Source organism: Zootoca vivipara, chromosome 9 (assembly GCF_965207765.1).
Source record: "Zootoca vivipara chromosome 9, rZooViv2.hap1.1, whole genome shotgun sequence".
NCBI classification, from domain to species: domain Eukaryota; kingdom Metazoa; phylum Chordata; class Lepidosauria; order Squamata; family Lacertidae; genus Zootoca; species Zootoca vivipara.
In genome coordinates this window covers 64,641,117-64,746,862 of record NC_142592.1, presented here as the reverse complement: position 1 = coordinate 64,746,862, position 105,746 = coordinate 64,641,117, and the positions used below count along the sequence as shown (strand labels likewise).

Below are 105,746 nucleotides of genomic sequence, written 5' to 3'. Positions count from 1 at the left end.
AGATTTCGAGTCATGCAAAACGTCCCGTGTTAAGTGCAGTCCAGGCATCTCCTGGGGTGGAAGGCAGAATCATAGAATTGTAGAGCTGGAAGGTACCCAAGGGTCATCTAGTCCATGGGTAAGCAAACTAAGGCCTGGGGGCTGGATCCGGCCCAATCGCATTCTCAAGCCGGCCCGCGGATGGTCCGGGAATCAGCGTGTTTTTACATGAGTAGAATGTGTCCTTTTATTTAAAATGCACCTCTGGGTTATTTGTGGGGCCTGTCTGGTGTTTTCACATGAGTAGAATGTGTCCTTTTATTTAAAATACATCTCTGGGTTATTTGTGGGGCATAGGAATTCATTCTTTTTTTTTTCCCAAAATATAGTCCGGCCCCCCACAAGGTCTGAGGACTGGCCCCCTGCTGAAAGTTTGCTGACCCCTGATCTAGTCCAACCCCCCACAATGCAGGCAGAATCAGTAGTCCAGAGCCCTAGCCACAGGCGTCGCCAAACCTCTGCCTCTGATCCCTGCTGGCGACTAGATTACAGGGAGCTAGATTATGGGGAACAGGGTAGGAAGTGGGTAGGCCTGACTCCACTGAGGCACAGACTCATAAACCCTCGTCTGCCTCCGTCAATTACACTGAAAATGAATCAGAGTTGTCCACTCCCATGAGGCTTCTCCAAGAGAACCTCCTAGAAGATTGGCATTTCCCAAGCCGGTGAATCCAGATGTTTTGGGCTACAGCTGCCATCAGCCCCAGACAGCATACCTGCAGCTGCAGTCCAAAAAAATGGTATCACCAGCTGTTTGTGGGGCTGTGGTTGATTTCAATCCAGATGGGCACATGTGAGAGAGCAGTGCTTAGGGTTTTTTGTGTGCCCCTGGAACCATGTCTTGGGGCCACCTTGCCTCTGATCCCAAAGTGTTCCCCAATTCAGGTTTTTTTTCTTTTCAATATCCGTTTTCTTCCACATGCATCCATACCAGAATTGGGAGTCTCTAAAGCCAGGTGTAAGCCATCTTCAGGCTCACAGGAACCGTGGTTTTCACAAGGAACCTCAGGAGCTAAGTGCAAAACACTGTGAAACGCTTAGAACAGGCACCCCCAAACTTCGGCCCTCCAGATGTTTTGGACTACAATTCCCATCATCGCCGACCACTGGTTCTGTTAGCTAGGGATCATGGGAGTTGTGGGCCAAAACATCTGGAGGGCTGCAGTTTGAGGATGCCTGACTTTGAATGAAGGAACAAGGTACTGCTAAACACCTGCGCAGACCACAAAAAACCTTTTGGTCTCAGAACTGACTCCAGTCCTTTGGGGCAGAAATCCAGTCCTGGTTTTCCCACAACTGTTCTTAAGGGTGCCGTGTCCTGCATGTGGTTGGCCACTGTGCAAAACAATGTGTTGACGTGGACAGCCAGCGGGGCTCTTCCTATCTTCTTAGCAGCCTGATTTGGAGACGGGAGCCTTCTTGTCACTGCTGTCAGAAACCCTTTCCCCCTCTGCTGAAAAATCACCCAGAGCCAGCAGATCCCCACCCTAGCTCTAAAATGCATCAAGCAGGATCCCAGCAGGATCCCTTTCCCAAAAGTGCACAAGCTGCCTTACCCCAGCTTTGGAGGACATTTTAATAATCATAATTAACAATAATTTTATTATTTACACCCCTACACCTCCCTTATTGTCATGCCCTCAGATAACAGACCATAAAAGCGAAACAAGCAAATCTGCTGATGGACAAGTTCTCCCAAGGTACGCCCTACAAGGAGAAGCCTAGATAACTTCATGCCACTTCCTTCATAATGGCAGTTTCCTCCAAAGAATATTAAGGATTTTAGTTGGGGTAGTGTTTAGAATTGGAAATAACTGCCTCCCTACCCACCGCTTGGGAGCTTTTAACGTTTTCTCTAAGGAGAGGGGAGGGTCGGTAAAGGAGTTGAACTAGTACAGACCCAGCCAACGTGCAACGCACGCCTAAGAAAGCAACACCGATTTCAAGCTGACAGTGAGACAAGTTCCTGACACAAGCATCCAGACCAGTGTCTGCATGTGGGGTTCAATGAAGCAGCAGCACCTTAACAAGCCGGGAGCTGTAGTGTTTTCATGACGACGGAGCAATGTGCACAAAAGGAATCCTAATCGTTTGAGACCTGTAGGGGTTTTACTGTTCACTATTCCCAAGGGGGAAATCTGTGGAGGCCAAAATATATTTCCCCCAACCCAAAAGAAACCTTTAAGAGCCACGTTTATGATATTGCAAATACCAGAGAGCAGGTTAATACAGATTTTATATTCCTCTTCCCTCCCCATTACATAACCTCAACTACTTAATTTATGGAACGAAAGCCTGATATTGATGTGCTGTTTGGTTCCCTACACTTTACAAACCTGATGTGGTTGGAAAGTGCTCATGAGGAACGATTGAGGGAGCTTGATATAGATGGAAGAGAAGACTGAGGTGCTAGCCATCTTCTAGTTAACAAAACGAATTTCAACAGGGACAAATGTAAGGTTCTGCACTTCGGCAGGAAGAACCAGATGCTGAAATATTAGATGGGGGACGTCTGGCTTACTAGCAGAACATGTGAAAAGGATCTAGGGGTCTTGGTGGACCACCATCTTAATATTGAGTCAACAATGTGATGCAGCAGCAAAAAAAGCTAATGCTATTTTAGGCTGCAACAACAGAAGTCTAGTGTCCAGATTAAGGGAAGTAATAGTACCACTCTATTCTGCCTTGGTCAGACCACACCTGAAATACTGGGTCCAATTCTGGGCACCACAATTTAAGAAGGATGTTGACAAGCTGGAACGTGTGCAGAGGAGGACAACCAAAATGATCAAGGGTCTGGAAACCAAGCCTTATGAAAAGCGGTTGAAGGAGCTGGGTATGTTTCGCCTGGAAAAGAGGAGAGTGAGAGGATATATGAGAGCCATCTTCAAATATCTGAAGGGCTGTCACATGGAACAGGGAGAAAGCTTGTTTTCCACTGCTCTGGAAGTTGGGACTTGAGGCAAGTTACAAGAAAGGAGATTCTGACAGTAAGAGCTGTTTGACAGTGGAATGGACTCCCTCGGGAGGTTGTGGACTCTCCTTCCTTGGACGTTTTTAAGCAGAGCTTGGGTGGGCCATCTGTCATGGATGCTTGAGCTGAGATTCCTGCAGTGTGGAGGGTTGGACTAGATGACCCTTGGGGTCCCCCAACTCTACAAATTCTATGAAATATCTAAAAGTGTGTCAGGTGGAACACTTGTTTTCTGCAGCTCCAGAGTTTAGGACTTGAACAAGTGGATTCAAATTACAAGGAAGGAGTTTCCAACTAAACATTAGGAAAACTTTCTGATGGAAAGAGCTGTTCAACAGTGGAATGGACTCCCTCAGAAGGTGGTGGACTCTCCTTCATTGCAGGTTCCTAAACAGGTTCTTTAGTTGGACTAGATGGCCCTTGGGGTCCTTTCCAACTCTACAACTTCCCCAAGACCTGAAAATGTTGAACATATGCAGGCTGAAGGGGGAAACAAATGCAAAAATTCAAAAAACTATGTTGTGTGTGTGTTGCAAATAACTAAGTTGGGGAAGTGCATTCTTTGTGAAGGCAACCATAATTTGAAAGTTATAGAGGCCTAGGAAGTTGCTGGATAAAAGCACCGAGAAAAAGTTAAAGATCAACTCCCTTGTGTTTTCCCCAGCCCCCTCCCTCCCCACATTTCCCCTGTGCAAAAGGGCTGCGTGGTGCAGGACAGGGAATTAACATGCCAGCTTAACCTTATGCAGCTTCCATTTCAAAGGCTTCTGTGTATGAGGTTTTCATCTCTGCCCTGTTCACCAAGATGGCCCTCCCATCATGAGAACTGTTGCTGAAACAGGTGTGGGGGGGGTTGTGATCTGGGTTTTACCTTCATCCTCCCAAGCAATCACATTGCTTATTCTTAAAGCATTTGCTTGCCATGAACCCAGTCTACTTAAACTGCATGTATTTGGGGATCACATTCTTACTTTGGGGGGGGGGAGGGCAAATATCCTGCAACCTAGAAACACACATCTTGGTATTGAAGTTTTGGTGTAAAACCTGGGGGAGGTAGAAGCAGTATTAGAAACTCAGATTTGCAAGCTCTTCCCCAAATGGCCCCTTAAACTTATGTTACGGGCGCCACAACCAAATATCTAGTCTTTTTTTTTTCTTTTGCATGAATCAGCCGGCACATCTTTTGGTGCTCCGCAAGCCAGCTGATTTGTGGGGCAGTTCAGTACCAAAGAGGTGTATCTTTTGGTGCTGCACTGCCCCGCAAGCCAGCTGACTGACGTGGCATCGCAGCAGCGCCATCCAACTAGAGAGAGTTGTCAGTAGCCAAGCCTGGCAACAAGACACCTCCACTTGCTCGCAAAAGGTCACTTGCCAGTCTCAAAATGTGACTGGCTGCTGGGGAATTTCGAGCACTAACTTATTCTTAAAGCATGTGCGTGCCTTTAACCCAGTCTACTTAAACTGCATGTATTTTGGGGATCGCATTCTTACTGATGGGGCGAGCACCCCAAAACCTAGCAACACGCACTTAATACACACCTTGGTACTGAAGTTTTAGTGCAAAGGCCTGGGGGGGGTGGAAGGGAAGGAATAAGCTGCTTTCAAATTCATGTGCTTATGTTATCAAAAGCGTGTCTAAAGACAGGCAAACCTGCATGAGCATCTAAAGGGGAGGTAAATGTACAATCCAACATCTGCGCAGCCCCCTTCAACTCACCCAGCACTATGACTACAGGATATCCCTGAGCTATGTTGTCTGCACAGCCTGCTGGGGAGAGAGTGTTGGCATGGGATTCTTGCCCCATGCCTGCCCCCAACTTTTCAGGCCAGAGCTAAGGCGTTAACTCAGGCATTTCCTGTGCAAACAGGTCACTGAGCGGATGAACAAGGTGGAGGGGTTTAAAAGCAACCAGCCTGTATCAATATTGGTGAAAACAGCAAACTTTTTTTTTTTTTGCTACAACCTGTGGTTTGAAACACGAACTACACCAGCTTCTCCTTGGCAAAGAGGCAAATTAAGCAGAGCTTAGGATGGACCTGTGCAAGTTGCAGGGAGGTGGGGCATAGAAGACAGAAGCTCTGTAACCAGAGGGTAGCCAGCGTTTTGGACTACAATTCCAATCAACCCCAAGTTGGCGAAGCCAACGCTTAGCAAGGATGGTGGGAGATGTTGCCCCGAACATCTGGAAGGTCACCTGCCCCGAGCTCTGCCCAACGCCTACTTACAAGATTCTGTTTGAAAAACAGGATGGATACAAAGCTCACGAAATGCAGGTATGGCCAGTGTTCTTCACTTTTGAGGTTTCTGGATGGTGCGTGGTTAAGGTGGGATCAGACTGCATTAAAAACAAAAGGCAATCAAAACCCTAGAAGCCAGGCAACTGTGGTAGCACCAACCAAGGGATGGAACTACTCATCATACATGAACTGAATGCAAAAACTGCAGCGGCTGCTTCTTGTTTAAAAACAAGGGGGAAGGAAGCTACTTCGGAAGGGGAGCAAATTGCTCCAACTTTCCCCCCTGCCCTCTGCTGAAATCTGCCCCAAATCCCACTTCCCTCCACCAACATGTACCTGGAAGGAGGTATGTGTGTGTATTTCTAGCACAAAAGCTTGGGGGGGGGTGTTTTCAAGCGCCACCCACTTTCCCACTCACATCTTCTTCCTAGCAGAAGTGGGGCTGTTGTCATTTTGTCACGAGTTCGCGTTTCAAGAGTAGTTCCCTCCCGGAACTGTATTTATGTTCCTATTTGTTTTTTCTTCGCAAGATCTAAAAGTTGCCCGCTAGAGGGGGCTAAGCTTCCTTCTCAGATTTCGCTTTTCCTTCGACAAGGACACGGCTGCAGTTTATGAGATCAAAGCCCACAGAGAGAGATGCACACATGGACACACGGACCCCTTGCGTACACCAGAGCCCACTGCCGGTATTCACGGACGCCGAGAAGTAACGCTCAACTCAGCCAGACAAACGTTGGGACAAAATTACAATGAGGTCCCAAATAAAACCCAAACGACCCCCCCCCTCCAAGACTTCATTTTGCACACAGACACAACAGGTGGCGGGAGGGGAGGGGTACTGGTAAGTATACATAACTCAGATGACATGTGATTTGCTTTCTTCTCATCAGCGTTCATTCACTTTTTTAAAAAAGCCAAGGTCAGAAAATATATCTATGTATGTATTTCCATCAGAAGTATGTCAGTTGCCTTTTATTAGCCCATTTGGTATTTATCCGTGAAGCCACCTCCCCTCCCTGCTCTGAAACCACGTTTCTCTTATTATAGTGCAGTCCGCCAGTCGCTCAGTCAATCAAGGCAGGCGCGCGCGCACACACACACACAAATTAAAAATACTGAAAAGCCAAAAAAAAAAGTCCTTCTCCCAGCCCCCGCCCTGCCGCCCTCCCCTCCTCCTTCCGCGTGTCCAGCCAGTGCCCCTGTCACAGAGTGATGAGGTCTACCAGGTTGCCCTTGGGCGGCGTCATGTTGTCGGGAAAGAAGTTCACTAAGGTATCAAAGAGCTGAGTCCGTTGGGCGTAGATGTGGTCAACGTCAGAAAACCCTGGAGACGAGGAAGAAAAGAATCGTTGAAAACATGGCCCTGTCTCTCTCTCTCTCTCTCTCTCTCTCTCTCTCTCTCTCTCTCTCTCTCTCTCTCTCTCTCTCTCTCTCTCTGTGTGTGTGTGTGTGTGTGTGTGTGTGTGTATTCTGGATGTTTATCGGCCCAGTATACCTGAAGGAGTGTCTCCACCCCCATCGTTCTGCCCAGACACTGAGGTCCAGAGCCGAGGGCCTTCTGGCAGTTCCCTCACTGCGAGAAGCCAAGTTGCAGGAAACCGGGCAGAGGGCCTTCTTGGTAGTGGCACCCACCCTGTGGAACGCCCTCCCACCATATGTCAAAGAGAAAAACAAGTACCAGACTTTTAGAAGACATCTGAAGGCAGCCCTGTTTAGGGAAGCTTTTAATGTTTAACAGACCACTGTATTTTAATATTTTGTTGGAAGCCGCCCAGAGTGGCTGGAGATACCCAGCCAGATGGGCGGGGTATAAATAATAAATTATTATTATTATTATTATTATTATTATTATTATTATTATTATTATTATTACTATTATCTCCCGCGCTCCTGGAGGACCAAAGGTGGGAGGGCTGCCCACCTGCCAATCACATGACATTAGGTGATGCTCTGCTTTGAAATCCCAACTGCTGGGACTGCAAAGCGCCTTCAAACAGCTCTTGCTAAACATCCTTGCATTCAAACACTTCCTATCACCCATCAGCTGACAGAGAGAGAGCATGCCTTACACAAACAACCTCTGTGCTTCTCCTTTAAACCATTAGTGGGCACGACACCCTGAAAATGACCGCGGGGGGGGGGCAAATGGGCAGGCTTGGAGGGCCATGTTTGCTCGGAGGTTCCCCACCCTGGGTCCCCAGTGACTGGCAGTGGCTCTCCAGGGTTTCAGGCAAGGGCTAATCCCAGCCTCACCCGAAATCTTCTGCGTATAAGGTTTTCGGCCCTTCCTCAGCCATGCAGCCCACTGGTTGTCTTGGGACACTTGCACTTGCTCTAGCCTACTCCCCCCCCCCCCCGGATGGAAAATACATCCCCATTCAAACGATGGGACAATCGCTACAACCGGAGCCTAAATTAGCCCTGCTATCTCAGATTAAGAGCCCAATAAGACTTCATCCTGGATTGATTAACTGCAGCTAGGTCAGCGGTTGCAAAAAAAAACGGGAAAACTTTAAACACATATCTTTCTGAAGCTTGGATTTCACAAGTATGGGACAAGATCCTTATGGACAGATTAACCATTTAATGAAAGTAACATTGATTTGGGGAGAGGGGGGAAGAGACTCACACCTTTTATACAACAAGGGATCATTTTATTGACTTTGTTAACACAATCAAACATGGTTTTCACCCTACATCAACTCATGGAACCTTATGGAGAGACACTTTCATTTGACTGCCTTTCTTGGAACATCGAAAACTGCAACCATCAAGTGCTATTTCTGTCTCTTTTCCGTACAACTACAGTGGTGCCTCGCTTAACGAATGCCCTGCTTAACGAAATTTCCGCTTAACGAAAGGATTTTTCGAGTGGAGCTTGCCTCGCTAGACGAATGCGTTTTACGAAAAATTCGTCTAGCGAATCGCGGTTTCCCATAGGAATGCATTGAAATTCAATTAATGCGTTCCTATGGGCAAAAAAAAAATTCAAAAAAAATCCAATGCATTCCTATGGGATTCGCTAGACGAATTTTTCGCTATAAGAAAAGACCCATGGAACGAATTAATTTCGTCTAGAGAGGCACCACTGTACTAAGCTCTGTTTCCCCTGCATGAGTATGTTTTGCTACTTGAAATCAAAAATTCTTTTAAAAAAAAGAGAAGATCCAGCCTCATATATGCAACTTGGGCTCCTCGGAGCCAAAGAAGGGTGAATGCCTTAAGGGTTTTTTTAAGATATATGGCTATTTTTTTCTTGGATACAATCTGAAGGAATTATATTATGGCTTGTTAGGCAGATATCCTGTACAGTCCAACAAATTATGGGCTTTATACACAATCATAACTTTTTTAAAAAAATCTGCTGAGTTACCAAAAGGCTGCATAGTTTGTAGCCAGAGGGATGAGGACCAGAACTATGCAACCAGGCTAAACAAAAGCTTGCAAGCAGTTGGGTCCAAATAAATAGGAGCCTTCTTCAAAAGTTTGTCTAAAGAGGACTAAACTTCCACTTTAAACCCACCCCACCCCCCGGCCATCCAAAAATAGAGGGGGAGGGGAGGGGAATATTAATTAAGATGGAACGGCTGGATGACAGGCCAACAATGTGCCATTGCACATTGTGTACATCGCACAAAGGACCAAATGCTGTAAACAAACCTATCCTTGGACTCTGTGAGATGCCCTTGAAATGTTAAACCAGGCTTCCCGGATCTTGATTATTGTTTTTTTGGACTGCAAAACGGTTTGCCATGTTGGCCGGGGCTAAAGGGGAACCTGCAGCCTTAAATATCCAGAGAAGAGGCCTGGATGGGGAAGGCTGAGTTGCAGCAGAATGTAAGAGCTACATCTTGCCGGTTCAGCCCACAAATGCTTCAGTGGAACGCAATTGCCCTGCAGCCGCATGAGCAAGGCCAAATTTAACCCGGCCAGAACCAGAGGGGAGAGCTTTGTGCTCCACCTAAGCAGTTTGCAGGCTTTCGTAACACAACAGGCATCAGCACAGTGGGGTGAATCTTTGGGAAAGCGGTTCCCATGGCACTTTAAACAGAGCCTGATGGAATGAGGACCCCAACAGGGATCGAGCTTCGAAGGCTGACTCTAGTCTTCACATTCCGTTTCAAGGTTCGATGCCAACAAGCAGGGCCGGATTTAGGTTTGATGAGGCCCTAAGCTACTGAAGGTAATGGGGCCCTTTATATATCCAGCTGTCCTTGGCCAACAACAAATAGTCACTGTTTTTTCTGTTGAATATATGCTATAAGGTAATTTATGGACATCATAAGTATCTAAAGCCGTTTGCACGTAACAAAATAGGAGGCTACACAACACAAAACACTGTTGCTGTATGTAGATTTTATGTTATTTATTTTTTATCTTTTATTTTGGAAAGGTACATCCAGGTTTTTTTCCTTTAATTTTTTTTGGGGAGGCCCAAGAAACTGGGGCTCTAAGCTATAGCTTGTTTAGCTTATATGTAAATCCGGCACTGCCAACAAGCCTTCAATTCTTGCAGATTAGCAATTCATGGGAGGGGAGGAAGATGCGGTTTGCACAGTCCAAACTCTGCTTTTACAGCAAGGGTCTCACCTCTCTCTCCCCCCAGCAAGAGGCCCAACTATCACTCAAGTTGCTATTATAAAAAGCGGTCACTTCAGGGGGTCGTGGCAGAGGGAATGCGAACAGAGGATTATTATAGTTTTGGGAGCTCAACTCTGGACTTTCTGGTTCTGGGAAGTTTGAAAACTTTGCTGTTTTCCTTGACATGCTGCCCGAGGAGAGAGACGTGCCCATGACTGGGAAGAACAGCCTGAGCTCACACACTTGAGTGACACGCTTTGCCACAGCAAGCAGAGGGTCAGTCTCTGCCCCCTCCTCCATGAGGCAAGGCTTGCTGGTGGCTGCCAGGGTGACGTGGCAGAAGTTAATTTGTTTTGACTGGCCCCTCCGCGCTTGTGTGGCTAACACCACTGTCCCATGTCTGGAGTACCGACAGCCTGAAACTGATCCACATGGCGTTTCTGGGGATTTAGGACAGAGGCTTTTGAAAAGCACCAATTCCTGCTGGTCTGAAGCATACTCACCCAGAGTGCTCAGGTCGGAGCCGGACTTGAAGAGGGCTGAAGCAAGTAACTGGAACTGGAAAGGAAAACAAACAAGATGTTATTTTATTTTATTTTTAAAAGGTTCAACATGTTCCCATGAGGGGCATAAAGGCTTCTTGATCAACAACAATGAAATCACTTTGGTTGAAGGTTGGGGTGGTTCTCCCCCCCCCCTTTTTGGTGGGGGGAATGTTTCCTGACAGATCTAATGCCGCCACATGGAGGATTTATATTCTATTGCTAAGGAATCCTGCTTTTAAAACCAGGTCTTTCCGACCGCATCAATTTATTGCGCTGTCATCTTTTGCATTTCACAAACGTGCATTCAAGAGAAAACGCTGCTCATTGCAAGCAAGCCAGACTAAAATATGAAGCCCGATTCTCGTCGGAATGGAGATATTTAGGCAGTGGCAGCATGGGGACTCTCTCAGCGATTACGACGGAAAGAAAGACCCGTGCTCTTGTCAGGCAAAAGCTGGGAGGACAGATTTATGCATCCTTAACGCAAGCCCTGAAATGGCTTGCTCTCTTGCTGAGTTTTATGCAGATGGCAGACTTCCCTGGGCTGTGGAGAAAGCCAGCTGAAATCAGCCTCCCCCAACCTGGTGCCCCCTCCCCCCAAAAAAGGTGTTGTGTTAAATACAGTAATAATTTTATAATTTATACCCCATGCATCTGAATGGGTTCCCAACAAAATATGAAAAACACAATAGAAGATCAACCATTTCCTGATACAGGGCTACCTTCAGATGTCCTTTAAAAGTCATATAGTTGTTTATCTGCTTGACATCTGATGGGAGGGCATTCCATAGGGCAGGCACCACTACTGAAAAGGCCCTCTGCCTGGTTCCGTGCAACTTGGCTTCTCGCAACGAGGGAACTGCCAGAAGGCCGGGACTTCCGGTCTAGGCGCGCTGAGATCAAAACGCTAATCTGTCCAATGCTAACCATGTCCACTGTAGGAGAAAACCCAGAAGCTCAAAGTAAACGAATCTAGGGGGGGAAAGCATCTTAAAACCCCTCTAGAAACAGCGGTAGCACGGAGGTACCGCCAGAAGGGAAAAAAGCGGCGCCAGAAGGCAGAACTTCGTCCCGGCACCAAAATTGGTGCTGGAGGAGACTCTTGAGAGTCCCATGGACTGCTAGAAGATCAAACCTATCCATTCTTAAGGAAATCAGCCCTGAGTGCTCCCTGGAAGGACAGATCGTGAAGCTGAGGCTCCAATACTTTGGCCACCTCATGAGAAGAGAAGAATCCTTGGAAAAGACCCTGATGTTGGGAAAGATTGAGGGCACTAGGAGAAGGGGACGACAGAGGACAAGATGGTTGGACAGTGTTCTCGAAGCTACGAACATGAGTTTGACCAAACTACGGGAGGCAGTGGAAGACAGGAGTGCCTGGCGTGCTATGGTCCATGGGGTCACGAAGAGTCGGACACGACTAAACGACTAAACAACAACAACCATTTAAAGGTCAGACCATTTAGGGTTTTAGAGGTCAGCACCAACACTTTGAATTGCACTCGTTAAAATCTAGACCACATGGCAGAGGGATGCTCCCTGACCAGCTGCCTTCAGATGTACATGGTACCGAGAGGGTCTGTATCAATAGCTTTGTGCGGAACGTCTGAATACCAAATGTTGTTGGCCCATATTCCGCTTGACAGCACCCAGGGGGCATTTTGTAGGACACCAAGGAAACAGGATGCTGGATTAGGAGGACCTTTGCTTCAGTCAGTCCCCACTGAATGGCCACAGCAGTTTCAAGACATCCCCAGGTGAGATCGTAGTTGCTTCCGGAAAGCTTTGCCTCTTTAAAGTCAGCAAAGGGGTTTAAATACCGTCAGGAACAGAGGATTCAAAACCATCAACCATCAGGGGCTGTAGGGGTGTCCAGGTTCTCTCCGGTAAGTAAGCTTTAGCTGTGGACTGCAGTTCTACTGGAGAGTATATCCCATGGAACTCAATGGGACCTGTTTCAGAGTTGCGTTTTAACACTCATTTAAAAACAAAACAAATTTGCCTTCTCCTTCTGGGATCTTTCATTTACACCGTATTAGACTAATCAGGTGCCTGGCCAAAAACTGTTCTGTCCAGAACACGGCGTTTGTTTCATTTGGCTGCGTGGCCTCAAGTTGCTGAACTAGTTTCCATTTATTAACGTCAGGTGCTCTCTCTCTCTCTCTCTCTCTCTCTCTCTCTTTCTGCAGTTATCGTTTGCAATTTGCAAGACAAGCTAGGCCTCCCATGAGAAATGTAAGCAAGTGTCAAGTGAGGCAAAAGCTTCTCTCTGGCCCGTTTAATACGTTCACTCAGAATTGCACCATAAAGCTTTCCCTGAAACCTGCGACCCTTCAGGCAGTGTTGTGCTGCAACTCCCAGCAGCCTCCTGTCAGCCTGGCCAATGCTTAAGAACAGCAGAAGCTGGGAGTTCGGCAACATTTGGAGTTCCCCACCCCGGCACTAAAATATATCACTCGGGGGTGGAAGTGGGAGGATCACAGGTCCAACTTCTGCCCAGGTTTTGTTTTTTAATCACCTGCATGTAGAAAACTAGTGTTGCAGGGAGAGGGCTATGCTGAACCTCTCTCTCCAGCATGTTCTTTCTCCATAAAACACTGGAACACACTAACACACCCCCACACACACACCACACACACCCCTGCAGCCTGAAATGGTACATTCCAAGGAAAGTGTCATCCCTTGATTCTGCTTGATATGAAGTGGGCCTGAGAGCTCCAACTGCCCTAGAGTGGGGTTTCCCAAACTTGGGTCCCCAGCTGTTTTTGGACTACAATTCCCGTCATCCCTGACCTATGGTCCAGCTAGCTAGCGCTGATAGGTGTTGTAGTCCAAAAACAGCTGGAGACCCAAGTTTGGGAAGCACTTCCCTACAGCATCCTCTGTGACTTCTAGATGTTTAGGACTACAACTCCCATAAACCGCTAGGCTGCCCTGGAAGTGTAGCATCAACCTACCCCATGCATCCGGTTCAGATAACAGCGTGATTCCTTCTCTTTTTACAGGAAGTTGCCTCTCCCGAAGACTACATATCCCATAGACTTTTAATGCCAAGGTTGTGGCATTTATGCTGCACTACTCAACAAGGTTGCTAGAAAAGCATGAGGCCCCAGCATGTTCCAAGAAGCTGGGACTTAAATCTTGGAGATATCACAGATCCAAGCTCCTCTTTCCTACCTGTAAAATGGGGGTTGTTGGCTCGTGGTGAGGAGGAATGCAACTGCAAATAGAAAGCTGCTCCATGAGTTATGAAGAGCCACTCGCAACAAAGGAACAAGGAAGCTCGGATGGCAAGCAGGAGAGGAAAAGGGGGGACACGCGGGGCAAACCGGCAGGAGTAACTGAACCTTCAAGTGCAGCTGACAGCAAGGATCGGGCTCTAAGGCTACGGTGCACTAGTGATTAAGAAGGCTATAGAAACCAGCAATTAAAAATATATATAGTGTGTTTTCAATGCATGTGACGCATTGCAGGTTAACAAAGAGGCCTTTCCATCGCCAGGGGCTGAAGATGGAAAAAGTAAAAAATGTAAGGGCAAGAGATCTAGCACAAGCTACTTCAAAAGGAAGCCTTGATATATCGATCCATCCAAATGCAGAGCATATTTAGCTTTTCAGGAGATGGAACTGTGACACTCATCCACCACACTAGCCAGGGGACCGGGGCTTTGGCCCTGAGCTGTTTTTGCATCTGCGGGCACAAATTCATGGAGGCAGCCAGGTCGCTGTGAGAACTCCGCAATATGAACCTTTCCATGTCAACGGGAAGAGGGAAGAAAGCAAGCCAATCCCCCCCACCCCTTACCTCTTTTGTCTCCTCTGGGTCCGAGTGGTCTACGGTCACGAACAAGTCGTTCTGCAGGTATTTCAGGGCACTTAGCGGGTCTGTCTGGGCCTTCTCTTCAAACCTGGGGAGAGACATGCAAGGCAAGGGTTGACAGTTTACAGGTTGCTGGAGGTGGCTTAAGAGATCTTTCTTTTGAAAAGCTCGGCTGCTAAAAAGAAATAGCCTATTACCTACTTAAGTGATGCAAAACTACCCTGGGGTCATTTCTGCAAGGTTGCCTGATGAAAGCATGAGCTCAGGCTCAGGCCTCCGTGCGAAACAGGGGCTCAAGTTTAAAGGTGTTTGGGAGAAGGCTAGAGCAGGGGGGATTTACCTGGATTTTGGCTTGACTGAAGCAATATGAAACCGTAGGGACAATCCAGTTCAAAACAAGGTGCCCCCCCTCCCCACCGCCCACTCCACAGTGCTTTCAAACTACCAAGGTTGCAAACAAAACTTTCATCAATGCACCCAAAAAGGATTCTTCTTTTGAGGGGAAGGAAATATAGCCAGAGGTGTCAAGTGTCAGCCTCTAAAATGGAATTATTTTTAAGGGCCATCTGTCCTTGTGGAAATTTAGCTACAGGAATGGTAAGGCAAGGCCAAGCCTCATCCTTAAGTCAGCTCAATTGGTTAGATAATACCAAGGTTGTAGGTTTGATCCCCATATGGGGCAGCTACATATTCCTGCACTGCAGGGGGTTGGACCAGATAGTCCTCAGGGTCCCTTCCAACTCTGCACAAGATACAATAGCCATCTTCAAGTATCTTAAGGCAGGCATAGGCAAACTCGGCCCTCCAGATGTTTTGGGACTACAACACCCATGATCCCTAGCTAACAGGACCGGTGGTCAGGGATGGTGGTAATTGGAGTCCCAAAACATCTGGAGGGCTGAGTTTGCTTATGCCTGTCTTAAGGGCTGGCACATGGAAGATGGAGCAAGCTTGTTTTCTCCTGCTCTGGAAGGTAGGATTCAAACCCATGGCTTCAAGTGACAAAAGAAAAGAGATTCCGACTAAGCATACGGCAAAACTTTCCGAAAGAGCGAGCAGTTCAAGAGTGGAATAGTCTCCCTCCGGAGGTTGTGGACTCTCCTTCCTTGGAGGTTTTTAAGCAGAGGTTGGATGGTCACCTGTCAGGGATGCTTTAGCTGAGATCCCTGCATTTCAGGGGGTTGGACTAGATGACCCTTGGGGTCCCTTCCAACTCTATGATGTCACAGGAAACCACTCATTGAGAAATGCTGTCTTCAGAAAGACAAAGAAACCCCAAAATGCACAAGACAAGCTCTCCATTACTTGGTAAATAATAAATTACTGAACAAAATTGTTTCATTTTATATGCAAGGAGCCCAGGAAGACAAGCATCCCCCATCCATTTTAATCTTAGCAACCCAACATGCAAGGTTGGCCTTGGTCAGGGATGGGGAACCGGCAGTCCTCTGGATGTTACTGGACTCAACTCCAACATGGCTAAAGTTCAAGGCTGATGGGAGATGGAGTCCAGAAACATCTGGGAGGGGCGCAGGCTGCTGATCCTGCGATCAAGATACTGAACAAGTTTTAATCAGGTTGCTTTGCAACAGCAATGTTTCCCTTAGAGGCGAAATAACGACAAGGCCGCAACAGGGATTACTGGGAAATGCTGTGGGGCATCGGGAGGAAGAGAGATTGCCAACCTCGATTCCTTATTTTACTGGGTAGCTTCAGGTTTGCCTTGTTGTTGTACGAAGATTACGGTATTCATTTGTGTAGCCGAAGCCACAGCAAAGAATGAAACACATATAAAGCAGAATAAAATACATTACAGGGTTAGAATAACTACAAAAACCCTGCATTCTGTCACATAAGAATTTGCTCTGCTGAGGAATTTAACTTATCCCCCACAAACCTTGATCTTTAACATGCCTCTCCAAAGGCAAAACAGGCCACTTTTTCAGAGGTGTAGGGGGGGAACTGCCCTCTAATAATAATAATTTTAAAAAGTGAATCGTGGGTGATGGGAGTTGTAGTCCAACAAGAGCTGGGGACCCAAGTTCCAGAAACACTACTTTAAAATTTAAAAGTTTCCATGTGGCGAGGGGCCACCTTGAAGTCTAACAAGCTCAGAGGAGGGGCTATACACGTCAATAATTTACAGTCTTTCCCAATTCCAAAATCCGAATGGCTCTATTGTTAACTTCTCCTTGAAAGCAGAAAGTACAAAAATGGGCCCTATCCCCTTGTTGTTGACACACTACAAGATTCTCCCCTTCCTCCCCAGGAAAGAGCAGCAGCTTCAAACGACTGTGTCCTGCTGGGTTTAATTCTACAATGGCAGCTATAGGCTCCCCACATCTGAATTCAGGCTTGCAACACAGGACATGTGTGACTAAAGATCATGGGAAAGTCTAGCTTTTCAAATGATGGGGCACAATGGTGAGAAAGAGAAAGGATTTGTGGGAGAGAAAGGATCCGTCTCCCTACTAGCCAAGAAGAGGGTGGGTGGATTAGAGAGATCATTTCACTGAACTACGCCGGATTTCTATGGGAGACTGCACCCAGTTACTAGGCAGGATAGCCATGTTCTCCCTCCGCTCTCGGAGGCAATATGCCTCCAAATAATATCAGAGGGTGTAAACCCCAAGGAGGGAAGTGTGCCATTGCACTCAGGTCCTGCTTCCAGACTTCCCACAGGTTGGCCACTCTGAGAAGTGGATGCTGGACCAGAAAGGCCTTCAGCTGCCATGCCCCCCCCCCGGCTCCTCATTGCACATATGCATTGCAGCTGTGATCTTATCTGTTTTTAGCATTTTTATCCTGCTCTTCAGCCAAAAAAAAGCTCCCTGAGCGCTTTACAGATCATTTAAAGTCCGAGTCAGTCCCAGCCCCTCAGGCTTAGAATCTAAAATACACAGAGCACAAAAAAGGGACTGGGGGGGGGGGGGAGAGAAGCAAAGACAGGCACCAGTTACAAAGTTCTCCTAAGGGCCGGCTGGGATGGAAGCTGTTCAGGGAGGAGAGAAGCCTGCCAGCAGAGTCAAAGCAGTAGGCCTGTTTCCCTTCGCCTAATCCTTAAAGGGAGGGAGGGAGGGGAATCGCCATCCAGGTGAGCCAGTGTCACTCTTTCCGTGGCAGCAGCAACATTCATTTCTCCATGTTCTGGGGCTGATTCTTCCCCCTCAGCAGTTAGACAATAGATGTATCTGAGCAGTCTGGTGAGATTTCAGTGCTTAGGCGTGTCTCACCGACTGCGGCAATGTACCATTGTCGCCGTTCCTTGTGTATGTTGGGAAAGCAGTGCATCCCGAGGAGTCTGCTTCTTGAGATTCATTTTCCCAACTGCTACGCTCGCTTCCAGCTGCAGACATAAACAACCCACAGCTTGAAGCTCATGTATGCCACAAATGCAAATGTTTTACTCCCAGGAGGCACCTAGCTGCACTATCGTTCTTGATGGCCAGGAGGGAAATGAACTGCATGGCTGTGTTGTGCATCCCTAGCCCACTGAAGCAACACTAAAACAAAACAGCAGCGCTTGAGTTTTCCTTCTTCCAGGACCACAATGGCGGGGCAGCAGTCATTCACCTATCATGGCTGGTAACCATTTATTTATGGGGGACAGCCTCCCACGGGGTCTTTGAGAAATGGTGCGGCTTTGCTGCAAAGGGGAGCTGAGACACAGGGAGCGCTGAGTTCCACACAGAGCCAGTTCCATACCTGCCAACTATGTGCCTTCAGGCCTCTAAATTGTGATTTCAAAAGATTGCACCCAAGAGGTTGGATGACCATATGTCATAGATGCTTTAGCTGAGATTCCTGCATTGCAGGGGGTTGGGTTGGGTTGGACTAGGTGACGCTTAAAGACCGTTCCTTCTAATTCTACAATTCTATGACTTTATGATTATGAGAACCTTTTTTTTAAAAAAAGGTGTATGTGCTTTTTTAAGGAGGAAAAAAATACCCACATTTTGGTGACAATAAGAAGGAACCTTGAGCCCTATTAAAGCAACAAGGCTGGGCATTTTTTAATCACATAGGGTTTCTGGCATACTCCCACACACTCTTGCTTCTTAATGCCAAGGGACTCGGTTCTGCAGTCTCTTGCAAGCCTGTACCTGTGCTTCCTAATTAGGTATTTGCAGTGGCGTAGAAGGTATTCTTTCGAAGGCCGGCAAAGCTTCAGGGACCAGAAATCATCCAGCCGCATCTTTGGAGAACAGGATTTGCCTGGATTCCCTCCAAACAAATAATGGACCTTGAAAGACAAGAATTGAGATGTCGAGTCATAAACGCCAGTGTGGTTCAATCAAACCTTTGATGTGCTCTCTCCCCCCCCCCAAGGAGCTCAACCTGAGCAGCTGCTTGGGGGACGGGGGGGGGGGTGATGCGTGCCCAGGCCTTTGGGTTTATCCCACATGCCTCTTGCCACAACTGCACCGAATCAGCTACTTTGTGTAAAGCTGTATAAAGGACAATGCAGCATCCCAGAAAGGGCACACAGACGCACACCCTCTGTTCAACTATTCCTGGCAAACCACCACTGGTCCAATGAGAAACTATCCAGCAAGCTGGGCAGTAAGAAAGAGATCAACTGCAATGAGTTCAATGAAAAGAGAGATATGACTGTAGACCCAATACGTGTGCCGAAAAGCATTATGCCAATGAATCAGATACAAAACTAGCTGCTAGATTCTGGGGCCCCAGTCACATGACGCACTCGCCTGTCCTCCAGGAAGCACACATGTATCAAAAGGTCCTCAAAGGGTTTGAAGTCAAGCCTCAGCCCCCTGGCACCCATTATACTTGGCTTGGCTTCCCAGAGACAAGAGAAACATCGATAGGCAGGACTTGCTTTGCAAGAGGAGGGAGGGGGACACTTTTGGTCCATAGCGCAGCTCATTCTCACGTATGCACTGACCCGATGCCCACCCCACCACCCCTGGAGCTCCAGGCCACCAGCAGCACAGAGAAAAAAAGGACATGATACGATGCATCAAAATGGAGCCCAGTTTTGCTCCTCTTGGTGCCATGGTGCCACCTTATCCTGCACTCAATGCTTGCTGTGTAAATGGATGTTTATGCATGCAGATAAAAGGGCCAAGGAAAGGTTATTTTAGGTGTGCTGTTTAATTTGGGTGTGTTTGCCTGCACTTGTAGATAGTTAAACATGTGAGAATGAGTCAGCAATCATGTGAGAATGACTCGGCACAATCTACATTATAAATGCTACTGCGTTTAAGGCAAGTTTGCTCTTGGCCAGAGCGCAGTATGTATGCTGTAAGGGGACTGTAAGGAGGCTCTATGTTGTATCTGCAACTGTATGCTTTATGTATGTTCCTGGAACTGAATTATTGCCAATAAAGCAACTGACTCTTCTTAGAAGTGTTGGGCGTTTCTCTGGTCTTTTGCACATTCCACTGGCACTGGGATGGGCACTCTTGCAAATGCCCCAACATACTTAGCATGGTTGACCCGATTCCCATCCTGTGTCCAGACAGGCTTACCTTGTGCAATTCATCATACACAAGCTGGTGTGCAAAACGCGGGCAGGGCTCCTCCTCTTGGAGGCTTTTGCTTGGATTCTCTTTGGCGGCCTGGTCGTTCTTGTAGACACAAGACCTGCAATACAATATTAGATGAAGTGATTCAGAGTTGCCAGGCATCAACTCATGGCTAGCTGTCATCTGTTTAGCAGCGGCTTGCACCACTGCCTCCATCAGGATTCGAACTATCTGTTTGCCAAATGAAGGCTACCTGGGTGCTGTCATCATCTGTAATAAACTTGTGGCATTTATAAGCACTCATTTTTTTTATTTTAAAAAAAACTGCTCTGAAAAATGAAAGTAGCTATTGTGAACAGCAATGAAGAAGAGCCAGAATATTGAAGAACACTGCCAGGATAATTCTCAGGCAGGAGGAAGAAACAAAAACTAGGAATAGACAAAACTCAATGATGATGAGGAGGAGGAGTGGTGCCTATCCATAGTTATTAGGCATGGTAACTAAATGGAACTTCAGAAGCAGAATACAGTGGTTTTTGAACAGCCTAGTTCTTGAATGTTTTGGCTCCTGAACGATCAATACCCGGAAGTGAGTGTTCCGGTTTTCGAATGTTCTTTTGGAAGCTGAACGTCCAACAGGGCTTCCCTGGCTTCCAATTAGCTGCAGGAACGCTTCGGTTTTTCGAACGTTTTGGAAGTTGAATGGACTTCTGGAATGGATTCCGTTCGAATTCCAAGGCACAACTGTACCTCTGAGACAGCATTTGTTGGTTGCAAGCAACAGGGAGGGCTGCAAACTTCACACACTGCTTGCGGGCCTCGTCCAGAGAATAATAGTTGGCCAGTGTTGGAAACGAAATGCTAGAGTAGGTGAGAATGGATCAGGGCTAGAGAACCTGTGGCTGACTAGATGCTGCTGGACTCCAACTCCCCATAGTCCTGACTGTTGGCCATGGTGGCTAGGGATAATGGGAGTCCAGCAACAGCTGTAGATCCTCAGGTTGACCAGCCCTGGAAGAAAACGTTAAATGGCTAAGAAGTGTTCAAGGATATAGCACAACTCTACCGACTCCCTCTACCGACTTCACTTTTCTCACCCCCCCTGCACTTTGAATGGCCTTTATATGTCAAAGTAACACTTTAAGCTTCCCCTTGCCGACTCCTCCTGCGCTTCCAGGTATCCCCGCTCATCACTACTGGGAACAATTCCTGCCCTTCCCGCCCCCTCCCACGCTGTAGGCTTGCCCATATGCTTTGACACATTTAAATGCCACTCGCCAGTTTAACAAAAGGGCAGCTCTTTAACGGTGGTAAGAATGCCACACGCAGCAGAACTGTAAAATGCAAGCAGGGATAAAAACAGCAGTGCCGCAAAAAAACCTCCTCAGTAAATCCAGCTTAGACCTGCTGGGAAACCTGTGTGAGTCAACGGGCACCTAGAACACATAAATTTCAGTCCCAAATGAGCCTTTCTGCATACAGAATCCCACGTGGAAGGGGTCACATCTGAAAAGCCACCCCCTCCTCTCCCAGTCACCGTCCATCTTATTCAGAGAAGGGTCTGCCTGCACTATGATGCCTGTTCTTCCTCAGATCATCCTTTATGATACCCAGTTCCCAGCCCATTCAGGGCTTTAAAAAGGAGAGAAGTTTTTTTGTTTTCCAAGTCGCCTTCACAAGCAGCTCCACATTCAGTGCATTGCAGTGTTCTATATTGGAGATTATCACAGCACAGATGGCCTCTGCATCACTTCCAAGCAAGGCCTACCATGGTTTTAGCACTGACTATTAATCATGTAAGGAAACTGGTTTATTATTATTTAATCTTTGTTAACATGTATAATATATACATGGAGCAATTCCAAATATCCAACAGCACCTTCGCTCCCCTTTCAGAGGGCCCTGCTGAACCACACACCACGGCAAAAATGTCCCCATTAAACATTTCCTACAGGAAAATTGGCCCTTAACTGCCCGGCATCCTTTTGCCAGCGCCGTCCCCTTCGAGTTTTTTTTTCTTTTCCGGCAACCCATGAGCACCAGAACATTTCCCCCCTTCTCAAAAATTGCCGAGATGCTCAGCATTCCTGATGCTATGCCAGAATCCACACAGACAACATGCAAAGCCCTGGTCTTGCAACAGAAACTATCTGGGAGGCACATTTCAAGTCACAAAAGCACAAGTCTGGATTAATACATCCAGAACAAATGCCACCACTGGGTTCTGTTCAGAAATGCCCCCAATAGAGACGTCCAAACAAAGGGAAATAATTGAGGAATTAGGAGAACATGGGTTTGCCTACTCCTTGGTCACTGTGTGATGGGCCTCACATCCACACAGGAACCTACATGCTCTGAGACTAAAGGCACTGAGGGCCCAAATTTCCAACCAGTTCACAACAAAACCAGAGAGGGTAAATGCTGTGTGGCTTGTACCCACACACCTCTGGAGCTACACACACAGGCTGTGATGCTAAAGCTATATTCCCAAATGCACAGGTGACCAGTGTGTGTGTGTGTGTGTGTGTGTGTGTGTGTGTGTGTGTGTGTGTGTGCTGGCAAGCTGTGACACTCCCATCCTCTAAGAAAGCAGCCCTGCTGGATAGGACCAAAGGCCCATCTAAGGCAGCATCATATTCTCAGTGGCCAATGAAAGTCCCCAAGCAGAACCATAGAATTGTAGCATTGGAAGGGACCATGTGGGACATCTAGTCCAACCCCCTGCAATACAGTAATTTTTTGCCCAAGCCGGGGCTCGAACCCATGACCCTCAGATTAAAAGTCTCACGCTTCACTGACTGAGCTATCACAGCTGCTGCTTGTGATATTCTTTCTGACAGCGGCAGTAGATTACTTAGCATTCATGTTACAAGTTAACGGTTGATGCTTTGTGAATACAGTCATACTGTACCTTGGTATTTGTATGTTTTGGCTCCCGGACGCCGAAAACCCGGAAGTGTTCCTGTTTTCGAACATTCTTCATAAGCCAAACATCCGATGCAGCTTCTGCGTGAGTGCAGAAATATCCTGCAGCTAATCAGAAGCCGCGCCTTGGTTTTCGAACGGCTTCGGGAGTCAAACGGACTCCTGGAATGGATTAAGCTCAAGAACCAAGGTTCCACTGTACTAAAAGTAATTGTTCCCGGCCACATTTTGAAAAGCATTCACTCCTTTTTTGTCGTCTCATCAGGGTAGCTGTCGGAAGGTTGAATTTTCATGACCATCAGCTCTTCCTCAATGCACGTTTTTCGACACATCACTCCTCTGAAACCTCTACTTCGTATGAACCGAAAGTGCCGGAGAGCACTAGGAAGTGCAAATGAACCCGTTCCTGGTGCATGTTTACAAATATATGCAAAACCAGACTTTTTACTGGGTCTCTTGTCTGCAAGACTGAGAGCAGCTTGTGGGGTAGGTATGGGGACACTGCTTCCCTGCAAGGACCTGATGTTTCTTTCCAGGGAAGTAACTAATGGCAGACATGTTTGAGGAGTTTGGACAAAATGCGACTTTCTCAGGCCTGGGTTTAAAAAACACAGTATCGCTTCCACTTACATGTGGCTACAGATTACACACACTTTGCGAATTAACATGAAGAGGCAAATGCTATTTCACTCCAGGAGGAGGGCGGAGGGGAATCTTCTGCTACTCACCAGCTGTTCCGTACAATGTCATAAATCCAGAAGGAATTCCGAACATTCTCTTCCCTTTTCTCCTTGTCTTTGCTAAGTCCAGACAACACATGGATTTCGTTCAGTTCCGGGTCGATGGTAGCTCTTTGGGTGAAGCCGGTCATTGGGACTGTTGGTTGCCGGGGAGAGAACAGCAAAGCGACACAGTCAGTGTACGACGGTAGCTGCTGGTGGCGTATTGCTAAACATGGCTATTTGAACTGCAGAAAATGAACCACTAGATGGCAGGGAAATCACAGGACCTGAAGAGACCCAAAGAAGCTACTCCAAATTTCTTGCCCTAGTGGCAGGGTCGGCAAAGCTAAACCCCCAGTTCTAGCCACAAAACCTTTTGCAACCCAGCCAGCTCATCTCCTGTGCCTTCGTGTATGGTAAATTTTGCAAAAGTAATTTCTTTTAGGACTAATTTTACTGCATCTGCTCTTTCTAAATTCATGCTTATCAAAGTCAATTGGTGTGAGATAGGGTGCTAAATGGAGTTTGGAACGATGGATGGCATTGCTTTAAACTTCACAGCAAAGCTTAAAAGAGTTCAGAAACAAAAATCCAGAAATGCAATTAGTATTCCAAAATCAATATGCATCCCAATGGCACAGATCCCAACGGCACATCCCTTTGCCTTGCACCAGACACCGATTGCATGAAGATTTCCTATTTTATCAAGACTCATTTCTTCCCTCCCTCCACCCCCCCCCACACAATAAATAAATAATAATAATAATAATAATAATAATTTATTATTTATACCCCGCCCATCTGGCCGGGTTCCCCCAGCCACTCTGGGCGGCTTCCAACAAAACATTAAAATACTGAAATTCATCAAACATTAAAAGCTTCCCTAAACAGGGCTGCCTTAAGATGCCTTCTAAAGGTCTGGTAATTGTTGTTCTCTTTGACCTCTGGTGGGAGGGCATTCCACAGGGTGGGTGCCACACACACACAATCTCTTCCATCCCCACTGTCAGATCTACGGCTCCTGGAATGGAAATTGACTGGAACCACACAATTTCATGGTTCGGTTAATCTCCAGAACCCTTATGTCTCAGTGAACAGGAAAGTGGAGTGCAAAATGTTTTGAGTGAAATGGGAAACTACAGTCCATTAGGGACTTCCACATCGCATCCAGGCCTGTCAGAAATGGGGGAAGGAAGTGGCCACACATGCAGGCACAAGACTCACATGTAAGCTGAGATGCAATCATCAGAACATGGCCATTGGCCTTAGAAATTTTGGCCTCGCTGGCATGCTGTTCACTGTACTATTCCCCCCCCCTCCAAAAAAAAACCTGAACAGGTATTTAAAAGGTAAGATCCCTCTTGCAAGAATTCTCACGAAAACCACGGAAGGGGCATACCAAAGCTGCCCCCCGCTTTCGCTTCCCCCGCAGAGGATTACTGGAGGTTTCTCTTTAATTCCCATAAAAGCATAATCAAATAATTGGCCGCTCCCGTTGTTTGTTGGGCAAGTCCCTGCTCCTGTTTCCCTGGGCAACCAGGCTTTCAGCAGGCATGTGTGACCAGCACGTGATCTCTGTGTGCTGGTTCTGTTTTTCTCTTCCCCCCTCCTTCTGGATCAGCTTACAGGCATTGTTTGGGGTGAGGTGCGGGGTGGGGGCCGGAGAAGCGCTGGGAGAAAGTACCTGGTTATCCAAGGCACGTTGCTCAGAAAAGACATGGCTCGCAGATGCTGCCAAATCACACAACTTAACACTTTGAAAGCCATCTGCAAGAAGATAATTTTGTGCACAGAAGGCCCCTTCCCAAGGAGCGAAAATTCGGTCTGCGGCTAATCTTGGTTTATGGCCGTTTCCATGCAAAGGAGGACAGTGTGCAAGCAGCTGAGCTCTGCCGGTTGCTGCTGTTTTTCCTCCTCTTAAAAGCAGGGAAAACATCGTGCCGTGACTAAGCAGTTCTAGACGATGCTCGGCTCCCCCACAAAACAAGAGAAAGCAGCGCGTGGCTCGTCGGAGGGAGAGAACAATCCTCATCCAAACCCATCTGCCTTCCATTTGGTTCAAATCCGCTACCTCATTAGCACAGCAGTGGAAAACAGGGTTATCCCCCTGAGCTTTTTGGGATCCAAGAAAAGCATTAAAAAAACTGGCATGGCCCAAGGCCGGCGTCCGAAACAAGGGATGTGTCTGGATGCTGCAAAGAAAAAAGCTTTAAGCTGTTCTCAACTTTTGGCATGTTACATTTATCCCTGGTTTAAGACACAACTAGAAGGGTCAGTAAAAGACCTGTGACTGGACCTCCCGTGGTTTTTAAGGATGTTAAAAACAGCAGCCATTGGATGCGGTGCAATTCAGTCAAGGCTGAACTAGAGATGCAGACCGGACAGGAAAATCTTCTTTTCAGTAAAGGATGTTTTCAACGGTTCTCAGCCTTCGTACTTGGGCTTTTATCCCGAATCTGACCATTAGTTCATCTAGCTTAGTATTGCCTACACTGTTTGGCAGCAAGTCCCCAGGGTTTCAGATGAGGGTCTCTCCCAACCATAGCTGGAGGTTCCAGTGGATTGAATCTGGGACCTTCTGAATGAATAAATGGGAGGTATAGCCCTTCTGTACCACTGGGCTACAGCTGCCCTGAAAAAAGGTAGTTTCATCCTTTTCTGAAAACCATCAAAATTAGTGGCAACCATCACCACATTGTGGAAGCCAATTCTGGAACTCCAGTGATGTGTGAAGGCTTCCTTTTGTCTGTCAAGGATTTCCTGCTAACCAATTTCATTTGGTGACCCTGGGAGTTTTAGTGTTATGGGAGGAAAAAGGGGGGGGGATGTCTGTCCACTTCCTCTGCCCCATGCACAGTTTTATCAAAATAAGTTTTACCGAGCCAAGCAGCCAGCAAATAGCCAGATGGCAAAAGCAAACACAGCCAGTTACACGCAGCATGTTGGATGGGAGTGAAACTTTGCCTCGAGAAATGTAGCTCAGAGTTCACAGGAGGACTTTAGGAAGTTGTTTATAGAGAGTGTGACAAAGTGGAATATGACGCATGGGCCATGTGGGCTGAGCCGTATCAAAACAGCACAATGGATGGACATTCCTTCTTGCTTTTAAATGGACACCTCCTCTTTGCAGGACAATCAATCTCTTGCCAGAGACAGGAAAGGGGGCCCTCCCACACATCACAGCATCTCAGATTAAATGTTACTGTAAATCAGGCGTTTTTTCCCCTTTAGCAAAAGCGCACTTTGAATTTTAAAAACAAAGAAGGATCACATTTAAAAAAATGGCAGAAGAGTAGCCCTAAGGAATAAAAACTATTCTGTAACAGCAGGCGAATTAAAGAGCATTACTTGCAAAGAGTAACAGCTTAGAAATCAGTCCAAATGTGATTTCAAAATGCACCCACTGCTATGAAATCCCTTCCCCAAGTGGAATAACAGCACACTCTATTTGTGTATCTATCTATCTATAATTTTTATTGAAGATTTTCTTGGTTTCTAATAGGCCCAGGGCTCCAATTTGATTACCCCACATGCAGACCATAAGCAAGCCCATTTCTTGCACCAACATTCTTAACAGGGAGAACATTTTAAAATGCTACTACTCCCTGCATGCGTCCCTCTGCACATGCCAATACAGAGTATCTATTTGGTATTAATGTTTTATTGAAAAGTTTTCAATTATAAAGAAATAAAGTGATACAGTGGACCCTCGGGTTACGTACCTCTCTGGATATATAATCTTGCGAAAGCGGCAAACCCAGAAGTATTTTTCCAGGTTTCACCACTCGCACAAGTGCAGAAGCGCTCTATTGCACCGCGCACGTGCGCAGAAGCGGCGCCTCTGGTTACGGATTTTTCAGGGTGTGCACGGACCCCCGGAACGAATTAAATCCGTATCTAGAGGGTCCACTGTACAAAGAAGAAAAGGAAAATAAAAAGGCACAAAAATGTGTAGACAAAAAAATGTAGTATAATAATAATAATAATAATAATAATAATAATAATAATAATAATAATAATAATAATTTATTATTTATACCCCGCCCATCTGGCTGGGTTTCCCCAGCCACTCTGGGCGGCTTCCAACACAAAAATAAAACACAGTGATCTATTAAACATTAAAAGCCTCCCTAAACAGGGCTGCCTTCAGATGTCTTCTAAAAGTCTGGTAGTTGTTTTTCTCTTTGACATCTGATGGGAGGGCGTTCCACAGGGCGGGTGCCACTACCGAGAAGGCCCTCTGTCTAGTTCCCTGCAACTTGGCTTCTCGCAATGAGGGAACCGCCAGAAGGCCCTCGGTGCTGGAACTCAGTGTCCGGGCAGAAAGATACGAAAATTACCCTAACCCATGCATTCTTTTATAAGTTTGATATTATTTTCCTAGTACATATGTAAATATTAATAGCCTACTACATTTTGTTTATACTCATTCTAAATATTGTCATATTTATCCAAAGCAAGTCAACGTCTGTAAGCAATCCGTTTGTAAGTTGCAAGTGTTATCATATTGTCAATCCATTTATTAAAGGAGATTGTATATTTATTCTTACGGTTTATCAATATAAGTCTCAGCTACCATTAGAGCGTGTAGAATCCATTTATGTTGTCCAGCTGTTAACTTCCAATACTGCACATCTAAAGGAAGAGGAGGGGGAGCTTGCCACTCTTGTGCACATGGAGGCTAAATCAGGTCAGGAGCCAGGTGGTGGAAACAGGGGTGGCCATCGCTTTTGTTAGCGTAGACCAGCAATGGCGCTTAGCACTCTCGGGACGCTGCCTTATGCAGAACTAAGTTGCCAAAACTTTGGCCGATGGCATGATAGAAGAGGCCACATTCACAGCCACATCAACAAACTCATCAAACGCCACATCAACAAACTCCAACGGGTCACCCTGCAGGATTTTAACGGGCAGCCCGGTGTACCAGAACAGAAAGTACTTCACAGCAATTAAGCTGGCAGGGCTGCAAGCAGAGAAGGAAGACGTGAGCCAAGATCGTCTGTCTTTCAGGGGTTTAGTCAACTTTACCAACCCTCCTCTCAAAAAAACTAATTCAACTGAGAGGCTACAATTGTGTACCCCTCCCCCCAGTTCACACACACCTACGTTTGTGAGTTTTAATGGGGATTCTTTTGCAACAGCAAAAGGGTAAGGCTTGCATGCCTTGCACCAACCATTTTTAAACAGACCTATTCAGGAATACTCAAGCCAAGGTTGCTGTCAAGACATAGGGGCCGCTGCCCTAACAAAGGACACTGGAACAGAAGCATCACTGCTGCATGAAGTTAAAGCTCTGCCTCATTAAAGCAGAGAGAAACAGCAAGCATTTTACAAACTGGGTTTGGGTCCGTTATAGCCAATCGTCCGCCTTGTCAGATAAGTCTATTGGGCTTTTAAACAAGTTTTGTGGGTCATTAGGGGGTGCAAGCTCTTCCACAAAGGTGTTACAGCAAGGCATACCAGACAGAAGCTCTTGGCAGCTGCTGTTCAGCTGCTCAAGGGCCTGGATCTGGACACTGTCTTAAAACCAGAGCTCAAGCATGTTTTGCATTAGGGTGCCCCTGTTGCCATAGGCTGGCCAAACGTACTGCAGCCTTAGTTCTGCAGCCTTTAAGTGATCAATTAGCTCTTTTGATGTAAAACTTATACTTTTAAAAAATGAGCTGAGCAACCAATTAGGTTTCAAATGTTTTGTTTTTCAATTTAAATAATTACCCAAATGGAGGGGGGGAGGAACCCAGCCAATGACAGGCACAATCTTAGGAGCGGAGGAAGGGGGAAATGCCTCTTCTCCTAAGGCATTTACCTTCAACTGGTGGATCAGGGCTCACTTATTGGGTCACATCCTGATGTATCATAGGTCATAAAAGCAGCACAAATCCCATACAAATATATGGTAAAAAAAATTAAGAAGTGGGTCCACAATAATAATAATAATTTATTTATACCCTGCCCATCTGGCTGGGTTTCCCCAGCCACTCTGCATGCATGGGCTAAAGGTGGGACCTCGATTTGAAAACTACTTTCCTAAGGTTTCTTTTACAATATATATGTTAGGGGTAATGTGAATGGTTCGTGTGCTTTTTTTCTTAAAGACTGTTTTACTCCAGACTCAAATGTATGCAGATTTAATCCATTAATTCAAAACTCATCTGATTAATCCATTAAGATTTCTTTAATTGGATTACTAGCAGCTATTGAAATTTTAGGGTGCCATCTTTACAGCAAATAAAGGGGTCCCCCAGGCACAAAAGTACACCCGTTTATGTTGCATGTGCAGAACTCTCCTCTCGTTTTTTCCTTCTTCTCAATTTGCATGGCATGACTATGCAAAACTTGGCCTGTTAACTGAAGCTATCCACGCTATCATGTATTCCGCCAAAGCTGGAGAGAACCAAAAATGCTCTTAAGTCCAGCTTTTATACATGAAACAGCACTGCCAGAAAGGAGTGGGGAGCAACATAAAAATGGCACCTACTTCCTGAACAAGTCTGGGTCACAGCTGCTTCCCTCATTAAGACGCTGTTAAGCCAGCTATTTTTCTGGCTTGCCCGTTAAAATTACTAGGTATGTTCCCACCCACAGTCTTATTGCTGGCAACCAAAGGGGGAAAGGTAGGGGGATGAACGTTCAGCACTGTGCAGTAAGTGCTGAGCACACAGACTTAAATCTAGAGCCTCCCTGTTCTCCGATCAATAGGGAGAAGCTTATATAACTGGGGTTTGGATAGGTGCCCACAATATTCGTGCAGCCAATTTGCAGGGCCTCCCCACACCCGACAAGAATTATGATTCTCTGTAAGGCATTGAACTAATCGTGCATTTAACAACAGAAAGTTGCTAGATAATGCTGGCTGCATGATAATATTCCAGGTTCCAGTCCCAACCACGAACCAAAACAAAGCGTGTTGTTCTTGAAAAGCAGCCACAGTTGTGAAATGGCAGCTTTATTTTTTATTTTATTTATAAAGCTGTTAAGGTGTTGTGAAACTAAAAAGCCTTATCCATGTAAATTAAAAACTCGGCACACTGGGGCAGGTTACAGCAACACATAAAACGAACAGTAAGGAAACATGAGAAGAGAAGACTCCCTGGAAAAGACCCTGATGTTGGGAAAGATGGAGGGCACAAGGAGAAGGGGACGACAGAGGACGAGATGGTTGGACAGTGTTCTCGAAGCTACGAACATGAGTCTGACCAAACTGCGGGAGGCAGTGCAAGACAGGAGTGCCTGGCGTGCCATGGTCCATGGGGTCATGAAGAGTCGGACATGACTAAACGACTAAACAACAACAAGGAAACAAAATAAAACAAGTGTAGATGCCAAAGGAGCCAGCCTGGAATTTTGATGTGCCAGACAAGCTTTTGTATCTTCTTTATGTGCAGATGCCCCAACCAGATGATATCCCTCTGCAACTCTTGGGAAATTTGAGCGAGCAATGCTGAGACAGACAGACAGACAGACAAACGTGTGTGTGTGTGTGTGCATGTGCACATACGCTAGGACAACAATTATGAGTTAAAATTAAGATTACTGGTTAATATAGGAGTGACTGGTTAATGTAGGCGTGTCAATCTAGGGGAGAGAAGGGGAAGAGGGACCTCTGCTTGTGTTCAAAATCACTGAAAACTGAGCCCCTCTAACGAAAGCAACTTGTCGTCAGCATTTGCAGTTTTGACTATAATGGGCTTTTGTTCTTCCTTGTTGGGAGGCTAATTCCAACGTTTCCCTTCACAAACAAGGGAAATGTTCAGAACAGTTTATTTACTTTCTTAGACACACGAGGATGGTAAAACTGGCATTCTATTCTTTCATGATTTCTAAATGAGTCACTCGATAACAAAGTCTGCTATTCAAAGTAAGCTGGACAGTTTTTCTTTTTCTTTTTTCTTTTTTAAAAAGCCACGGGCTAATTATGTTGTTCTCCTTTGTCTAACTGGAACATGCAATTGATGTATCTGGCCAGGAGAACATGGCTGAACATGCTTAGCCATAGGACGGGGGTCTGTTTTCAACGGAAAGTGAACTCATCACAGGTGTTTGCTAAAAAACAAGAAGCCACCTGCTGTCATGCCGAAAGGAGGTGCGATTTCAAGAGATGGGGCCATGGCACTCACTCCTGGTGGTGGGGTAGGGAAGGCAGGCTTCCAGGGTTAAACTGTCCACCTGACATCACCCACCCTAACTCCCACTTTCCTTTTGGGAATCTGACAGCCCCCTGCACCTTATTTCGGCAACAATCATCACTATGATCCGGTGAGATCCATTCACGCATCTGCCACCTAAAGACCAGCACAACTCTGTAATCTAACAGGGGCTCCGGGGACGACAGCAGTGTTGTTCGCAGCCCTGCTCATTTATATACGTAATTCTCTGCTTGGTAAAGCTAGTTGTAAAAATACAGTTTTGGAATAATTCTCATTTCACCCCCCTCTTTCCCTCTCTCTGGATCAGCAACTGCACCATTTGCGATGGTGAAAACTGTTACTTTTCTAGGAACGGAGGCTGGGCTACGTGTTCTCTTAATTGCACGAAAGCAATTAATATGTGCAGTTTCGAAAATGCAAAGAGCTGCCACAGCGTGAGGAAGAGGTGGGGGCTCAGATGGATCAGGGATGTGGAACAACGCATGGGGGTGGGGGGTTAATCCTTTCCTCATTCTGCAGCTCCGACAAAAATCCACCCCAAACCAAAGCTGCCCTCAGTAGAGAAGTTTCCATCAGCTCCACACACCACAGTCCTGATCCTACAAAGGGACTCCGCATAAGGTATTTAACATGTCATTTGCTTTTGTGCGATGAACACAATGCGTGATCTGACCCCACAAGTATCTTACGACAGCAACGTGAGGTGCTATGGAGTAGGGGGAGGGCTGACAATTCTGTGTCGCCACCCTGAGAGTATCGCCAAATTGCCTCTGAAAAAAAATGCTAGGGATCTCTGGCTGTGCAAACGAGCTGTCGAAGAGCCGCATCATATGGAGGCCAGCTTCCTACCATTAGCATGGACAGGAATTCAAACATATACAGTGAAGCCGCTCACCCATCCCTGAATCTTTCTTGGTTCCATCCGAGATGATATCCACGTGATCGCTGTCTACATCGTAACTGAAGAAATCGTTCAGGTATGTTTTCGACCTCTGGCCACCAAACACGTACAGGCAACGATTTTTCTGAAGGGAAGAAAAGGTGGCATTTGAGTGACCCGGAGGGAGCTTGTGAGCACATGGCTTGCAGCTCAGATGCCAACACAGAACACCTCAGCTGCTCTCAAGCCAAACCTCTTTGGAAACTCAGTGGGAACCACTCAAAAATAACCCGTGGCTATTTTTGCCCTTTAACTGTATAATTGATTTATTATTTTGTTGATTAAATTTAGGGATTTATTACAAAGCAGTACACTTTAATAATGTGTATCAGGGGTAGGCAACCTAAGGCCCGTGGGCTGGATGCGGCCCAATCACCTTCTCAATCCGGCCCACGGTCGGTCCGGGAACTGGTGTATTTTTTTTCTTTTTCTTTATTTTTTTTGGCCCAGTCTCTCTCCAGTATTTTTTTAATTTTTTAAAAATGTATTTTATTCAAGAACAAAAAAAATACATAAATATCAAACAAATATACTACAAACAAATAAGAATAAATAATAATGATAGCAATAAAAAGAAAAAAAGAAGGAACACAAATTACAATTCACCCACCACCACCATTTCCCCCCTCCCCCCCTCAGACTTCCCTCTGCTGTTTACTCAACTTGTTTCCAACCTTATTCTTATTCTGTAGATATTATTAATTACATATTCCTCTAAATACATTCTCTGCATGCATTCTATTTTTATATGTTTCTATATCCCTGTCTTCTTTATCTCCACTTTTTACTTCTTATATCTTCATATCTTTCATTCTAAGCATGAGAGCATACTCTCTTTTAAATAATATTTTTTGATGTATTCATCGTAACATTCCCATTCGCTTCTTAATTTTTGTTTCGATTGGTTTCTCACTACTGCTGTCAACTTGGCCATTAATAAATACCCACTAACTTTACTAATCCATTCCTCATTTGTTGGTATTTTTTGTGTCTTCCAATATGTGGGGAATTGGTGTATTTTTACATGAGTAGAATGTGTCCTTTTATTTAAAATGCATCTCTGGGTGATTTGTAGGACCTGCCTGCTGTTTTTACGACAGTGGACCGGCCCACGGCTGAAAAAGGTTGCTGACCCCTGATGTATATCATATATGATAACAATAGACTAACGTAATTTAGGCAGAGGGGGAGAAAAATGAGTACTTTAAATGTCACTATTACAATCTGCTGCATCCCTGTTCACAGAATCCTGCCAGACGTTCAGCTGCTAAAACAGCAAACTGGTCCAATTTTAAAGTTATGTATTTATGCTAACTTGTAAGGTTACAGCCAGCCTTCTATTCTGGCCGAACGTTAAGAAGGGCTCAGCAGTTGCTCTCTGGGAGCTTAGAAAAGGGAGCAAAACACTACAGAACGGGCAAAAACCTCAAAAGGATTATGCAGGCAAAAGTGTGTGTGTAACAGGGATTGCTACACTACCTTGATGTTAACTCGGAAGATTCCGTAGATGAAATTAAAACCCCAACATTATCCCCAGCTGCTCAATGTATTTTGAGTTAAAAGAGAGACACCTTTTGTGAGGGGCAAGGGATATCGCGAAGCCCCTCCCCTCCTGAGTTCCAGCCCAGCCCCGAGCGAGGCTGAAAAGAGGGAAAGCTCCAGCTCAAGTGGGGAAACAGGAAGTGGTGTCCAAGGCTCTGGCAGGGTAGAAGAGCCATCGTCCCAGGTGGGACAGGAAGGGAGAAGGAAGGGGGGCAGGCCAGTCCCCCCAACTCCGGAACTTCGCAGAAAGCATCGGGGGAAGAGGATGGGTCTCCCCAAGTTGTTATGCTGGCGCAAAACGCGCCAAAAGCCACTTGGAGGTTCTGATTCAAGCTGAACAGATGTGTCTTTGTAAATAGCACTGCCATTAGCACTGTAAATACTCAGCACCAATAAAAGACAAAATGCAGAGCTGTGTAGAGTCGTTACTCTGAAGTAGCCTTCTCCGGCCACCATGACACCTTTCAACAAGCAAAAGCTGGCACTTGTTCAGAAAAGCAACCTTTCAAACTTTCTCTCATTTCCTATTACAATAGCATACCAGATCCACAGCAATTTGGAAATAAGGAAGGCAACATTCCCCTTAGTTCACAATCCTGGAGATTAAAATTTGGCCCTCTGTTGGTCAATCAACTGTGAGCCCTCCCATTGCACTTGTTTTCAAGTGCTGCAATGCAACTGAGGCTAAGGGGCGATGGAATAGTGCCTGGGCTTAGTGCTAGTTCTTACTGAATGGAACAACATGCAGTGCCCTATTCTGGACTGGATGTCTTCAGGGCCAGCATTACAGGAATCCTCTCGCAAGAGTTTCCACGTCCGGCACCGGCAGTCGAAGGCAAAGAGGCCACTGAATTGTGGCTCACTGGCTCGGCTGTCGTCCACGCTCCCGTTGCACGTCAAAATCCTTCCCCCAAAGGTGTAGATCATGTGCTTCTCTGAATCCATGCACATCTGCAAAGAGAGGAAGCGTGCTTAGAAACCACTTAACGGTACGCTTTTCTGTAACGAATGCAATGTCAAAATCAATGGTTAGAAATATAAAGTAGTGCTCGTCGAGGCCACTGACTTGGTGCACTGAAGTTGGCCCAGGAGTAACTGGATTCAGAAGGCCCTCTTTTCTTCAAAAAGCCTCAACTGGGCAGAAAGTGTAGCACAGTCAGAATACTGAAGACACCAAATCTCCATTCAAACTTCTAATGGGGCCAATCAAGTAAAACAGCCTTGCTGAACCTACAGCCTCCGTTCCATTCAGCGCCCAGTCCCAATAACCTACTTCAACAAACCCCTAACTGAAATTACGTTTCCTTCCCCATCATCTGCCGGTGTTGGTTTCCTGACTGTAACCCTCTTGGGGCAGGGGCCTCCTCCCCTTCATGGTTTGTAACACCTGCGGACCTGATGGTCAAACACGAGCTTGGGGCCTCCGTCCGCAGCGGTGTCCTCGCTGAGCAACATCCACGTGTTTGTGTCGATGTCGTAGCGATAGAAGTCACTTTTCAGAGACTTGCTGTTCCTCACAGAGGAATCCAGGTAACGGCCCAGCGTGTAGATCTGCCTCCGCTGGATGTCGATGCACATCTTGTGGCAGGACCTGGCGCTGGGGCCATTCTACGGAGCAGAAAGAAAAAAGAAAGCTAGTCACATCTCACAGCCAACATGGCCTAGGGGTGTTAGAAACTCACGTATATAAGCAAATTGCCAAATGGCACCTTAAACCTGGGTTACAGTTGCCACAACGGAAGGCCTAGGGGCCTTTCTTACAGCGAGCTTTGCTGCTGCTGCTGCTGCTGCTGCTGCTAATTGCATTTCTATACCACTTTCAGTGTTCGAAACGCCCATTGTTCTAGGCGCATTTTGTGACAGGGAATTTCATTAGCGCGAGCGGCTTCTGAGCAGTTTATTAGCTCCTAGCTTTCAAGTCTCAGTTTCTAACACTGACCGCTTCATATTTTAGGGGGGGGGAATCTCTTTTACAGCAATTAAAACATCAAATCCGGAATAAAACAAATTCAGGCTTCAAGGGAAATATTTCAGATCCTTCTCTAAGTGTCATTTTGCTTTCCCCATATTTATTTTACCTACTTAATTTCTAATACTGGGTTAGACTGGACTAGACTAGACTCACTTTTCTCAGTCTGACTAACTTTACAGGGTTCCTGGAGCTGAGGAAACAAGGAGAACTCTGAAGGAAGTGTGATGTGAAATAAAAATAAGAATTATCACATATTAGCACCCAGTAGCAATTTTGGGGGTGAAAGTGCTCCATTGTGCATCTCCAGAATCCTGTCATTTCTTTCCCAAGGAAAATGTTCGTGCTTTTATGCCCACCTGTACTCCACCATTTTATTTAGAGTGAAGAAAATAACTCCCCAAAGTTGCTCATTGTTATAGCATGCAAGAGTGGATACCAGTAAGTCAAGTTATGCAGGGAATTTAAGAGCTGTGGCAGCCAGTCAAAATTTACATGAATAAAACTGCTTTTGGGACAGTGGGCTTTGACAAGACGTAAGCTCCTGAGTCACTAAATCCTGATACGGAACATGGGAAGTTTCACTAGGAGCGGGAAGACAAATCCCTAAGATGACGTTCTCCTTAGTCACACTTGCCCTCAGTATCCATACCAAATTTTACAAGAAGCATGCTGACCTTTGTAGCTCACAGTAAAATTTTAAAAGCCTATTTCAACCCAAGCAGCTCTATCACACCTTTTGTCCAAGGACCTTATGGTTGTATGCATGGTACTTAAAAAAAACAACCCAAAAAACACCACAACCACCCTGAGATGTGAGCTAGGTCGAAAGAAAATGTGGTCACCCAATAAGCAATATGGCGAAGTTGGGGTTTGAGCCTGGTCAGAAAATTCAACCTGCTTTCCCACCACTCTGAAAACAACTGGACATTTTATCGACCACCGTAAGAGTCCGAATTTTGCAGGGTATACGGCTGCATGAAGCTTCCTTACAGAGGGCCAGGTTGCTGGCTCATCTAGCCCAAACTTGGGTCTCCAGCTGTTTTTTGGACTACAACTCCCATCATCCCTAGCTAGGGGGACCAGTGGTCAGGGATGAAGAAACTGTAGTCCCCAAACAGCAGGGAAACCCTGCTGTAGAGCAAAATGAACTGAGCCATCATCTACATGTGTGCCCTTCAAACATCTGGATGGCTATAATATTGCCTCTTAATCCTCTCTTCTCCAGGCTAAACATTCTCAACTCCTTCACAGGAAATCTGCCTCCACGGCCCTCTTCATTTCTGTTTCCCTTCTCCGGACCCATTCTGGTTTTTCAATATCCTCTTTACAGCTATGAAAACCTTTAAAATCCAACAAGCATGGCAACTTAACAAAAGTAACCTAGTAAATCAGCAGCCCAACTTCTCTATGGCCCTTCTCACAACCAAGCTATAAGGTGATCAACCAGGGTCTGGACTGTACCAACTCACACGGTGGGAGGGGAGGCACTCACTTGTTTGAATGCTCCTCTCATATAACAACGTTCACTCTGACAGTCCAGTTTGCAATGTGAAGTGATGACTGAACTGTTAGTCTTTTCACACCTAGCCTGGGAAGGTGGGGCCCTGACTGACTCCAGCTACAAAAGCTGACTCTTGGGCTGGGGTATTGCTTATGGGTTTTTGTTGCTGTTGCTGATATTAATTTTTTTGTATCTTTACTTTTAGATCTTATGATTGATGTTGAACTTGTTCCAATATTCTTTACTTTTTGATGTGTTTTATTTATTGTTTATGACTGCTTTTGTTTGTAAAATCATAGAATGTAGAGTTGGAAGGGATTACATAAAATGATGGGTGATGAATTAAAATCTTGATGTGCCAAGCCTCCCATATGTAATGATGTATTTCTTTTTCAAGCCTCCATGGACAGTCTTTTATGGGCACAGTCCACACATTGGTTTATTACCTTGCATGTTGCTTTGTGAGAACTGGGGTGGCATCAGTCCCAATCCAAGCACAGCATGTGGAATTTTAACGCTTTCACTCATCTTCTAAAACCCTCATCAGAACGAGCCTGGAAAACCTCCCCCAGAAAGGAAATTCTACAAGAAACAGCCAAGCCTTTGCTCTGAGGCAGCCAAGTTAACGCAATGCATAGCTACTTTTGAAGTGTTAGGCTTGCCTTTCCACAAAAGCCAAGAGTAGAAGCCAATTCCGACGGAACTTTTCCCCTTCCATGGAAGTGCACTGGGTTGATGGAAGAACGTAACACAGAACACCCTGCTGACCTTTCCTTGCAAAATCCAATTGATTCTTCATTCCTTCCTGGGACTCACTCCAAAGCCTTCCCATGGGAATGTTTTGGCAGGCCTAGCCCTAGAAACATCTATTCATAACTACAGCAATACTGTATACTTCTTTTAGGCTTAAGGCTGAAGGATGAAAGAATGAGCTAAAATCTTAGTCAGAACCTTTAAAAAAATAGCAGCTTTGAAATTTCATATAGCATGAGCTTAAAGAGAACAAGCAACTAAGGAAACTATTCTAAACAATGTCAACCTGACTGAGAATAACAAAATGGACTGTTTCTAGTTAATTCCCTGATTTGAAACCGAAATCCCCAAAATGCAAGAGCGAGCAGCTGTACCACGTTTTCAAGAGTCACGTATCCTGTGCCCAAGCACAATATTTTGGTCCAGGCTGTTCTATGCCAATGCAAACAAGTGGGTTTTGCTGTGACCAAAGGTCCTTTCTCCAGTTATAATTCAAAACACGGAAGAACAAGATCAAAAGCAAGGCAGTTCCTAGCATGCCAAAGTGCCTTGTTTACCTTCGCCTATTTAAGAAGAAGATTGTGTAGTAAATGGTGTGGTGTGTGTTTACGGTAGACTTAAGCTCTGCTTCTAGAAGGGAAAGCTTGAATTCATATCCCTGAGAATTCACATCACCTTCCGAACCACTTGCATGAATAAGAAAGGAACAGAACTTGTTGGGCTTCTCGATTTTGGAATCAAGCTTTCAAACGAAATGTTTAGTCTTAAGGAGCTTTGCCTGCGAAGGGAGTTAAGGATCTTAAGAACGCTGAACTCGTAACATGTTGCAGGATGGTACATGCCCAGGCTGCTGAGAGATCTTGGTAGCGCTTTTCACAATAAAGGAACAGGAAGTCTGGAACAGAGACTGCATTTGACTGCAAATACTTTGGCTCCGCTCAGAACACTTGAGAGCTGCCGGATACAAAGGAGTGAAGGGGAAATGGAGAAAATGGGAGTGACCATAACAAGGCATTCCTCTATCTCCAATGCTATTCGGGACTCTCCCCACCCCCCTCTGAAAATGTAGGACAGAGAGCTAGTATACTGCACTACAAGGAAAGTCCCCAACTCAAATTAACTTCAGTCACACGGTCACTAGGATTTAAATTTAAAACTTCCTAAAAATCTTTCCAGCTTCGGGAAAGGTAACTGCTTCTCACTTCTCTCAATGGGGGAGATCGACTTCCGTATTTAAATTACAGGCGAGGCTTGTTCTCCAGATGCCAACTATGTTTTAGTGCTACGTCCAAACGTAGCAGTTTTCAAGGCCATTTAAAGTCTGTGACAACTCACTGCGAATCATTTTGCTATCTGATATTCATATGAGTTCTTTGTGGCAGTTTCTATTTTGAAATGAAATAGCATTAAAACAAAGCTGCAAAAATAATTTATTTATTTTTTCAAATATTTATTCATTTTATAAGAATAAAAAAATGAAAAATACAAAAAAAGAAAAACCAAAAAGAATAAAAAAGAATAACAATCACATTACTTAACAATGTTATATGGACTTCCTTTATTCCCCCCTCACTGGGTCCATTTCTAATCCCTATTTAGCAATTTTCATATTGTATCTTAAACCATTTCCCAAAACTTATACATTTTCATCTTCCTCTATTTCATTAACATTTTCCTCTTCATTATCCCTCAACATTTCATCAATTATTCCTAACCTATAATTAATTTCCCAACCATCTATCTTGTATTTCACCCCTTAGCCTAAAACTCATTCCCAAAAATATCCATAAATTCAAACATTACTTCTTCTATCCTAATAACATTTAAACATTTACATCTAATTCTACCCGCCCCCCTCCCCTGGACTCAGAATCTCCCAGACGGTTCAGCAAGTTCCATAGAGCAATCCAGTTTCGGTCCATCTTTACCAATCAGAAAATAATATCCATTTTTCCTTCTCACCCCACTCCCACTCTATCACTACCTAACAGCCACACTTCCTTCTTGCCCCCCTAATTCTCTATAATAATAATAATAATAATAATAATAATAATAATAATTTATTATTTATACCCCGCCCATCTGGCCGGGTTCCCCCAGCCACTCTGGGCGGCTCTAAATGCTGCACAGTGCCAACCACTAGAAATTGAATTCTGGCCCAAGTATGGATCCTGTTCTCCCTCTCTCACTGGGAGAGCAATGTGCCATACTGGTTTTCGATGCTGTTTTACATCAACTTGATCTTCTCCTGATTCTTTTTTAAAAACCTTTTGACCCAGACATGGGTCTTGTTCCCCCCGCCCTCACTGAGAGAACAATGAATGTTCCATGCTGAATCTCGATGATTTTTTTCAGCTTGATCTTTCCCATCCATTTCTTCCTCAAGACCATTTCATTGTCCAACACAGCTGAATGTTCAACTTTCTGTTCTTTCTCTGGACTCTCTAGTATATCCATTCTTTTTTCAATTTCCACACACTTCTGGTTTATCCTTTCAATCTGTATTGTATTCTGTTGTACCTCGCATCTAATTTCCCATAACAATTTTAAGAGTTCCTCTTGGAAATCAGGAAAGTCAAGTGTTATTTTGTCTACTGGCATCTTGCACATCTCAGATTTCAAGGGCACAGTCAGGGTTGCAAAACAGGAAATGGCGCAGTTTAAATCTTCAAACTTCCAAAGCAAACGTTATATCCAAACTGGTTGCAAATTAGCATTCTATATTCTTCTTCATTCCTTAAATTATTATAGCCATTTGTGGAGAAAACATTTAGCAGTCTTATAGTTCACTATCATATAATTTGTGTTCTCTTCACTGCTGACAGTTCATTGCCTCAGAGATGTAAACAAATTCCTTTCTTTTGTGATGTCATAATGGCGGCTCGCTGTTCCCTCCAGGATACCGACTCCAGCGTACAAGGGGGCTTTCCCCAGTCCAAAATAAATCTTTACAGGGATTTAACTTAAGTTCAGCACTTCTCCCCTTTGTCCGGCTTCGGGAAAGGTAACTACTTCTCACTTCTCTCAATGGGGGAGATCAACGTCCGTATTTAAATCTCCACCCGTAGCCAATTCCTTCAATTTTTAAAGCCAATATAAATTACTCATGGTGTTGTCCTTGAATTTAAAGATTGCTTTGGAAGAATTAACCGCTGATTCCGCTCAGTCTTGCAGCTTCGCGCTGTCAGGGGAAGTGTCTTTATCCGATGCGCTGGGGCTCCGACTCCCTCGCACTAGGGGGCTCAAAACAGAACCTTGTCGGGGAGGGAGGAGCCCACTTTTTGCACCCGCCAGACGACCATGCCCCCCAAAAGCTCAATTTGGGGTTCTTGCGGGGGTCCGCTGCACTGGAGTGGTTTCCCCCGTCCCTGACGCACCAAGGTCTGCTACGCCGGCTCTGCGATCAACCGGAAGCCCAAAGCAGTGCCAATTTATACAGGGGTCGGGTTTAAGTGCAGCATTGAAAACAATGAACTGTTTATGGTGAACTGCATAGGTGGTTTCATCCGATCCAGGAGGATTCTTCTCAAGTCCACAAGAGCGGCACCTGGGGACATTGTGGTGTAAAATAAATGCAGCCAAGTGTTTGCTTGGCTGTGCGGAGACATGCCTGGGAGCTGCAGCCAACTCAAAATAAAAGAACAGGCGGCAAAAAACAGGCAGTTGTCAAATGGCAGAATGCATGCTTTCATCGTAGGGGGGAAGTATATTGTGTTACGCTGGTCTTATTTACAGATACAATTCTGTCCGGAACAAACTAAAAAGGTGCAGCAGAACACAGCACGGTTCATGTGCAGGCAACAGCTCTGAAATCTCAACATTCAATTCTTTGGAGAATTATTGCGATTCTTTACTCACAAACCCTCCTTATTTTAGAATGTAGCCCTCACAGAAAGAAAGCATAGTGAACACAAACATAGTGCAAATTTGGATTTTAAAGAATTTAAATTACCCCTTGGGAACAATCCAATGTTAGGCATAGTCAGAGCAGACCCACTTACATCAATGGACTTGACAATGGGTCTTCTATGACGTATTTGGTTCTCATCCATAATCTTTAAAAATAAGTAGTTTCAGACAAACTATCACAATGTTATTGTACGATATTGTCTCATTTGTATTTATTTAACATTATTGCACTTTATACAGTATTCTTAAATCTTCAGCAAAATCTAAAAGGCCACCAGTTAGCTATACCTGCTTAATGGGTAGCAACCAAATCATAGACAGAGAAATTCAAGTATAAATACCGGCAAATAAGAAGTAACCCCCACACCTCCCTCTTTTAATTAAAATGTCAGCCCTAACCATGAACTGGTTCTGAAAGTTTTTATTTACTGCTTCCGTTTTGTTCTGTGTTCCAGAAGTATTCAACTCTGCTTAAAATATTTATTTCCATTCCTTCCGAAGCAAGACTATCTTCAAGATCAGTATATTTAAAGTCCGTCCCCTTTAGCTCCTTTGGCAGACCAAGTAGTCACAAGATCCAAGAAACAAGTCTGTGCCGTGTTTCCTCCCCCCCCCCGCCCCCTATAGAATTCTGATATGCAATCAAAATGCAGTTATATATATAAAAAAAGGCTGCTACCACTGATGGCAAGCAACAAATGCATTGTAAAGTCCAACCATTTATTTGTTTGTCAGTCATTTCCACCTCCTCTGATCATTCCGTGGGGGACCCAATCCACAAAATATTAATGACAAAGCGAATCCTACTAAAACAGGACAAGAGTTAAAAGCCAATGCACAAAACAATTATTAAACGCTAATGAACAATTTACAATTCAGCAAGGGAAGAGCACTGGGACCAGACAACTCAAAACCAAAGCAGGGGAACTGCTCCATGCTCCAAGTGCTCGGCACAGTGTGTCCTAGGGCTGTTTTTGATGCCTATCAATGCAAAAAGGAAGTCCTTCCACCATTTCTCAGACAGACCACCAACGTGGCATGAAAAATCGCATTGACAGCCAAAAGGAGCAAATCGTTCTAGGAACATCACCATGAATTGCAGCTCAGGAATAACCACAAAAGATGTGTCCCATAGTTCCAAGAGATGACAAGCGTAACTTGATTGACTGAATGCCCAACTGCCTAAAGAGATTCTGCCGCCAAGAAATCAGAAATATTTTTCAAGCTTTCGGCTGGCATTGCCTCATTTTTAGAATTAATTGTGGGGTGGGAATTTTATTCCCTGCGCCTATGTGAAGAGTCCAAGCTGCTGTGCTGCATTAAATTTCCTGGGTGACATTCAACATCAAGATATGTGGGTAAGTCACCCTAGATGCTAGAGAGGGAGGGAAGAATGAAACATACAGTTGCTGTCTTTCTGGAACTGCATTTAATATAATATGTAAACCTAGCCCAAGTCCCTTTATAAAAATCACACATGATTACAATGCTGCCATTTCAGTCTGTAATATTATTATTATTATTATTATTATTATTATTATTATTATTGACTAGTAAACCCATCTCCTCCTCTTGGAAATCTTACATAACAACTGTGCACTTGGAAATCTTACATAATAACAGTGTACTTTCATACATCTGGCTATATCAGCTTTCTTCAACCTTGGGCTTCCAGGTGTTGCTGGACTAGAACTTCCATCATCCGTGACCACTGTCTCATCTGGCTGGAGAGGATGAGTGGTTGGAATCCAACAATATCTGGACCCAAGGTTGAAAAACTGTGGACTATATTGTGCCCCCTGTACGCTGGATCACCTTGTTACACAATGTCTGGATTCCAGCTAGCTTTAGGACTAGCAAGCTCCTTTGGAGAATGAGCCACTCTGAAGTCTAGGCCACGAGAGGCTTCTATTGCAGGAGAGACATTACCAGCAGGACACAATGACATCAACCTTTGCCGTGTCCTTGCAAAAACAAACATTTGCTTCTGTATCATAAGCCGTCACCAGACAACAATTTTTTATCCTCCTCCAACATTCCAGCAGCTATGTGCTCACTTTTCTATCCTCAGGGCAGGATAAACGCAGAACCAAAGACCCAAATGTTCAAATAAGACCTTAGGGACGCCAAACAGCTGCAATGAGGAAAGATTAAGGTCATCTCAAGATGGTTGGGAGAGAAGGGTTCTAAGCCAAGCCTTCTTCCAAGTGTTATGTTTTCTGGGGTGAGAATTCAAAAATTAAGTTCTTCTTCAATGGCGTTTTGAAGTGTCGCAATCCCAAGAGGATGGTACCACACCCCTCGGCCCACTTCAGTCAGCTCTGACAAAAGGGAAGAAATATATCACAGAAATATATCACAGGAGGATTCAGCAATGGGTCCCCAACAGCTTCTTTTTCAGCCGTTTCTGTTACAATGGACTGACTCCCTTGGCAATCTTGCCTAATTTTTCGCTCTCAAAAAAATAAGCCACGTTTATAATGGAGCCACTACCAAACTGAAGGCTATAGGCACACCGCAATTCAAACACACACCTTCTCCATTTGCTCCCAACCTTGCCCGATCACCTGCATATGCTAGGAAGATGCAGCTGAAAGCTTTCACATCATCCAACTAAGCTCACTGGAGTTTACCCCACAAATAACTGAACAAGACTGCAGCCTAAGCCTCACATGCAATACCAGCTACAGGTAGGCAGCCGTGTTGGTCTGTTGTAGTCGAAGCAAAATAAATAAATAAAAATTGGTATCTGAAGAAGTGTGCATGCACACAAAAGCTCATAGAATGACAAACTTAGCTGGTCTCTAAGGTGCTACTGGAAGGAATTTTTTTATTATGCAATACCAGCGTTGAGGTTCAGGATTTGAATAAACATGTTATAATTCAAAAGCAAAACATTTTTTTTCTTAGAATCCATTTGATATTCTCAACAACTCAGTACAACAGATTGTTCCTTTTAGTGGCTTGTTTATGAACAAGCTGCCCTTCCTCTTGCAGGAACATTGGAAGCATCTCCCTTGTTGAGCTTATTTATCCCGTTCCAACCGTGACCTTTGCAGTTGGCCTCGAGATTTTTGTCACAGTCCAGAAGCGTGAGTTTCCTGGCCCAGAAGCACACCGGCTGCTCTTAGTAGGGAGTTTGCTCCTTATCTGCAAGAGGAGAGCTACACCATACCCTCCTTCAAAATAGTAAAATACTGGCTTACGCAGCAGATTTCACACACACAGCATATACTTAGACCTCCTCCTTAACTAACCCTCTATGATCAGGAGGCCTCCTTCCATTTGCAGAAGGAATGGGGATCCAGCAGAGCATACAAGGGAGCAGGTGGCACTCAGAGGGCTGCCCAACAGTGTTCGAAATTAGCCAGGCGCCAGGTGCATTTTGCACCTAGCTATCAGCTACTTGCGACCAAGTGAAGATGCCAGGGTGACAGGATGGCGCCTGACATCTCCACCATCTGGGGATCATTGGATCTACACTGTTTTCACATGCTACTATCCCATCAGTTGTATTTTATCTGCACAATTGGAATGAATTTCTGGAACCAAAATGCTTTTTCTGTGCAGCCTGAGCAGGAGCAGTCACCATTAAGAAAAAGAGGGTGAAATAGGTCGATAGACATGTGGACTGTCCCTGGATCAAGTGACTCTTCTTCTTTAAGTTCTCAAAGCTCTTAACCTAGTTCAAGGTTGTCATATGAACTAGCCAGATCAATCAGTCAGTCCATTGTCTGAAAAATAAGACTTTGGAGCCATCTTGCCCCAAAATGGCAAAATTTGGCACCTAGCTTTTATATATATATATATATATATATATATATATATATATATATATATATGAGTTTCTAACAGAAGAAGAAGAAGAAGAGGAAGAGTTTGGATTTGATATCCCGCTTTATCACTACTCTAAGGAGTCTCAAAGCGGCTAACATTCTCCTTTCCCTTCCTCCTCCACAACAAACACTCTGTGCGGTAAGTGAGGCTAAGAGGCTTCAAAGAAGTGTGACTAGCCCAAGGTCACCCAGCGGAGGAGGAGACGTGAACCCGGTTCACCAGATTACGAGACTACCGCTCTTAACCACTACACCACACTGGCTCACACTGTGGCCCAACCCTCCAGGGGTATAAGGACAAGGGGAAATTGATCAAAGTCTTCCCCTACGCCTTCCACTGGCAGATATGTCCCATGAGCAGAACTCTGCTCCTGAGATGCTCCCACTAGTGGAAGCTTGGTTAGGAACTAAGCCTTAGCATTTACATGCTGCTTTCAAGTGTCCAACATATTCTACCTGCAATTTTTTGTGCCATTTCTGCAACAATCCTGGAAGGCAGGCCAGCATTATACCCCCAATACAGAAGCCCAAGGCTGAGAGAGACTTGTCCAAGGCCACCTTTGGACTGCCTGGAGGAGAGTTAAGCCAAGGACTCCCTTATTCATTCCTCACTCTCTTAGCCATTTTGCTGCACCAGTTCAGTCCCTGGGAGAGGGGAGGGGAGAAGAGAAAAGTCTTCCAAGTTTTACTCGAGCAAAACCCATTTAAAAATCATCCAACTTCCAGATACTCGTCTCTTCCCAAAGTTTCATTTAGTTAAGTGCTTCTTCTGCATGTATATTTGGAGACATTCAGTAGTAGCTTTCGGTACTGATGTCTCCCATCAGCTCCAAACTCTTCATTAAAATTTTTTTTATCATTCTGTTCTGCCAAAGCATCTTGTTTATTTCTCGGCAATGGAATGGCCAAACTTTTCCATCAACTATTATGAAATGCATTTGAAATCCAAAAAGGGTCATGACTTCATATTCTCTTAGAACAAGCACGGAGGGGATGGGAATGTTAAGTTTCCGACATCACTGCTGGCTCAAGGCTGAGCTACAATCAGGGTGTTTTTAAGAATTGTGTTGCCTTGGCAAACACCAGGCTCTGGTCACATGGTGCACTCATAAGAAAATGCTTGAAACTTGCCTCTTTTTCAGTATCTCTTGATATACACGCCCACTGGTTCTCCTTCACACTGTAGGCCCAGAAGTCAGCCAGGTCCTGAGTCCCGTCCCAGCCGCCAAACAAATATACTGTTTCTAATCAAAATTTCAGGAAAAAAAGGCATTAGTTTGTGAACAAAACAGATTGAAGCATGAGATCATTGTTAGAATGTTTGCTTGCAACATCTATAAACACTTTCCAAATTTCAGGGTGGCACTCGACCAAGTTTAAATCAGTGGAGGCCTACTGAAATTAATGGACCTAATTTAGTCATGTTCCTTAGTTTCAACGGGTCGACTCCAAGGAAAACTTGCCTGAGTCGACTCCAAGGAAAACTTGCCTCCAAGGAAAACTTGCCTGAGTCAACTCCAAGGAAAACTTGCCTCCAAGGAAAACTTGCCTGACTATCACTTCCTTCGGAATATGATGGCTTATCCACTAGGAAGCTGGTGGCAAACACTTAGTGTAAAAAGCTAGCTGTATTCTAATGGGGCTTGGTCAATTCGTTCCTGGTGGGCCGTGTCCCTAACCATTTGGAGATTTTAGAATCATATAGGCTTTGATACTATCTATATGAAAAGGATCTAGCTTTGTGCTAGGAGAGGCACTGAGTAGCTCTAACAGACCAAAGAGAGGTGGGATTAAACAATGCTGTCCAATCAGATAAAAAAAGGATTGATGGACACTCAAGTGAACCTCTTACACACCTAGGATTCAAGCAGAGTAAGTGCACAGAGGCCCTCAGAGATGTCCTGACTTCTTACATTCCTTCACAAAGAGCAAAGTGAAGTTGCAATTTCTGAGTCAAGTCTATACTTTAGTGAATGGAGGGAGTTCATCTCAGTCATAAGACACTTACATTATAGGTTGGCAAGAGGTAGCACCCAGGCCAGTTCTGCTTACACGCCCTCCCGAGACATCCAAACGTTTATCCCCTTCCTATACTTCCTAAGCGGTTTAGAAAGAAAGGACCCTGAGGGGAGAAAGGTGAGCAAGTGGGGAGGTGGGGACCTTTTGTAGCCCAAGGGCCACATTCCTTTCTAGGCAGCCACTGGAGGTCCAGATGCTGCACGTGGGCATAGCCAGAAGCAAAAGTGGATGGAGCAACAAATGCAAATTTTATATTTGCTGTAGGGTATTTTATTTACAGACACACACACACACACACACACCTTTCTATCTTCCAACCAGACAGGCAGGAAGCATTATCAGAGTTATAGGTAAAAACAATTGGGGTACAAAGTAGGGCTGGAGTGGAGTATGGCCAGGGGAGACATCCAAGGGGCAGATACAGAAGGCCGAGGGGCAGATACAGAAGCCTGAAGGGCTGCACTTGGCCCTGCAAAATATCAGTTATCCAGAAGTAGTGGGGGAATTAGTCAGTGGTTACTTGGCACCTGGTATTTCCTCCAGTTCCCAAACCTTTATCCCGAGTGTGGCTGAGTTTTACACCTATCAGAGAAGGAAACCACTTTGGAAAGAGTGATGGAACGGAATCACAACCACAGATAAACCTGGTGGACCTCAGGAGGAAGAGGAGTAGGGAGATCGTGATGGCGGCTGGAGGAGCTATTGTGCCAAGGGAATTTCTACCGCAACCTGCTCCCCAATGGCTTTATGCTTTCTCCAGCCAGAGCACTACTGCTTTTTTCCCCCTACTGCTGGAGAATGAAAGACAATACACAAAGGGCTGCCCAGGTCACGGGTTAAGAGCCTCCCAACTACCACAAAACAGGTGAAAGAGGTAAGAGAAGAATAATAGGATTGTAGAGTTGGAAGGGATCCCGAGGGTCACCTAGTCCAACCCCCTGCAATGTAAAGAAAAAGAAATCCTGCGACAGGATCAAATGGCAGCTCCATTTTTTTATTTTAATTTCAAGTTAGCAGCTTTTGGCAACTGCAATACAGCTGGCATAGAATATAGCATTTAGACCAGGCATCCCCAAACTTCGGCCCTCCAGATGTTTTGGACTACAATTCCCATATATTCCCCGACCACTGGTCCTGTTAGCTAGGGATCATGGGAGTTGTAGGCCAAAACATCTGGAGGGCCGCAGTTTGGGGACGCCTGATTTAGACCATCTGCTGGCTGGGGCTGATGGGAATTGTAGTCTAAAACGCTGGAGGGCAGCAGAACACCTGCCTCCCAAAACTGATTTTCTCAAGCAACATGCAGACACAGGAGAGAAAGTGCTGGGTGTTTTCTGGTCTCTCTTCTTGGTTCACGTAGGGTGACGGCAGGACTCAGAGCCTTCTGTCTTAGCAGACAGGCTGGTGTGAAAGTGTTCCCTACAGACATTTGGGGCGAAATGGCTGCTTTGTTGGGGTAGGTGCTTAAGCCGGCCCGATTCCACGCCAAAACTACTTACTGAAATAAAATATTAACATATTAATTCAAAGACATCTGGGCAGCTTTCCACCCGACAGCAATAACGCATCTGTTTTAGAAAGGGATTTTAAAAGGAGGGGGAATAGGAATTATTGACCCCTGTCTGCAGCAGTGCTAGTGGCTGCCACTGGCACCATTGCCAGGAGGTTACCTTGGGTCATTAACTTTAATTACCCTTCCTTTCTGGGCACAGGGCAGCCAGTGTTCCTTGCAAAGAGCAAGTCCTTTTGTGTGCCTAAGTTCTCACAGCTCACAAAACCCACATTTGCCACAATGGCCCGATTGATAACTGAGGAAAAAACACAGGAGATTTGGCACGCGGTACATATCCTACTGGACCTCGGGCAAAACGCCATGCAAAGCACGAAGAGGCTGCACCGATCACAAACCTGAATTGAATCTGGTGGGAGCTGGTGGAAATAGCACCCACAAGAACTGGATCCATCACCATCCTAGACTGAACTCATAAGATCACAGAAGGGACAGGAGAGAGGCAAGCTTGCTTATTGCATCTCACTTTGCAACTGCCCCCCAGCTCAAAAGACAGAGGCACCATACTTCCTCAGCGGAATGAGCAACATTTGCCTCTCTCTCTCCTCTTGTCTCCTTAGCTGATAGTACTATAAATAACAAAAGTTATTTTTGGTCTGCAATTGAACTTAAGAAGTACGGAGCAAGCACTGCCTTTGTAATGAAGTATTATCTTGATGCAAATGCTTGCTCCAGAATTTGCATCAGTCCCCATAGGAATGGAAAGAGAACCCAGCTGAATCAATGGGCCAATGGTCCGTCTAGAGCAGCACCCTGTTCTCTCAGTGGACGACCAGGAGCCTATAGGAAGCCTGGAATCAGGACCAGATGGCAACATCACTCTCTGCTCCTGCTGTTTCCAGCAAGTGGGATTCAGGAGCATTCTGACAGGTAGAACATAGTCCCCCACCCCATTCCAAATTTTGACGCCCTCATTTAAAAATAAATCAGAACAAGGAAGGCCATTTTATTCCCACCACCCCTTAAACATCACTCCACAAGCGTTTGTCCATCCTCTTAATCCATAATATGAAGGATTATCTTGCCAGGCAGAATATCCCACTAGTGAATTGCTCTTAATTAGAAAGCTCTTTCCCCATGTTTAAGATAGAGCTCTTTTTTCCTTCAAGTCCTTTCATGCCATTCTGCTGAGTCCTTAAGAAGGTGATTGTCTGCGCCTCCTCTGCTGGTACATCTTCAGAATATTTAACGGCTGTTAAAACGCTCCTCGGAAATTTCCCCCTTCTAAGAAAAGCATTTCTTTCTTTCATGAAAAAGGCCCAAGTGGCAGGGAGGTATTTTGACAGTCAACCTTTGCTCGCACAATCACAGTCAAGCCAGCCTCGTCCATAACTAACCATTTGCCTGATATGCTTCACCAGAACACAATACACGCACTGCTCCCAAGTGAGTGTTATCAAAACAGGCTAATATTCCTGTGTCTTCCACATATAGTCTCCGAAGTCTATTGTTCCAATACATACCTTTCAAGCATTGCCCCTGCCTGACGCCACCCCAGCTACTTTGACATCACAACCAGTAGCTTCTGCAATGCAAAACATGCATATAGCCAAGAAACGGAGTTAACAGAACATGCGCCAACTCCTTTTCATAGAATCACAGAGTTGGGGGGGGGACCCTGAGGATCATCTAGTTCAACCCCCTGCAATGCAGGGATATGCAGCTGTCTCATATGGGGATCGAACCTGCAGCCCTGGCAATATCAGCATCATACTCTAACCAGCTGAGCTTTCCTTTTATAGGAGCATAAAGCACAGCTGCTTACGTAAATGTAACCTCCTTTTTAGAGCAGTAAAACATAGGAACATTAGGAGGCTGCATTATTCGGAATCAGGCCATCAGGTTCAGCTAGCTCATCATAATCCATGCTGACCGACTGACTTATTTATTTGATTTATATACCACCCTTCATCAAAAGATCTCAGGCCGGTTTGAAGTGGATCCCCAGGGTTCAAGGCAGAAGCCTTTCCCAGCTCCAACCGGAGATGTCGGGGATTGGAATGAAAGCAGATGCTCTTGCCACTGATCTACAACTCCTCCCGTTTAACATGGGAATACTAAACCCCCCCAACGATCAAACCATGTAACAGCAGTCAAAATTACCATAGCAGAATACAGGAACCACCAATTTTACTAACAGAAAAATCAGACGCATTATCTATTCTCTAGAACAGGCATAGGCAAACTCGGCCCTCCAGATGTTTTGGGACTACAACTCCCATCACCCGTAGCTAACAGGACCAGTGGTCAGGGATGATGGGAACTGTAGTCCCAAAACATCTGGAGGGCCAAGTTTGCCTCTGAATCACCATCTAAACAAATGCAGCTTTGGGGTGGGAGGAAGAAAGGGGTGACACCCTCAAAACTTACAAGGAGAGGAAGGAAGAACTTTCTGACAGTAAGAGCTGTTTGACAGTAGAACGGACCTCCTTGAGAAGCTGTGGACTCTCCTTCCTTGGAGGTTTTTAAGCAGAGGTTGGATGGCCATCTGTCAGGGATGCTTCAGTTGAGATTCCTGCACTGCAGGGGGTTGGACTAGATGACCCTTGGGGCCCCTTCCAACTCTATGAATTCCTTATTCTAGAGACACAATGCTAGAAGCCCTTTTTATTGTTAAAAAGACAAACCACTAGTACTTGGAGTCGGCTTGAATAGGAGATCTTAATTCGGAAGGTGGGGCAGGATTTATAGACTAGGAGATGCTCCCTAAGATTTTAAGCTTTAAGCTTGCTTGATGCCATCGGAGACAGAGGCCTGACCTCCGGTTATGAAAGCACATCCCCGTATTGCTGCTTGCAGCGACGCTGACAGGTTACGTAACCATCCTCCTCTGACAGGAATTATCATCAATTCCATAGCACTGTGAGAGCAAACACGCACACGGTTGCCCCTAACAAAGCGTCTACAGTGATGTCTCCTGGCTTCATGAGGCACTAAGCAAAATATTAAAATGGATGCCCACAAGACATGCAATAAATTGGCAGGAGGGATCTCCTCTCTCAGGTAGCTGGCTAGTAAGCCAAGTGCTGATTCATCCCCACGCCAGGCGCTTTGCTATTCATAGCTCAGCCATATCGTGTCATTTTTATCTCGGTGGCGGCGGGAGGCTGCCTCCAACTCTGGGACCCCAGGCTGCCATTTGCAATAGACTGGCCAGAACCAGTCTTTTGGATTTATGCCCATAATGAGAATAAGAGGGGCATGTTTGTGGAAAAGAATGGTTTTTGTGGTTTGTCTAAAGCAAACCAGGGATATGTTGTTCCTCAGTGAGATTCCAGAGGAAAAATCCTCTGGGCCCTTCTTAACTAAAGAAAAACGAAGCTTAAGTCCGATGCAATGGAGACGGAATTTCCATTCAGGAAGAGATTGTTCAGGATGGAGAAGGCCAATGTCATGTTCCATGGATCAAGGTAAGTCTAGGGCAGTAGAAAAACTAGGACGGGGGGGGGGGGGCAGAAGGGGAAGCTCCCCTGTGCTCAAAATAGGCCCCAAAGGTCATGTAGCAAATTGGAAGTTTTCCAGATGACGTTAAAGCAGCTAACACTTACTTTTTCAGCTTGGAATAATTGAAATATGCATCCTCAGGGCGGCAGATGGAAAGCTATGTAGCTCAGTTTTATCAAAGACATATGGGATGTGGTAGCAAGCTTCTCGGCGGCCGGTAAATCACTTACAGCCACTGAATATTGGGCTGGCAGCAAATACAGACTTGCAAATGTGGTGAGGGGTTGCTGAGAGGAGAGCAGCAAGCAACAAGAGCAGTCCACCTTGAAATTCTGGCAGCGACTGACACACCTTTACAATTCCTCAACCACACTTGGATTGTTCCCGATTGCACATCCCGAAAGTGTCAAACAAGCTTGAAATAGCGGGAGCACAAAATGTCCTGGTACTATTTGCCCAGAAAAATCAGGCAAATAGCCACTGGTCACCAGTACCTTCCCTGAACATGTGGCAGTTTTAAAACGACAGCGGGTGTACGTCATAATTTGTTGAGACAAACTGCAGAATTCCAGAAACTGGCCTCCCTACAAAGTAACTTCTGTTATGCACGTCAGGAGGAAATTTCCTATTCTATTTCTGCCAGAAAAATAACATTAAAAAGTATTCCGCTTTCTGTCCACTAGAGGGTGCTTCCCTGCTGCATTAACAATCCCTCCGGCATTTAACGGTATAACTATTATTTATTATGTGGCTGTTAACTAGAAGCTGTACAAAAATGATAAAACAATGTCCCCACACAAAATACTATGAACTAACAAAACAAACCATGAGGGAGGAAAGAAAATGAGGAAGAATGGTTAGGAGGCATATATATAGAAAGGCCTTGATTGCTTTAAAGTTGTTTTTCATTTATTTATAGGGTTTATATGCTGCCTTTCGAAACAAAAGTTTGTCCAAGGTAGCTTAGAATCAGTATCTAAACCAGTATAGTTATAACTCTAGTTACATTCGCTGCGGGTTGCGTGCATCACGGGCTACGAACTCGCCAAACCTGGGAGTGCCGGAACGGGTTACTTCCGGGTTCGGCGATTCGCGCATGGGCAGACACACCGAATGACGTCACGCGCATGCACAGAAGCGCCGAATCGCACAGCGAGTATGCGCAGATTCGGCGCTTCAGGTTCCGTACTGCTCTGGATGCGAACGGGGCTCCGGAACGGATCCCGTTCGCGTCCAGAGGTACCACTGTATCTAAAAAGTTAAAACTGAAACAGCAATATAAGACAATTCCTAATCTAGACCCGATAAAAGAGTGCTTACAATTTTTAACAGAGAGCAGCAAAAGTTTAAAAATCCAGCCCATCATTTTAGCCCAAATGCAGCCTGAAATACTACAGTGGTACCTCGGGTTACAAACGCTTCAGGTTACAAACTCCGCTAACCCAGAAATAGTACCTCACCAGGGTGAGAAATCTTGCTCCAGCGGCACGGCGGCAGCAGGAGGCCCCATTAGCTAAAGTGGTGCTTCAGGTTAAGAACAGTTTCAGGTTAAGAATGGACCTCCGGAACGAATTAAGTTCTTAACCAGAGGTACCACTGTAGTATTTTAAAGTCTACTTTAGGTCATTTCTCTTAATTCAGCTTTCCTTGTACACATATATCTACCCTGAAAACTCTCTGGTAGAGGTTAAAAGCAAGCAAGCTGTACTTCAGAATAAATAACTTTTCTATTCAGAGATTTATTTACTTTTTACTGTGCTCCTCGAAGCCCTTATAACAGCTTACAAAACTAGGGAGCTGGTATGACCACAGTGACCTGAAAAAATGCAGCTAAGATTGAAAAAAAGTCTTCCGTGTTCAATGAAGACTTTCTTAAAGGGTGAGTGAGTCTATTTCAGAGCAACCTCTTAAACAGATGGGTCTGGGATACCAAAACATATTTGGGTAATCCGAAATCACCCAATAAGAGTGCTATTTATGCAAGCACCAAAGAAAATTGGGATTCACTAAAAAAAATGTTTATCGTGGCTGAGGTAATGGAAAGCAAAAAATAACTGCAGACCATTAGTCAATCTCCCCAGCAGAAAGGTTTCCTCCCAGCAATCAGACCCCAAAGCACAAAGTAAAAACCCCATCCGCCAAGGACCTCAAAGAGAACTTTCTCCTGGTCCTCAGCCAGATGTCCACCCCACTCGATGACATCACGTCTCTGGCTGAAGCAGTCGCAGAAACCTCAGACAAAGGCAGCCAGCCTTCCTTGACCCTTAGGGGCTCCTCAATCGATCCACTAAATTAAAAAATAACCAGTTAAACCAAGCCCGAAATATGACTGCTTTGTACACTGGGCAAAGGACGGCACACTGATCCCCAGAGCCATGGACCTTAATCAGCCCCAAACACACTTGTCTTGACAGAAGGAAAGCTCAAGAACCACAGGGCATCAAGCAGACAAAATCAGGACACGCCAGGCTAGGATCAGAGGGGCACGGTCCTACCCACCAGCCAGGGTTGTTGGTGTATGAAGATTCGGTAGGCAAACAAGGTATGTAGGCGAGCAGAGAGAAGGGTCCAGGAAGAAAGGAGAAAGAGACACGCAGAGGAAGCCTAGTGGAGCTAAACCAACTGCCTCACACAGGAAAGGCTGGAAACCTCTGGTGCCAAGTCTGCACGGAGTTCCCACGAAGCTATGCAAGACTCCTGGCAATTATTCAGGCTGCAAAACTAGGTGGGTCTGAATAAGACAGGTCCCGAGAACTCCAGCCCCAAGAGCCTGATGCCAACATTGCATGGTGCAGAACAATTTTGTTTTAAGTGAATCTGCTTCAGGTCTGTGATCGTGTTGCGTTCCTCCAGCTAAACACAGCCGTCTGCACCACTGCACTGGAAGGGGAAGGAGCTGAGGTCAAAAGCTCCCTGCCTTATCCAGCAATGGTCCTCCTTTTGCAACCCTTCGCTGGTTTCTCGACAGTTTAAGCTGAACCTTGAAATAAGGTCACCCACAGAACTGAGCTCTATAGCAAGATGCGAAACCAATTATAGTTTTATTTTTAAAAAGAACAAAAAAAAACTAAAGGCTGCTCACCTGTCTGCACGTCAATGACCATTTGATGGCCGCCTCTCATTCCAGGCCTGCTATCCTCGCCATCACCTTTTTCAAGTTTAAGGGAGAGAAATCCTCATTATTCTACATGGTTGTGAGCTTCCCCACGCACGTATTTAACTGCATTCAAGATGCCCAAACTTACATAATTCCAAGAATGAAAACGGCACCACTGGCTATTGTAACGCAAAATATGCGGCTGTCAAAACAGAATGGATGAAATCCAACATGATACTGGCTAGAGCGTTGGAATGAGACTGGGGAGACTTGGGTTTGAATTTCTACTTGGATTCAAAGTTTATTGGATGGCCTTGAGTTAGTCCCTCCCCAGGTTGTTGCAGGGATAACTTGAGAAGACCACATAGGCCACCCTGAGAGCCTGGGGAGTTAGGGTGGGATAATAATGCAACTTCCCCCCCCCCCCATCAACCCCATGTGAAATATGTGCATCTTGAAAGGACACTTTCCTCTTCTGAAAACAAAATGAAACAAAAAAGGTGGAGGGTCTTCTCACTGACCAGGTCACTATATTATTTTCATGACCTTATGGGATCTGAAGTGCACATACAGCCAGTAAACGAAGGCATTAAAATCCCTGCGGTCAGCTCCTGTTTGGACCATGATTCTTACACATTTTGCACTAGCTTCTGAAGATCTTCCAGGAATAGCCCACCACACTCTGCGTTGCAGCAAATCCAATACAGTATTGTCTCACCTTTGGTGCTTTTGGGGATTATCTGACCCCACCGTGGTTTGTATTCCTGCTGACTGATGTACTGGTTGAACAAGCCATCTGTTTTAAGTGGGGGGGGGGGACAAAAACAGGAGAAAATGTCAGCAGCTGGCTGCTTCACATAAAACATCACTTAAAAAAAACATTAAATAAACTATGCTAATTACTATACCTTTAAAAAGTAAATAGCATTAATTAAAACCTGATCAAAAGTCACCATGAACATTTTAGAGCAGAAATCTTGGTAACAGAAATTGGCAAATGCACCAAGTGCCATGATGAGGTATCACTCACAATCAAACACGTCAGGTAAGAAGGATATACCTCCTCAGAAAAGGTGGGTAGCCAAACTTAGTGGTTTTCAGGTGAGGGGGCATGACTGGAGACAGACCTAAGGCGCAGAAAGAGAGGCTTGGAGGACCACATTGAGCCCAAAGGCTTGAGTTTCTCCACCCCTGATTTATGGTATTTTATTGCATCCATTGCATATTTCCTTTTAATCAGCCGCTCACCACTTTGGTGGCCTTTGGGCTGAAAAGCAGCCTATAAATAAATGGCAACAGTAATAATACCCTTTGACCAGGAGAGATCTCACTGTGTGGAGACAGCAGGGGAGTTCAGCCAGAGAAGCTGCTGGAGGCCATCGCTAGCGGCTCAGGATGTCAGAATGTGTGCTCCTGCTCAGGCAAGCTGGATCCTGTCCTTGTTTTGAGGATGGATGAGAATGCTTCGAAGCGCAAAAAGCCTTTGCATCTCATGCCTGCAGAATTCCCCTGGCAGCTCCTAAGACCAAAATGCAGCATGGTGCTTTTTTAAAGGGTCGGGTCAGGATCTCTAATCAACACCCCCCCCCAGGATGACTTGTGTCACATACAACGCTCTCCCGCCTCCAGCTGTGTTTGTGACTTCCTTATAACCCGGCTTCTCTTGCGCAGGATGCTAGGCCTGGAGTTCTTCCAGGCTTCTTCCCAGAAATATTTCTCCCTTGGCAGCCACTCCGCTTTCAATCTCCTTGTGCTAAACACCAACAAAGGCTTGTTTTGAGCTGGCACTGGCCAGGGAGGGAAAGAGGGAGGGTGGGTGAGCTGGTTGAATCTTGTAGAAAGCACCTGACCCCTCTCCTCCCATTCCTCTCGCTGCCAAACCGCACACGGAAAAATGTCACCACAATGCACAGGATTCCTCCGTCCCCTGCACCGAGGAGCCGACCTGCATCTGTTTAGGGTCATTGTCCAACTTTTATAATGAAATGACGGTTTAGAAATAAGGCTTTCAGCTGATTTTTAGAAACAGTTCTCAACCAGCTTGGTTACCAAAACATGCCTCCAAAGCCCTCATCAGCAACAATTTGGGCCAGTTTGTTACTTAAGGCAGCTGGTGCCAGGAGTGGGGCTTTTAGGTGCTTTGCAAAATGTACCTTGCTGGGACATCACAATTTCATCGTTTCACAGAAGGGCCACTGGTGTCTCTTGAAGTGGCTTGGCTGCACAGCAGGGGATTTCTGGGATGTGCACAAATGACCTACCAACTCTCTTCTTCTTCTTTTTTAAGCAGGCTGAGATAACTACCTTTAATTCAAGTGATAGAAAGGAGCTAAGAGAAAAGAATGGCTAGAGGAGTCCTCTAGCTGGAGAAACTGCAAGTATTTCAGCATACATCTTGAAGCTAAGGGCAGGAGGGGGGAAACTGTGCAAGCCTCCCCAAGGATGTGTTTCATCAACGGCACCAAAATTTAAGAAGGATGTTGACAAGCTGGAAGGTGTGCAGAGGGGGTGACCAAGATGATCAAGGAAACCAAGCATTATGAGGAGTGGTTGAAGATGCTGTAGTACCAAGCTACAGCCCTCCAGTTCTGAAAGACTCTCCTGCTAATCTAGCTCATTCCACAGATCTCCAACATCTGATGCCCCCACCCACCCCAAAAGACTGTGTCCTATTCAGCCCTGAACAGCATCCCTACTTGATGGCCTCCAGATGTTCCAGACTACAACTCCCATTGGCCACTGACAGCATCACCAATAGTCATGGATGATGGGGGTTGTAGTCCAGCAGCATCTGGAGGGCACCAGGTTGGGGAAGGGGTTCTAGGCAGAGAACTGAGGAGAAATAGCAAAGAAATGCCCCCTTACCCAGCTTCTACGACCTAAGGACAGTTCCTCAAGTAGCAACTTGCTTGCCTACCACTTTGAGACTAAGCACATATTTTCTCAAGAAGCAGAGCAATTATTTCAGTTCTAAATAAATTTAGCTTGCTGCTAACCGGGCATTTCACAATGCACTGCAGTCTTTTCAAGAGCGTACACATAACTGAGCTGGAAACAGATGTTTGGCAGGCTCAGAAAGGCAAAATCACTGACCCAATAGCAGCTTGAAACAGTTCAAGGCTTGTTCTCCCATTACAAAGTGGGGAGTTCAGGGGCAGTGTGACCATACCAAGGCTCACAGACACAAAGTGTGACTCGGACCCAGGGAAGAAATGAAGGTTTGGGGGGGGGGGGGTGTCACAGATGATTAGTTAAGTCTACATCAGAGCCAGTTCTCCCCCTTAACCAGTCCAAGAGTGGGGTAGACACAGCTCCCTGACCGTCCCACATTGCTACCAAAGCCACCATACAGAAAAGATGCAGACCCTATTTCAAAATAGTACCCTGAACACACTTGATATCTCATCTGATCTTGAAAGCTAAGCAGGGTCAGGCCTGGTTAGTACTTGGATGGGAGACTGCATGGGAATTCCGGATGCCATAGGCTTATACAAAATTATAGCTCAGTCATTAGAGCATGAGATTAAAAATCTTAGGGTGGTGGGTTCAAGCCCCAAGTTGGGCAAAGGATTCCTGCATTGCAGGGGGTTGAACTAGATGACCCTTGTGACCCTTCCAACTCTACAATTCTATTGTTCTACCTCTGCTTCATAGCCAATAGAGTATTCCCACTAACTGTCACCACTTTCCCCAGCTGGTCAATATGTCTATTGCAGAGATGGGTAGCCTGTGGCCCTTCAGATTTATTGAACTCCAATTCCCACCAGCCCCAACCAGCATGACCAATGGTCAGGGATGATGGGAGCTATAGACCAGCAATGTCTGGAGGTTTTCTACCCCTCCTTTATTGGAACCAACTAAATTGCAGCCTGGTAAATTAAAGTCTGGCTGCTTTGTTAAAATAAAGGCAGCCACATTGGTCTTTATTTCTGCTATCTGCCTATCCCGGGAACCTATGCAGAGTTTTTAAAGGTTTGACACAGATCTGGGTTACAAACCAGACTTTATGATTTCTCAAGAGATGGGAAGCAGCCATTTCCTCTTTATGCCCAGAATACTAGTTGTGCAACCTGATATCTGAGACTTATTCAGCCAGCAACCTCCATCTTGAAACAGAGCTTGCAAGTTGACCTCAAAGCTAATTGTTGCATGTTGTTTTTCCTTGTCCTCCTCACTGCTTGCATTGTGTAACATCTTTCCTGATGGAAGTGTTCTGGAGAACTTGAAAGCTTGCCATACTTTATTAGAACTAAAGATTTCGGCAAATATATTGCCCAACTGGGATTTGTTTTCTTATGGATCATGAATGCTGTTTTATTTCTTCTCTTCTTTTGTATATTACCCTGTACCCACAGATCTCAGGGTGGATACAACATAAAATCACAATATAAAAGACAAAATACATAACAAAAACACATTTTAAAAGGGCATTGGATGTCTATCAGCACAGGGCCTGGTTAAAGAAGAACGTTTCTGCCTGGCACCTAAAGGTGTATAGGTGCCAGGTGAGCCCACCTGAAGAGAGCATTCTACAGACAGGGAGCCACTGCAGAAACCTGTGTCCTTTGTGTCACTCCTCTATGCCTATCCAAAGGCACCTCCTCAACACTTACCTGACTCAATAATAAACCCTGCCTCTTAGAGCACCCAAACACTTGTGCCAAGCTAAGGAAAAGATGGAGCCAGCTGCAACTGGTTGCCAAGATCTAGCTGTCTCCCCTATTATCATCACTCTGTAATCAATAGTCACATTCCCCAAACAGCACGAGGTTTTGTGCTGTTAGATAATTATTTCATACTTCAGATGAGCATCCATGTGGGGAATTGGTGAAAGCCCACCTGGCTTTAGCTGGCTAAGAAGATACGAACTTCCTGTCTAGTCATGGGGACCAACGTCTCTTACAAAAGCCAAGGGAATGGTCATTCAGATGTACGCTTTCCACATGTATTAGTTGGAAAAGGGAAAGCATTGCATCAGAATCAGCCCCTAGCAGTCCTCTGCCAACAGATACGCAGTCATCGGAAATGGGCAAGAAGTCATCCAAACAGGAGCAGGTGGGTGTTTGTGAATTTACAAGTTTTCACAGCTCTGGCGAGATGAATTATTTGGAACGGTTGGTGCCTGCATCTGGAGGCGCTTCCAAGCAACACCATTAAGGTAACCCTGCATTTGGCATTTCTACCATATGACTGAACTTTCTTGAGAGCTAGACAGAATATAGGCTGCCTGGAAGCTCTAGGAACGAATCCAAATATGAGGTATTTAAGCCCCGGCTGTGAAACAGCTGGGTTTCAGGGAAACCTTTTTTTTATTATTTCCAAGAGGAAGTCCGGCAGCTGCCTGAGTTTCCATCTGCACATTTTCTGAGAATTTCAGAAGACACGGGAGGGGAGGGGGACTGAGGAAGCATGTGTGGCCGATGGCCAATAGACACTGAAAACACATTATCTGGATGCAGGGCAAAGGGGTGTCGGCCTGCCATGGACTGGTCCCAGCTACAGCCAGCTCTAGCCCTGGGTTCCTCACCGCTTCTCTCCACCCAGTCAAGCACCCTCTGCAGTATTGTGAGAAAAATAAATATGTGGCACTTTCAAGCACAAGTGCAAACCCAAACCCATTTCCAATGCATGTGTACAAAAGCCAGCAGTTTAGTTTTCCAGAAAGCTTCATTTCTGCTTTGGCCAGTTAAGGCAAGGGGGGAATGTAGGCCCAGGGAACTTGAGAAATTCCCTGGAGGAGGAGGACTTGGTAAGAAAACTAGTGCTTTGGCATCTCGGTAAGATCTTCAAGGAAGCATGCAGCCACAAGGAGGTGTTTATGTATGAGCTGCCCCGGGCTTTGCCAGTTGGTAAACAGCTGCCTCATTCTTTGCCCTGGGTTTAGCTCATGCAGTTGAGGGATTCACCTGTGGAAAAAGCATCCCTGGGCTCAGTTCCAGCCACTGACAAACACTTCTTTGGTTAAAGTTCACTCCGAGGCAATCTGAGCACTCTCACTGGGGAGACTGTTTCATGCTCCTGTCCCTGGCTCACTCCCCCACACACACACACACCTGGCGCACCACCCACTGCTCCTTAACCAGAGAGGGAAGGCGAGGAGACACCTGCCATTTGGTAACAGCCCTGAAACCCAAAAGGCTGCAGTCAACACTGCTAAGCTTGCTTCTGCTTCCTGCCCTGTGTGACCAGGAGTAAGTTGAATAAGTCACATGATGCAAGTGGCCAGCCAATACCATATATTACAGTGAGACGTTATGGGCCAGGCCACACACCTCCAAGAATAGGAATACAAATGCTTGTGCACCCCCACCATGCCTACAGGGAACTATATTTTGCAAGCTTCAAAAATGTTCACCCATGTGATGGTGAGGCAACCCCCTTGTTTCCCAGACTCAATGGTCAACCCGTAAATGTAAGCATCACATCCCTCAGAGGCGCTGCATCTGGAAATTTTTTCCCAAAGGCAAAATGCTCTCGGCTCCACGGCAATAAATCTAGCTGGGGCAAGGTGTCCCAGTGGGTCAGTAATGTGGAGCTCCTCTTGCACTGGAACTCAGAGATCCCAGGTACCCATTCCATTTGTCACATCACAATATTATTATTATTATTATTATTATTATTATTATTATTTATTATTTATACCCCGCCTATCTGGCTGGGTTCCCCCAGCCACTCTGGGCGGCTTCCAACAAAATATTAAAATACAGAAATCCATCAAACATTTAAAAGCTTCCCTAAACACAAGCAGCCATGCAAGCCAGGTCCAAGAAATATGGCACTCCCCAGGAGGAAGACAGAGGAATCTAGAGGGGATTGCAAGCAAGCATGCAAGGAAACAGGAGCCTCTAACCACCTTCTTTCATGCATTATTTCTCTGCTTATCTTATCTTTCCTTTAACAGCTAATTATCCCTGTTCCTTCCCAGTCACACAAACCCTAGGGGACAATTGGCTATTAAAGGAAAGATAAAGGAAAGATAAAGGAAAGATAAGATCAGCACAATAAGACTACCGCACAATTGCGCTCATTTCACACGCTAGCAAGGTTATGCTCAAAATTCTACAAGGCAGGCTTAGGCAGTATGTGGACCGAGAACTCCCAGAAGTGCAAGCTGGATTTCGAAAGGGCAGAGGAACCAGAGACCAAATAGCAAACATGCGCTGGATTATGGAGAAAGCTAGAGAGTTCCAGAAAAACGTCTACTTCTGCTTCATTGACTATGCAAAAGCCTTTGACTGTGTCGACCACAGCAAACTATGGCAAGTTCTTAAAGAAATGGGAGTGCCTGATCACCTCATCTGTCTCCTGAGAAATCTCTATGTGGGACAAGAAGCTACAGTTAGAACTGGATATGGAACAACTGATTGGTTCAAAATTGGGAAAGGAGTACGACAAGGTTGTATATTGTCTCCCTGCTTATTTAACTTATATGCAGAATTCATCATGCGAAAGGCTGGACTAGATGAATCCCAAGCCGGAATTAAGATTGCCGGAAGAAATATCAACAACCTCAGATATGCAGATGACACAACCTTGATGGCAGAAAGCGAGGAGGAATTAAAGAACCTTTTAATGAGGGTGAAAGAGGAGAGCGCAAAATATGGTCTGAAGCTCAACATCAAAAAAACCAAGATCATGGCCACCGGTCCCATCACCTCCTGGCAAATAGAAGGGGAAGAAATGGAGGCAGTGAGAGATTTTACTTTCTTGGGCTCCTTGATCACTGCAGATGGTGACAGCAGTCACGAAATTAAAAGATGCCTGCTTCTTGGGAGAAAAGCAATGACAAACCTAGACAGCATCTTAAAAAGCAGAGACATAACCTTGCCGACAAAGGTCCGCATAGTTAAAGCTATGGTTTTCCCAGTAGTGATGTATGGAAGTGAGAGCTGGACCATCAAGAAGGCTGATCGCCGAAGAATTGATGCTTTTGAATTATGGTGCTGGAGGAGACTCTTGAGAGTCCCATGGACTGCTAGAAGATCAAACCTATCCATTCTTAAGGAAATCAGCCCTGAGTGCTCCCTGGAAGGACAGATCGTGAAGCTGAGGCTCCAATACTTTGGCCACCTCATGAGAAGAGAAGAATCCTTGGAAAAGACCCTGATGTTGGGAAAGATTGAGGGCACTAGGAGAAGGGGACGACAGAGGACAAGATGGTTGGACAGTGTTCTCGAAGCTACGAACATGAGTTTGACCAAACTGCGGGAGGCAGTGGAAGACAGGAGTGCCTGGCGTGCTATGGTCCATGGGGTCACGAAGAGTCGGACACGACTAAACGACTAAACAACAACAACAAGATCAGGGGAACAACAGAGGGATGCAGAAAGGTAGCCACTCCTTTCTGCATTCCCCTGCTATTCCCTCCAGAATCAACTGCATGCCTCCAGGGCAACTGCAGCATAGCCGGCCAGAGCCAGGCTTACACATGATGAGTACTTTTGCCGTGATGGACATGACATGCAGCCACATTAGGGAACACTCCTCTGAGTCCAGAGCAAGTGGGGAGTTCGTTTACAGGAAGATTTAGTTCTGTAAAGTTTGTTCTGGGTTGGCTGCCTGCCAAGCTGCAAAGAAGATTGTATTCATATTATTCATATTCATTCATCCCTCTTTTACTCAGAAGGGTCTCAAAGCAACTTGCAATTGTTTGGCACTGCCAACAATCTGAATGACATAGGGCTGGGCGATATCTGGTTTTCAACACTGATATATCACCGGCTAAACATCGTGATGTACTGATATATCACGATGTCTGAAATAAGGATGGAACTATGTAGAGTCACTGATGGCTTCACAGTTTTTCCTGCATTGTGATATTTGCCGGCGCCGGCTCTTGTGATTCGATGCTCCCTGCATGTGGCACAGTTAAGAGGGGTTGCAGGAACTGAGAGAAGCATTGGCTGGCTTCACGGTTTTCCCCACATTGTGATTTTTGCATAGTGCGTGCACACACACAACACATCAAGATTTGTGATATATTGCCAGGTGAAAAATTATGAAACCGATATGGTCTTCAAACCGGTTTTGGACGATCTATGGATATACCGCCCAGCCCTCGACTGAAGCTTGGGACGGTGAGGGGTTCTGTTTCATTGACAACTTAGAGAGGTCAAGAATATAAAGGGACCCCAAAAAGCCCAGCTAGAGCCAAGACATCCACTCATTTGCCAATCTAATTCAAAACGGGCCTTGCTCCCTGCTCTGCCCTTACCATTCACAGCTTTCTCTATCAACTCTTCGCAGGCATTGAAGTCGCCCTTCAGGACTAGCTTGTCGTGAAGGTCTGTCAGCATGGGGTGCTCCAGTGCAATCTTGGTTTTCTTCTGCAGGGACTCAAAGGCCTCTGTGTAGTTGTGCTGGCGAAAGTGCTTCAGGCAGAGGCGAATGGCTTCCTGTTCACGGTACTACTGGAACACAAGGAGATTTATGAGAACAGAACTGTGGATCTCCCAGCCAAATGCTGCAGGACATACGGTAGCTCTGGCATTGGGTTGGATTAAGCAGGGACCTAAGCCCTTGGGAGTGAATGGGAGAAAGCAATGCACAATTTTAATTTTACACATATGCCTTTCTACTGATTTAGTTACCTACTTTTTAAATTACATTTATATCCTGCCTTTCTTCCACCATGGAACCAGGCAGTCACAGACACCCAGGCGCTGATCAGACCCAGACCTGCTTAGCTGCAGTGCTGATGGATTTGCACCGATTTTATCCGCACAACTACCTTGCGAGGTAGGATCATGCCCAAGTGAGGATTTGGATCTGTATCTCCTGGGTCCACGTCAACCACTTTAACAGCTATACCATGAGGGCCCTTGGAAAGGAAGAGCTCTTGGTAGTGTCTAATAGCCAGGAAATTTAAAAGTTCCATACTGCTTTCATCATGCATATTTTTAATGCTAAAACAATTGTTACAACTTCTGTATTGTCAGACAGCTCAGAAACCAGCCCTAACCACACATGCTTAGAAGCATTTATAAACTTTTTTTAGCGGTGTACAATATTTTTAAAAACTGTGTCATTAAAAAATACAGCCTAAAATCGAAACAAGAGCAATATAAAACAGGAATCAAGGGTTTCAAACACATCAAGCAGGATCTGATTTTATGGGCCAAGGAAAAACTGGGCAAAAAGATATGTCCATCAACTACCTACAGAAATATTTGAACCTTCCATATACTGAGGCAGTGTTGGTCTATCTAAGCACTACTGACTACTCTGACTGCCAAAAGCCTGGGGGCCGGATGCGGCCCAATTGCCTTCTAAATCCGGCCCGTGGACGGTCCGGGAATCAGCATGTTTTTACATAAGTAGAATGTGTCCTTTTATTTAAAATGCATCTCTGGGTTATTTGTGGGGCATAGGAATTCGTTTATATTTTTTTCAAAATATAGTCCGGCCCCCCACAAGGTCTGAGGGACAGTGGACTGGCCCCCTGCTGAAAAAGTTTGCTGACCCCTGGCCAAAAGCTTTCTGAGATTGCTCTCCCCCCTCCCCCCCCATATACTAGGTACTCAGGATATTTTTCAATTGCAGAAAGGTCAAACCAGGACAATAATATCATTATCATTGTCGTTCTTATTAAATAATATCCTTCTTTTGGAACTGAGGCAAGCTATAAATATGCTGTCACACAAAAGTCAAAGTTCTTCCATTACGAAATGCTCACGCTTCTCACAAAAAGCAGGATATTTTTCCAAAGCATTTCACATTCCCCAGATTCACAGAGACACTGCCAAACCTAAAGCACCACATCAAACAGCTATGTCTATAGAAATAATGATATTGATGCTGCGAGTGTCATACAATAGTTGACTGCTTGAATTCAAACAGGGTAACTTATCCACCAACCAGAAAATTGAATTTCTTTCTCTCACAAAAAACCTCCAGCAGTTCTGCAGCCTACCTTGCTGTACCAATTGAGGCAGGGTTGTACCACATCTGGATCATCGATGCCGTTAAGTTCAACGTACCAGATGCTAAAATTGAAGCTGGGACCCCACGACAGCAACGGAACTGAGGAATAATAAGAAAGGGGGAAAAGACATTATGTACTGACGTGCTGGTTTCTATTGACCACAGCTGGCAGGCACTGGCTTGTCTGCTATCATTCCTCCCAGACAATTTTAAAGCATCACTGGGCCGTTAAAGAAAATAGGGCAATGCAACAGTTGTTAAGTGTGCATAAACAGCAGGAGGACAACAACATGGACTGTTTTTGTGTAGCCCAGTTCCATTGCATTATCTCACTCTGGGAAGGAGGTACCAGAATCCACGGGACCCTCGGAAATTGAGGGTTACAGTTCAAGCCAAGCAACTAAAGACCAGTGGCCTGCAAGGCAGCTTTGCCCATCTCACTATTCACCGCTTAAATGTGCATCAAATACAGTGAACTCACTCATGGATTCCCACGGTAAAAACAAGTGCCACTCTACAATGGGTTATATGAACTGTGCATGCAAGCCCAATCCCCTTTTGAAAGGTTTGTGCCCTGTGTGCACACTCCCTACCACGCAGAAGATAGAAATCCATTGCCCTGTCCTATAGAGCACGTCCCACAGTCACTCAGGGCCTCTGAATTCCATCTGTATTCTGCAATTGCCTTCTACGTGCTGTGTACTGAAGCAATGTGTGCCAGCTATGATTTCTTTAGATTTCCACCCACTTCTGTTTGAGCTCTCTCCCTCTCCCTCCCTTTCTCTCCCTCCCTCTCCCTACCCAGTCAATCCTCAAAATCTCTTAGATGCCAGAGCACTACTTGAAAGTTTCCACAGACAAGCTCAAAACGTCACATCCTCTCACCTGGGAAAAACCCATTCACTTTTACTTCCAGGTATGCAGATTCTGCTTGGGCTAACTTCACACACTGCCCTTTGCCACATACCCCAGGCTTAAAGCCTAAAGTGCCGAAACTAAGCCTCTGTGTCAAATTAAGATTTTGAGTACCTGTGGGCAAAGGGCAAAGGCCACCTTCCTGAACATGCAGAACGGTGCATAAACTGTGATCCATAAAGCACACTTTCAAAATTGCAGAAGAAATACAATACTACGAGTTTTAGCAGCGGCCCGTCACCGTGTCTCAATCTCACCTACCCTAAAAGAGATGATGTAAGGTAAAAAGGGCCTGAGTTCCTTGGAGGGAATGATTTTTTAAAAAAATAATCAGATAGATCTTTTGATAGGATCCTTTGAAAATCCAGCTCTCCAGGAGACCTGTGATTCCTGTCATTAAAATACAGCTGTCTAGAATGTGCAGATGCACAAGCAGTTAAAATACAAACGAAACCCAATGAATGCCATTAGCATTTAGAAGAATACATCATTTAGGCACCTCAGTCCTGTCCTGGAGGTTCTGCATAAATCTGAAATAATGGAGCTACAGCATTGTGTGAAAAGTAGGTATGAAGGTGCACAGCCACAGTTTTGTATGGAAGCAATTATATTCCCGACACCAGCCTTTGATCATTTTGAGTAAAGTACTTCTGTGGCACCTAAGGAAAGGGCCACTGACTCAGCTTATCTTGGCCAAGTTCCCAGTTCTGGCGGCTAGTGATTCCCAGCTCCAAAAAGGGAAGCTTAGAATTAAATTAAGCGGTGCACTTTGAAAAACAAATCTTGCCTATGGATCAGCAATAAGCAAATGCAGTTAAAATGGTCCAGAGTGGTAGCTTTTCATGTTCCATAAAGTTATCAATAAGGTAATAGTGGAGAGCTCGCCCATCACTATGAATTTTTCCCTGCAGTCCAGATTTAGCAGGTGTTCTAGACCGCATTCTTGGTTCTGCAATCTTAAGTGTCTGGTGTTCTGACCGACAAGCCTGACTGCTTTAAGTGCCAATGCTTCCCTCAGAAAGGATTCTGGCAATAGTAGTTTTTCCAAGACATTAGCCCTGATAAAGATCCAATCATATGGGGATAATTATCAAGGTTCCACGGTGGAATGAGAGCCCCATCACACAGTGTACCTGCCATGAAAAACACCTGCAATGCACTTCGTGCACCACGATTTCCCTTTCACAGAAATTACAGTAATGCACAAATTGTCCCTCTGCAGTCACATCGGATCCACAGTGAGAAACACAATGCAAGCCCAGCAATCCCTCCGACTGAACTAGCCGACCTTAAAAATCAAAAGCAAGCTTTTGAGTTGCACAGAACTCCTCTTCATGCACTCACATCAAAAGGGGCTTTTCACACCAGCTGCTTAAAAAACGTTTGCCCGTGGCAAGTGGCTAACAGAAAGGGCATTTCCTACATCTTAGCATTTTAGACCCAGGAGTCTGGAATGAAAAGAACAGACGGAGCGACTGCTAACGAGCCATGTTCCCAGTACAGCCCACGCACTGCACGTAGACAGCTTACAGGCTGTGCTGTGAATGTCACGGGCTGAGAACACCTTCAGATCCACGGGAAATTAAGTGGGTCTTTTCGAGCTTGGATCATCTCTACCCTGCCATCTTCAATCCACAGCGCCGGAGCACAGAATCATCCATTCCGTCGGTCTTTTAGAACCTCCTTCTCCATAACCCAAGTCCCCCTTCCTGACCTCTCCCCTCCAGACACTGTATCGCAGTTTCTTTTAAGCTAACAGCCGCTCTGCTGGAGCAGACCCAAATGTCCATCTCACCAGAGTGTTCCAGCGCCAGTGTCATCCAGACAGATGCTTCTAAGTTCCAAAGCAGGGCATGAAAGCAGCAATTCTCCCCGTTTGCACCCGGCATCTGGCACGAAAGTGTACAGCCCCTGAACATGGATGCTTCCTTCAGCTATCATGGTTAATCGGCAGGTCGGGCTGGGGCTGGTATGGCACAGCACTGCCTGGCTATATTTGTGTCACTTGTGTGTAGGGGAGGCGTAGGGGGTGTTAAGGGGCAGTATCTCTGGTGGGGGGCATGGCGTGCTCCTTGTGGGTAGTTCATCCACCATTAGCCACCCCCCCACCCTCCAAACTGCACTCAACTCTCATCTGTGGCTCCTAGAAGCTGTCGGCATGCAACAGCATTCACACCCTGGGAACAGCTTCGCCTGGCCGGCAAAAACCAGGTGAGGGGAGTGGGTGGGTCTCAAATCCTTGGTGAATTAGGGACGCGCCCTGCAAGTCCCGCAGCTAAGTTGGTGTTGAACGTCTTGCTCTGCTTTCCTTTGGACCACATCAATGAGGCCAAGACATTGTTCTTGTCATCTGGGTAGCCCAGGACTTCCACACACATTGGGCCAGGCTTGCAGCCCATGGATATCATTTCGGTGCTGCAAACACAGTGTGTAGGCACGTTGCAGTGTGGACTGCTGCAATTCCTTGGAAGGCTTTAAGCAGAGGCTGGACAGCCACCTGTCATGCATGATCTAGTCGAGATTCCTGCATTGCAGGGAGTTGAATTAGATGGCCCTCGGGGTCCTTTCCAACTCTACAGTTCTAGGATTCTATAATTCAGGATTCCAGAATAACGGATGACCAAACAGAACTCAAAAGAATGATGGGGACACTCAGAGTGGCCATTTCTTTCCAAGGTTATTTCACTTGTATCTGCCTATTTCACCCTACTGGTACTGCAACCTGGTGCTCTCCAGTTGTTTTAGATTTTAGCTCCGAGTTGTAGTCCAAAACATCTGGAGGAAGGCTAATATACTGTGTATTACCAAACTCCAGCACTAGAGTGGATTTTCTGACGGGGGGGGGGGGAGAGAGAGTGAGTGCAGGAAGGGAGAAAACTATAGTTTCCCATATACGTAGCCTCTATGCAAATATTGACATTATTCCACACAAAATATTGCTTCACCTAAATCTATTATTATTATTAGATAATCTACACAAATCTTCACCATTCAAGCAAGTGTGAATAAGGAGTGAAAGTGGGGAGGGGGGGATCAAGATTCTAAAATGAGAAGGAGATCAATGAGCAAAATACCCAAGTAATCAATGAAGTTAATGCAAAACTATATGGTACTATATACCAACATCCCACACAATGATGGTTTACAAGCCATAAGGAACACCATTTCAGATAAAACCACAGCGGACTTTGCTACCAAACTCTGCCACTTTGTCCTTACCCACAACCACTTCAAATTTGGTGATGACCTGTTCCTCCAGATCAGCGGCACAGCCATGGGCACCCGCATGGCCCCACAGTATGCCAACATCTTCATGGCAGATTTAGAACAACGTTTCCTTAACTCCTACCCACTCAAACCTCTCCTGTACCTGCGATACATTGACGATATTTTTATTATCTGGACACATGGACAACAGACCCTGGAAACCTTCCACCAGACATTCAATGACTTTCACCCCACCATCAACCTAACAATGAACCAATCTATGCAAGAAATACATTTTTTGGACACTACTATAAAAATACAGGATGGACGTATAGACACCACCTTATACAGAAAACCAACTGACCGACAAACATATCTACATGCTTCTAGCTACCATCCCAAACATACCAAACAATCCATCGTATACAGCCAGGCCTTACGTTACAACCGCATCTGTTCCAACTCTACAGACAGAGAATCTCACCTAAGAGATCTACAGCAAACCTTTTTAGAACTAAAATATCCACCTGATGAAGTTAAACAACAGATCAACAGAGCCAGACAGATACCCAGAGAGAACCTGCTGCAAGACAGACCCAAAAAAGAAAATAACAGAACACCACTAGTCATCACATACAGCTCCCAAGCTAAAACAGTACAACGCATCATCAGAGATCTACAGCCTCTCCTGGACAATGACCGCTCCCTTTCTCAAGCTCTGGGAGGAAGACCTTTCATTGCCTACAGACAGCCACCCAATCTTAAACAACTCCTCACCCACAATAATACAACCACCAGACTTAACATGGACACTGGTACCAGAGCCTGCAATAAACCCAGATGCCAACTTTGCTGCCACATACACCCAGACAACACCATTACTGGCCCCAACAACATCCAACATACCATCTCAGGACTATTTAATTGCTCATCCTCTAACATTGTGTATGCCATCAAATGCCAACAGTGCCCTTCAGCTCTCTATATTGGACAAACAGGCCAAACCCTACGCCAAAGGATAAATGGACATAAATCTGACATCAGGAACCAGAAGACAGAAAAACCAGTAGGAGAACACTTCAATCTCCCAGGACATTCTATACAAGATCTCAAAGTAGCTGTCTTACTACAAAAGAATTTCAGAAATAGACTGGAAAGAGAAGTTGCTGAATTGCAACTTATCACCAAGCTCAAAACCATGGAGGGACCTGGTTTGAACAGAGATATCGGGTTCTTATCTCATTATACATGATAAGCGATCTTCAGCCATCTCCACCCTTGCTTTTTCATGCAAAACCATTTGCAGTCGTTTGCGGTCATCAACAGCTATCAGTCAGTCAATCACCCATTTCCACCACCCTTCTGAGTGATCCCCCCTCCCCATCCCCACCCCTCCCCACCCCTTCTCTACATAAGTGCCTGGAAACTTCCATTTCACTGTATCTGAAGAAGTGTGCATGCACACGAAAGCTCATACCAAAATAAAAACTTAGTTGGTCTTTAAGGTGCTACTGAAGGAATTTTTTTTATTTTACTTCGATCCAGACCAACACGGCTACCTACCTGTAACTAAAAGTACTTGGTTTAAGTATTTATTTTAAATGGTCTGTATCCAATGTTAGGCAACCTCACAGCAGACCCACTGAAATCAATGGACATGAGTAACTTCAGTTAATTTTAATGGGTCTACTCTGAGCAGAACTCATTTGGCTACAATCCAATATTTATTCCAGGTCTTTCAGCTGCAATTTCCAAAGGGGTTGTTTATATAGCACTTTTTTACTCTAAGTGTTCTATACACTTTACAAAGTTTGACCCACTTTCCCCAAAGCATTCCAGGCAGAGTTCATGGGGTTAGTTTTAACCCAAAGGCCCCAAACACTTAACACTCGTTAACATTTGAACCCACCTCCTCCCTTTTGGCCTATGACCATCTCTAAGGAGGCCAAAAACAACCAAAGCATGACTAGAAAGACACTCTTGGTGGCCACTACCCACCAAGGTGCTCTCAATAACGCTGACAAAAATTCTATTTATATACTGGCAAGTAGATGCAGGAGTGAAAAAAGGAAGTACTGCTTCACATGGCTATCATTTAATGCATGGAACTGTGCTGCCACCAAATGCGGCAACAGCCCTTAACGTAGACTGATCAAGTTAATGAAATATAGGCCTATAAACAGCCATCAGCCATGGTGGTTATACAGAATCTTCCAGGTTCGGTGGCAGTGGCTACCAGACGGTGAGGACAAACTTCTAATAATAGCTTAATGCCTTGGTTGTGAGCTTCCAAGAGGCATCTGGCTGGCCACTGGAGACAGCAAGATGCTGGACGAAATAGTTCTACTAGCATGGCTCTTCTTATGCATCAGGATCTCAAATCCCAGAAATGGCTCTAGTTACTCTAGTTAAGGGTCCACAGCAGGGGTTGGCAACCTAAGGCCCATGGGCTACAAGCGGCCCATGGGGGTCGTCTAACCAGCCCATAGACCCCCGCCACCCGCTCGGTCAGCTCCTGTGCGCCATGCTAAACTGGTGCAGAGCAAACCAGGGATCGCCTTCCGCGACGCTGGCCAGCTTCCCATTGGCTGCAGGAAGCTCCTGCAGCCAATGGGAAGCTGCGCACGGCTCCTCCGCGCCGGAAGGAGCATTGCAAATAGCCGTGGGACCATGAACCGGCCCATGCCACTAAAACCTGGCCAACCCCTGGTCCACACCCTGCAAATGGAGGAACTATGACTACTTTACATACTGAGCCCAGCAATAAGAGTCTTCCTCCCCACCCTTCATCAATAATTGCCAGCAGGATGCTCTCAGCTAATACCACGCTAGAGGCAGAGGAATGCACTAAGACACGAGTCCCAAGCCAATGGTAGGTTTGTAGGCTGAAACAACACACTCTCCAACTGCATTGTAAGGACTTCAAAAAGCAAGACTAGGCCCTGGGAATTTGCTCCTGACACGAGGTCGACACCACATTTCGCACCAGCGGCAGATTCGTCCAAAACAAAGGGCATTGCAGAGGCCCTTTATAACACCACTGGGTGGGTAACCTGCCTGAACAGAGACTAGCAAACTGGTAGCACATATTCTTTTTGGGGGGGTGAGGATATATTTACCTATCTTAATAAATCGACAAGGGAACATCTGCTCATCAATCTTATGCTTCAAGGTGAACGTTTCTTTATTATAGTCATTCTTTAAGCCACTGTGGAGGGAAGGACACAAGGTTAATAAATCTTTTTATGGCTAAATAGGAGATAAATTTTGTTTCGCTTCAATTTGTAAATAGACATGCTGCTACAAAATATGCCATCACCACCCTGAGAACATTTATAGTGGGGAATAAGGATCAGGAGATCACTGGTTCCACCTAAACATTAGGAAGAACTTCCTGACAGTAAGAGCTGTTCAGCAGTGGAATTTGCTACCAAGGAGTGTGGCGGAGTCTCCTTCTTTGGTGGTATTTAAGCAGAGGCTTGACAGGCATATGTCAAGAATGCTTTGATGGTGTTTCCTGCTTGGCAGGGGGTTGGACTGGATGGCCCTTGTGGTCTCTTCCAACTCTACGATTCTATGATTCTATGGTTATGGCCCTCCAATCACTGCAAGTTTTTTTGATTTTGTTTTTTTGTAGGGCAGGGACCAACTACACCCATATGAACCTACCCAATTCCTCTTTGCAGGCCTTGCTCTGTGGCATAGAGAAAGCTTAACAAGGGACAGGGATTTCTCTTCTATGGCAGGTAGGCAGAGCAGAGATTTTAAGTGCTGTGGTGCCTAAAGCCACATTACACCATTTACTAGTTCAGGTTCAAGTGGCGGCCAAGTTTTACATTCAGGTCAGCAGCCAGACCCTGCCACCTGCTAAGGTCTTGCACAGGTAAGCCAGCCAGCTATCTTTATAAATGAGAAGGGAACAAATAAATTAATGCTGTCTTTCTCAGGCACACAATAACAAACAAAGCTCATATGGCACAGAAAAGTCCAAGGAGCTCAAGTGAATGTAGATATGTGAGAATGTGATATATTCATACTTCTATAAAGAAAATAAATGTTTTTTTAACAGGGGAGGATACAAACACTGGTAAGGTGCCGCCTGTCACCAGATGCTGCTTTCTCTTTCCTGGTGTACAAGATTTGGAACTCTCTCCCCATGGAGACTCGCCTGGCTTCTTCCCTTTTAAGTTCCTGGGCAGGCTATCATTTCCCATCAAGCTTTTGAGGGAGTACATGGCTTATTCTCAACTGCTTCTGCTTTTTTCTTTTTAAGCATACAAGTTTGTTAGCTCTGCTCAGGTGCTGTGCTTTTATGCTAATTTTTTAATATCTCCGAGTCATGTTATGGGGTCAGTGTTTATGGAAAAGCAGAACAGAAATATTCATTTGACGAAAATCAGAAGAGTAAGCGAGAGCCTGGGACAGAGGGTGTGAGCCAGTGCAAGGAATCAGAGATGAGAAGGAAAGCTTGAATGCAGAATGAGCACAGAAGAGAACCACAGAGAGAGGAGGAAAGAGGAAGTTCACCTTTTGAAACAGCCCGTCCAGCGGCTGGGGCAACCCAGCCAGATGGGCAGGGTATGAATATAAATATACCGGTAAATATAAATATAAATAGGCTTCTAGTGTTGTGATCTGCCAAGAAGCTTTGCTCGAGGCAACAGATTTGGTCTTGCCAGTGAGCTATCCAACATTCTGAAATGAGTTATGGTAGCTTGCTTTTCTGGAATTCAGATGGAAACGTGGATGAACCTGAGGCTGTCCCATGTAAACCAAAAAGAATTTGCTTTCAATTCATTGGGGAAAGTGTATAGTTGGCTCACCAAACCAGTGCTGTAAGGTATCTGGAACCACACAGAGAACAGCCTCACTCCCATAATGTCATTTTTATCACCAACAGTAATGAGGAAGAGGGAGGTACAAACATAAACCAGGCAGAAGGGAGGGAGTTCCCAGTGGTTTTACCGTACAGTGGTGCCTCGCTTAACGAATGCCCTGCTTAACGAAATTTCCGCTTAACGAAAGGATTTTTCGAGTGGAGTTTGCCTCGCTAGACGAATTCGTTTTACGAAAAATTCGTCTAGCGAATCGCGGTTTCCCATAGGAATGCATTGAAATTCAATTAATGCGTTCCTATGGGCAAAAAAAAATTCAATGCATTCCTATGGGATTCGCTAGACGAATTTTTCGTTATAAGAAAAGACCCGCGGAACGAATTAAATTCGTCTAGCGAGGCACCACTGTATTGCCATTTGAATACTATGGAATGCAATATGTAATAAAAGAAGCAATAAATGACAATTAAAAGCACATAGCTTCTAGCACACGGTGCATTAGAATTGCTACAGAAGGCAGAAAAGTACAGTCATACCTTGGGTTTTGTCCGCTGTGGGTTGCATTTTCCTGGGTTGCGAACCCGGCAGACCCAGAAGTGTTTACTTCCGGGTTCTGCCGTGCACGCATGCGCAGAAGCACTCTATCGCACTTTCGCGTGTGCATGAAAGCGCCGCTCAGGTTGCAGACTTTTCGGGGTGCAAACGGCACCCCGGAACGGATCGGGTCCGCAACCCGAGGTACCACTGTAATTAAGAGGTCTGCCAAAACCCTCACCAATTTTCAAGTAGTCTATAGGGGAAAAGATTGGGAATCGTGCACTAAAGCACATCTCAGGGCCGACTATACTCCGCCTTATCAGTCCTGCAATGGAATAAAATTAAGCAAATGCCTAAAGCACATTTGAATATCCTTCTTACCTTGATAAGAGATCTGTCATGTTTTCTTCATTCATCCCGCCAAAAACTTTAAACTTCTTTAAATTACAGACATGGGTCTTCTCATATTTTCCAAATGTGATGCTCTGGACTATGGCAGGCCTTTCAAGTTTCAGGATCAAATACTATAGGGGATGGGTAAAGAATGCATATGGGTCTTTGTTCTTTGTTCTTGTTTTAAGTGTATCACACCGCAAACAAGGCCTATAGCTAACTAGAACCTTAAAACAAACCAAGAGAGGATGTAAGCAGAACGTGATTCGCAGGTGTGGAAATTCTGCTCTGCGCTGTTTCTTGCCACACTAATGAAAAGAAACTGGGAGGAAAGTCTTTGACAGCTTCCATGGCAGCAAAGACAGGCTTGTGATGGAGCAAGCCCATGGAAAGGAGATGCAGCCCAGACCATCTTGGCTCACTGCTGGGTGTATGTGAAGGGCATACAGCAGCCTACCTGGTGACGGCCAGATATTTTGGACTACCACTGGGGCTGGGGTTGATGAGAGTGGGAGCCCAAAACATGGTGGGAGGGGGCTCCAAGTAGGTAACAACTGTGTATACACATCTCTAAACTTATTCCACGCATCACGTCTTTAGATATAAATATTACAGTGGATGCTTTCACATTATTTAATTGGGAAATTTCTGCCTGCTCTGGATTGTTATAATGATGCAGTTCTGCATTTCATTTGCAGGACTGCATCAGTACATTTAAAAAAAACTGTACATTTTGTAAGCCACCCTGAAGGTGATTACTGTAAGATAGGCATTTCAAAAAATTAATTATTTTATAATTCTTGGGTGTTAAATCTACTTGCAACATAAATGATAGTTCTAGCAATAAACAAAAAACATGGTTTGTGGCTCGACCTCAACTGTGCACTGAGCCACAGCACATAAATATGCTTGTTTGTACATAGCTTGAGTGCATCACTGTGGCCAAGAAAATTGCCTTGAGATTAAAATATTTTGCCTGCCACTTGGTCTAATAGTCAATACCACTGCAAAGACTACATCGCAACATGAACCAAGATGTATCATGCAAAAATGCCTGATTTATAAAATGTATTTGCTCGCCTTAAAAATTTAGATGGCCAGGTCCCTGTAAGAGGGGAAATAAGATGTATGTTCCTCATTTGGTCATTCTTTTTGGCAAGATCGAGCCTAATAATTATACACTCAAACATTCAAAAATTAAATTCCACTCGTCAAGAGATACCAACCACCACCTTCCCCCAAATTCACTTAAGGCCTCTAGGGCATCATACTAACTCAAGACTACATAATACTCTCAAGACAATGTTAACATATCATTTTTACACTGCTGATTATCACAAAAAGGAATCTCTGCCAAGAAGAACTATTAAAGACCATCTGGTAGACGCATGCAGGAAGAGCAGAACATGACTATTTAGCTGGTTATTTTTAGCTGAAATACTAGCTTAGGAAAACCTACGTTCAGAAATGTTAGGGTGTTGTTGTTTTTTCAAAATTAATGCTAAAAATAAACAAGGTAGAATTTTCCCAGTAGCTTAGGTGCCATGGACATTAAAACCAGTGCTTCTTCAGGGACTGGATGAGTTATTTGCAAGTGGCAAAGGGAGTGGGGGTTGAGGAGAATCCAGATTCATTTTATTCCCAATAATATTAATGTTGGCTTGAGCTATTTCCTCCACCGTGGTACTCTTATCCCAGCACCATGACTTCCTATACTCCCCTACTCCCCAGGAAAAGCTAATAAAGTAGTAATTGGAAGACAGGCAACTGTAAATGTCCCCGGTACTTGCCTAACAAAGGTAGGTTATGCTGGCACCTAGGAATCAGTTTCCTTTTATTACAGAGGTGTTTTACCTGTTCAGAATGCCTTAATAGTAATTAAGAGAGGCCCTTTTGCAGCAGGCCTGGGTTACCTCTCCAGAAATAGTGCCCCCTTCCCAACAGGATCAATAAGACCTTGCCAATCTTTCTACATGTCCAAGCAATTGCTACAAAACATGAAGAGAAGAAAGTACATCAAGATAGAGAAGAAATGCTTCTCTTTGTTGATGCTGTGGAGGGACGCAAAGCACCCAGAATTTCCCAATGCAGTCTCATTCCTAGAATAGATCCTTGATCCAGTGCATGAATACTTGCCACAAATGTAAATAAACATGCACACACATTGAGAAGCTGGCTATTTCCAGCAGTCTTGTGGATTTACCACTCCTGCTTCTCCAAGGGATACCCCAGCATGCTGGTTCTTCCTGTTCTACCCCAGGGTCTCAGAGCAGAGCACCAAGACTTCATTGTAAGAACACAGAACCAATGAGACGCCATTCAGAATTTAAATGCAAACACCAACTTAACCTGGCCCTCTGAAAAACCAATCTAGAAAGAATCGTCTTGCAATAATGCCACCATTTATTCAGATAAATAATAGACTCAGAAGTATTGGTGGTGGTGATAACTGAAGGGTTCGAGATACTGAGGGAAAATTCAAACACTTACCTGGGGAGGGTAGTTGCTTTCAGAAGACCACCGCGAAGACTGATCATTGGGCTTGTCTACTAAAATATTCCTAAAAACACATACACAAAGAGAGGTTCAAAGCACTTGTATGTTACCCACTTAATACTCTGTACTTGAGGTCAATGCAACTCCTTCCCTAAACCCAATCTGAATAAGAACTACTTTGCAACCCAGTGCAGGTTTTTTCCTTCCCCACATACACAAGGGCCGTCTGAAGACGCACTATCCTCCCTGAGGCTACTTGAGGCAGCCGAGACAGGTGGAATGTTTCATCTGGAAAATTCAATCTTTGCCATTTCCCCCACAAGACCATGGAACATAGGAAGCTCCTGATTCAGAGTCAGATCACTGGGTGGCAACAGCTCTCCAAGGCTCCACACAGAGGACATTCCCAACCTACCTGGAGATCCCAGGGGTGGAACCTGGGACCTTCTTCATGGAAAGCAAATGATCTACTACTGAGCTATTGTCCTTCCCTGGGTGAGCTCTTTGAGGTGTGTCTATGCAAGACAGTCACTGTTCACCCTTAAACTTGTAAATAAAAGGTACCAGAGCAATTAAACTTTACTAAGGCCTCTTTGAGAACCTAAACACTCTTCTCACGCAAGCAACCAGATGAGAACCTGTTCATACCTACAGGTCTTTAAGTACCTCAAACCTAGGTTTCAAACTTCTAACAGCCCTTCTCCCCAGCTGCCAAGTTTTTGTAAGATGAAATACACACAGAACAAAAGCAACAAAGAGTTCTGTGACACCTTAAAGATGAACAAATAATAATAATTGTCAGGGGATTGTTAAGGCTACTCCCAAGTAAAGACGCTCCAGTCCATTCTGTTTTTAAGGGTTTTATTGTGCATACTATTTACAGTGCAGAGATAGCAGAAAACATGACGACCTAGTCACTCACAGAATCCGGCAATGGCGCCCTTCTGCTCCTGGGCCAGCATAATAGCTTGGGGACCCCGAAACGCTGCCCCCTAAACCTGTGTTTGGGTGCGTGCCTCAATTCGGGCATCGGAAGCAGCTGCGCTCCCTCTTCCACCTGTTGGCTAGGGCAGTGCAGGGGCTCTGATACATCGCTGAGCCTTCCTCCCTCCACGAGTTGGCTTGGGCGGTGCAAGGGCTCTGATACCTCACTGAGCCTTCCCTCCATTCCGCTCCCCTCTTCATTCCCCCCGCCTGACCTGCTGCTACCACTCTCGCTGGGCGAAGTGTTGGTCAGGATGACGGGGGGGGGCTCCCTGTAGGGAGTCCCCCAATAATAATAATAAATAATAATAATAATAATAATAATAATTTATTATTTGTACCCCGCCCATCCGGCTGGGTCTCCCCAGCCACTCTGGGTGGTTTCCAGCAAAGATTAAAATACAATAAAATGTCACAGATTAAAAACTTCCCTAAACAGGGCTGCCTTCAGATGTTTTCTAAATGTCAGGTAGTTGTTCATCTCTTTGACCTCTGATGGGAGGGCATTCCACAGGGCGGGCGCCACTACCGAGAAGGCCCTCTGCCTGGTTCCCTGTAGCTTTGCTTCTCACAGTGAGGGAACTGCCAGAAGGCCATCAGCGCTGGACCTCAGTGTCCAGGCAGAACGATGGGGGTGGACACGCTCCTTCAAGTATACTGGGCTGAGGCTGCTTAGGGCTTTAAAGGTATAAATGTATTTATTACAGAATTAGCTTTCATGGACCACATCATAATAAATGAATACATTAGTCTTTAAGGTGTCACAGCACTCTTTCTGGGATTTGCTGTAACAGAGTAGTAAAGCTAAGCCTCTAGAAATTTTATCACACAGCACAAAATGTCAGCGAAGGTATCATCTGTATTTAATACCCCTCCATCTCAGAAAATTCTGCATGTCATAAATAACATTTGGCAACCAGGGAAGGGGGTGAGGAAGAGAGACCCAAGATACATAGATGTACTTGCTCTGTTCCATAGCCAAACCTGCTAAGCTAGGGACCTGTCTTGTTTCACGCAACTGAGCAAACTGTATTGCAGTTGAACATGTTAAATACATGTGGTAATAGCTGCATTCTCTGTTAGAGGCCACCAAACCTAAACCCTATTCCAGTTTGGTGAGCCACTCTCAACATTTAAATCCTATTTTGATGGGGCTTCTCTTATAATCTCAAAGAGCTACCTAAAACTGCCCAAGTGTTGAGACAGAATCAAATAGGTGTTGTGCTTCTAGCAAGCTACGGTAGGAAAATGATTTGCAGAGCTTTGCAATCCTGGCCTGAAGAGGCATATTTCCATATTCCTTTGGCTCTACTCATTGCCAAGTAGCAGTCTGCATCATCATCAACATCTAGCAAAGCTAAAGTCACATAGAGCTTTAAGTCAATAGCTCAAATTGTTTCATGATGGACTGGCCACAACGATTTCACTCTTATTCTGAAGCTAACCATAGATATAAACACACATCTCAGGGATTATTTTCAAAGAAGTACAAACAACATTAAAAATACGTAACTAAAGTTAGCATTCTGGTTTGTTGGTTTGTTTTTAATGTCAATCAATATAGAATTGAGTTAAGAAGAAAAACATTTCAAAGAAAGCACAGCTGCTTTGGAGGATGCATGTATGGGTTACACGCTTCCTCTACGCACTTTCTTCCTGCCACCTAAAATTTATATAAGTAGGACTAGAAACAACGTTTTGAACTACCAGGGACCTCTTTCAATCTGGTGAAAGGGTTTTTGTTTAATGCAGGGGTGGCTCTCTATCCTAGGACGTGGGAGAGCATAGTGGGTAGACCATAAAATTCTGAATCTCAGGGTCGTGGGTTCGAGCCTCAGGCTTGGCAAAAGATTCCTGCGTTGCAGGGAGTGGACTAGATGACACTCATGGTCTCTTCCAACTTACGATTATTATCTGGACCTTAGAATCCTCCAAGCCATACAAACACTCTCTCCAGGACACACCCCTTCCCGGCCTTCTGTGCACTCTCCAATAAAGCTAATTGACTGCTCAGATGGGATGGAGGACCGAGTAGGGGGTACAAGGGTGTGTAGAAACTGTCCTACTATACAAAGTTAAAGTTCACATTTGTTTGTTTGTTTTCTGACTGCTTTGGTCCTACCAACCACTGACATACGGCTCCCAGAAGGGAATATGGCCCTCAGGCTGAACGATGTTCCCCCATGGATTAATGCAAGCTCGCAGCCAACTACCGGAAAGCACTACAGCCCAAGATACTGCTAAGAACCAGCAATAGAAATAAAGTCTGACTAGTTCTAGGTACCTGGCAATCTATGACACCAGTTATCAAGGTTCTGGAGTCTGCAAAACTGACTGTGCAGCAAGTCTTGGAAACCCAAGCTGACATCCCTGCTCAGCTGTGAAGTTCACTGAGTAGTAGCGTTTGGGCAAATACCGGTATTATCCCAATCTAACAAACATGCCAGTCTGAATACCTTGGAGGTAAGCAGCATTTTGCACCTGGCTATTGGCCACTTGCAACCAAGTGAAGATACCTGGTCGCCAGGATGGCACCTGACCTCTCCACCATCTAGAGGTGCATACCTGGGTATCCGTGGATCTTGACAGTTTTCTAACACTAGCAACACATCCTGCAGAATTCTATCCAGTAATGTATGTTTTATCTGCACAATCAGAATGAGTTTCAGGAACTAAAAAGTCCTATTAAAAACACAACCTTTGAGCCACCTGGCCCAAAAATGGCAACCAGGCATTCCGTTTTGACGACTATAACCCTGGTTATGGAACCATTTGGCACCTAGCTTGTATACCTGAGTTTCTAACACTAGAGGTAAAGTACTTTGCGTAATAAGCAAGTCCACCTACAAGGAAGCGTAGCCTCTGCCTCTATGCTGTGCAATGCTAGATGTACATTGCTCAGACCGACCTTGCTATAAAGGGGGAGAAGAGGGAGAAGCACCTGGCCAAGCAGATGCAGACTCATGAAGATGCCGCATCTGAGAAAACCACACACAGATGTATAATTATTTTAAAAGCTTTAGCGCAAATTGCTACCCACACTAGGCCTTCAGATACAGGGGCAGATTACCATCAGCCAACCAATATTAGAAGACAGCATTGTGTGAGTATTCTATAAACTGAGACTAAGCAACAGGAGCGGGTGAAGCTTGTCTTGTTTGCAGCAAGATCTTTTGAGCTCCCGTCCAGGTCTTGCCTCAACCTAAGCAGGCAAGATTTCCAGGAAGATCCATGCCAATGCCCGATAAAAGCATCTCTGGCAGATAATTGTTTAGGCCTGGCATTTGCATCTGCAACAGAGCTCTAAATTAGCACAACACAGACATCATCTTATTTTTTAAAAAGCCAAACAATGTTCAATTGGCTCTTAAGCCTTCTTATGCAGTACTTTCGTGATGCGCAAATCACTGCTATTCGTTTTATGAGGCATTTTATAGTCTGCCTTAATTTTGGTATCCGCAAGGGAGCCAGAGACTTCCAATTGCTAAAATATCAGTGTGCACCCTTCTAAGTAGTAATGCATCTCCTTAAAAAAATTCCATACATCCTTCAGTCAGTTTCAAAAAAATAATAATCCCGCACTCTTAATTGTAAGAATGCTTTTTAGTACATAAAGTTATGTTTTGGGGTCTTAGTGAGTTTTAACTGTATGCAATGAAAACGGCCATGGCAGAAGCAGCATATAAAAGTTTCTTCAATTGTGGTCCAAGAAATTGCAGGTGGTCAGCTGAAAGGCTGTGGCTCAGTAGTTCATATCTCTACTTGGCCCTGCACCTGATTTGCTTTTTCTGAATGCTGGCCACGGTCATCAACTTGATGTCCATGAAGGCCTCAAATGATGCCCATAGGCTGGAGGTGCCCCAGACCAAGCACTCATTTAAATAAAAGTCCACAGCCCTCCTAGTAAGAATATTCAAATTCTCTCTCAACCGTGAAGACTGCAGGGTGGCCCTGGGAAGTTACATATCTCCCAGTCTAATGTACCTGGAGGGCTTTATCATGGATTAAACAGAATTCTTATTAAAAGAAATGAAAAACATGAGATGATCCAGGAACAACTGCAACTCCCAATGCCAAGCAGAGAGCTGTCAATGTGCTCATATTTAATACAGGGGGAGGGACCAGTGAGGCCCCTAATTTGTTAGAAAATAAGCTTTTCACCATTTATTCTGAAGGCACAGCTGAAGAAAACAGCATCGCTGCAATTTTCTTACTTTTCAAACACACTGGCATGTTTGCAAAGGAGACAAGAAATGGAATTGACTAAAGAAGCACTCAAGTAACAAATCTTGTCCTTTGAAAATCTTGAATGGCGTTCTCAGACATAATTGATTAGAATCGTTAAGTCATTAAAATCTTCCATACATAACAAGGACCAAAAAAATAAATCTCCGTCATTTACATGGTGACACCAACAGCTGTATGTTAGGAAGCCTACAATTTTCAAGAAAACTTTTTCTCCCTCAGCTCCTATTTGCTTATTTTAATTTTGTACATTTATAATATATGCCAATGACACAGCACTTTAGTTATTAGTAATAAATAATGGCATCTGGATTACTTTCAGTTACAAGAAAAAGAAAAGGGGTGGGTTTTTGGAGAATGGCTGAAAACAGCAATCGAAGTCAACACTTCAACTCAGGTAAGGCCAGGTTTACAATTGGTATTTCCCTGTCTCATAGCTCCTGGCAGAGAGTCATCATCTCAAGTTCTAGCAAAAACAACATAGCCTAACTGCCAAACACTCTGTGACATTTTGAGAGATCAACTAGCAGCTGCCATATTCTTGCTGTGATATTATGCAATATCTACTTTCTGTGGGCTCTGGTCTTAGGCCAACCTTGCTATAATACCCTACAGCACTGGTCTTCAGCTGGCAGATCAGGAATCACTAGCCGGCTACAATCTTTCTAATCCAAGGGGGTCACAACACCACCACTACCACCATATAAATATATGGCCAAAAATTGAGAAATGGGTTCTCAAACACTGGTATGGATTGGAGGTAGGTCCCAGGTCCAAAAAGGTGGGAAACCACTGCCTTAGTTCTTGATTTGCTTAGGTGCATGGAGCAAAAACTTGGTCCAAAACCAAAAAGCAAGATGCATTTATAACAAGGAGGAAAATGCATCGTTTCATCGCTTTATCTAATTCTCTAGTCTAACATAAGTAACTTAAAATTATTACGTATGAACTGACAGAGCCTTCACTTTTGAAGCAAAGCTTGTTCCAGAAGACAGTCTCAGCTGTGCAAACCTACACAGATCAGCTAAGGAGCAACAGCCGTAGCCAGTCCCACACAATTCCCACCCCCCTCTTCTTTAAGGGCATCAAGGCAGGTTTTGTTGTGTGCTGTTTTATGGATTCTTCTGCTGGCTTTGTACAAGTAGTAAAATGAAAAATACCCTGCAAAAAAAGGGAAGAGCTCATGAAATGTATTGATGCTCTCTTTCACATTACATTTCTGCAAGTTTTGTTAATTCCCCCTTGGTCCCCGGTCCCGTCCCCCATTTCCTTCTGCCTTTGATTGGTGACATATTTACAAAAATTACAGTAAAGGACACTGAATGTTGTGTTGGAAACTCCAAGAAAGAATTGCCGAGGAACAGCCCTTCCTGTGCACAGGAAGGTGTACAGATGCTACATGCCCCAGGAAAGGGCAGCAAGCAAATAATAGATAAGAGGCTTGGATCAGAGAAGCCCCAGTTCATATTCTCACTCCTGTGATGAAGCTCTATGTGCAGTGACTTGCGCAAAGTGCTCTCTCAGCCTAATCTACCTCAACCTTGCATCGTTTTTGTAAGGATAAATATACTACCCTGTGTCCCATTTAGAAAAGCGGGGAATGTGCTAGCTAAACAAATAGAAAGTTCCTGAGCTTCCACAGCACTGACCGAGATATTGTCATGGGCAAATCCAACCATTTATCCCGTTTTAGTGCTTATTTGTTTCTCCTTGCTAAAAGTGTGGGGGCAAATGATAAGAAATTACAGGGTGGTAAACTGCAGGGAGAAGTATTCAGTGAACCAGCCCCCAAATGACAGCCTTCAGAAACCTGTCCACAGATTTAAAAGGACAACGAAAGGCTTGAGAATTTCAAGTTTTGTGATTCCTGATTACACTGCTGAAAAATACAAGATGGAAAAAGTAAAACAAAGCAAATATGCATCTGAAACAAAGCACCTCTGTGCTTCAGCTTGCCAAGAAACAGCAGTTGTTCCTCCACTAGCATTTTGATAGTTCTTACTGAAATATTCCCCCCTCTGGTGTTTCAAGTCCAGAAAATTTTGAACTGGAAAATTTCCTGGAAATTATCCTATGCAAATTAGCATAATTTGCTTTGTAAAATTATCATGCCCTAGAGAGTGGTCTAATTTAGAATGTTTATTTTACTTGTAATTGGTAAACAAAGCTAAAAAACTATTGGACCTTCCAAGCTTATGCAACATAATATTTATTTGCGACGGGCATCCATTCTTTGTTACCAATGCACTCATGAAACTTAACATCTTCTGCAGAAAAATTAAACCCACACCACTGAAACAAACTAAATGTTCTTTGGCTGCCAAACCCATCTATAATGCAGTTCCATAAGCCCAGTAATCCCAACTCCATTACTATGGAATTTAGCACAAAGGTACAACTAGGACACCATGCAAGGTGTTCCCAATGCTCAAGGGATATAGTAGTGCTTAACACCTTCCCAGGTATCCTTGAAATTAGGATATTAAGCTGAAGTAGAAACCAAGAATTGCTAAAAAAAATAAACATTGTTTTCATTCTAAAATCCATTTTCAAGGCAGAAATTTCATCAATGTGTTTTGCAACATTCCTCCTCTTCAAAAAAAAAGAGTGCAGAGATCAACCTGGTATTTGTACTAAAAACTTACTGTACTTCCGGAACAGCTGTACCAAATTCTATTCTATTCTCTCACCATTTGTTGTCTTAAGAACAAATAAGGAGAGGATGCTAAACAAGCCCAACTAAAAATCTCACTTTGCTCAGCCAATGAGTGCTGACTACGCCATATTTGAAACTGGTCCCTCAGTGTTATGGGGGCAGAATATGGCTCACGTGAGAACTGTAAAAGACTAAATGTGGACCACGGTGGTCACCCATACCAGCAGGTTTAGCTTTTACATGGCTCTAAGTACAGCAGCAATTCCCTTTGAGATAACCAATACAATCACACTAACTGTACCTCAACGTATTATTAGGAAGCCTCCAGAGCGTCACCAAATCCAAACACAGTGGTGCAAGGCCACAAGGATAACATAGATGCAATTTCTGCAAAATTTCCCAACAAAACATGTCCCTGGGGAATTGCATTAAACTCTGTGTGAGCCTCAAGCACTGAGAGAGTTAAATGACATCTCTGAACCACACCATCTCCTGTTCCTACACGTCCATTTCAAAATTCTACCTCCCCCTTGTACTGTTAGCACTTTGCATTTGCCATTTCAGAGCTAATATTTTTCTGCAGCCTAAGCAACAAGACACCTTGTTTTTACTTGCATTGTTTGTGTTTGAGTTGCGTCCCAAACCACCACTCTCAAAGGGAGATCATTACTGCACTCCACTGGGTATCTCATTGCCTACTCCATGCAAGTGTGCATTTGTCAATAACCTTCCAGAAACTTGAACGTCACAGCTGATAAAAGATTGATGGTGAAAAGGACTGAGTCTCAGTAACTGTACAATGACATTAAACAGGATGACAGTTCCTTTCTTTAAAGAGCAAGACCTGAAAAGAAAGTGCTAAATGCACAGTCATGCAACATGAGTCTGGATAGAAAAAGAGAGTGGCTACAATCAGGCACAAGCCAAGATATGAATAAAAGTTCTGACCATGCACTCAGCCCCATCACTCCTCCCTTCATGCAAGTGAGCAAAACAAAAAGGAATAGCTTCCCAGTTCAAGGCATCTTTTGTTCAAGACAAAATCCCATACACATGGAGTCCAGAGTTCACTTACAACAGTAAACATCAAGTAAGAAAACACTTGCAGCACACAGGCATGCAAGTCCAAGTTCACTTCAGAGTCCAAAAGTGAAAGGTGAACTAATGTCACAGGAATCTAGTTCTGCGTCCTCTCGCTCATGCGCACAAACTCATGCAGAGCTGAGTGGTTAAAAAAAGACACAATCCTCACTCTTACCCAAGCCCCAAAGTATGTCTACAAATGTTAAAGAGAGAATCAAGCTCCAATTAATGTTAAAAGCCCCCTTTTTCACCACCTGCTTTGGTGGAACACCTTTAAGAGAGACAATGAGACTGGATGCTAACACCCTTATGTTGTAAACAAATCATGCACAAGCTGCAGCAGAGTCATGCAAAGGGTATGCACAAGTCAAAGTACTAGATAACTTCGTTCCCCATTTACCCAGAGCCTCGGCTTCAGAGGCATCCATTCTGGTCCTCTTCTGAAAACCAGTACCTTTTCACACAGATATCTTTCATTTGGAGACAGATTTCATTTTGTTTGGAGACAGACTCTAAGGGGTTACACATATGTTATATCTATATTCCTTCCCTTAGCATTCCATTCACCAAGCCACTTGCTTTAAGCAGTGGCCTAGGATGGAAAAATTCCCAGTCCTTAATTTTTTTCATGGAAACCTTTCCATTTCATAAGTTCACTAAAAATGATGAATGGGTGCTAAACAAAACATTAGGCAAGTCTGTCTGCTTCCAAGTTTTTAGCTTTGTTTAGGAAATACAAGTAAAATAAACATGCCAAATTAGATCACTCTCTAAGGCCTGGTGCTAATTACCCTAATTTGTGTAGGGAGAAAATCCTACACAAACTAGGGTAACTGGCACCAGAAAATTTAAACATTTCTTATTGTTGGCTCTAACCTTACCAATCACTTTTTCCAATTTTGCTGCAGCAATACAAATGTACCCTACCATCAAATAGCCTTTCATTTCTCCTTCTCCAACCCTATAATGTCCCTCATCAGGCTTTATCTCAGGGGTCAGCAAGGTTTACTGGTATCTTTCCTGGGCCAGATTGGTCCCACAGAGAACTCTCCATGGACCGTATTGTGTGCGCGCATGAGTGCTTTTCGGCGTCTGCGTCAACGCAATTTCCGGCACCGCGGAAGCGAGTCCCTGTGCCAGTTTAGCGCAGCGCACCAGCTGGCAGTTGGGTTCAGGGGCGGCTCGCGGGCTGGTCAAACGACCTCCGCGGGCTGCTTCCGGCCCATGGGCCTTAGGTTGCTGAGCCCTGCTTTAACTCTACACACCTGGTAACTCTGGCTCTGTCTTGTACATCTCACTCCTGCCTCACTTTCGACTCACCTGCCTCTCCTCACTGCCAAAGCATCTGCTCAGAGTGGAAGTTAACATATCAGCAAATCCAAGTTTGATTATAATGCAAAAGGTGGGTGAGGGGAATGCCTTGTGGGGAACAAGAGGAAGGAAGGAGAGTTTAATCCCACCTGCGTCCATCAGCAGTCCCCTGCAAATGCCCCCCTTCTTCAAAGGCCAGTCCACCCATCCCCACAATCTGGAATCAATTGTTTTCAGAATCCAGCTTGATTTTAAAACATCCTGGGTTGGCATTTGCAGACAGAGTCAGTAGGGGAAGGATTAAAGGACTTTCTTCCACCATCACCACCAAGGTTCCCCTTAAAAAATGTCCCCCCCCCCCACATTTTACAAAGGAAACATAGGGTTGAGAAGCCCGTGTTTTCATCAAACATCTAATTTCATGGTCCCTGTCAACTTGGAAGTGAAAGAACATGCCCTTCAAGGCAGACTAGCAAAGTGAACCTGCAAAGGATCTGGCAAGACCTGTCATACTGGGCATAACAAAGACACGAGACAATATTTAGCAAAGCAATTATAAATATTTAGAGAACGAATGTTTGTAGAAATTCAAAACAGATTTCATGCATGAATAGTGCAAAGGAGATGGAGCATCTTTGATACACTTCACAGGTATTCTAGCAACAAGGTGAAAAGTTTCTGCAGCAGGAATTGGGACCTCTCAAGGACAGAGTCATTAGCCCACTTGTTCCTGCAAACCATGCTTTCATTTTTTATTCCCTCTGCTCCCTATATCACCATATCACTACTCCCCACACCACATTAGGTCTACTGTCCTACTCCGCCACATCCTGTGTCTGCATAAATCAGCCCACACATAATCAAAATTTCCTCTCACATTGCACATCAACCAACCCCTACTATACCTGTCTTTCCATATCTCTGCTGCAGCTCTCCACACTGCATCCCTCGCCCCTTTCTCCTTAATAGCCTACTCAGAACACTCTGCTTTATTTTACCCTAAGAACATAAGAAGAGCCAGCTGGACCAGGACACTGGCCCATCTAGTCCAGCATCCTGTTCTCACCATGTACCTGTGGGAAACCAGCAAACAGGATTCGAGCACAAGGACACCCCTTCCTCCTGTGGTTTCCAACATGTTCACTGCTCCTTGCATCTCCTTCATACAGTACCAGGAACCAAGATTACCAGCACCCTCACCTCCCCAGCACAATACTGCACTACCCTTTTGCCAGTTTTCTATGCACACATTTCAGAGGTACAAACATGTTAGGTGTGCTGTAGGGAGAGAAAGGAGGAGAAAAATACACAGTCACCAATGGCTCTGTGGTACCTTAAAAAGCAACACAACTGTTAGATCTTCAGCTGTCTGGCCTGGATCATGGAAGCTCACTCCATCAAATGCACAAAGTTTGCAGGTTGTTTCCCCATTACCAGGGTTTACAGGCCCATTAAATGGCAGTTAAAAACAAAACATCACAAGGGGATTCTGGTGACAGAACCACATGCCCAGCCCACTTCCTTTCCACCTTTAGCCACGCCTTCCTTAAGAGACTCATGAAACCAGAACCAAACACAGCTTCCACCAGTGCTAGAAAAATGGAGAAAGGGGGGGGGGGCAATTAATGAAACCCACCCACCTGATGCCTCAACTCTAAATGCAGACCTGCAAAGGAGCTTTTTCAAGTGCTTGAATTACTTGCCCAAGCCCCTCAATTTCCCAATTTTGTTTGTTTTAATAAACATTTCTATCTTTCACTTCTGGTGTAAAACTTCTGGTGGCCATATATAACATTACAATTTCATAGAATATCAAAATGTTACAGAATAAAGGAGCAAGGTCAGCAGCTGCCTTGTTCAACCATGGCATTAAAAAAAACACCTATCTGATAAAATAAAGCCATTGTCAAAAACTTCCAGAATAAGGAGGTCTTCAATAACCTGCAGAAAAAAGTGAGGAAGGGGGCCAACCATGCTATAACGTCCCCTATAACGCCCCTCTCCCTTGGCTCTTCAAATCTGTAGGTGCCACAAGACCCAGCAAGCACTCAGAGCTCCCACAGGTACTCTCATCCATGTCTGCCCCCATGTGACCTCCACTCCGACAACAAAAAACCCCAACACACCGTACTTATATTGCCCCCTTCATAATGACAACCTTCAGGCTTCCTAACCACGCAGAGACCCAACTTTGCATCCGGTTGCAGCAGGGACCAGCCTTTTCCTTCCTAAGCAAGACCAGCCCCAAGAACAACTCCCAAAACCACCCCCTTAAAAATCCCCACCCCAGGATCACCGTAAAAAGCAGCCCCAAAAGAAGCCCAAAGGCCACCCCATCCCAAGATGAACCCTTCCAAAACGAACCCCCAAATCTACCCGACCACCGCCACCCCAAAAACAACTCCCATGACAACCCCCCAATGTGAACTCCAAGAACACTTCCTCAAGGACGACCACCCCAAGAACAATTTCAAAGGCCCCCCCACAACTCTGAAGACCACCCCATCAAAGACCCCTAAAACAACTCCCATGACGAACCCCCCAAGAACACCCCTTCAAAGACGACCACCCCAAGAACAAGTCCGAAGGCCGCCTGCCCCCAAAACGAACCCCCCAAGAACAACTCTGAAGACGGCCCCCACTTCAAGAACAACTCCCATGACTAACCCCCATGTGAACTCCCCCAAGAACAACTCCGAAGGCTAACCCCGTCCCCCCCAAAAACCCGAATCCCCCCCAAGTCTACCCAAGGCCAACCTCCCCAAAGACCCACCACCCCACAGAAAGACTCCCCCTCAAGCTTTCTCCCTCCTTCCCCGGAGCCCCTCTTAAATGGGGCGCCCCCTTTCTCCGCCTTCTCCCCCCCCCTCCCTCATAGGTACCAGAGGGAAGGAGGGAGGGAAGAGAGGGAGGCCCCGCAGCCCCAACCGACCCTCCCTCGGCCAGGCCCTTCTGGCCTCCGCCAAGCCGGTCGCGGCGGAGACTCACTCGGGCAGGTAGGTGGAGGAGAAGCTGCTCCAGCGGTGCAGGGTGTAGGCCAGGACCCGGCTCTCGAGGGCGCCCGCCGGGCCGAAGCCTGGGCCCGCCGCCGCCGCCGCCATCTTGTCGTCCGTAGCAGCAGCAGCAACGGGGAAACAGGCGAGGGAGGCGCCGTAGAGGTAAGGTGAAACGCGCAGGCACGCAACGCGGGCGGGCGAACGAGCGAGAGCGCGCGCGCATAGCACACACGCACACTTCCGGATTCCGCCCGAAGCAAAGCGGGGCAAGGGAGGCCGGAGAATAAATGCGAGTGGGGAATGACGCGTTAGCCCAAGCAGCGTTCTGAGGGGCTTGGCCACGCAACACAGAAGCGGGGGGGGGAGGGAGGTGTTCGCTTGGGAACCGGAAGCGTACGCTCGCAAGCGTAAGGTTGCGCTGGCCGGAGAAAGGAAGTTTAAAAGGACAGAGAGGGATCGAACCGGGGGGGGGGGAGAGCGACAGCGCCGCTCTTAAAGGGGCCGCCGCGAACTTTGCCGCTTGCCTCCAGCTGCTAACGTGTTTGCACATCTGCCAGGGGTGTTGCTCGGTTGCTGCCCGTGCTCGGTGTTTCGGGGGTCAGACTGCCGTCGGGTGGTTTGCAGAGCATGTTTTTTTAAATTATTAGTATTATTATTTGTATGCAGTACACTTTGGAACTCCCCGCCTATTGATATCCAAGTAGGCGCCTGCTCTGCGTTTTTTCCGCTGCCTGCTGAAGGCATTGTTGCTCCGGCATGCCCACGCCGATGCTTAGAATGCTTTCCTGAGGTTTTGCCTACTACTACTACTACAACAACAAAACAACAAATATTACTATTAATATTTTTATTATTATTAGGTTCACAACCTAATTTCAACGATCGAATAAAACAATCCAGAAGAAAACATGAATGCTGGACTTGTGACCCCTCTAGGGCTTAAGGTACCCCACTCCTCACTCTACAGGGCTGGACTCTATATTTTTGCTCGCACTGCAAAACACGAAGCACATCAATGGCACATATCAGCAGCAAGAGCTTGTGTCTTCCATAATCCACCTTTCCATCCAAATATTATTGCACATCAACCCATCTCTGAGCAGGGAGAGACTCCCAGGGTTCCAAGCACCTTACCCAGGGTTCAGTTTCCTTAGAATGAACATCAGCAGAAACTGTGGCGTCGCTAGGATACCTGGATTTATCCACACACACACACACACACACACACACACACAACCTGAGCACAGGCTGGAGGGACTTGCAGAATTAACACCACAACAGATCTTGCTTCTCTGTTAGGTTTCCAGCGAAGCACCCAAATCACAGCCTTGGGCAGGGGCGTACCCAGGATCAAAACTAGGGGGGGCAAGGCGCAGGGCCAAGGCATGGGAGGGAAGGGAAGGGAGGAAGCGCGTACGGCGGAGCCGGAGTGCGATGTCTGCTGGCGAGGGGGCCGCTGGCGGTAGCGGCGGCAGCGGGGGAGTCTCCAGAGGCAGGCGGAGGAGGAGGAGCACAGCCCAGCAGAGCGCGAGTTTGGCATTCCTGCCCACCGCACCGCGCCCTCCAGCTTCCCGTCGCGCTCTCTGGTTCCCCGCCGCGCTTGGCCTTGCCAGAGGGTGCGACAGGGAGCTGGAGGGAGGGCCCATCGCGGTGGGTGGGAACGGCGACCTCGCGCTCTGGTGGGCTGTGCTCCGCCTCTGCCCACCAGCTCCGCCGGCAGCGCCGCTCTCGTGCGCCGGCCCTGCTTCTACAGGGGGCAGCTGCCCCCCTGCCCCGCGCTGGGTACGCCCATGGCCTTGGGCCCAGCACAGACCAGACACGTCTTTGTGTCTCCGACTTTCAGCATCACTCCAACATGCACACACATGATGCACATTGCACACAGAGGCTATTGCTCCTCTGCTAGGATGACATCCCATCCAGCCAGATGAGGTGGGAAACCCACCCCCCATCCCATTTGTCTCTATGGTAACAGAGCTTGTTCTTTTAAGATGCAAATGGGGGTACAGTACTTAGCAGCAAGTTGCAGTGCCCTTCTGGACCTAGGATCTGGTTCAATGGGTTTGGCAAGCCTTCTCCAATAGATACCTCACAGATACAAGATTGCAGGTTTGGAAGGGACCCAGGGCATCATCCAGTCGTCATCGTCGCCGCCCCCCCCCCAAAAAAAACCCATAACAATTCATTCCCCCTGTTCTCACCCAGTCTTATTACCATCAAATAGCCCCGCTTCCCAAATACCCAAAATGACCCTAGTCGACCTACTCCCTCCCCAACTTAACTTCAGTCTGTAAAATACAGATGTTTTTTCCCCTACATTTTTTCCCTGCTGTTCTTTGGCTTGAAGGAAATAAGAATAATTCCAGATCCTCATATGCCTTTTATAGCTCTTTTTTCCTGTTCCTACTTAATTTGGTAACCATTCCGACTGACCCATTCAGTCTAGGATTGAAGCCAAGGAAATGAAGGACTCCTCAAGTGCAGCTGATATTTATAGTAGGCAAACAGTGTTAAAAAATTATGATGCGTCATTAAGAGTTCATTGGGGCTTTTGATTTCAGTTCCGTAATAACCGCTGACCTAGGAGTTTTTCCAGTTTGTAAATATATTTAACTGACTGAAGATTTAAATGCCTAATTATTGACAATGCATTAATACACAGTTGTGATTATTTGCATTCAAATAGGACTTTCGGGGTGATAGGGCATTAGCAAATCATGCTCCTTCTGGGGTAGTTTGTCCACCTTTGGTCCCCATCCTGCACTCTCATCGCTCACCCGTGGCTCTTAGAAGCTATCAGCTCATAGAATTGGAAAAGACCCCAAGGGTCATCTAGTTCAAGCCTCTGCAATACAGGAATCTCTGACAGGTGACCATCTATCTCAGAGGTCAGCAAACTTTTTCAGCAGGGGGCCGGTCCACTGTCCCTCAGACCTTGTGGGGGGCCGGACTATATTTTGGGGGGAGAAATGAATGAATTCCTATGCCCCACAAATAACCCAGAAATGCATTTGAAATAAAAGGACACATTCTACTCATGTAAAAACATGCTGATTCCTGGACCACCCGCAAGCCAGATTTAGAAGGCGATTGGGCCGGATCAGCTCCCCGCTCCTTAGTTTGCCTACCCATGATCTATCTATCCTCTGCTTAAATAACTCGAAGGAGAGTCCACCAACTTCTGAACGGCTCTTATTATCAGAAAGTTATTTCTGTGGTTGAGTCAGATTCTCCTTTATTGTAACCTGAATCCATTGATTTGGGTCCTACCCTCCAGAGCAGGAGAAAATATGCTTTCCCCCTCTTCCATGTGACAGCCTTTCAGATATTTGGCTATCCTATCACCTCACAGTCTCCTCTCCTTTTACCCAGGCTAAATATACCCAACGTCCTCAACCGCTCCTCATAAGGCTTGCTTTCTAGGCCCTTGATCATCTCGGTCACCCTCCTCTGCACATGTTCCAGGTTGTCAATATCCTTCTTACTACACTTGATCTTAGCCAAAAGGCCGAGAAGGACATAAAAGAATACAATACAAATTGAGAAGCAGAGACTAGAGGGTGGGGCAAGACAAGACGAAGGAGGCCTTGCCTGACAAAGTCTCTCCCCTCACAGTTCTTCCTGTGCTAAAGGTAAAGGGACCCCTGACTGTTAGGTCCAGTAGCGGATGACTCTGGGGTTGTGCGCTCATCTCGCTCTATAGGCCAAGGGAGCTGGCATACAGCTTCCAGGTCATGTGGCCAGCATGACTAAGCCGCTTCTGGCGAACCAGAGCAGCAACGCCGTTTACCTTCCGTTCCCGCCTGAGTGGTACCTATTTATCTAGTTGCACTTTGACATGCTTTCGAACTGCTAGGTGGGCAGGAGCATGGACCGAGCAATGGGAGCTCACCTCTTCGCAGGGATTCGAACCGCCGACCTTCTGATCGGCAAGCCCTAGGCTCAGTAGTTTAACCCACAGCGCCACCCGCATTCATTGTGTTAGTTTGGACCTAATTCTCCAATCTGTTACGGTCATCTTGAATCCCGATCCTGTCTTATGTCGCATTAGCTACCCCTCCCAGTTTGGTGTCATCTGCAAATCCCTTCAATTCCTTCATCCAAGTAATTTATAAAGATGTTGAACAACAATCTGGTTTAGTTGCCTTTGAAGGAGTGGGAGAATCTCCAGCATCAGGCTAAGTCTTCCCAGAAGCAAGTCTCCTTTTTGGACATCCATTCCAAAAAGCTTTTTAATTTCTTTATTCATTGTAGTGTTAGGGATGAACAGCCACATGGCCAAGTTTACTGGTGATAACAGATTGTTCAGGGTGGTTAAAACTGAATGGAGGAGCCCCAGATGGATCTCTCCAAGCTGGGTGAATGGGCAGCAAAATAGCAAATGCAGTTCAATGGAACCAGGTGTGAAGTGATGCAGAAAACATCCTAATTTCATATATGCAATAACAGCATCTGAACTTACCCGGAACAAGATGCCAAACAGAGAGAGGGTAGCTTTCCAATACTGCAGATATAATATACATTGCTGGTGCAATGTTCATTGCTTTGCTTATTGTAGTAGTCATACTAATGTACTGTATTATGGTCACAGAGCAATAAAATTCAATACAGAATAAAACTTGCATTAAAACACATCTCAAGGTTCCATCGCTTAAAACATCAGAGCAGTTAAAACAAGTACAAATTGTAATATGTCCTCTCAGCAATCAGCAAGCTTTTCCCCCTCCCTGATCTGCAATGATATTTACAAAAAACCCAAAGTCCTCTCAGTGAAACACAAATCACAGGACAGAGGGATGTTGTGATGAGGTGTTTAGGGAATCTTTTAATGTTTAATAGATTATTGTATTTTAATATTCTGTTGTAAGCTGCCCCAGTGGCTGGGGAAACCCAGCCAGATGGGCGAGGTATAAATTATTATTATTATTATTATTATTATTATTATTATTATTATTATTATTAATGGTTTCCCATAGGCATCTGGTTGACCACTCTGAGAGCAGTGTGGTCCACTGGTTGGACCCATTAGAACTCATCTTGCGTTCTTATGCTCTAGCAAAGAGTATATAAATGCAACGTCACAATTCAGATATCTCGAATGTGCGCCCTTGCTTTGTAAATTTGAAATGTTTCTGGGGACCGTGGACATTCTAGAGAGATGGATTGTGCAAGGTTGTCAGCCCATCAACAGAGAGCCATGAGTCCCCACTCATGCATCCCTTCATTGTTGTTTAGTCGTTTAGTCGTGTCCGACTCTTCGTGACCCCATGGACCAGAGCACACCAGGCACTCCTTTCTTCCACTGCCTCCCGCAGTTTGGTCAAACTCATGTTGGTAGCTTCGAGAACACTGTCCAACCATCTCGTCCTCTGTCGTCCCCTTCTCCTAGTGCCCTCAATCTTTCCCAACATCAGGGTCTTTTCCAGGGAGTCTTCTCTTCTCATGAGGTGGCCAAAGTATTGGAGCCTCAGCTTCAGGATCTGTCCTTCCAGTGAGCACTCCCCTTCATAGTAGGCCTCAAAATGCTTCCTACATAATACCATTGTATTATGGTATGCTATGGTCCATGGGGTCACGAAGAGTCGGACACGACTAAACGACTAAACAAACAAACAAAACATAATACCGGTACCATAAAATGCTGAACTGCCTTTTAGAACAGCATTGCTGTGAGTTTTTGCCATCTTGGTTATTGTAAATGAACCTGTCAGCTGGCAAGTGGGGGTGATCCAGGGCTTAATGTTCCTTAATGGCTGGAAATCTCTCTCCAGACTCTTGGAATGACTCAGCCCTCAGCTCATGGGAGGAGCAGCGAAGCAGCTGTTGCAGCTTCGATTTAGAAAATATAAAGAGATAAAACAGTCACCTCCAGAATGGCAGGACATTTAGGCTTATGCAATTATAGTGGATTAAAGTGCCCTGTCTACCTAGCAGAAGAAACCAATCCTTCTCCTCCTCCTTTTTAGAAAGGGAAAGACAGGGCACTGCCCAACCAACCCCAGTCTTCATTCCTCCCAGCTCACATGCCTTCACGTGTCATGGACTGGTTGGAAGCAGAGGAATGGTGGGAGGAACTTGCTGGGGAACCACCAAAGGAAGAAGGCTCAGAGCCCGGGGAGTGGTGGTGGAATGATGATGAGTGGTGAGGGGGAGAAGAGGGAGAAGATGAGGAAGTAGAGGTGTAGGAAGCTGAAGGGGTAACAGGGCTTAGTGAGCGGGGAGAGTCTGTGGCAGAGAGAAGTCAAGAATCAAAGGCTGAAGCAGGGGAGGAGGGAGGCCAAGAGGCAGAGCTGAGTCAGGCTGGTGAAGAGGCAAGGGTCTCTCCCCCTCCTGCTGCAAGAAGCTCCCCTCCTCACTTGTCTCCCAGAACCAGAAGAGGGCTGAAATAGGCGTAGCGGCAACAGGCAGCACACAGGTGCAGTCTCTGATTGCTTGGGAAAGCCCTGGAGAGGGGGGTGGCAGATGTGAGGAGGCAGGGACTTTCAGTCTCAACAACAAATAATAATAATAATAATAATAATAATAATAATAATAATAATAATAATTTATTATTATTTATACCCTACCCATCTGGCCGGGTTTCCCTAGCCACTTTGGGTGGCTCCCAGCAGAATATTAAAAACACGATATAACATCAAACATTAACAACTTCCCTAAACAAGGATGTCTTCTAAAAGTCAGATAGTTGTTTATTTCCTTGACATCTGATGGGAGGGCATTCCACAGGGCGGGCGCCACTACTGAGAAGGCTCTCTGCCTGGTTCCCTGTAGCCTCACTTCTTGCAGGGAGGGAACTGCCAGAAGGCCCTCGGAGCTGGACCTCAGTGACTGAGCTGGACCTCAGTGACTGAGCTGAACGATGGGGGTGAAGACGCTCCTTCAGGGATACTGGGCCAAGGCCGTTTAAGGATCTAAAGGTCAGCAGGAACACTTTGAATTGTGCTCGGAAACGAGCCAGCAAAAAATCACACCATTCAAGCTGGGAGTTAACTCTTTATTAGCAAAACCACGATCTTCACAGACTTGGTGGAATGTCATGCCTAATGAGCATAGCAGCTCATCCCCGGTAGGTTGCCGAGATGGAAAGTTCCTGCCTCCCAACAGGCATCTAAGTCCCCTCCTCTCCAGGGCTTTTTCTAAGCAATCCGAGACTGCGTCTGCGCATCACCAAACTCTCCTCCGCCCTTTTCATGCCTCTCCTGGTTCTGGGAGACAAGCTATGAGGGGAGACACCCGTGACGCTTCACCAGCCTGACACAACTCTGCCTCTGTTTCTGAGGCAGAGCATAGCCATCGTGGCTTGTAGCCATTTATAGTCCTCTCCTCCAGGAATTTGTCTAATCCATCGCTGCCTCCTGTGGGAGTGAGGTTCAGAGTTTAACTGTGTGCTCCATGAAGAAGTGCCTTCTTTATGACGGAGGAAGGAAGGAAGCAGCACAGGTCAGAAGCAATGAATATTCAATGATTAGTTGCAGCTGGGAATGGAACCTGGGGAAGTGTGGTGTAGTGGTTAGAGTGTCAGTCTAGGACTAGGGAGACTTTGGTTGTGTGCACATTACCAGCTTAAAATGCAGCTAGGTCATTCTCAATTCGGACCAAAGCTGCTTTGGGCAGAAATGCAACAAAATGCATTATTTCATAAGGAACAACAGTATAGATACAGGACAGATATGGATTGTAGATAATGTTGGATAGACACCACTTCCCAAGCCAGTGGCAGAAGCACCCTAAATGCAGAATGTGGACACAGTCTTAGGTTCAAATCCCCACTCTGACAAGACAGGTTATGTTAAAAAAAAAAAAAAAACAACCCACCATCGAAACCGTTAAGAGAGTTCAAGCCAGGAATGAACAATTAAAATATCCACAATAAAAAGCACACAAGGGTAGGTCGAGAGGAAAAACATCCACTTAACTGAGTGCTATTAGGAAAAAAGCATAGAAAGATAAGGTGCGAGACCAGAGACCACCCTGGCTTTGATGTTCTGGGCCAGCCATTGTGGAGCCCTGATGCAAATCAAATACAGATTTATTTATTTTTTCAAAAGCCAAACTCCTTTAGTTATTAGCGATTGGCACAAGCAATCGCATTTGAGCTGGCTTCCAGTTTATCTCGCAGGCAGGCAAGGCGATAATACACGTGTGTGTCTGTGTGGAAGGGAGATAGCCAACTAGCCTCAAATCAACCCTGAGCCCGTATTATTAAGAAGCTAACCCAAATGCCCCTTGTGCACTGAATATCAGGGCAAACCTTTTCCCCATTCTGTTTAGAAGTGAGCGAGAGGAACGGGTGTCTAGAAGTGATGCAGCCTCCAGAAGAGATGCGATCCAGAACAACAAGGAGGAAACCGTGGGAGGCGGGCAGTGGGGAGGGAGAGGAAAAAAGGGAGAGAGAGAGAGAGAGAGAGAGAGAGAGAGAGAGAGAGAGAGAGAGAGAGAGAGAGAGAGCAGCAGAAGCATCTGCCAGGGAGCTGGTTCTATTACCAGGAACACAGCTGAAAATGAAATCCAGCAGATGGGGAGACAAAGTTCGACTGATGAGCAGGATGAATAACTGGTTTGATGGACTAGGGCAGGCATCCCCAAACTTCGGCCCTCCAGATGTTTTAGACTACAATTCCCATCATCCCTGAACACTGGTCCTCTTAGCTAGGGATCATGGAAGTTGTAGGCCAAAACATATGGAGGGCCGCAGTCTGGGGATGCCTGGACTAGGGAGTAACCAAAAAAAACAAAAAACGTGTTTGTGTGTAGACACACACATACTGTATACCCAACCTGGGCATGACACCAAAAGGGTTAGAAAGACAGAATCATAAAACTGCAGCGTGGAAGGGACCTCATGGGTCATCTAGTCCAACCCCCTGCAATGCAGATGTTTACCGCCACGTGGTAATTCTAAATTGGAAAAAGGGAGGGAGAGAAGCAGGGAGAGAATTCCCAACGTAGTACGGAGAAATGCTCGTGGAAATATTCCTTTTAGGCTTATCTTGGTTTTTATTTATTTTCTTTTTTACATTTACAGACAATGGATAATGGATGCCTGTTTTTATCTCACTTATTTGTTTGTTATTCGTTGCATATATATCCCACCTTGTTCTCCAAGGTGGCGCACATGATTCTGCCCCATCTCATTTAATCTGCACAACAACCCTGTGAGGTAGGTTAGGCTGTGATGAGACAGCGACTGGCCCAACGTCACCCAGAGAGATTCATGGAAGAACTAGTGCCATTCAGCCCGTTTAATAAACGGGCGCTAGAACATTCAGCCTTTTTCGGTGGCAGCGGCGCGTGGGGGGCTTTTATTCCTTGTCTAATTGATTGTTCCTCTCCCCATCCCTTTGATCCTTAATTTATCCCTAATTTTCTCCCCCCCCCCCCCGTTCCCAAACCCCAAGCCAAAGTCCCCCCCTTTTTTTACCTTTACAGCCCGGGCTCAGTTGGGGGGTGCGGGGGGTATTTCTTCCTTTACCCCCTCCGAAGCTTGTGTTTGGAGTGCAGATCCCTCCCCACCCTGTTTTCGTGCGCTTTTTGCGCCTGCCGTTTGGTTCCTAATTTTTCCCGCGTCAATAGCGCTGCTGCTGCCAGGGCCCAGTGGCCAAATTCTGGCTCCTGGACGGCCCGGGCGGCTGCTCCGGGGTGTACGCCCAGTTTTTCGGGGGGTGGGGGTGGCTCCCGCTACTTTTGTTGGCCTCCACGGCTGTTTTTCAGTCACCTGCTGCGTCCGGGAGGGAGCTTTGCTGTCTGGGGGGCTTGCGCCCACCCCGGTGCTTTCTGAGGGTCCCATGGTTGGCGCTGAGCATTCGGTGGCCTCCCCGCGCCTTTCCTGGCCGTTCCGGCCCGGCAGGGGTCTCCCGGTTGCTTGCACTGTTTGGGCCTCAATTTCGGGCCTGTTAGTGAGGAGAAGCCGGGGCCTCAATTTTTTGGTCATCCCGGCTTCCTCCTCAGGCCCTTGGGCACATTGAGAGAGAGCCTGCCCTGCTTAGGGGCCTTGCTGCCTGCTCCTGCCTTCCACTGGTGGCCTGCTTTATCTTGAGCTGCTTGGGCCTCCATTTTGGGCCTGTTGGTCGCCTCGGTTTTTGGTCGTCCCGGCTTCCTCCTCAGGCCCTTGGGCACGTTGAGAGAGGGCCTGCCCTGCCTAGGGGCCTTGCTGCCTGCTCCTGCCTTCCACTGGTGGCCTGCTTTATCTTGCGCTGCTTGGGCCTCCATTTTGGGCCTGTTGGTGAGGAGAGGCCGGGGCCTCGGTTTTTGGTCATCCCGGCTTCCTCCTCACGCCCTTGGGCACGTTGAGAGAGGGCCTGCCCTGCCTAGGGGCCTTGCTGCCTGCTCCTGCCTTCCACCTGGTGGCCTGTGTTTTAACTGCTTATTGAGCCAGTGCAGGACAGAGGGGTAGGGGTGGGGTGGAGAGAGTGTGTGTGTGTGCATGCGTGCAGTCTCTGCGTCCAATCCCTGTGTCCCTGGGGCACATGCTCAGTAGCGCGGAAAACGGGACACAGGGAATCTGGATGCAGAGACATAGGGACTTTATTATATAGAATGGGAATTTTAACCCTGGTCTCCTGGGTCCTAGTTTGGCCCCCTTAGCTAGTGTTATTCTTATTATTTATCAAATTTATACACCACCCTTTGTCTGAGGGTCACTGAGCTGTTTATAGTATGAAAACATAAAAAATGCATAGCATTATAACAAACAAAATAATAACCCCCACCCCAAATTTAAAAGGCCACAGATTATTTAATTAGCCTAGGCAAAGAGGCACCAAAGTACTCTATATTCCTGCGTATAAGACGAATTTTTAACCCAGGAAAATCTTCTCAAAAGTCGGGGGTCGTCTTATACGCTGGGTCATATTTCTTATATGGCGAGTATATCCCAAACTCTATATTTTAACTGGAAAAGTTGGGGGTTGTCTTATACGCCCAGTCATCTTATACGCCGGAATATACGGTATATTTATTTATACAGTTATTTATTTCATAAATTTTATACACTGCTCGGTTGTGTAAAACCTCGCATCAGTTTACCAAAGATAAAGCTGTAAAAAGAGTAGAGTGAAGGCACGAAAGAGTAGAGTGAAGGCAACTGGCTGATATCAAGAGGCAGGGAGTTCCAAAGTGTAGCGCTGCCAAACTGAATGGCCGAGTGTTTACAAATGTGGAAGGGGTATTACATGGCACCTGTAGTAGTGTCTATTCCCCTGATTGGAGCAGTCGAACGGGCACATATGGGGTTCTGCAATCCCGTAAATAGAGGTATCGGAGGGGCCAGGCAAGCCTCCCTGGGGAGAGCATTTCACAAATGGGGAGCCACCACAGAAAAGGCCTGTTCTTCTGTTGCCCACACTGGCTCTTATATATAACTTTTAAATAGTTTTGTTGTTGTTGTTTTTGTAGGGTTTTGTGTTTCCTCGCCATTATATATATATAGAAACATGGAGGTATAGAAATAGTATTATAAATGAGGCCTTGGTACGATGTTGAGCTCTTCCCTCCAGCCAAGCCGCCTCTCTTGCAAAGGAGGTTACTTTGCCTGCTTGATTGATATCTTTGCCCGACAATTAGCCTATCGCACAAACACTGAGCTTTTCCAGGAAAACATGAGCTGTCCAGCAGAGACTGGGGGGGGGGAGAGAATGGTGTCACCGTTTTTCTCGAACTTTACCTCAGCGATTCTCCCCACCCGCATCCGACTCAGAGCTGGTTGACCTCATTGCTATTGCTGTCGTCCTGCATCAGACTGGAACACAAACATCCAAAACTAACGGTGCAAAGCCCTCTCTGCCACGGAGTCAGGGAGCAGAAGGCCATTTTCTCCCCACCTCCACAAAATATGATGGTCGCCCACGCTCATTCCTGCCTCCTCCTTTCCCCCCTAGGTGCTTCCTATTCCAAATCTTTGCTTTTCCGAATGCCCGGGCAGAACTATTTCAAAAAGATCTTAAAGAGCTGGTCGTTCGATTTCTTTGAACTTTTGAAAACACACAAGGAAAAGCACTGCTGGGTGCTGGATCAGGGCAAAGGTTCCAGCATCCCATTCTCACGGCAGCCAACCACTTGGTTCTGTGCGAAGTCCCGGGACTTGAGTGCAACAGCCAGTGCCGGATTTACGTATAAGCTAAGCAAGCTATTGCTTAGGGCCCCACTCTCTTGGGGCCCCCCAAAAAAAATTAAAGGAAAAAAAACCCCTGGGTGTATATTTCCAAAATATAAGATAAAAAAACAAAATAAAACCTACATACAGCGACAGTGTTTTGTGTTATATAGTCTCCTATAAGTAATGGGCCCTGCTTGCTAGCCTGCTCCCTAAAGTATCACTGGTTTGCTCATTTCTACAGGTGAAACTCGGAAAATTAGAATATCATCGAAAAGTGCATTTATTTCAGTAATGCAACTTAAAAGGTGAAACCAATATATGAGATAGATGCACGACATGCAAAGCAAGATATGTCAAGCCTTTATTTGTTGCCATTGTAATTATTTGTCATTAGGCGGGTCAATTATAAATGGAATGTAATTAATGAAATGTAACAGCGATGTTTATTTTTGTATTATTGTAACGATTTGTTTTATTACTGTGGAATTTCCAAAGGAAAGCATTTGTAAAAAAATTAAAATAAAAAATAATAAGTTGCATTACTGAAATAAATGAACTTTTCGAAGATATTCTAATTTTCCGAGTTTCACCTGTATATACAGTGGTGCCTTGGTTCTCAAACTTAATCCATTCCAGAAGTCTGTTCCTAAACCAAAGCATTCCAAAACCAAGGCACGCTTTCCCATAGAAAGTAATGCAAAACGGATCAATCCGTTCCAGACTTTTAAAAACAACCCCTAAAACAGCAATTTAACATGAATTTTACTATCTTAACTGTATTTCAGTTCAACAATTACTTTGATAAAATACATATTTTCTTATGTGCAAATGGCTTTAGATACCTGTTAGATCCATAAATTACCATATAGCATATATTCAACACAAAATACAGCGACAATTTGTTGTTGACAAAGGACAGATCATAAAGGGCCCCATTACCTTCAGTAGCTTAGGGCCTCATCAAACCTAAATCTGGCCCTGGCAACAGCAACTCTCCCCACTTGCGATT

General features: G+C 45.5%; 1 protein-coding gene across 3 annotated transcripts; it reads right to left on the bottom strand.

Annotated features, from left to right (window-relative positions):
• Positions 1–3,989: 3,989 nt before the first annotated feature.
• On the bottom strand, positions 3,990–92,766 carry MKLN1 (muskelin 1). 3 transcript variants are annotated; one of them, XM_088652606.1, is made up of 18 exons: positions 92,636–92,766; positions 79,363–79,432; positions 76,861–77,003; positions 74,227–74,315; positions 66,975–67,084; positions 65,277–65,469; positions 56,781–56,858; positions 56,048–56,113; positions 47,064–47,176; positions 35,357–35,569; positions 34,691–34,912; positions 32,375–32,504; positions 23,339–23,486; positions 19,689–19,803; positions 18,300–18,439; positions 14,182–14,284; positions 10,336–10,390; positions 3,990–6,575 (listed from the first exon to the last, which is right to left on the bottom strand). In XM_088652606.1, exons 1-18 carry the CDS (start codon positions 92,746–92,748, stop codon positions 6,454–6,456), a joined length of 2,223 nt encoding a protein of 740 aa, XP_088508732.1. In that variant the 5' UTR covers positions 92,749–92,766; the 3' UTR covers positions 3,990–6,453. The 3 variants fall into 3 exon arrangements, with proteins under 3 accessions (XP_088508732.1, XP_088508734.1, XP_088508733.1); XM_088652608.1 differs by lacking the exons at positions 74,227–74,315; positions 76,861–77,003; positions 79,363–79,432 and having other exon boundaries at positions 4,592–6,575; positions 65,277–65,472; XM_088652607.1 differs by lacking the exons at positions 74,227–74,315; positions 76,861–77,003; positions 79,363–79,432 and having other exon boundaries at positions 4,592–6,575.
• Positions 92,767–105,746: the final 12,980 nt, after the last annotated feature.

Coding starts and splice junctions, on each gene's coding strand:
- MKLN1 (XM_088652606.1), bottom strand. CDS start 92,748: ATGGCGGCGGCGGCGGCGGGCCCAGGCTTCGGCCCGGCGGGCGCCCTC. Junction 74,316..76,860: donor ATGACAGATCTCTTATCAAG/GTAAGAAGGATA, acceptor TTCCCTCCACAG/TGGCTTAAAGAATGACTATA. Junction 47,177..56,047: donor GGTCATTGACGTGCAGACAG/GTGAGCAGCCTT, acceptor AATTTTGATTAG/AAACAGTATATTTGTTTGGC.